At 40.9% G+C, this 121,896-nt stretch overlaps 2 protein-coding genes across 4 annotated transcripts; both read left to right on the forward strand.

Annotated features, from left to right (window-relative positions):
- The first annotated feature begins 52,171 nt into the window (after positions 1-52,171).
- Positions 52,172-86,700, forward strand: SLC5A3 (solute carrier family 5 member 3). Of its 3 annotated transcripts, XM_067035035.1 has the most exons (4): positions 53,220-53,616; positions 57,409-57,491; positions 73,713-73,795; positions 74,896-86,700. In XM_067035035.1, the coding sequence occupies exon 4, from the start codon at positions 75,235-75,237 to the stop codon at positions 77,389-77,391; it is 2,157 nt and encodes a 718-aa protein (XP_066891136.1). In that variant the 5' UTR covers positions 53,220-53,616; positions 57,409-57,491; positions 73,713-73,795; positions 74,896-75,234; the 3' UTR covers positions 77,392-86,700. The 3 variants fall into 3 exon arrangements, with proteins under 3 accessions (XP_066891137.1, XP_058920430.1, XP_066891136.1); XM_067035036.1 differs by lacking the exons at positions 53,220-53,616; positions 57,409-57,491; positions 73,713-73,795 and adding an exon at positions 52,172-52,352; XM_059064447.2 differs by lacking the exons at positions 53,220-53,616; positions 57,409-57,491; positions 73,713-73,795 and adding an exon at positions 52,610-52,809.
- MRPS6 (mitochondrial ribosomal protein S6) lies at positions 52,310-117,319 on the forward strand. Its single transcript, XM_059064473.2, has 4 exons — positions 52,310-52,352; positions 52,610-52,809; positions 101,508-101,647; positions 116,756-117,319. The coding sequence occupies exons 1-4, from the start codon at positions 52,325-52,327 to the stop codon at positions 116,943-116,945; spliced, it is 558 nt and encodes a 185-aa protein (XP_058920456.1). The 5' UTR covers positions 52,310-52,324; the 3' UTR covers positions 116,946-117,319.
- Positions 117,320-121,896: the final 4,577 nt, after the last annotated feature.

Raw genomic sequence — 121,896 nt, forward strand, 5'->3', positions numbered from 1 at the left:
ACAGATAATTCTCAAGTTTGTATCTCCAATCCTGACCTTTTTCCTAAACTCCACCTGCCAATTTGACATCTCCACTTGGATGTTCAAAAAGCATCTCAAACTTAGCATGTCCAAACTCATAGCCAGACTTGGTCTTCCTCTGATATTCTCCATCTCTCCGAATGGCACCGTATTAATCCAGTTACTCAGGTCAAAAACTTAAGAATCAAACTTGAATTCTCTCTCTCATACTCTACAAATTCAATCCAACAGTAAATTCTGTTTTTTCTATCTTCAATGTAAATCTCCAGTTCCTCTACTAATATCATCCTAGTCCAAAACAATGTCACATATCTCCTGGGTTATCACAATAGACTCTTATCTATCTTGATTCGTTTCCTCTTGCCTCCCTACACTCTTGTCCCCAAACCCAAGACAGAGTGATCCTTTCTATTTTTTCCCATCACACTAAAGTATAATCCAAAGTCCTTCCTATGGTCTGAAGACCTTAGGTGATCTGCTTTCTTAATACCTCTCTCCTTCCCCTCCCACTGTTCTCCTTGACTTCACTTGACCCCAGTCACACTCACCTCCTATTGTTTCCTCAGTTTTCTGAGACCATCTGTGCCTTTATGATGCTTGGAACACTTGCCCCCCATAGCCTCATTGTAGCCTCGCTCACCTCATTTTGGTCTTTGCTTCAGTGTCAACTCAGAGAAGCCCTCTCTGACCAACCCCCCATCTATAATAGCATCTCCTTCCACTCACTCTCTTTACCCTACATTGTTTTTCTTTATAAACGTGTATGTTTGTTGACTTTATGTCCAGAAGCATGCAGATATGATACATATTTTGTTTTTGTTTCCTTCTGTAACTCTATCACCTAGAAAAATCGAACAAATAGTTTCCATCCATGTTCATCATCGAGTAAAGAGATGGGTAAGAGCATTGGTTGTGTAGCCAACTTCTTGGGTCCAAAGAACCAGCTCTGCCACCCTTCTGGCTGTTTAACCTTGGACAAATTATTCTTATTCCTTCATCTGTGTAATGGGGAAAATAATAGTTCATACCCATGGTGATATTGGGAAAATTAAATGAGATATTTAATGTAAAGTTGTTTAGAATAGTGGTGCTTTCATCAGTGTAAGTCTTCAATAAATGTTGACTATCATTATTATTACTGTTACATACTAAACTTCTTTCTTGATTCAGATTCTTTTTTATTAATTGGGTACAGTATATTCTTAAGTAATTTTCTCAGGAAGGGTAAGGGCATGTGAATGCTCTATTTTCCTGCATTCCAAAAGTCTCTCCCTTTGATTATCATGTTTGATCTACAGTCAGTGCTCAATAAATGTTACCTATTATATTTAGTATATACAAAATCTTCCCTTTCTTGTCATCTTTATTCTGATCTGTCATGGTTTGGCTCTAGAATTCCCTCAGAATTCTGTCAATGTTGTTTCACTCTCCTAGCATTTGAAAACTGCAGATGAGAATTTCAATGTCAGTCCTCAATACACAGTCTTCTATTTTTGTTTGGAAGTGTGTAGGATTCTCTCTTCATGTGACATTTCTCTTCATGTCTCTCTTGTGACAATGTGGATGAACCTGGAGGACATTATGCTAACTGAAATGAGCCAGATACATAAAGACAAACACTGTGTGATCTCACATATATGTGGAATTTTTAAAAGTTGAACTCATAGAAACAGAGAGTAGAGTGGTGGTTGATGGGCTGGGAGGTGGGGGAAACGAGAGACGTTGGTTAAAGGGTACAAACTTTCATTTATAAGATGACTAAGTTCTAGGGATCTAATACACAGCATGTTGACTATACTGTTGATAACAGTTAATACAGTTAACAGTACTGTATTGTATACGTGTAATTTGCTAAGAGAATAGATCCTGTGTTCTCACCAAAAACAAACAAGAAAAGGTAACTATGTGAGGTGATGGATGTGTTAATTAGGTTGATTGTGGTAATCATTTCACAATGTACACATCTATCAAGTCATTACTTTATATACCTTACATATGTATAATTTTTATTTGTTAATTATACCTCAATAAAACTGGGGAAAATAAAAGACATTTCACCATGGCAGTTTTAGTTGACTGTCTTCTGTTTAGTATTCCTGCCTAGCGTTTGTTGGTTTCTTTTGATGTGAAGCTCCAAGCCTTTCTTTAGCATAGGGGAATTTTCTTTTATTACTAATTGGATTATGGGTTCTCTTCCAAGTGAATTATTGTCTATTGGAATTGATTTAAGTGGCTGACTCTCTTAGATCTTTCCTCATATTTCATATCTTAGTCTTAAAATGTCTATTTCTTTGTTCTTTGTTTTTTGAAAAATTGTTTAGTTATTCATGCATTGAATTTCATAAATGTTCTTTTTACTATTCAGCATCCCCACTGAAGTTTTTTTGATGTACTTTTTTTGTTGTTGTTGTTGTTGTACGCGGGCCTCTCACTGTTGTGGCCTCTCCCGTTGCAGAGCACAGGCTCCGGACGCGCAGGCTCAGTGGCCATGGCTCACGGACCCAGCCGCTCCGCGGCATGTGGGATCTTCCCAGACCGGGGCACGAACCTGTATCCCCTGTATTGGCAGGCGGACTCTCAACCACTGTGCCACCAGGGAAGCCCATGATGTACTTTTTTTTAAACTTCCAAGATATCTTTTCTATTTTTGTGGTAGCTTGATTTGTGAATGTAAAATTTGCCATGGACTGAATATTTGTGTCCCCCCAAAATTCATATGTTGAAACCTAATCCTCAGTGATATACTGGGAGGTCGGGCCTTTGGGAGATGATTAGGTCATGATGATGGAACCCTTGTGAATATGGTTAGTGTTTTATAAAAAAGACCCTAGAGAACTTGCATGATGACTCAGCAAGAAGACAGTTTTATGAGCCAGAAAGAGTGCCCTCCTCAGACACTGACTGTCCTGGTGTCTTAATTTTGAATTTCTCAACCTCCAGTGTTATGAGAAATAAATTCCTTTTGTTATAAGCCACCTAGTCAATGGTATTTTTGTTATAGCAGCCTGAACAGACTAAGACAAGGATGAAAACAAGATGTTTTTTGGAAGTTTCTTCATGTTTTCTGTAGTATTTCCAATGACTTCATGTTTTTCCTTCTCCAATGGCTCTCCAAATGGGTTTGCCTGTCCCAGTGCACTAGGCCCGTACACTGTAGAACTGTGTAGTGACTCCTGAAGTTCTCTTTCAATTTAATCTGCATGGCATCATATCTGGATAATATTCTTCAGAGTTTGTAATAAAACGTTGGGGTTTTTCTTAGTTCCAGTTAGAATTATTCTTCTCTATTTTAGTTGCATTTTGCTTATTTCCTCCTCTACAGTTTTTTTAAATGAACTGTAAAGTTAACCTTTTACTATGTAAGCTTATTCAATTCATACCTTAATTTTTATGTCAATAGAGACTACAATGGAGGCTAGTGTAAAAGGGTGATGCTCCTTTATTATACAAGAGTTGACATATGAACAGGTTCTGTTGTGCTTTAAGTTTTCCTATCTTAGGATGTTATTTTACTGTTTTATCAACAAAATATCTTCTTAAATTATTTATGTGATGTTTCTGTAGTTGTGAGTTTATATAGAGTATAGGATTAATCTATTAGCTCTCAATCAGTAGTTTTTAAACTGAGTCCTTCTGTATAATTATCACCATCTGAGTTCTATGGGAAGTTTGACAAATCTTTGTCATTACCTGCAGAATGTATAGTTTGATTAGAGGGCACAAAATAATAAAACAGAAAAAGCATATAATTAAGGACAAATTGAGATATAAAGATAAAAATATATAGATATCCGGAGAAGAAAGAAATTAGTGTAGAATGAGATAATCATCAAACAAGACCAAGAAACTTGTATGGAAGCTTAATGGATGAGTGTCATTTGCAAAGGAGAGAAGTGAAGTCTGGCTTTTCAGATGAGAGAAACAACAATGGAAATGGTGTTTGTGAGACAGTAAAGATTCAGGCCTGATTATATTTAAAGTAGACCAGAGTCAGAAATTAAAAGGGAGACATCACTACAGATCCTATAGGCATCAAAAAAAAAAAAAAATCCAAATATCAAAATAGATTCAAGAAAACATTACCTGAATAACTGTTAGAGAAACTGAATCTGTTAACACCTTTTCTCACAGTCAAACTCTGTTCCCCAAAGTCTTCAATGGTGAATTTAAACAAACATTTAGAGAAGAAATAACATCAGTCTTATACCTATGGTCCCAGAAAATAGAAAAAGAGGAATTTTCCAAAATCTGTTACATGAGAAAAGCATAACCTTGATGTCAAAACTTGACAAGGACATTACAAGAAATGAAAATTCAAGTCAATCATACTCTAGAACTCACAAGCAAAAATCCCAAACACTGACCAACCAAATCCAGCATTATGAAAAGATAATATCATGATTAAAATAAATTTGTTCTGAGAATAACATTAGAAAATAATCAATGTAATTTGCCACATTAACAATAAACTATGACTATCCCAGAGATTCAGAAAAATCTTTTGATAAAATTTATCATCCATAAAATTTTTTTTTTTTAGAAAATTGTGAATGGAAGAGAACTTAATGTGGTAAAAGTTATCTAGAAAAAAAAAAACTATAGCAATAGCAAACATCATACTTACTGGATGACATGTTGCAAGGTTACCCTTTGAAAATGGGAATAAGACACAAATGTCCACTCTTATTCCCATTCAATGTTGTGCTGGAACTCCTAGCCAATGTAGAAAAACAAGATAAGGAAATGAAAGATATACTAATTAGAAAGGAAAATATAAAACTCTCATTATTCATAAACAATATCATAGTATGTGTCAAAAAGAACCTACAGGTATTGAAATACAAAGGGCCAAGAGCTGCAAAGCACTCTTAAGAAGAGTAATAAGGCAGAAGGATTTGCTCTATTGGATATCAAGTTATAAAATCACACTAATTAAAATAATGTGTATTAGTGGATGGATAGACAGATGTTTCAATAGTATAAAATAGAGAAATCTAGAAACAGACTTATGCATATTTGCACCCTGGGTATTTGACACAGCTCTCTTCAATAAATGATACAGGACAATGGATATCTGCATGAAAAAAAAAAAAAAAAAGAAACTCAACCTATATCTCACACCATACATAAAATTCAGTTTCAGATGGATTCTAGATCTAAATGTGAAAGGTAAAACCAACCTTCTACCTTTGATAATATAGTATACTCTTTTCCTACTTTGGGGTAGAAAAAGCCTTCTTAAACAGGATGCATAACGCATTAACCATTAAAATAAATATTGATAAATTGTACTTTTTTTAAATTAAGAATTTTTGTTCAACAAAAGATACCATTAACATAGTGAAAGGGCAACAATTATTCAGAATTTTTTTAAAAAGCAACTCTTAGACACAGGAGAGAAAGACCTGTGAAGGTGGAGGCAGAGATTGCAGTGATGCAGCCACAAGCCAAGAACGCCTGGGGCCAGGAGCTGGGAGAGCTGTTCCAGACTCCTCCACGTGTCACCCAGCCACTGACAGTGAAAGAGGGCAAACGCCCTGTCCACACGGGAAACCCACGCCTCATCATTCTGTGTTGCTAATAACGTCAAGATGTGTAGAGCTTGCAAGAAGGTCCTTTATTGCTGAAGAGTAAGGAAGGGGCAGGTGTGCCTAACAGAACGCTCCTGTGCGTCTGCTGGGGAATACGGAGTTTTTTCTGCCAGTGCAACAAACTAGGACCCAGCTGGTATTTCAGAAGTCTGAGCTAAGGTTTCCTGGATCTGTCTGCATAGGGAGCAGTAATGAAAAGCAAAGGAAATAAAGAAAAGGGAAGAAAATGATGAGTTTAAAGAACCCTCGCGTGTCAAGTAAAATGAAGGCTTGGGAATTTTTATTCATTTTACTCTGGTGTAGGGTGGTATAGGATTTAGGGAGACTGAGGGTTAAAAATGGAGACCTGAAAGTAACTTAACCCGTCTATAGCACTTCTCTGTGCCAGGCACTGTTCTAAGACCTTAGAGTGATAGTTCATCTAATCCTCACAATAATATTTTGAAATAAGAACTTGTTGCCCATGTTAAGAGACGTGGAAATGAGAGCAGAGAGAGGAGAAATAACTTGCCCCGAGTCACACAGCTAGGAGACAGCGGAGCTAGGATTTAAAGTTAGATCATTTGGCTCCAGAGTCCATGCCAGGGACCAGCAAACTTCTTCTGTAAAGCATCAGCTAGTAAATATTTTAAGCCCTGCTGGTCACGCGGTCTCTGTCACAACTACTCAAGTCTGCTGCTGACGAGTGAAGGCTGCCACAGACGCGTAGAGACAAATAAACGTGGCCGTGTTCCAATAAGCCTTCACCTATGGACACTGTTGAATTTCATGTAGTTTTCACATGTCACCAAATATTCTTCTTCTTTAATTTGCTTTCAGCTATTTATAAATGTAACAATGATTCTTAGCTCAGGCGCTGTTTTGTCCCCCGCTGGCCTGTGCAATTGACCTTGACCTACTGCATCTGAGAGACGTGAAGCGTTTCCCGAGTGCTGGCAGCACCAGGCACTGCGCAAAGGGCTTTCAGTGCCCTGTGCCCTGTTCCGCGAACGTGCCGCCTTCAAGGCAGGAGTGAGGAAGGGCCCATTACCGCCTTTCATACTTTATACATGAAGAGGGCGAAGAGTCCCTAGAGAAGGCGGAGGAGGGTGCGCAGCCGCTGAGGGCCCGTGTGGAGACCTGATCGCGGACCGGCAGTCAAGGCGCTCACGGGACCCGAACACAGTGGTGCAAAGTTCTCTTGATCAGTCTCGTTGGAATGGGAGGAAAGGGAGAGCAGACATGCAGCAGAATGGCGGAAGGGACACGTGCCTAATCGTCTCGATCGTCTCCTGTGGGAAGAAGGCACCGCTGAAGGAGGCGGTGGTCTGAAGTGAGCGCTGCAGAACACGGGGGCCTTTCACTGATTGGTCAGATGAAGCTCCTCCTCCCACAGGCACAAGCAGAGACGTGTGTGCGAGGGCGGGCCGGCCGAGAGGACTGGCCTCAGGCTGGCTCCGTGGCTGCATTTCCTTGGTCCCTGTGGCGAGCCTTGCCCTCTGAGGAAGGCGCCATTAAGACCCTCATAAGCCTCAGGGCCCGACTGTACTCTCCTTGGTCTGCATCCTGGACTTTATGGTACGAACGTAAAAAAGGAGATGGCCTTTGGCCAAATCGCTCCAGGGACCTGCTCAGTTACTGGGAGTCCCTGGATGTTCCCTAAAGCTAGGAAAAGCAACCCTGGAGGGGAAATTGGTGCCTTTGAGGGAAAAGCCGAGAAGCCAATCAACCAGCTGATGCCGATAAGGCGTGACTAAGCAAAGAAGCCAATCAACCAGCTGATGCCGATAAGGCGTGACTAAGCAAAGAAGCCAATCAATCAACCAGCTGATGCCGATAAGGCGTGACTAAGCAAATTCCCTGCTTTAGGGGTGTATAGACGGCTACGCTTTGTTGTTAAGCTTGCCTTGCAACCGTCAGTTGTCTGTGCCCTTCTGATCCCATACCTTGGTGCGTTCAGTTCTCTACCCCCTCTCGTCGATTGTTGCTGCACTTTGAGGACCCGCCGCGGCTGGCGGCAAGTGGCGCCCGAACATGGACCGGACGAGAGGGACATCTGAATCTCGGTAGGTGAATCCCCGGAGTTACGAGTGAAAGTGTGGCCACATAGTAAAGTTGATAGTAACTCGGGGCAATAGTCAGAAGTAAAAAAAAATATGGGACAAAAAGTATCCAAGGAGAGACCTGAGATCACTGATCAAGAGAAGGAGTTGTCCACCAGTGCTTTCCAGGCTTTCACAGCTAGAAATTATGATGTCTGTCTGCAACATCTTGCCTGCCTACAGGATATAAACAAAGACGATTATAAAATAATTTTGAATACGGCAGTAGCTGAGTTTTTCAAAAGTAACCAGACAACAACAGATAGTTTAAGACAGACACTTAACCAGTTGAAGAATCAGGAAGAAATGGATGGATTAGATGATGTTGAAAACAGTATGTTGTATTACAATCAAGCAGTCATCCTGTATCATGTCCGACAGTATACAGAAGCCATATCCGTTGGTGAAAAACTTTATCAGTTCATAGAACCTTTTGAAGAAAAATTTGCCCAAGCAGTGTGTTTTTTGCTCGTAGACCTGTATATATTAACCTACCAAGCTGAGAAAGCTTTACATCTTCTTGCTGTTCTAGAAATAATGATTTCACAGGGCAACAATAACAAAAATGGAAAGAATGAGACTGGTAAAGATACTATTTTTGTGTTGAAATGTATGTAGGAGGACAAGGGACTTTACTGGCCGGCCATAGTTTAAAGGTAGTTAAAGCTGTTACAAGTTTGAAGTTTCCCTCCTTTTTTCCTTCTGATTTTCCCCAATCTGATTTTGAATTCTCAAATCTGGTGCACCTTAAATTATAATAATGGTACCATTTTAATTTCTTCAGTTTCTGTTACTAATAATAGTTTGGTTTTTTATAAGCATTGGAATTTGGGGAAGTTTGCATTGTCTTATTCTTATCAACCAGTTATTACTTGTGTTATACCCTCATATGCCTTGCTAATAGGAGATTTACAGATTGAGTTTACTTCTGGTTCCTTAGGATATAATATAACTTGTCACAATTGTATTTTTAGTACTTGCCTTCTGCCTATGAAAGGAACTTTTTCTGTTATGATGTTAAAACAACCTTCCTATGTAATGCTGCCTGTAAATATTTCTGAACCATGGTATCATAGTACTAGCATACAAGCTTGGCTAGAATTATCTGAAGCTTTAAAAAAAGACCTAAACGATTCATTGGAATAAGTGTATGGACTGATGGACACATTAGTTTGGACATACAAAAACTTAATGCGGAAATACAAGCAATTCAAGAAGCTCATCTACAAGAAGACGGGCCCCAACAATTAATTCAAGGACTCTTGGATCAGCTTCAATGGTTAAACCCAATGCATTGGTTTCAAAATGGACTCACAGGATTGATTACCGTGGGGTCATGTGTATTGTTGATGTTAATTGCATTACCTTGTTTATTTAAAAAAAAAAAAAAAAAAAGCAACTCTTACAAACCAATAAGAAAAAGACACTAGAAGAAAAAGAGGCAAGCAACTTGAATGCACAACTCACAAAAAACGTTATCCAAGTGGCCAATATACTTATAAATCAGAAAAGTGCAAATCAAAACCACAGTGAGAATCAACAGATTCATCAGAATCGCTACAATTAAAAAGACTGATAACACTAAGTATTGATGAGGATATAAAGCAAAAAGAACTCTCATACACAGCTAGTTAGAGAATAAATGTTGCAACCACTTTGAAAAACAGTTTAGCATTACCTATTAACTTTGAAAACACACACACATTATGCTCCTACAATTCCACTCCTATATCTATGCCCAACAGAAATGCATGTACATGTGTATGCACAAGAATGTCCAGTGAAAGTCCACAGGAGCCTCAAACTTTAAACAGTCAAAATGTTCTATAACAGTAGGATGGATAAATTAATGGTAACATATTCATAAAATAAAATAAGGTAAGCAATAAAAATGAATGAACTTCAACTGTATGGAACAACATGGATTAATCTTGTAAACATAACTTTGAAGGAAAGAAACCAAATGCAAAAAAATGTATACTGCAAGATTCCATTTATATGAAATTCAAAAACCAAGTAAAACTAAACTATAATGTTTAGGGATATAAGGTTAGGAGGTAAAAAAATTTTTTTTAATTCGAAGTGACTTCCATAAAAATCAGGATAATGGCCACTTTTATCAGAGAAGAATGATGATTGGGATATTGAGGAGACTTCTAGGCTGCTGGTAATATTCTATTTTTTGAACTGGTTATATAGATGTTCACTGAAATGATTAAACTATACATTTTTGTTTTTTCCCTTTTCTGTATTTGGGTTCTCTCCTCTCTCTCTGTCTCTCTCTCTCTTACACACACACACACACACTCTCACACACAATTACAAAAAGAAAAAAAATGATTAAATACATTAAGATACATGTAAATTATGGTGTGCTGAGATGCTGAGTAGCAGTTTAACAAAATGTGGTAGATTTATACATAGCGACATTGGAGAGTTTTTGAAGACATATTACCATTATTAAATTGCAGAATGATGAACACAATGTGATACATTTATAATAAAACAAACAATACTATATATTTTTGTATATACCTTCATACATGCACTTCTATAGTACATACATACAAATATACCTACATATACTTCTTCAGTACATAGAAATAATTGCAGAAGCATCTATGCAAATCTAAAAACAGTGGTTACTTCTAGGGAGAGGCCTGTGTGCATGCTAGGGGTGGGCAGGGCTGTATGTATGACTTGCATAACTAAAAATAAACAAACAAAGAAGGAAGGGAGGGAGGGAGGAAGGAAGGACCAAGCCCAGAATTTTGAGCCAAGCCACTCAAGATCACAATGGAGGTAGTCTAGAGCAGCTTCACTTAGAATATTCCCTAGATGTTTCTTTCTTCCATGCACACTTGGCGGTGCCATTAGTCAAGAATTAGTTCATTCATCCATTCAACAAAATATACATATTATTGTGTTCCCTGAAGTAGACCTGTTTGTAATTTTCATGTTTCAGTCCAGCCATTGAATGGGCAAGTATTTGACAATGGCAAGACAATCTCACCTTGATGACATTCAAAAACTTCGCCGTTAACAGGTGGCAGGTAGATCAGGTTTACAAGAAACACGTGCATTTCTGAGTGTTTAGTTACCTAATCTAAGAATTGCATACATTCTTCTTTATTCGGTTCATCAAATCTTTAAAAGTCTTAAAAGTGTAACAGTGGCAGAGGAGCTTCTAGGAACTCTGGGAGACTCTAGGGGGGATGTTGAAACTTTAAATGTTCAAATACGTAGACACAGTGACGAGCGTGAAACCCCAAGGGGGCAGGAAAGGAATTAGAGACACAATCACACCGGAGAACCAGATGTGAACGTCTGCCTAGGTGTGATCCCCACAGAACTTGACAGAGGACAGCTGTGTGATTCCTCTGAGATGCAGGAAACACGGACATGTTCTCAACATCCCATCAGACACAGACGTGCTCTTCATACCCAGCAGAAAATTTTCTAACTCGCCTTTATAGTGGGGAGTGTCAGTAAATCACAGGGATACTTGGCGGGATCAGAAGCTTCATCTTGCCATCACAATAGCCTCTTGTGTGAACTCCCTGTTGCCCTTTCTGGCCTTGCAATTGATTCCCTACCTGCAGTTGAGTATTGCTTTCAGAGAGAAAATTAGATCACCTCTCTCCCTGATTTAAAACCCTGCAATAATGACACCTTTTATGAAATGTCAGTGCTGCTTCCATATATTCTCATGCAATCCTTCAAGCATCCTTGGCGCTGTTCTTAAGATTCCCACCTCACAGTTGAGGAAGTTGAGATAAAGAGAGGTCTTCCCAAATCCCTCTAGCTAATTTGGAGTGCCCCTCCGCCATCTCCACCCAAATGCTCTCTCCCATTTTTCTTGGGTTTTCTTCACAGTACTTATTATTCTCTGAGATTTCTCTTTGCCTATGTGTTTATAGTCCACTTTTCCCCACTAGAATACAAGCTCCAGGAGGAGAGGGACTTTGTCTAACTTTGCCATATCCCAAGTGCCAGAATGATGCCTGACACATGGTAGGCACTCAAGAAAACTTTGTTCACTAGGCACTGAACAGGTGAGCTTAAAGCTAGTCCCTCCAGAGTTTATGAACTGTTACATCCAAAGTGTCCAAGATAGTTACCTGTATTTATAATGAATCATGTAAATAAGTACAGTTTGAACCTTTAAAAGCACTGGGGTTAGGGGCACTGATCCCCTGCTCAGTTGGAAATCTGTGTATAACTTTTGACTCCCCCCAAACTTAAATACTAATAGCCTTGTTGATCAGAAGACTTGCCGATAACATAAACAGTCAGTTAACATATATTTTGTATGTTTTATGTATACCTACATATATTTTATGCATTCATGACAGACCTAACTTTTCCTTAATTTTTAAGATATTTCTAGGCTGGCTACACAGTTTGTGAGTTTTTTCAAACTGTCTCAAATCTCCCCAGAAATATTTAATATATTTAGTGAAAAAACATTGTGTATAAGTGGACCCACACAGTTCAAACCTGTGTTATTCAAGGCTCAACTGTACATTAAATATGATTTTAACTCAACAACAAGAATGACTTATGTTATCTGTATATAGTTCATTTACCAAATGCTGACTATGTACCATGCATTGTTGGGTATGGGTGATAAAACTTACCCTTAACTTAAGGAGCTTATGTGTGTGTGTGTGTGTGTGTGTGTGTGTGTGTGTGTGTGTGTGTGTGTGTGTGCAGGGTGTGGGTGGGAAAGAGAATACAGGCAAGTAAACAATGTCACCACACTGTGTGATAAATGCAATTATAGAGGTAAACAGATGCTGATGGCATAGAGGAAGGGGAGGTGAATACAAAGGGGGATTGCGGTGGGATGTTAGGAAAAACTTTCAAGGGGAGCTGAGAAAGCAGCTGAGTTAGGAAGAACATAATAATTACCCAAATAAGTGGGGAAGCCTATACAAGGCACCAACTTATTAAAGGCAAGGAAGTGGGTACTTTTGGGGAACTGTATGGTGCAAGGCAGGAATGCATTGAGAGATTAAACTGGATATGTATGGGAGAGCCATTCACAGATGACCTTGAATTTCACTGAATTTTATATCACCATGTCTGCTCTATTTCCCAATGTATATCCACCGCTGGCACAGTGCCCGTCAGATGGTAGGACCTCTGTAACTATTCGCTGAATGAGTGAATGGATTTGGAATGCTACCCCAGAGCAGCCCTTGCTCCAGGAGCCAATTCGAGTTTTAAATAGGGAGGGGACCTGATCCGATTGACTTTTGAGATAGACCACTCTGGGAGCAGAATAAGGAAGATTCAAGTCAGTGAAGGGTGATTGGGAGTGAATTTAAGGGTCCTGGAATGAGGTAGGTCAGAAGGGTAAGATGGATTTGAGAGTTACTTGCTGACCGGTTGGATGGGAAGTAAGATCAAGGCTAGGAGGGTTGCACATTTCTGGCATAAGACCTGGGTGTTTGCTGGTGCCACTCGCAGGACATGGCACCCAAAGGGGAGCTACTGGATTCATCTGGACCCCTGAATCTGAGTTGCATTTGGAACATCCTGGTAGAGACGTCAGTAGGCAGCCAAAATGTGGGCCTGGAGCCCAAAAGAGAGATCTGGGCTGGAAGAAGACGTGGACACCAGCAGGGTCTAGGTAGTGCATGGAACCTGACAGTGTGAGGAGGGAGCCCAGGGAGGGAGCTCTCCAGAGAGGGGGCTGCAGGGGTCCTGGAGACGGGTGAAAGGACAAAGCAGAGAGGTGACCCAAAACTGCCTCAGAGGTGGTGGTGGACCAAGAATCATGGTTTGAAGGAACCAATGTCAGAGGCAAAAGGATTTTGCTATTGAACACAATTGAAGCATGAAAGAATGACCAAAAAGACTGAAAGCTGAAAGGATAAAATCCAGGATGGAGTGAGGTAGGAGGGATGGAGCAAGGCAGGCAGCCTGGAACAAGCAGGGATGGGACAGTTTCCGTCTTTTCGTAACTTTCAATGCCATCTCCCAGGAGGTTAGAGCTTCTCTAAAAATTATGCCCCTGGGATGGTGGCCTTCAGCTGTACTTCTCTGCCACCCAGCCTCTGCTGTACAGCACTTGAGCCATCAGCTGTTTGGGGTGGTGGAGCCAGAGGCGGGTCCAGGTGCACCATCTGCACGGGGGCAATTACATGTCTAGACTTATTACTCACATTCTCTGGCACAGATTTTCACATAAATCAGGCATTTCCAGCCATTCCCAGTTCCTCTTCCTAGATCCTCTGACCTCTTACTCGTCCTTGTTCTGGGGAAGTTTGGTTGCAGTTTCTCAGGGACTGAGAACATAGGATCCTTGCCGTTTGGGTCTCAGTTTCCCCAAGTTCTGGTTCTAATCTGAGGCCTGCTCCACACTGCTGTGCCCTCTTTGGGAAAACAGTGTGGCTGTAGACCATAAACGATTTGGGAGATTCTTCTTTGAGAGGCCAGCTGAAGGAGGCATTCCAAAATGCAGAAAAATCCGATGCACAAAGACATTCATCCTGGGATTGGTTTTAAGAACGAAAAATTGTGAAGTGAAATGGCCAAAAGCAGAGGAATGATTAAGAGGACAATGGCATTTCCTTGGGTGGAATATAACACAACAGTTTTAATAATAGTTACGAAGATCAGTTAAGAACGTGGAAATGCTGTGGATTGGATATCAAGGAAAGAAATAGAATACAAAATGATGTGTATAGTATGATTAAAACTATGTAAATAAAAACACACAAGAAGTCTAGAAAGAACCTCTAAAGTCTCAACAGTGGCTGTGTTTAGATTGTGGGATTATGCGTATTTTTTTTTCTGTTTCCCAGTTTTTCCATAATGAGGTTATATTGATCTTACAATGGAAAAATACATATAAAAAAATAACTTTTTAAAACCCTGAAATCTCATTTGACAGCTACCTTCTTTTCTCAGGCTTTTCAAGAACCAGGCTGTCCTGGTCCTTCCTCTGTCCCCCTCTGTCGTCTGTGGCCTGGGGTCCATCTGTTGATCTGCCTAGGCAGGGCCTCCCCTGGAAACTAGACCCCCTCCTTGGTGTGGGGCAGGTAGGGCGCCGTCCTGAGGTGTGGGCATTTAAAATGTGCAATACCTATCAATCGCACGTTTTAAAGAGTAGCACACGGTGAGCAGGGGAAGCTACTGGAAAGTTCTTGAGGGCCATTCTCACAGCCTGTCCCTGACCCTAGTCATGAAGCCCCCGGTAGGTAGGCTCATGAGAGTGGGGCACTCAGCCACCTGTGGCCACTCTAGTTAATGTCCCACCCTGGTGCACCAAGAGTAGACTCTCAGGCCATAGGGAAATAACTCCATCAAAGGCAGGGGGATGGTGTCATGGGGGAGGGGCAGGTCCCCTCTGGGAGACTCCAGAGAGGCAAGCCGGCTGACAGCTGGCCCAGGAAGGCACACCAGCGGTGGCAGAGACCAGTCTCTGGTACCCGAGAGGTGCAGATGGGAGTAGAGGGAGGTGAGGGAGGGGGTACTGGATGGTGCTGTAAAATAGGGGCTGGACTACAGGAACAGGACAGCCAGCCTGTGCTATAGCTGACTCTCTGCGGGATGAATTATTAGGGAGATAAAACACTGAAGATGTTGCGGTGTTGTTTTGCACAACTGTGGACCCAAGAAAGGAGGATGTCACCCTTTTCCACCCGACGCTAGGATGGAGAGGCCAGCATTTATCTTCAGGTTTGAACTGCCTTTGAGTTCCTCCTAGAATGTTTTGGATTCAGGCCCCCTGAGGGGAATGAGGCTCAAGGGGCTCCCTAGGGGGAGGGTACATGGGGGCAGAAAAGGCAGAGACCTGTGTCCCAAATGGAACCCAAGGCCCCAAGTTTGAGGCTCTTCTTTTTTCTCTAGTCTCTGTCCCTGGGGGCTCCCCTGAACTAAAGGCTTGGGTACCACCCATACAGGGACTCACAGGTTGATACCCACAGTCCACCCTGTCGATGAAATCCTACCTTGTACTGCCAACAAATATTTATCGAGTGCCCTCTTTGTGTCAGGCGTTGTACCAAGGACCAGGATCAACAGCAGTTAGACTAAGCCCCTGCTCTAGAGAGCCTGTATCCCGCTGATGTCTCAAAGGCATCGCAAGCCCATTATGTACTACACGCTGACCCTTACAGAGCCAGGCACCCTTTTAGGTGCTTTACATGTATAAACGAATTTCATCTTCACAACAGTACTTTCCTCATTTTCAGAGAGGAAACCTGACAAAGAAGTTAAGGGGCTTGCCTGATGTGTAGCTGGTGAGCGGAGAGCTGGGCTGGAACCCGGGCAGCCTGATTCTGTACACTACCAAACTTCCTGTTTCCTGCCCTAAACAAAAATTGCGATTTCCCTCTCACATCGTCTCCCTAAAGGTCACCAGTACCCATCCAATGCCAGAGAACCATAGCCCAGAAGTCACTGCTGACACCTTCTTCTTCTCCCCCTCCGCATCCACTCAATCAACAAGCCTCACTGATTTTACCTGTTAAGTTTTTCAAGAGGCAGAAAGGTGTGTGGTTTTGGTTGCCATTGTGTCCAGTCCTCAGCAAGTATAGTGACCACTCCACGGTGAGTCCATCAGTGAACCCCACACTTGTGCTTGGCCTGGAGGGACGGAGTCCCCTATCTTTGGATGCATCGCTTTGTTCTAGATGGAGAACAAACATCCCAGGGGGCAAATCATGACTGAGATGGAATCTCTTGTCAGGTTGGGTAGGTGAGAGCCAAACCGGAAGATCTGATTTAGATAGATATATAGAGAGATTAATTAATTAATTAATGCAATAATTCTAGCACCTGAGGTGGGGAGCAAGTTCATGTAACCTCCATCTGTTTACTTGCCTGTTTTTTCCATCAGAATACACAGCAAACAGTTGTTAAACACTTCCCACATGGCAGGCAGGTTTCCTCATGTTTTCCACGTACTACCGTGTAACCCTCACCACGGTCCTATGCCTTAGGTATGATTATGTTACAGATGGAGAAATTGAGGCCCAGAGAATTCAGTTACTTAGTCAAGGTCACAGAGTCATTAAGCCATGGGACCATGGGTTTGGAAGCAGGCAGTCTGGCTTTGGCTCCGTACCGTTTACCAGCAAGCTCTACTGCCCCCTAACAGGCACCTTTGGTGAGATCTCCTCTGAGGACAACTCTTCCCTGAGAACCAAGCATTTCATTTGTCCTTCATGGCCACAGTCTCTTGGATTCAGGGTGGATGCGCCTTCTAAGGTGGATCTCAAGTGAGATACCTTCTTCAGACCAAAGGTGATGGTCAATGTCAGCAGTCATTTGGACTCAGCACATGTGTCCTCAGGGCAGTCAGGCTATGGGCCAGCCATCTTCCACAGTGGAGGTGGAGAAGCAGAGAGACAAGATACTTCTAGAGCAGAGCAGAGACAGATACACGTAGTTCCGGAGACACCAAAAGTGTCACATCTATTTCTTCAGGAGCCTCAGCCTCACGTCCTGTTCCAGATTATATTCCAGGATATACTCTGGAATCCTTTAGTAAGTTCCTGTTTTTTTGCTTTTTCATTGTAATAACTACAAAATCATGGCCATTGAGATAGGCAAAGACATAAAAAGAGTGTTGCAGACAGCATTCAATTAACCCTAATTTTACAGATAAGAGATTAGCTGCAATCTGCTGTGTGTGTGGGGGTTTGAGCCTGCATGTATTTATAGGGTGTGTCTACTCAAATCAGGTGATAGAAAGTTGAAAGAGCTTCAATTAAAATAGTTTAAAGGAGAAACTTCGAAGCCACCCAGAAAACACATGATGCAGTGTTATGAAATGAAATTCCAGGTGAAAATTGTAGGCACAGAGATTCCTCTTGACACAGGAGATAGATTCCAACTCTAGTTTCCTAACCCCAGTATTCACAGCTGTCCAGGCAGGATCATTCTGGAAGTACCATGCACCCATATCCACTTCCAGTCTTCACTTCTCTCGCAAGAACTTGAATCTGTAACTACTTCAGGATCCTGAATCTCTCACAGCTAGACCAAGTTGGCCCAAGATAGCAAATATCCTCCTCTTGGTTGTTGGGTAAGTAACTTTGAAGCCCCTGGAAAATGTGGAGATCAGAACAGAAAATGAGCTAAATCAAGCCCAGAGTTTTGCTATATTTTATCGATTTTAACATCTTGCAAATTGTAGTGCATTCTACAATCAATGGTGTCATACAACTATAAATGGTGGTACTTCTTCTTTAACGATATTATAAAATAATGATGAATCTTATAATTGAAGATATCTTAGATCCCATGAAATACTGTTGACCTTGAACAACACAGGTTTGAACTGTGCTGGTCCACTTATATGCAGATTTTTTTTCAATAAATATATTGGAAAATTTTTTTGAGATTTTCAACAATTTGAAAAAACTCACAAATTGCGTATCCTAGAAATATAAAAAAAGAAAGAAAGAAAGAAAAAGGTAAGTCATGAATGCACAAAATATACATAGATGCTAGTCCATTTTATCATTTATTACCATAAGATAAACACAAGTCTATTATAAAAAGTTAAATTTATCACAACATGCACACAAACACTTACAGACCATACATGGTGCCATTTACTGCTGAGAGAAATGTAAACAAATGTAAATATGCATTAAAGATGTATTAACTCATAACTGCATAAAGTTAACTGTAGTGCATACTGCACTACTGTAACAATTTGTTACAGCCCACCTTCCGTTGTTTGGCAGTGTTTCAAGTGTTGTGATATCCACTTAAAACGCAGTGTGGTGCTCAGCATTTCCGAGTGAGCGGGTCTTCTCCCCAGTAAATTGTGTTTCAAAGTAAAAAGTGACCTCTCACGATTCTTGCTTACTTTTCATTGTGTTTAGTGCAATACCATAAACCTTGAATAACACCCTGGGACCCATACGAAGTGCCACTAATGATGCTGCAAGTGCTCCCAAGAAGTAGAAAAAAGCCATGACATTAACAAGAAAAAGTTGAATTGCTTGACATGTGCCACAGAGGAGGCAGTTGCCCACCATTTCAAGACAAATGAATCCAATGTAAGGACCACTGTAAAAAAAGAAAAAGCAATTCATGTAGGCATTGCTGCAGCTACTCCAATAGGTGTGAAAACCTTGAGCTTCTGTGAAGTACTTTTTATCTCGTATTGAAAATCCAGCTATTGTGTGGGGGCAGGATTGCTATAAGAAAGGCATGCCTACAGACTCTACTGTGATTTGAGGAAAAGCATAGTCATTATATGACAACATAAAGCAAAAGGAAGGTGAAAGATCTAAAACAGGAGAATTTAATGCCAGCAAAGGATGGTTTGATAATTTTAGAAAGAGATTTGGCTCAAAAAACTTCAGACTGGCAGGAGAAGCAGCTTCTGCTGACCAAGAGGCAGATGAGTTCCCAGTTGCCATTAAGAAAATCATTGAGGAGAAAGAAACTTACCCGAACAGGTTTTAAATGCAGGTGAAATTGCCCCATTCCGGAAAAAAAAAAAAAAAGCTGCAAAGGACATTTATTAGTAAGAGAAGTGAGCACCAAAGCTGTAAGGCAGGAAGTGACAGTCTAGCTCTACTGTTCTGTGCAAATGCAGCTGGGTTTATGATCAGGGCTGCTGGTTGTACACGAAGGCTTGAACAACAACAACCCTTTTTCTGGATTGGTTCATCGATGCATTATCCCTAAAGTCAGGAAGTACCTTGCCAGTAAGGGACTGCCTTTTAAAATTCTTTTGTTATTGGACAGTGCTCCCGGCCACCCAGAACCCCATGAGTTCAACACTGAAGGCACTGAAGTGGTCTACTTGCCCCCAAACACAATATTTCTAATTCAGCCTCTAGATCATAAGAAACCTTAAGGATCGTTATACCTGGTACTCTATGGAAAAGATTGTCAATGCTATGAAAGAGAACCCCAATAGAGAGAACATCATGAAGGATGTCTGGAAGGATTACATCATTGATGATGCCATTGTTTTTGTAGAAAAGCTGTGACAGCCATCAAGCCTGAAGCAATGAATTCCAGCTAGAGAACACTGTGTTCAGATGTTGTGCTTGACTTCACAAGGTTTACAACGGAGCCAATCAAGGAAATCGTGAAAGAGATTGTGGACATGGAAAAAAAAAATGTGAGGGTGAAGGGTTTCAAGATATAGGTCTTGGAGAAGTTCAAGAGCTAATGGATACCACACCAGAGTAATTAACAGAAGATGACTTGATCGAGATGAGAGCTTCCAAACCAGTGCCAGATGATGAGGAAGAAGGCGTAGAAAAGACAGTGCCAGAAAACAAATTGACATCAGATAATCTGGCAGAAGAGTTCTGATTATTCAAGACTGCTTTAGATTTCTTTAACAACGTGGACCCTTTTATGATATGGACACTGAAACTAAAGCAAACAGAGGAAGAAGGATTGGTACCATGTAGAAATACTTTTAGAGAAATGAAAAAGCAAAGAAGTCAGACAGAAGTTATGATATATTTTTGTAAAGTAACACAAAGTGTGCCTGCTTCTCCTGCCTCCCCTTCCCCCTCCTCCACCTCTTCCACCTCTGCCATCCTGAGACAGCAGGACCAACCATCCTCTTCCTCCTCCTCCTCTGCCTATTCAACGTGAAGACGATGAGGATGAAGACCTTTATGACGATCCACTTCCACTTAATGAATAGTAAAGAATCATCATGCCATACAGTTCATAAACATATCTTTTGTGTATGTGTGAGTGTCTGTGTAAAAATCTGTTAATTGTACGTCAAGAACTGTGTGAGACGTTTTTGTGCCATCATCATGGAAGTATTTTCATCATGTAGAACATCGTGGGCAAAACTTGTATTGAAGTGGATAGTGTATCCTTACATCAGTATAAGGTGAGTGACAGTGAATGTAAAATTAATAATACGTTAGTTTTCTTACTGCCTTACAACTTTGCTTCCAAAGAATTACGTTACCATTTAGTATGCCCCTCTCCCTTGTAATTGGAGAAAGTGCATGTCAGCCTATCATCACAGGAAAGTGTTTTTAAAAATGTAACAATGTTTCTAATACTGTATTATAAACATGGTTATAATACTGTATGCCATAGATATTTTATAACAATTCTTGCATTAGTGTATAAGATAGGCTACTGTGAGGCAATCTCATATCAATTACACTAGGCTATAATAAGTCAATCATATTGCTGCGTCTTTGTTATCAATGCATGAATCGTTATACCTGTAAATAAATATGAGTTTTTGTTTCACATTATCTTTTCATTTTGGATGTCTAGTTTTAGTAATACATATAACATCTACAGTGTTTTGTATCATTGAAGACACTACTGATGACAAACAATTTATTTTGTAAACAGACGACGTAAATTTATGGTATCGTAAATGCAATACAGTACTGTAAATGTATTTTTTTCCTTATAATTTTTGAATAAAATTTTCTTTTCTCTAGGTTACTTTATTGTAATAATATGGTATATGGTACATATAACATACAAAATATGTGTATCAACTATTTTTTATGTTATCAGTAAGGCTTCTAGTCAATAGTAGGCTATTAGTAGTTAAGTCTTGGGGGAGTCAAGTTATACATGATTTTTCAACTAAAAGAGGGATCAGTGCCCCTAACCCCTGTATTGTTCAAGGGTCAACTGTATAGCATTCCTTTTGCAGTAAGGTTAGAAATAAGTTTTTAATCATCATAATCTGTGTGTTATTTAAAGAACCTTGAAACATTGAAGAAAATCTAACATATTAGAAAACCTGGCATATTAGACTTCTGATTTTAATTTGAAACGTTTAAGAGTATATAGTTAATTAAGCTTAGGGACAGTCTTTGGAAATTGTATTATCGGGGTACAATCTAACCCAAAATTACAATGACTCAAATATGATAGGAGTTTACTTCATGCTCCTGTAACAGTCAAGTGGTGAGTGGTCCAGAGCTGTGGGCCATGCAGCTTTGCTATGTGAGGTCTTCTAGGGAATTGGCTCCTTCTCTACTTTGGCTCTGCCATGGCCTAAGGTGTTATCTTCATCAGCCTGGATGATGCTGACACACCACCACATCCAAGGGAAGTAGGAAAGAAGAGAGTCCAGGGCAAGTGTCTTAAAGAAGCACACATCATATCTGCTTATATTCTATTGGCCCAGCTTAGTCACATGACCACAACTAGCTGTAAAATGTAGCCTACTGTTGGGTGGACATGTGTCCAGATAAAACTCAGGGTTGGCTTCCCTGGTGGTGCAGAGGTTGAGAGTCCGCCTGCCAATTCAGGGGACGAGGGTTCGTGCCCTGGTCCGGGAAGATCCCACATGCCATGGAGCGGCTGGGCCCGTGAGCCATGACCACTGAGCCTGCGTGTCCAGAACTTGTGCTCCGCAACAGGAGAGGCCACAGCAGAGAGAGGCCCATGTACCGCAAAAAAAAAAAAAAAAAAAAAAAAAAAAAAAAACCAAAAACCAAAACTCAGGGGTTTTAGCTAAAGGTAAAAAGTGGGAGAACTAACACTAGAAAATACTTAGCAGTCATCCACCTTGAGTCTTAAGAAACTTCACTCACTAGATTGATTAAATCTCAGTAATTGCTTAAAGGCTTAGAAAGATTTCACTTGTCAGTTTTATAAGTTTGCCATGGCAGGTGTGTGAAGTGTTTTAGAGAAACAGATATATTTTAATTTTAAATGCACTTAAAATGTTTCAAGAAACTAAATAATAAGTTTATAAATAGGGTTAATTATTTAGGAAGACTTACTATGTTAAACTTAAGAGTCAATTCAACATTAATCAGAGAAAATGAAAGCAATTAATATTATTTTTATATAAAAACTACTGCACATAATTACGAATAAGACTGTGAGTTAAACATAAAGGGTTACAAAACCACTAGGTTTTAAAATGTTAAAACTTTCCAGATTGACTTCTTATACTTAGCAACATGCATTTAAGTTTCCTCCGTGTCTTTTCATGGCTTGATAGCCCATTTATTTTTTATTGCTGAATAATATCAAATTGTTTGGATGTACCATAGTTTTGTCAACTAAATAAACTTAGGAGGAAATAATCAAGCAAAAGGTGTTTATTTGGGATTGAAGAATTACAATTCGGGACACACAAATTCAGGTAGCAACCCAAACAGTGTCCCACTATGGAATAAAAGTCAACATCATTAATCATTAGAGAAATGCAAATCAAAACTACAATGAGATATCATCTCACACCAGTCAGAATGGCCATCATCAAAAAAATCTAGAAACAATAAATGCTGGAGAGGGTGTGGAGAAAAGGGAACACTCTTGCAATGTTGGTGGGAATGTAAATTGATACAGCCACTATGGAGAACAGTATGGAGGTTCCTTAAAAAACTAAAAATAGAACTACCATATGACCCAACCATCCCACTACTGGGCTTATACCCTGAGAAAACCATAATTCATAAAGAGTCATGTACCAAAATGTTCATTGAAGCTCTATTTACTATAGCCAGGACATGGAAGCAGCCTAAGTGTGCATCAACAGATGAATAGATAAAGAAGATGTGGCACATATATACAATGGAATATTACTCAGCCATAAAAAGACATGAAATTGAGTTATCTGTAGTGAGGTGGATGGACCTAGAGTCTGTCATACAGAGTTAAGTAAGTCAGAAAGAGAAAAACAAATACCGTATGCTAACACATATATATGGAATCTAAAAAAAAAATAAAAAGGTCATGAAGAACCTAGGGGTAAGACGGGAATAAAGACACAGATCTACTAGAGAATGGACTTGAGGATATGGGGAAGGGTAAGGGTAAGCTGGGACAAAGTGAGAGAGTGGCATGGACATATATACACTACCAAACGTAAAATAGATAGCTAGTGGGAGGTAACTGCATAGCACAGGGAGATCAGCTAGGTGGTTTGTGACCACCTAGAGGGGTGGGATAAAGGGGGTGGGAGGGAGGGAGATGCAAGAGGGAAGAGATATGGGAACATATGTATATGTATAACTGATTCACTTTGTTATAAAGCAGAAACTAACACACCATTGTAAAGCAATTATACTCCAATAAAGATATTTTTAAAAAAAGAAATTAGAAACTAAAAAGTAAATAAATAAATAAATAAATAAATAAATAAAATAAAAGTCAGGGGCTTTTAAAGGCAAAGAAGAAAGGTTTGCATTACAAAGAATTTTAATTGGAGTTGTAGGCAGAAACTAGTCTTGGCTAAACAAGATTGACTGCTAAGTCTATCGCTAGAGAGAAGAAAAAGTTCATTACTGTGACAAGTTGAAGGTGCTCTTCCAGAGTGCTTTGAATATTTAGTGTTGGCCCATTTCGAAAGTTCATGGCTCCACCTGGGGAGGATGTGTATGTTTGCTCTTCTTCATGTTCTCTCTGCCCCATTTTAAAACCCTTTGACATAAGCGACTCCATTTTATTTCACATTTTATAGTTTCTTCATTCGTTCACCTGCTGAAGGATACCTTGTTTGCTCCAAGTTTTGGCAATTATGAATAAAGCTGCTATAAACATCCATGTGCAGGTTTTTGTGTGGACATTAGTTTTTAAGTCCTTTGGGTAAATACCAAGGAGTATGACTACTGGATCGTATGTTAAGAGTATGTTTAGTTTTGTAAGAAATCACCAGACTGTCTTCCATACTGGCTGTACCATTTTGCATTCCCACCAGTAATGATAGTTCCTGTTGCTCCATATCCTCACCAACATTTGGTTGTGTCAGTGTTCTGGATTTTGACCATTCTAATATGTGTGTTGTGATATCTTACTATTGTTTTAATTTGCATTTTCCTGATGACCTATGATGTGGAGCATGTTTTCATATGCTTATTTGCCATGTGTATATCTTCTTTGGTGGGGTGTCTGTTAAGGTCTTTGGCCTATTTTACCACTGAGTTGTTCTTTCTTTCATAGATTGTGCCTTTAGTATTGTATTTAAAGAGGCTATGTACTATATTATTTCAATTACATGACATTCTGGAAAAGGTAAAATTATGGGGACAGTAAAAAGATCAATGATTGCCAGGGGTTAGGGAGGAGGAAAGGATGAATAGGCAGAGCATAGAGGGTTTTTAGTTAAGTGAAAATAATCTGTATGATACTACAACAGTGAAAACATGTCATTATACATTTGTCCAAACCCATAGAACAAACAATACCAGGAGTGAACTCTAATGTACACTATGGACTTTGGGTGATGATGTGTCATTGTAGGTTCATCAATTGTAACAAAAGTACTACTCTGCTGGGGGATGTTGGCTGTGGTGGAGGCTGTGTATGTGTGGGGTCAGGGAGTGCATGAGAAATCTCTGTACCTTCTGTTCAATTTTCCTGTGAATCTAAAATAGCTCTAATGAAATAATCTTTAAAAAAGTATTACCAGTGAAGTCATCTGGCCCTGAACTTTTGTAGTTTGGAGTTTTAAAAATCACTGATTCAATTTCATTACTGGTAATTAGTCTGTTCATATTTTCTATTTCTTCCTGGTTCAGTCCTGGGAGATTGTACATTTCTAGGAATTTGTCCATTTCTTCTAGGATGTCCATTTTTATTGACATGTAATTGTTTGTAGTAATCTCTTGATCCTTTGTGTCAGTTGTAGCTTCTCTTTTGTCATTTTATTGATTTGGGCCCTCTCTTTTTTTCTTGAAGAGTCTGGCTAAAGATTTATCAATTTTGTTTATCTTTTCAAAGAACTGGCTCTTAGTTTCATTGATCTTTTCTATTGTTGTTTAGTCTCTATTTTATTTATTTCTGCTCTGATCTTTATGATTTCTTTCCTTCTACTAACTTTGTTTTTTGTTTGTTCTTTTTTTTCTAGTTCCTTTAGGTGTAAGGTTAAGTTATTCATTTGGGATTTTTATTGTTTTCTGAGGTAGGCTTGTATTGCTACAAACTTCCCTCTTAGAACTGTTTTTGCTGTGTCCCCTGGATTTTGGATCATTGTGTTTTTATTTTCATTTCTCTCCAGGTATTTTCAAATTTTTTTCTTTGATTTCTTCAGTGAACCATTGCTTGTTTAGTAGCATATTATTTAGCCTCCAGTTGTTTGTATTTTGCAGTTTTTTCTTATAGTTGATTTCTAGTCTCACAGTGTTGTGCTTGGAAAAGATGCTTGATATGATTTCAATTTTCTTAAAAATTACTGAGACTTGTTTTGTGGCCTAGCATGTGATCTATCCTGGAGAATATTCCAAGAGCATGTGAAAAGAATGTGTATTCTGCTGCCCTTGGATGGAATGTTCTATGTATCTCTATTAAATCTATTTGATCTAATGTGTTGTTTAAAGCCAGTGTTTCCTTATTGATTTTTCTGCCTGGATGATCTGTCCATTGATGTAAGTAGTGTGTTAAAGTCCTGTACTATTATTATGTTACTGTCATTTCCTTGCTTTATGTCTGTTAATATTTGCTTTATGATTTTAAGTGCTCCTATGTTGGGTGCATATATATTTACAACTGTTATATCTTTTCCTTGGATTGATCCCTTGATGATTATATAATGTCTTTCTTTGTCTCTTGTTACAGTCTTTGTTTTAAAATGTATTTTTTTCTGGCTGCACTGTGAGGCATGCAGGACTTTAGTTCCCTGACCAGGGATTGAACCCACGTCCCCTGCAGTGGAAGTTCAGAGTCTTAGTCACTGGACTGCCAGGGAAGTCCCTAAAGTGTATTTTGTTTGATACAAGTATTGCTACTCCAGCTTTCTTTTAACTTCCATTTGTATAGAACACCTTTTCCATCTTCTCACCTTTAGTCTGTGTCTGTCTTTAGATCTGAAGTGAGTTTCTAGTAGGGAGCACATATATGGATCTTATTTTTCTATCCATTCAGCCACTTTATGTCTTTTGATTGGAGCATTTGACATTTAAATTAATTATTGATAGGCATATACCTATTGCCATTTTGTTAAATGTTTTAGGGCTGTTTTTGTAGGTCTTTTTTGTTTCTTTCATCTTCTTTTGCACTCTTCCCTGTGATTTATGATTATCTTTAGTGTTATGTTTGGATTCCTCTTTTTTGTGTGTGTATCTATTATAGAGTTTTGGTTTGTGGTTACCATGAGGTTTATATACATAAAACTTTTTTTGTGTGTGTGTGCTAGGTGGGTCTCTCACTGTTGTGGCCTCTTCCATTGCAGAGCACAGGTTCTGGACGTGCAGGCTCAGCGGCCATGGCTCATGGGCCCAGCCGCTCCGCAGCATGTGGGATCTTCCCAGACCAGGGCACGAACCCGTGTCCCCTGCATCGGCAGGTGGATTCTCAACCACTGCGCCACCAGGGAAGCCCTATACATAAAACTTTAAGTAATCATATATATGATTATTATATGACTATAATATGATCTCTTAAGTTTGAATGCATTTTAACAACCCTGCATTCCACCAAACATTTAGAGAAGTGTTAACACCTATCCTTCCAAAACTATTCCAAAAAACTACAGAGGAAGGAATGCTTTCAAACTCATTCTACAAGGCCACCATCACCCTGATACCAAAATCAGACAAACACATCACCAAAAAAAAAAAAAAAATTACAAGCCAATATTACTGATGAAAGTAGATGCAAAAATTCTCAATGAAATATTAGCAAACTGAATTCAACAATACATTAGAAGGATCATGCACAATGATCAAGTGGAATTTATCTCAGGGATTCAAGGATGGTTCAATGCCCACAAATCAATCAACATGATACACTACATTAACAAACTGAAGAATAAAATCATATGATCATCTCAATAGACAGAAAAAGCTTTTGACAAAATTCAACACCCATTTATGATAAAAACTCTCCAGAAAATGGGCGTAGAGGGAACCTACCTCAACATAATAAAGGCCATATATGACAAAGCCACAGCAAGCATCATACTCAATGGTGAAAAACTGAAAGCATTTCCGCTAAGATCAGGAAGAAGACAAGGATGTCCACTCTCACCACTATTATTCAACATAGTTTTGGAAGTCCTATCCACAGCAATCAGATAAGAAAAAGAAAAAAATAATACAAATTGGAAAAGAAGAGGTAAAACTGTCACTGTTTGCCAGTGACATGATACTATACATAGAAAATCATAAAGATGCCACTAGAAAACTACTAGAACTAATCAGTGAATTTGGTAAGGTTGCAGGATACAAAATCAATGCACAGAAATCTCTGGCATTCCTATACACCACCAACAAAAAATCAGAAAGAGAAATTAATGAAACACTCCCATTTACCACTGCAACAAAAAGAGTAAAATACCTAGGAATAAACCTGCCTAAGGAGGCAAAATGCTTGTACTCAGAAACCTATAAAACACTGATGAAAGAAATCAAAGATGACATCAACAGATGGAGAAATATACCACGTTCTCAGATTAGAAGAATCAATATTGTGAAAATGACTATACTACCTAAAGCAATCTACAGACTCAATGCAATCCCTATCAAACTACCAATGGCATTCTTCACAGAATTAGAACAAAAAACTTTACAATTTGTATGGAAACACAAAAGACCCCAAATAGCCAAAGCAATCTTGAGAAAGAAAAATGGAGCTGGAGGAATCAGTCTCTCTGACTTCAGACTATGCTACAAAGCTACAGTAATCAAGACAGTATGGTACTGGCACAAAAACAGAAATATAGATCAACGGTACAAGATATAATTTCCAGAGATAAACCCACGCACATATGGGCACCTAATTTATGACAAAGGAGGCAAGAACATACAATGGAGAAAAGAAAGCCTCTTCAATAAGTGGTGCTGGGAAAACTGGGTAGCCACATTTAAAAGAATGCAATTAGAACACTCCCTAACACCATACACAAAAATAAACTCCAAATGGATTAAAGACTTAAATATAAGACCAGACACTATAAAACTCTTAGAGGAAAACATAGGAAAGACACTCTTTGACATAAACCACAGCAAGATATTTTTTGACCCACCTCCTAGAGTAGCGAAAATTTTTAAAAAAATAAACAAATTGGACTCAATAAACTTAAAAGCTTTGCACAGCAAAAGAAACCATAAACAAGACAAAAAGACAAACCTCAGAATTGGAGAAAATATTTTCAAATGAAACAACAGACAAAGGATTAATCTCCAAAATATACAAACGATTCATGGAGCTCAATAGCAAAAAAACCAACAATCCAGTTAAAAAATGGGTGGAAGACCTAAATAGACATTTCACCAAGGAAGACATACAGATGGCCAAGAGGCATATGAAAAGATGCTCAACATCACTAATTATTAGATAAATGCAAATCAAAACTACAATGAGGTATCACCTCATGCCGGTCAGAATGACCATTATCAAAAAATCTAGAAACAATAAATGCTGGAAAGGGTGTGGTGAAAAGGGAACCCTCCTGCATTATTGGTGGGAATGTAAATTGATACAGCCACTATGGAGAACAGTATGGATGTTCCTTAAAAAACTAAAAATATAACTTCCATTTGACTTAGCAATCCCACAACTGGGCGTATACCCTGAGAAAACCATAATTCAAAAAGAGACATACACCACAATGTTCACTGCAGCTCTATTTACAATAGCCAGGACATGGAACCAACCTACGTGTCCATTGACAGATGAATGGATAAAGAAGATGTGGCACATTTATACAATGGAATATTACTCAGCCATAAAAAGCAACAAAATTGAGTTATTTATAGTGAAGTGGATGGACTTAAAGTCTGTCACACAGAGTGAAGTAAGTCAGAAAGAGAAAAACAAATACTGTATGCTAATGCATATATATGGAATCTTAAAAAAAATAATGGTACTGATGAACCCAGTTGCAGGGCAGGAATAAAGAGGTAGACATAGAAAATAGACTTGAGGATATAGGGTGGGAGAGTGAAGCTGGGATGAAATGAGAGTAGCATCGACATATATGCACTATGGAATGTAAAATAGTTGGCTGGTGGGAAGAATCAACATAGCACAGGGAGATCAGTTTGGTGCTTTCTGATGAGCTAGAGGGGTGGGATAGGGATGGTGGGAGGGAGGCTCAAGAGGGAGGGGATATGGGGACATGTGTATGCATATGGCTGATTCTCTTTGTTGTTCAACAGAAACTAACACAGTATTGTGAAGCAATTATATTCTAATAAAGATCTATTAAAATTTTTTTAAAAGATATGTGCACCCCTATGTTCATTATAGCATTGTTTATAGCCAAGATATGGAAGCAAGCAAGTGCCCACCAAGAGATGAATAGATAAAGAAGATATGGTATGTGTGTATATATATATATATATATATATATATATATATATATATTTCACTATATATATAGTGAACTATTACTCAGCCATAAAAAGAATGAAATCTTGCCTTTTGTGACAACATGGATGGACCTAGAGTGTATTATGCTAAGTGAAATAAATCAGGCAGAGAAAGACAAATGCAGCATGATTTCACTTATATGTGGAATCTAAAAAAACAAAGCAAATGAACAGACATAACAAAATAGAAACAGAGTTATGGGGAACCAACAGGTGGTTGCCAGAGGGGAGGGAGTGAGGGAGGAAAGAAATAGGTGCAAGGTACAAACTTCCAGTTGCGAAATGAATGAGTCACAGGTATAAAATGTACAGTGTGGAGAATAAAGTCAATAATTATGTAATATCTTTGTATGGTGACAGATCATAACTAAACTTATGGTGATCATTTTGAAATAGGTAGAAATATCATATCACTGTGTTGTATAACAGGAAATAACATAGTTTTGTAGGTCAATTATATCTCAAAAACAAACAAACTCGTAGACAAAAAGATCAGACTTGTGGTTACCAGGGGTGAGTGTTGGGGGAAGTTGAACTGGATGAAGGTAGCCAAAAGGTACCAACTTCCAGTTATAAGATAAATAAGTAGTAGGAATGTAGGATAAATAAGTACCAAGGATGTAAAAAAAAAATGTTACAACTTTAAATATTAATTAAAACAAGTAGCTATAGGTGATCCTCTGCACATAAAAGCCTTCTTCAGATATAAAAAATCTCAAGTGCCATGTTTATGAGCCTTTGGATGGGTTTTGTTACTTACAACCAAAAAAGTCTTGAGGAAGACTCAGTTTCTCCCCTAACCCCATTACATCATGTTACTAGCCTGTCTTAGTGTCATAGATCACACAGCTCTATTTCTAAATTTTGTTCTGCTTATGACAACCCTCCAAACACACATGGGTGGAGAAGCTGCCTCTTGGGATGCCTGTCCTCTTTGCTGCATACTGTTTCTCTGCACCCATAAACCTCCATATCTACAGGGTTCAGAGGTATCTTGCTGTTGTAATGATATGATTTGACCCACTATTTAGACTTGACTATTGGCCCAAGGTAACCACTAACCCAAGCAAGGTTAATAAGAGTGCCAGTTGAAAGAGAGCCTCAAACTATATCTAGGTGGCTAGAAGGATCATATGTTGACCACGGAACTGGGAATAGCTATCATCTACTTTTGGAGACTGGAGAGCAGAGAAAAAGGGTCCTTTTAGAGAGAGAAGAATTAAGCTGATGGCAGAGAAACAGAAACAAAAGATGGAGAGCATCGGGTTCTAGTCTGTTCCACAAGCCCGGTCAGCTGCACATTGCCTTGAGTCTTGGGAGACATCTGGTACACTAATAATAATTCATCTCTCCCTTCTGAACAAAACAGAGTCAGTTTCTATTATTTGTAACCAAAAGAATACTATCGAATATGCCTGAAAAGATATTAAACTCTTCATATGAAGCAAACTCATGGGTTTAATTTTAAAAAGAAATAGCTGCTTGGTTGTCTCAATTAGAGGAAATTTCCACTGTAGTTCTGACTTCTGGGTCATAAGTAGTGGTCCAAGCTATGTCCCCTGGTAAGTCCACAAAATTCAATTTACCTAAAACTCAACTCAGAGTAAGTCTGGCCTGATAGTCACTTGCAAAATACCCAACACTGAGTATAAGAAAGTTACAGACAATTAACCACCTGTGACTCGTGTAGCATCTCATTCTACTTAGTCTATTGGAAGATCTCCAAATTGCATTATATGGTCCATGGTTGAAACTATTAGTTTACCATTCTCTCCCAGCAAAAGCTACATTTCCCAGCCCCCCTTGAAGGCAAAGGAAGGCCATAAGACTAAGTTCTGACCCATAAAAAAGGAGTGGACATGATGGGGGCAACTTCCAGAGCATTCCCTTAAAGGAACATCCCAAGTCTACTTTTTCCCTTCCTTCTGGAACGTGAACATAGACTGGCAGCAGGAATGGCCAGGCTAGACCACAAGATAGAAGTGATGTGCTGTTAATGGAAAGCAAAAGTCTAGAAAGAGCCTGGGTCTCCAGCCCTACTTACATTTAGACTTTTCCATGTGAGAGAAATAAGCCATCTTATTTAAGTCCCTGTTATTTTGACTTCTGTTTCAGTAGCTGAGCCAGCACCTTAACTATAACACAGTCTTTGAATGAAAAAAACAGAAATGAATGACTGTTGTCTACAGAAGGTAGTATAGCCAAAAGTAAAACTTTAAATTTGTGCAATTTACTCATTCAACAAATTTATTGAGTCACAAAGGTCTGAATGTGAACAGCCTATCACCGTTGGAAAAAGTGTCCAGGCTGGAGAAGCAATCCAGCTCATGTGAAATGAGGAGTGCCCAAAGGAACATGGGGCATTTAGCCTATGGAGGGAAAAGGTTAGGATAGGTTGGAGAGCTGTCATCAGATTTAGGAAGAACTCATGTGGAAGACAGGATAGACTTGCTCCATATTTCCCCAGGGGGCTGAAGTAAGACCAATAGGGTATGCAGGGAATTGAAGCCCTAAGATCCAAAGAGTTCCATGTCAGTTCTGGTTCTTGGCTTTAAGCAACAGAAGCAGACTCTAATGTCTTAGGCAAAAACAAAATTTGTTGGAGTGATATTTGGGGGGGGGGGAATCACAGAATTAACTGTATATCAGAGTACTGGGCAGGAATCAAGAGTATCTGGAGGGCTGGTTAGCAGGAAGCATAGCCACAGCCATGGAGCAGACAGGGTCTAATCAGCATGATGAATGACTTCTAACTGGTCCTCACATCTCTGAGCCATTCACTCAGGAGTCAGAATCATGGGAGAGAGTCTTATGGTTGCACCTAGATCATCTTCCATTCCCTGGCTGAACACGGGGTGGACGAAGGGAAAATAAGGTCCCTGTTGACTCTGATGAGGAAGTCAGGTACTACCTCCAGGAGGAACCAAGATAGTATCAGACAACTATCCAGTGCTACTTCTAATGATTCTTTCATGATTCTTTCATGAATCTGTGACCCGTGTCTTGGGATTGGGAGGAACTTGTCCATTCAGGGAAGTTATCTCCTTTCTATATTCCTCACATATGCTCATACACTCTCTGCTGAATGATTCCAACCATGAAAGGTTCACTACCTCACAAGTTCCTTTTCATGTTAGGATGAAATAAAGGCTGAGGGCTTAGACTCTGCCTGATGCTCAAGACCCTCCAACTCTGGTCCCACTTTTGTAGGGGTAAGTCCTATGATTCTTCTACAGAAAGCTTTCTTCCCATCCGACTTATTCACTCAATGTCACCAACCTCTGACCCCATCAAAGCATCTTGTGTTTATTCTCTTTACTCCTCCTATCTATCTAAATGTTATCCATTCTTCACATTCCAGCTCAAATCCCACATCCTACATGAAACATTCTTGAGCCATCCCAGTCCAAAGAAACCCTTTGGAAATTTTTGCCTGTACTCTTCATTAGGCGGTTAATCACTCTCTTTTTAAAAGTTTTCTATTTTTTTAGAATTGATACTTTATTAGATAATTTAATTTTAAACATACTTATATCTTCTCTCTCTACCTGGATTATAGCTTCTTGAAGACATGAATTATTTCTTACCCAACTTTGCATCTCCTGTAGAACTTAACAAAATTCTTTCCACATGGACTTTTTTTTCCCCTTAATTGATATGAATACCAGAGGTGGATATGGTCTTGATTCCTTATCCAGGAATATGGGGAAGGGGAAACAGGGGAAGATGAGGGAGAAGTAAGTCAGACAATGACTTAAAATAACTTTGTTCAGACTATAATAATGATGAGAATGATTTATATTTTTTATAGAGTTTTGAGTTATAATTGGTATGAAAACTGCATATATTTGACAAGTTTTGACATATGTCTACATCCATGAAACTATTGCCCTAATCAAGATAATAAATATATCTACCATCCCCCAAAAGTTTCCTTATGTCCCTTTGTAATCTCTTTCATTCACTTCTACCTCAAGCAACTGCTGATTTGTTTTCTGTCACTCTAGTTTGAACTTCTAGAATTTTATATAAATGGAACCATTCAGTAGGTACTCTCTTTATCTGGCTTCTTTCACTCAGCATCATTATTTTAAGATTCACCCATGTTGTTGAAGAGTTCACTCCTTTTTATTGCTGAGTAATATTCCATTGCATGAGCATATCACAATTTGTTTATCTGTTGATAGTCATTTGAGTTGTTTCCAGTTTGGGGCTTTTACAAATTAAGCTGCTATGAACATTTGTACAAGTCTTTGTGTGGATACATGATTTCATTCATCTTAGGTAAATACCTAGGAGCAGAATGGCTGAGCCATAAGGTAGGTCTCTGTATAACATTTTAAGAACTTGCCAGAATGATTACACCATTTGTATTCCCACCAGCAGTGTAACAGAGTCGCAGTTGCTCCATCTCCTCACCAATATTTGCTCTTGTTTTTTAAATTTTGGCCATTACAATGTAGTGGTAGCTCACTGTGGTTTCAATTTGCATTTTCCTAATGACTAATGATGAACATCTTTTCATGTGCTCATTTGTCAGCTTCTTTGATGAAGTGTTTGTTCAGATCTTTTGTCCATTTTTAAAATTGAGTTGTCTTACTGCTGAGTTTTGAGTTTCAATTTCTCTATATATTTGGACACAAATTATTTATCATACACGTGATTTGTAAATATTTTCTCATGGTCTCTGGCTTGTTTGTTAACTATATCTTTTCAAGAGTAGAACTTTTAAATTTTGATGAAGTACAATTTATCAGTATTTTCTTTTATGAATTGTGCTTTTGGTGTTGCAACTAAGAAATCTTTAACTCAGGGTCACAAAGATGTTCTTCTTCTGGAAGTTTTATAACTTATGTTTTACCTAAATAGGTTTATGACAAATTTTGAGTTAATTTTTGCTTATGGTATGAGGTATTGATCAAGGTTCATTTTTGTGTGTGTGTGTAAAGACATTAAGTTGTTCCAGAATCATCTGTTGAAAAGACTATCCTCTCTCTGCTGGATTGCCTTTGCAACTTTCTTGAAAATAAGTTGACCATATGTGTGTGGATCTGTTTATGGACTCTATTCTGCTTTAATGATTGTTGTGTCTGTCTTTACACCAATATGTCACTGCATGATTTATATTCCTATAATGTCTTAGATAAAGTGCTTTCACCCACAGATACAGAGCTGTGGTCATCATGTGGACTCTGCAGCTAGATTACTGTGTGCAAATCCTGGCTCTAGCACTTACTGGCTGTATTACTTTGGGCAAATTCTTTAATATCTCTGTGCCTCACTTGACTCATCTATAAAATGGGGATGATGACAGCATCCACTCATCAGATTGCTGTGATCGTTGTGTTGAAACAAAAAAAAAGTCTGTAGAACAACACTCAATAAAAGTTTTCTCTTATATAACTTCCGGAATAAAATAGTCAGAGGAGTTAGTTAGGTATTATTGTTCCCTGAAATGTCTTGGCCAGTGTCACACAGATAAAAACTACACTTAGGTCTCTGGCTCTAAACCCAGTGTCTTTTCCACTCCATCTCTGATACTATAATGGAAACCCCAGTATTTTTGTAATCTAATCTCCGAGGTTATCTTCTGTCACTTCTGCTGTATTCAGTACTTTAGAAGCTAGTCTTTAAATCTGGCTCACACTCAAGGACAGGGAACTATATGAAGTATAATGCCAGTAGGTGGGGACCATAGGAGACCATATGAGAGGCTATTTATGACAGGTCCCTTCACTTTTCTAGGATTCTCACAAGTCTGGTAGGAAGCATTGTGGTCAGAGGCTTCTGAACTATGGAATGAGAAGCCAGGGAGAGTATTCCTGAGCCAATGACCTAATAGGAGACTGTGTCTTCCCCTCATGGAAAGAAAGCGAACCTTAGCTGCTTTGTTCACCGTTGCACACTGGCCACACCTTTTAATTAGGAAGTACAGCCTGAGGCTACGCCTGTGGAAATAAAGGAGGTATCGTTTGGCCAAGCAGTTTTCTTCTGCCTTTCAGATGACACTAGAAACGTGTTCATACGAAGCACAGAAGTGGGAATCTCACTTATAAAATAAATAACTTATTGATTCACCAAGATTTACTCAGCACCTCCATGTTCTAGTCTCTCTATTAGGCACTGGGGCCACAAGAGTTTCTTTTTTCATAATTTTTCGGTTGATTGTTAAGGCCACAAAATCAAGAGGAAATTACATTGTGTTAGTTTAGGTTCTCTAAGAAGTGGATACCAAGATAGGATTAGACATGTAAGAGATTTCTTGGAGGAAATGCCTATGAAGGACAAAGGGAGGGAAGCAGAGAAGGTGGGGGAGCTTTCAGACTGCACTACCGGCCTGACATCTGTGCAAGGCTGGGGGAAGGAAGGAGGGGTGGGTAGTGAGAGTTTTGCACTGCAGTGCAATTCCAAGAAAGGATGTGTCGGGTCACTGGGAAGTCTTTGAGCCCGTCACCCATCAGAGGAGTCCTGTGTGTAACAGAAGTGAGCCTGGATTTGTATCTTCACTGTGCTCAATCCTTGGCTGGGAGCAGCTCTAGAGGAGCAGTGGGTCCAGAGGGACAGCAGCTAGGGAGCTGAGCTGCATCTTTTCACATCTGTCATGTGCATGCAACAAGGTATGAGTAGTGTCATGATGAGGTGAGCATAGGTACTAAAGAAGTGCAAAAGAGGTGCACCTAATCCAGACTTTCAGGGGTAGGGCAGGCTTTCTGCAATGCAGTGGTCAAAATTGAGACCTGAGCAGAAAAGAGGAATTAGCAAACTCACACATACTGCTGATGCAGGTGCAAACTGGTACCACCCCTTGGGAAAACCATTGGCATTCTGTAGAAAACCTGAAGTTTTGCATACTCTACGAGATAGCATTCCACTCCTAGGGACAGCCATTAGAGGAACTCTATGCACGTGCACGTATATGCACTGGTCTCTATGTAGAAGAATGTTCCCAGCAGTATTATTTGTGATAGCCACCCACAAAGGAAACAACCCACGTCCATCAGCAGAACAGATGAATTGTGGTACAATGGAGTAGTATCAGCAATGAAAATAAATAAATCTACAGCTACATTAAATAACTTGGATCATAAACACAATGTTGAGGGGGAAAAATCAAGATACTCATACAATACTTAAAAAGCAGGCAGAAATAATCTACGGCTTAGGGAATGCATACATTGATGGTAACGCCATAAAGAAAAGCAGAGAAAGTGGGGGAGAGTTGGGGTTGTGTTTGTGGAGATGCACAGAAGAGGGTTCTGGGATGTGCTATTCTGGAATGCTTGTTGAATAATTTTTCTTTAAATTCTCCATATGTGTTTCATGCAATCTCTGTCTGTATATTTCATAATTTAAAAAAGGGGGTGGATAAGAGTAGGCTGGGTAGAGGGAGTGGGGTGTGTTCCAGGCAGAGGGCAAAGGACGGGGGTGGGGGAAGTGCATGCAGAACTCAGGGATTTGCAAACACAATGGGGTGACATGGTGAGGAGTGATGAGAGTGATGGAAGCAGACAGGAGGCCCCTACAGAAGGAGGGGCCTCATAAACCCCTGCTGAAGAGTTTGGACTTTACCCTGAGGGCAACAGGGAGCCACTGAGGTATTTAAGCCGCGGAGAGACTGAATCAGATTTACATTTCCAGAAAGATCCTTCAGCCCCAGTGTAAGGATGTGCCTCACAGTATCCAGGCGAGTGGCGGTGAGGTGAGAAAAGGACGAGGGTTCCTGATTCTAGGTGTTGCTGGTGGCTGGTCTTCCTCACCATCAGACTAACTGCCCTGCTATGCTGCTGCATCTAGGGACTTGTAATTTCTTAACCACTGAATCATTAATAACGGGAGGAGAGTCTCCTATCTGGTTGCTCTCCAATGTCCATAGGTCATATTATTAATTGAGGTGAAAGTGTCATTCTGGGTCCCAAAGGCCATCTCATTAAGATGCTGAACATTTTGGTGCAGAGGAGAAAAGAAAAAAAGCAAAAGGATATGTAAATAACTGATCATTCCAAAAGATGATCCTCTGTAGGAATCATTTAATAATAGCACTATAGGTAATGATTCTTTATCACTAAAATGACTTGTTCCATTTGCAGTGCTATTATAGATGAGCATTTGGTGAATATGGGAAAGTTTTCTTAGTGATTATATATTTAAAACTAAGGTCAGTTGTGGACTTCTTTATTCAAGTGAGGAACTAAATTCCCAAGATATTTCCTGCATGTTCTCTTAAGGCCTCAGTAAACCTAGGCTGAAAGTTCAAGGTGCTTTATTGGGGGAGGAACCACCTAATGGCTCCCAATTACCTTGTAATTTTAACTGCATGTGAGGAAATTTTTTTCTTACTGGCAGCATGGATAGCTGCTATTGTTACCATTGCATTTATCTTTTAAAATATGGGCAATCTGAGAAAGTAGATACTATCTAATACTGAAATCATATATCTAGATTTGATACATTCTAAAGGATAAAGTCTTCTCATAGCAGCTTTGGAGGAAGTTGGCTACCTACTAAATACCTTCTCCAGTGACAATAATCATTTACCTCCTGAATATGGCCTCTGCTGGAATTCTCTCTGCCTCCTACACCCTCTTGCCCAGCTGTCATCTTCTTCCTTTGTCAAGGGAAAATCAATGAAGTTCAGATCAAGGGCACGACTCTGTTTTGCCAAGGCAAACTTGACCCTGAGTCAACGGGGGCTGCACAGCTATTCGGCGTAATCTAGTGCCTATGGGCTTTGCTTCTTTTACTAAAGCTCTATTCAGTCCTGTCTGATGACATTGTGGATGTTCTTGCAAATGTGCCTCAACAGAGCCCCAGAAACACAGGGTGGGATGATCCTCACGGAGGGCTAGACTCTGAGGTGGTACTTGAATGTATGACCTTCTTACCAGGAAGTGTTGACCAGTGGCGTCATGACACCCACCTTTCAACATTCCTTGGGTGACCAGATCATTTAGGTGGTGCTTCTCCTGCAGGCTTCAGGACTGTCACTTTCCTTCTTTTGGTTAAAGTCCTGAACAGGGAGACAATTCTGAGCAATAAAAGATATCACCTAGGTTCTCCAGAAGATTATAACATTGTTATGAAGATTTATGAAGGTAAGACAATCAGAGAAAAAACACCAACACACTGAGTTGTAATATAAGCTTTATGAACTAGGAGCTGAGGAAATATCACATGGGGGTGTGACCAGAACCAAAGGAAATTCAGTCGAGAATGTTCGTTACCATTGTTGACACTTGCCTCGCTAGCTGCCCCTCAGATATCTGATCAGTCTCCAAATCCTACAGATTCTATCCTTAACACTCCTGCCTTCAACCTCCACAAGACTCCACCCCTTTTCTGGCCTGCACAATGCCCTCTGAGCTTGTCCCTGCTGCACACGTGCACACTTGCACACGTGTCCCCTTGGAATCCATTCATCCCTGATCACCTCCAGCCTTGACACTCCTATGTGCTGAGCAGGGCAGGCTCATGCCCCTCTCAGGCCTCCCCTGAATGACTGCCCATCTAGCTTATTTTTCCGGGTGCTTCTGCCTCGCCCAGAAAGCTTCACCCCTCCAAGACCCCTGTAGATGTGTTTCATCCACGCACAACCTTCTCCAGCTCCTGGCCTTTGTTTATTTTACTAAATCTCAAATCCTTCCACATGTGTTCTTCTGTATTTTGCACTTTGGAGAAAGAACATAAAGCTTTCTAATACCTTCAATATTATTGACATTTAACATTAAGAACACTTGCGGGAGGAGACCTTCAAGATGGCAGAGGACTAAGATGTGGAGATCACCTTCCTCCCCACAAATACATCAGAAATACAACTACATGTGGAACAGCTCCTACAGAAAACCTACTGAACGCTGGCAGAAGACCTCAGACCTCCCAAAAGGCAAGAAACTCCCCAATATCCATCGGTCATATTATTAATTGAGGTGAAAGTGTCATTCTGGGTATCAAAGGCCACCTCATTAAGATGCTGAACATTTTGGTACAGAGGAAAAAAGAAAAAGGATTTGTAAATTTCTGATTATTCCAAAACATAACCCTCTTTCTTTTGTACCTGGGTAGGGCAAAAGAAAAAAGGAAAAAAAAAAGACAAAGAATTGGGACGGGACCCGCACCAGTGGGAGGGAGCCGTGAAGGAGGAAAGGTGTCCACACACTAGAAGCCCCTTCGCGGTTGGAGATGGGGGTGGCGGAGGAGGAAGCTTCGGAGCCGTGGAGGAGAGCGCAGCCACAGGGGTGCAGAGGGCAAAGCGGAGAGATTCCCGCAGAGGATCCGTGCCGACCGGCGCTCACCAGCCCGAGAGGCTCGTCTGCTCACCGGCCGGGGCGGGCGGGGCTGGGAGCTGAGGCTCGGGCTTCGGTCGGATCGCAGGGAGAGGACTGGGGTTGGCGGCGTGAACACAGCCTGAGGGGTTAGTGCGCCACGGCTGGCCGGGAGGGAGTCCGGTTGAAGGCTAGAGCTGCCGAAGAGGCAAGAGACCACTGTTTCGGGGTGCACGGGGAGAGGGGGTTCAGAGCACTGCCCAAATGACCTCCAGATGTGGGCGTGAGCCGCGGCTATCAGCGCGGACCCCAGAGACGGGCATGAGACGCTAAGGCCGCTGCTGACCAGTGTGTGATTACAGGTCACTCTCCACACCTCCCCTCCCAGGAGCCTGTGCAGCCCGCCACTGCCGGGGTCCCGTGATCCAGGGACAACTTCCCCAGGAGAACGCACAGCGCGCCTCGGGCTGGTGCAACGTCACGCCGGCCTCTGCCGCCGCAGGCTCGCCCCGCATCCGTGCCCCTCCCTCCCCCCGGCCTGAGCCAAAGCCCCCGAATCAGCTGCTCCTTTAACCCCATCCTGTCTGAGCGAAGAACAGACGTCCTCAGGAGACCTACATGCAGAGGCGGGTCCAAATCCAAAGCTGAGCCCCGGGAGCTGTGCAAACCGAGAAGAGAAAGGGAAATCTCTCCCAGCAGCCTCAGGAGCAGCGGATTAAAGCTCCACAATCAACTTGATGTACCTGCATCTGTGGAACACCTGAATAGACAACGAATCATCCTAAATTGAGGAGGTGGACTTTGGGAGCAATGATATATATATATTCTTCCTTTTACTCTTTTTGTGAGTGTGTATGTGTATGCTTCGTTGTGTGATTTTTGTCTGTATAGCTTTGCTTTTACCATTTGTCCTAGGGTTCTGTCTGTCGGCTTTCTTTTTTTTCCCCATATAGTTTTTTTTTTTTTTTTTTTTTTTTTTTTTGCGGTATGTGGGCCTCTCACTGTTGTGGCCTCTCCCGTTGCGGGGCACAGGCTCCGGACGCGCAGGCCCAGCGGCCACGGCCCACGGGCCCAGCCGCTCCGCGGCATGTGGGATCTTCCCAGACCAGGGCACGAACCCGTGTTTCCTCCATCGGCAGGCGGATTCTCAACCACTGCGCCACCAGGGAAGCCCTCCCATATAGTTTTTAGTGCTTGTTACCACTTGTAGATCAGTTTTTTTTTTGGTTTGGTTGCTCTCTTCTCTCTTTCTTTTTTTCTCCCTTTTCTTCTGAGCCGTGTGGCTGACAGGGTCTTGGTGCTTGGCCGGGTGTCAGGCCTGTGCCTCTGAGGTGGGAGAGCCAAGTTCAGGACATCTACCAGAGACCTCCCAGCTCCACATAATATCAAATGGCAAAAGCTCTCCCAGAGATCTCCATCTCAATGCTAAGACCCAGCTCCACTCAGCGACCAGCAAGCTACAGTGCTAGATGCCCTATGCCAAACAACTAGCAAGACAGGAACACAACCCCACCCATTAGCAGAGAGGTTGCCTAAAATCATAATAAGGTCACAAACACCCCAAAACACAACACTGGACGTGGTCCTGCCCACCAGAAAGACAAGATCCAGCCTCATCCACCAGAACACAGGCACCAGCCCCTCCACCAGGAAGCCTACAAAAGCCACTGAACGAACTTTAGCCACTGGAGGCAGACACCAAAAACAACGGGAAGTACAAACCTGCAGCCTGTGAAAAGGAGACCCCAAAAACAGTAAGTGAAGCACAAAGAGAGGACAGAGAAACACACAGCAGATGAAGGAGCAAGGCAAAAACCCACCAGACCAAACGAATGAAGAGGAAATAGGCAGTGTACCTGAAAAAGAATTCAGAATAATGATAGTAAAGATGATCCAAAATCTTGGAAATACAATGGAGAAAATACAAGAAATGTTTAACAAGGACCTAGAAGAACTAAAGAGCAAACAAACAATGATGAACAACACAATAAATGAAATTAAAAATTCTCTAGAAGGAATCAATAGTCGAATAACTGATGCAGAAGAACGGATTAGTGACCTGGAAGATAAAATAATGGAAATAACTACTGCAGAGCAGAATAAAGACAAAAGAATGTAAAGAATGGAGGACAGTCTCAGAGACCTCAGGGACAACGTTAAACACACCAACATTTGAATTATAGGGGTCCCAAAAGAAGAAGAGAAAAAGAAAGGGACTGAGAAAATATTTGAAGAGATTATAGTCGAAAACTTCCCAAATATGGGAAAGGAAATAGTCAATCAAGTCCAGGAAGCACACTGAGTCCTTACAGGATAAATCAAAGGAGAAATATGCCAAGACACATATTAATCACACTATCAAAAATTAAGTAAAAGAATAATATTAAAAGCAGCAAGGGAAAAGCAACAAATAATATACAAGGGTATCCCCGTAAGGTTAACAGCTAATCTTTCAGCACAAACTCTGCAAGCCAGCAGGGAGTGGCAGGACATATTTAAACTGATGAAAGGGAAAAACCTATAACCAAGATTACTCTATGCAGCAAGGATCTCATTCAGATTTGACAGAGAAATTAAAACCTTTACAGACAAGCAAAATCTAAGAGAATTCAGCACCACCAAACCAGCCTTACAACAAATGCTAAAGGAACTTCTCTGGGCAGGAAACACAAGAAAAGGAAAAGACCTACAATAACAAACCCAAAACAATTAAGAAAATGGTAATAGGAACATACAGATTGCTAATTACTTTAAATGTAAATGGATTAAATGCTCCCACCAAAAGACACAGACTGGCTGAATGGATACAAAAACAAGACCTGTAAATATACTGTCTATAAGAGACCAACTTCAGACCTGGTGACACATACAGACTGAAAGTGAAGGGATGGAAAATGATATTCCATGCAAATGGAAATCAAAAGAAAGCTGGAGTAGTAATTCTCATATCAGACAAAATAGACTTTAAAACAAAGACTATTGCAAGAGACAAAGAAGGACACTACATAATGATCAAGGGATCAATCCAAGAAGATGATATAAAAATTGTAAATATTTATGCACCCAACATAGGAGTATCTCAATACATAAGGCAAACGTTAACAGCCATAAAAGAGGAAATTGACAGTAACACAATCATAGTAGGGGACTTTAACACCCCACTTTCACCAATGGACAGATCATCCAAGATGAAAATAAATAGGAAACACAAGCTTTAAATGATACATAAACAAGATGGACTTAATTGATATTTACAGGACAGTTCATCCAAAAACAACAGAATACACTTTCTTCTCAAGTGCTCATGGAACATTCTCTAGGGTAGATCATATCTTGGGTCACAAATCAAGTCTTGGTAAATTTTAAAAGATTGAAATCATATCAAGTATCTTTCCCAATCACAACGTTATGAGGCTAGATATCAATTACAGGAAAAAAATCTGTAAAAAAAAAAAATCTGTAAAAAAATCTATGAGGCTAAACAATACACTATTAAATAACCAAGAGATCATTGAAGAATTCAAGAGGAAATTTAAAAATTCCTAGAAACAAATGACAATGAAAAAATGATGACCCAAAACCTATGGGATGCAGCAAAAGCAATTCTAAGAGGGAAGTTTATAGCAATACAATCCTACCTCAAGAAATAAGAAACATCTCAAATAAAAAACCTAACCTTACACTTAAAGCAATTAGAGAAAGTAGAACAAAAATATCCCAAAGTTAACAGAAGGAAAGAAATCATGAAGATCAGATTAGAAATAAATGAAAACGAAATGAAGGAAACAATAGCAAAGATCAATAAAACTAAAAGCTGGTTGTATGAGAAGATAAACAAAAGTGATAAACCATTAGCCAGGCTCATCAAGAAAAAAAGGGAGAAGACTCAAATCAATAGAATTAGAAAGGAAAAAGGAGAAGTAACAACTGACACTGCAGAAAAACAAAGGATCATGAGAGAGTACTACAAGCAACTACATGCCAATAAACGGACAACCTGGAAGAAATGGACAAATTCTTAGAAAAGCACAACCTTCTGAGACTGAACCAGGAAGAAATAGAAAATATAAACAGACCAATCACAAACATTGAAATTGAGACTGTGATTAAAATTCTATCAAACATCAATCAAATATTTAGAGAAGAGCTAACACTTTTCCTTCTTAATCCCTTCCAAAATATAGCAGAGGGAGGAACACTCCCCACATCATTGTACAAAGCCACCATCACCCTGATGCCAAAACCAGACAAAGATATCACACAGAAAGAAAACTACAGGCCAATATCACTGATGAACATAGAGGCAAAAATCCTCAACAAAATACTAGCAAACTGAATCTAACAGCACATGAAAAGGATCATACACCATGATCAAGTGGCGTTTATCCCAGGAAGGCAAGGATTCTTCAATATATGTAAATCAATCAATGTGGTAAATCATATAAACAAATTGAAGGAGAAAAACCATATGATCATCTCAATAGATGCAGAAAAAGCTTTTGACAAAATTCAACACCCATTTATGATAAAAACCCTACAGAACGTAGGCATTGAGCGAACTTACCTCAACATAATAAAGGCCGTATATGACAAACCCACAGCCAACATCGTTCTCAATGGTGAAGAACTGAAACCTTTTCCTCTAACATGAGGAACAAGACAAGGTTGTCCACACCCACCACTATTATTCAACATAGTTTTGGAAGTTTTAGCCACAGCAATCAGAGAAGAAAAAGAAATAAAAGGAATACAAATTGGAAAAGAAGAAGTAAAGCTGTCACTGTTTGCAGATGACATGATACTATACATAGAGAATCCTAAAGATGCTACCAGAAAACTATTAGATCTAATCAGTGAATTTGGTAAAGTAGCAGAATACACAATTAATGCACAGAAATCTCTTGCATTTCTATACATTAATGATGAAAAATCTGAAAGAGAAATTAAGGAGACACTCCCATTTACCATTGCACCAAAAAGAATAAAATACCTAGGAATAAACCTACCTAAGGAGACAAAAGACCTGTATGCAGAAAACTATAAGACACTGATGAAAGAAATGAAAGATGATACAAAGGGATGGAGAGATATACCATGTTCTTGGATTGGAAGAATCAACATTGTGAAAATGACTATACTACCCAAAGCAATCTACAGATTCAATGCAATCCCTGTCAAACTACCAATGGCATTTTACAGAACTAGAATAAAATTTTCACAATTTGTATGGAAACACAAAAGTCCCCGAACAGCCAAAGCAATCTTGAGAAAGAAAAACGGAACTGGAAGAATTAGGCTTCTGGACTTCAGACTATACTACAAAGCTACAGTAATCAAGACAGTAAGCTACTGGTACAAAAACAGAAATATAGATCAATGGAACAGGATTGAAAGTTCAGAGATAAACCCACACACATATGGTCACCTTATTTTTGATAAAGGAAGCAAGAATATACAATGGAGAAAAGAGAGCCTCTTCAATAAGTGGTGCTGGGAAAACTGGACAGCTACATGTAAAGGAATGAAATTAGAACACTCCCTAACACCATACACAAAAATAAACTCAAAATGTTTTAAAGACCTAAATGTAAGGCCAGATACTATAAAACTCTTAGAGGGAAAACATAGGCAGAACACTCTATGACATAAATCACAGAAAGTTCCTTTTCGACCTACCTCCTAGAGAAATGGAAATAATAACAAAAATAAACAAATGGGACCTAATGAAACTTAAAAGCTTTTGCACAGCAAAGGAACATGTAAACAAAATGAAAAGACAACCCTCAGAATGGGAGAAAATATTTGCAAATGAAGCAACTGACAAAGGATTAATCTCCAAAATATACAAGCAGCTCATGCAGCTCAATATCCAACAAGCAAAAAACCCAATCCAAAAATGGGCAGAAGACCTAAATAGACATTTCTCCAAAGAAGACATACGGATTGCCTACAAACACATGAAAGAATATGCAACGTTACTAATCATTAGCGAAATGCAAATCAAAACTACAATGAGGTATTACGTCACATTGGTCAGAATGGCCATCATCAAAAAATCTACAAACAATAAATACTGGAGAGGGTGTGGAGAAAAGGGAACCCTCTTGCACTGTTGGTGGGACTGTAAATTGATACAGCCACTATGAAGAATAGTACGGAGGTTCCTTAAAAAACTAAAAATAGAACTACCATGTGACCCAGCAATCCCACTACTGGGCATATACCCTGAGAAAACCATAATTCAAAAAGAATCATGTACCACAATGTTCACTGCAACTCTATTTACCATAGCCAGGATATGGAAGCAACCTAAGTGTCCATCAACAGATAAATGGATAAAGAAGATGTGGCACATTTATACAATGGAATATTACTCAGCCATAAAAAGAAATGAAATTGAGTTATTTTTAGTGAGGTGGATGGATCTAGAGTGTGTCATACAGAGTGAAGTAAGTCAGAAAGAGAAAAAGATATACAGTATGCTAACACATATATATGAAATCTAAAAAAAAAGAGAGAAAAATGGTTCTGAAGAACCTAGGGGCAGGATAGGAATAAAGACACAGATGTAGAGAATGGACTTGAGGATGCAGGAAGGGGAAAAGGTAAGCTGGGACGACGTGAGAGAGTGGCATGGACTTATATATATTACGAAATGTAAAATAGATAGCTAGTGGGAAGCATCTGCATAGCACAGGGAGATCTACTCAGTAGTTTGTGACCACCTAAAGGGTGGGAGGGAGACGCAAGAGCGAGGTGATATGGGGATAGATGTATATGTATAGCTGATTCACTTTGTTGTAAAGCAGGAAGTAAAGTAATTATACTCCTATAAAGATGTTAAAAAAAAAAAAAAGAACACTTGTGGGCCTGCAACAGGCAGTTGGGGATACTTTACAATAATGTTAGAAGAAAAACTAACTGCTTCAATAAGTGGAGATGCAGGAAGTATTTTGTCTTTTTAAAGTCATAAAGTTAAAAAATACATTAAGCATTTCTTTCCTAAAAAAAGGTATTGTGGTAAGGAGAACATCTCCCACAAACATCCCATAGTTTATTTGCAGGCAAGGGTAGCCAAGGGTGCAAGTAAGAGAACATTCCATGTTAGGCAAACTTTGCTTTATCTTTTTTTTTTTTCTTTTAAGTAGAGCCCAAATTTGAGCTGCACCCCCCAAAAAGAAAACCCCTTATTTTTTCAAGGTTAAAGAAATAACTTGGAAATTGGGGAATTTAAAGAAAGGAAAGTGTTTAGGGAACTCCCCAAATGCCTGAGCTAACAATATATGTAGCACACACGATTTCATTCTGCAAGGCACACAACCAATAGCACACGCAAGCTGACGGGGTGAGAGAGGTAAAGATTAGTCTAGATTCCTAGAGGCTTGCTGAGAAGACAGAAAGAATCACAGGTAAATCAACAAGGCTGAAAGGATCTAAAAGGGTGGGCAATATTGTGGGTAGGGGGTTTAGGAAGTACCACCGGTACACTGGTAAATCATTTAAAAACAAAAGTGTGAAATGTTGTCACTTGGGTGTGGGCCATCGGATGAGGAACAAAGGTACGTAGTGAGCAGCCAGGCAGAGAAACAGGATTTTACAGGTCCATGTTCTGGGAGCAATTAGCGATGGAACAATCTCAGGTCTTAGTGAAGTGAGATACAGGATGGGGAGCTCACATTTGCCAAAAATGGTGGCTCCCTTTCATTAGCGAGAGGATGATAGCCTGATGAGAGTGATGATTGACAGCCTTAAATATAACTTGATTCCACCGTGGGATTATTTTCTCCGTTGATTGAAAACATTCACATTTTTTCACTTTCTGAGGGTTGCATTTAGAGACACAGGACTCTTTTTGAGATATCCTTGAGAATTAATGATCTAGTGTGACTCAAGGTCAAGTCTCATTATACAGTAATATAAAATAAAAGGGTAACGTTGATTAAACTGACGTAGGGCATAAGCTGAGGTTACTTTTCTGAAGTAGGATCAGATTTTGACTTCTTATTTTTTCTTTTCTATTCCCTCTCATAAAAACTTACTTGAAAATGTACTATAATTTCTGGCTAATCAAATCTTAAACGTATACCATATCAAATCTTTAGGAGACTCTAAATTACAGAGTAATTTTTTTCTTGTAGAACTGAAACTGTGCTCTTTGACTAACTAATACCTCCTCTTTCCCCTGCTTCTCCCAGCTCCTCACAATCACCATTCTACTCTCTGCTTCTATGCGTTTGACTATTTTAGATGCCTCATATAAGTGGTATCATATAGTATTTGTCTTTCTGTGTCTGGATTATTTCACTTACATAACGTCCTCCAGGTTCACCCATGTTGTCACAAATGGCAAAATTTCCTTCTTTTTAAAGGCTGAATAATGTCCCATCATGGACATTTAGACTGCTTTCCTGTCTTGGCTGTTATGAATAATGCTACGATGAACATGGGAGTGCAGATATCTCATTAACATCTTGATTTCAATTCCTTTAGAAATATAATCAGAAGAAGGATTGCTGGATCATATGGGAGTTTTATTTTTAATCTTTTGAGGAGCCTCCATACCGTTTTCTATAGTGGCTGCACCAATTTACATTCTCACCAATAATGTACAGGGTTCCCTTTTCTCCACACCCTCGTGATACTTGTTGTCCCTTGACTTTTCGGTAATAGTTATTCTAACAGGTGTGATGTGATATATCACTGCGGCTTTGATTTGCATTTCCTAGATGATTAGTGATGTCAAGCTCCTCTTCATGTACTTGTTGGTCATTTGCATGCCTTCTGCAGAGAAATATCTATTAAGTTCCTTTGCCCATTTTAAAATCAGGTTATTATTTATTTATTTAGTGCTGTGAATAGTATGAGTTTCTTATATATTTGGATATTAACACCTTATTAGATATATAGTTTGCAAATATTTGCTCCCATTCTGTAGGTTTCTTTTTCATTTTGTTGATTATTTCCTTTGCTGTGCAGAGGCTTTTTAGTTTAATGCAATCCCATTTGTCTATCATTGCTCTTGGTGTCATATCCAAGAAATTATTACCAAGGCCAATGTCAAGGAGCTTCTTCCCTATGTTTTCTTCTAGGAGTTTTATGGTTTGAAGTCTATATATACATCTTTAACCTATTTTGAGTTGGTGTGTGTGTGTGTGTGTGTGTGTGTGTGTGTGTGTGTGTGGTGTAAGACAAGTCCAATTTCATTCTTTTGCAAGTGAATATCCTGTTTTTCCAGCACTATGTGTTAAAGAGACTATCCTTTTCCCATTGTGTATTTTTAGACCCTTGTTGAAGATCATCCATTGACCTTATATGTGTGGGTTTATTTCTGTGCTCTCTATTCTGTTCCATTGGTCTGTATGTCTGTTTTTATGCTAGTACTGTTTTGATTACTATAACTTTGTAATACAGTTTGAAGTCAGGAATTATAATGCCTCCAGCTTTGTTCTTCTTGCTCAAAATTGCTTTGGCTATTCAGAGTTTTTTTGAAATTCCACATGAATTTTAGGATTCTTTTAAAGAAATTCTCTAAAAATTGTCTTTGAGATTTTGACAGGGATTGCACTGAATCTGTAGATTGCTTTGGGAACTATTGGCATTTTAACAATATTAATTCTTCCAACCCATGAACATGGATATCTTTCCATTTATTTGTGTCTGCTTTAATTTGTTTCATCAGTGTTTTATAGTTTTTAGCATACAGATATTTCACCTTTTTGGTTAAGCTTATTCTTAAGCATCAGAGCAATTTTTAAAATTTATACATGGATACTGAAGAAATATTTTATAATTCTAAATGATGACTATACATTGCACAAAAATCTTTTTTGGTGAATTTACACTTATAGTTACAGTTGGAAGACACTAAATTTGCAGCAGCATTCTCTATGATTTTATTATTATTTTAAAATGAACCCGCCAGCATTCTGCAGCTGTGCTTAAAAAAAAAATAAAATTGAAGGGGTGTAAAGTTTATTAACAACAACAAAAGATGGAACAGTAAACAGCTACTGAACATGGGATACTTCCTTATTTACAAGTTTCGCAGCAGAAGGCCTGTTTTAATCAGCATTTCAAATAATCAAAAGAGTACAATGTTCCTTTTTCTCCTTTTCAGAAGAAATGGAATGAGCCCTCAGGCAGCCACCAGCTTGGGAGAGTTGGGGGTGCTGTGTTGAAGCATCAGGCAATGCTTCAGGAGGCAATGCAATGAGCTCAGGCTAATTTCCTTATGCTACTTCTCAGGTTAGAGGGAGGAGGAGAGGCAGCAGCCAGATTCTCACTTACCCCTGGGCACTGGGGGAAACTGTGGCGCTTCCTAGGTGGAATGCTAAAAGTTGAAGTCAGCTCTTGGTATTGCCCTGGTCTTTGGCTCAGCATATTCCTTTGGGGTCCACATTTTCTCATTCAAACGGGGACATATGATTGATAACAGGAGGGACAGTTGAAGTAGGGACCATCCTGGGAAACCTGTAACTCACTTCTGAAGGTCCAGAAAATTCCTTACTTCCTTATTTTATTTATTTACAATATTCTACTCTTTATATCTAAAGGCGAAATTACACTAACCAGGTAATTTGTATTAATACTTCTACGGTTTCTCTTTGGAAGAGTATGTGTGGTGGAGTAGTCCACGAAAGGAATGTTAAAATCCAGGTATCACAGAAGAGTTTGTGTTCAAACCATCCTTATCTCTGTGATGGATGGGAGGTTGGGGAGGAGAAATAGTATGGTGTCTGGATAAGGTGACAAAGGGACTCATTCTTGGTTCACACAGAGTGGGTCTACTGAATACGAGTATGAGCGCAGTCTCCATACAGTCTGGATCCAAACTTTGTCTCTATTACTATCATAACCTTTGCGTGCCTCTATTTCTAAATCCCTAAAGTGGGGTTAATAATAGTTCTTGCCTCATTGCAATGTAAAAATCGTAGCGTGGTGCCTGATCCATAGTCAGTGCTCAGTAAGTTTTACCTATTTTTTTTTTTTTTTTTTTTTTGTGATATGCGGGCCTCTCACTGTTGTGGCCTCTCCCGCTGCGAAGCACAGGCTCCGGACGCGCAGGCCCAGCGGCTATGGCCCACGGGCCCAGCCGCTCCACGGCATGTGGGATCCTCCCGGACCGGGGCACGAACCCGCGTCTCCTGCATCAGCAGGCGGACTCTCAACCACTGCGCCACCAGGGAAGCCCTTACCTATTATTAAAGCACTTAAAAGTTGACAAACATTTCGCCTATAGACCATTTTAATGGGGCAAGCATGGGCAGAGGCTACAGTTGCAGGCTACTCCAACTCTAAAGAGTGCAGCTGGAGAAAAATGCATTTGGTACAACTCCTGCCAGGGAGAGTACAGCCAATGGCTGGAGGGAGGTGAGCTCTGCGTTCGTGTTTGCGGGGGTAAGGGGTACGCAGGATGAGGCTCCACTCCTTCCAGGGCACGCACAATCCCGGACAGTTACTAAGTGGCTTTCCAAGCATTCAGCTGGTTCTCTAAATGAACGCCCAGTAAACATTTGAGCCAAAGTCTTAGCCTATCCTTAGCAACAACACGTGGGTCAGGCCGTGCTCATAAAACAACAAATGCCGGTCTGTGCAGGCATCGTTCTCAGCGGTTTAAGAGCATCAGCTCACTCAGAGGCATCACAGCTCTGGGAAGTAGGTGCCCTTCACACCCCCCTTTTGTAGGAGCCTGCCCAAGGTCAGGCAGCCGGCGAGCGATGGGCACGATCCGAACCCGGCGGCCCACTGCCTGCGCCTGGCGCCCACTTTGCCGCGTAAGTGGCCCCGGGAAGCCGTGCCAGCAGCCGCACTGGAACGGAGAGCCGTGGGCAAGGGCGCGAGGGGTAGCCGGCCCCCCCGCCCCGCTATCCCCCGCGGAGTGCGGGTGGGGGACGCAGACCGAAGCGGGAACGTTCCGGAACCCGGGTGCGTGGCCGGGGGCGGAGAGAGCCCCAGGGCCGGGCGAGATCCCGCACGGAGCAGCATAGCCACGGAGCAGGCCCCTCACGCCGAGAAGTCGCGGGGTAGGGGCGCGCGCACGGGCCAGACCGCACCGCAGCGCACGCGCACACGGGGGCGCAGGCTCGCCCGCCGCCCAGGATGAGACGGAAGGCATGGAAAGTTCCAGCTGGTTCGAGAACTGTACGTAGCAAGCGCGGCGGCAGCGGCGGCGGCAGGGTCGGAGGGGGTGTGCGGCTGCCGCTGGAGGCCCCCGGCCGAACTCGCGGTGCCTCCCCAAGCGCAGCACCTGCGGGGCCAAGGTGGGGGGTCCCGACGGGGGCCGCAGGCGGCGGGGACGCGACTGTGGAGGGGGGCGGCGCAGCCGCCTTACAATGGGGGCGTGGCTTGGCCTACGGGGGCGTGGCTCGCTGAGGGGGCGTGGCGGCCCGTCTGCGCAGCTGCCAGAGCCTTTAAGCCCGGGCTCGCTCGGCCGGAGTGTGCTTTCGCCGCCTGGGAGCCTTCCGGCCCAGCTGCCTGTCCGGTTCCCGCGGTCCCCGCCCTCCTGCATCCCGGGAGCCGGCTCGGTTCGGAGCCCGGAGCTGTGCGTTCGGGCATGCCCCGCTACGAGCTGGCTTTGATCCTGAAAGCCATGCAGCGGGTAAGTGACCTTCCCCTCAGAGCCCGCCTTCCCGCGCGGGCGCCCTCACAGCCGCTAGGCCGCCGCCCCCCGCCCTCCCCACCCTCCCCGCGCTGCCGGAGGGGGCCGGGGCTGCGGGCGGCGGGCGGCGGGCGTCCGCGCTGAGTGGGCGCGTGGGGCCGGCCGGCCCGGCGAGGCCGCGTGCGCGCGGCCGCGGGAGGGTGTGCCTCGCACGCGGCCGCCGGGCGGTCTGGCGGGCGGGCGGGGGACGGGGGGCGGGGCGGCCCGCGGGAGTCCAGTGGAAGGTCCGCGGGAGGACACGCGCCAGCGCCCGGCCCCGGCCCGGGTCCCGCGCCCGCCGTCGCGAAGCTGCCTCGTCGCCGGCCCCGCCGCTGCCGCCCGCTCCGGCCCAGCTCCGCCGCCCACCCGCCTCCGCCTCGCCTCCGCCGGCCGCCCCGGAACCGTCCGCGCTCAATAAAACCTTCTCCAAAGCGTGTTTGTGCGATTGTCTGGACCACGGTCGCGTAGAACCGGCTCTCACGTCAAAAAAAAAAAAAAAAAAAAATCTTTGACTTCTCGTTTTCTGACTTCAGCGACAATCCTGCTCCGGGTGCCCTTAGCCCAGTTTCATTCATCCAAGTTGTGGCCTTTTTTGCGCCTTCCGGAAGAAATTTGGCTCCTCTGCTTTTGATTGCTCTTGAGGTAGAGGATTTCAGGTTTGGAGGGATGTTAAGCGATCCTGCAGTCCGTTCACTCCAGGTAACGCTGTGGCCGAGGACAGGGACCCCGCGGCCCGGAGGCAGCTCTTCGTTCTCTGTTCTGGGTCAGGTACTCGTCGCCGAAATCCCCTCTTCCGTGAATTCGGTAACGTAGAGTGTGGTGTGTGCTTACCCCCCCCACCCCCGCTTCCCTTCCAGGTATAATAATAAAAATGATAATAATTCGATGTTCGAACTTTGGGAAGATAGCTTCTTACAGCGCCAGAGGCTTGGGCACATTCCATGTTTTGGGTCAGTTTTGAAAAGGAGCTGTTAGGAAGTTAAGCCTGGGGTCTTGGTCCAAGCGCTGTTGAAACGCTGCCAATCACAGAGCATTAGAAAATCGTTCCGTTCTTTGCACACTATAAAGTGGAAAAGACACCAGTGTCTCTTGATCAGGTCTGGAGAGTCTGGTCAGGCATGCCATTGTGTCCCCGAGCTTGTTCTCCCTGAATTTGGGGGAGGGTAAGATTGCATTGTTTAGCCTGCTGAGTGTTGCCCCTTTCTTGGCCCTCTTCCCTCTATACTGAAATACATTGCTTAAAGAGAATGGGAACAATGAAGAAAAAAGAAAAGCACAGTATTAAAAAGGAAACATTTAAAATTATGTGGCAGTTGTTTAAGTCCTTCCGTTAAGTTACGCGTATTAGGATCTATCAGAACCTGGGAAATGGAGATACTGAAATTTCTTTTGTTTCACCTTGTTTTAGGGAGAAAACAAGTATCATTAAACAGTCAATATATTTGAGTCAACGTATAGACATAGTATTTGTTCATTCCATAAACCTTTGGAATGAAAATTCAGAACTCTTCTTTGTCTTTAGCATAGCTGCCAAGTACTGTACATTTGTTAACAGAGCTTCAAGTATGTTAGTTAAATGTATTTCCTCTGTGTTCCTTTTTTTTTTTTTGAACATCCTGTAACAACCAGGATTCACAGTCTTTGGTGTGGATCATACATTTTTTACTCCAGTTCTGATAAGCCACATAGTACAGTTTGGTTAAAATAATAATTCAGTTAACCTTCCTTGAAATCCTGGCTGAGGTTGGGCAGGGGCCCTTTGCAAATAATCAAGGTGAACTCCTCCCTGGAGGCGGAGGCCTCCATGGCTACAGATAAGGACATTGTAACAATGATGAAGTTGTGTTGAAGAGATCCTTGACCTAAATAAAGTAAGATTAAACAACAAAAAATTTCTCTTTTTGTATTGTTCATAAAACCTGTTTTTGAGTACGTTGTCAATGGGTAACAAACACAGAGACTTACTGGTTTTGAACAGTTTTGCTTGCTTTCCATTTGGGGAAATTGGATCCTAAAATAAGAGCCATACTTCGGGGGAAATGAATGAAAAATGCCACCATGAGCTTGTATATCTCTGACAGGCTTTGGGGGAAGCCTTCCTTCTAATATGCAGTGGTTTGCAGTTCCGCTCGCAGGTAGCCTATTCTATGTAACTCCTCAACTTTAAGACGTATATCTTTTATATTTTTAGATTCTGAAATGTATACCTCTTACGGTGTACCCCTTGATGACTTATGTTCCTTTCCCACCTTCCTCAGATCATTTATGTATCTTGGAATTGAGGAAATATTCTATGTTAGACAACTCTTGTAAAAGATGTGGAAGTTGGAGTGTTTTCTTGGATTCCCAGAGAGGTTTTCCTGTTTCTTTTTTGTGGTACTCTGTAGGCCTGAAGAGCATTCCTTCTCTCTTCAGGGTGAAAACTGAGCATAGAAGAGATTTAAAATTTAAGATGCAGGTACTGTGTTGAGGCTCTCACAGCATTTCTTGTGTTAAAGACCCAGTGCATTGTAGCACAGACTCCTGTGGGAGTCCCCATTGGAAGATTTCAGGGTGTAGCGTATAGAATGAATCTTTACTGAACTATATACAATCGTGTGTTAGTCACTTAGAAGTTTCAGTGCTATCTTTTCTCAGTTTGCAATTGGCAGTCCATTATAATGAATCACTGCTTGTGTTGCGCTTTCAAGTTTGTGTACTTAGGAATGTAGATACCAGCCCTCCCAAGAAGAAATTTTTTTGCAGGTACCATTTAGTTTGAATTTTATTAAAACGTGTGTATGTAAAGTTGTCTCTCTGTATTCCCCCTATTTTTAATTTAGTGTGAAAAGTAGATAAATGTGGTTAATTCTGAAAGTTGATGTGGTAGAGTAGTGGATGTTGTGAAACCAGACTTTTAAAGGTGATGACTAAAGCCATTTGAAAAGGTGGTTGCTTAGACCAGTTGTAGATCGTTAGGTAGAAGTGTCTCCAGAATAAAAAGGTGTTGAAAAGTCTTGTCATAGGTCAGCATCGTAAGAGTTTTATTCCTTTTTGGCAAACACGGTTTTCAAGGCTGTAGTGTGGAAGGACATAGCTGTAGAAGAAAGATCACGAGCTGCAGGGTTCCAGGCAGTCTCAATTCAACATATGGAAAACCTTTTCTAACAACTGAAAAAGTAACGAATGGCCTGTGAGATGGTGAGTTTTCTCTCCACCTCTACCCTGACCTCTTGCAGTGGGAATGTTTAGGTAGATAGAGGAGGAGGGGTCATGCATTTGGTACGTGAGATATGACACTGATTTCTGAGGTCCCCTGAGAGTTTGAGAAATGGCTTGTCCTTTGATTTCACTTTGAAATTTGATTTAACGCATTGGTATTTCATTTCAGCTAGGTAAAAGATAGATTGAATTGACAATTTTTGAATTTTAAAGCCACATACTGTGTTGAAAAGCTGTGTGAGCTTCGTAGAAAATTTTTACGTTTGGGATAGGCTCAGGAAGAGGAATTTTGAGGTTAAAAAAAGATCTATGCAGGACATTTATATATTTTGGTTACTTAGTTTAGGAACACTCTATCATGTCTTAGCACGTTTGCCCAGAGGATGATCACAGTTGGCACATTTAGAGTTGTGAAAGCCCTGGGAAAATATTTTTTCCAGAAGTCTTCTCATTGCTACTTAGGAATTTTTACATGAAGAATTAAAGGTTAATGGTTTAAATAATAATTAGTTTAATTCTAAGTGAATATAGGTGTGTACAATAAAATAGCATTTATATATCCTCTTGCGTAATTTTTCAAATAGGAATAAAAGTAGATAGCTACTTTGGAAGTCAAATTCTTTTTTATTAAAAGATTTCACATTTTATGTTTAATATCCTTCATTTTTAATTTCATTGAAAATCTGATTATATTTTAAATTTTACGATAACATTGAAATAGTTCTTTGTAAGTAAAGAGTTTTACGATGTACTGAGTTTAATTTATGACTTGGGTTTTATAAGTTTAGAAACAGAAGTGTAGTGATATTCCTAAAACTGTACAAAGCAGTAGGTTTTCTGATAGTGTAGTGAAGAGTCTCTTCTATTTTTCCTCAGTCAAGCCTCTTGGGTTAGAAAGCCTGGCAAAAGTTGTGTACTCTAGAGTTGTATCCCAAGTTTAGGATCTTGTGAAAGTAATTGCTGCAAAATGTTTGCATTTTAGATACTTTCTGGAGGCATAGGGTCTAATAATGAACTCAAGTATGGAACTGGCCAGCCTTAGGTCATTGTAGCTTGGCTTGCTTGGCAACATATGATAACTAGGATAACTAGTGATACTTTTGCTGTCAGTTGGTGGCAGACAGAAGTTCAAATGGAAACATATTTGTTCTAGTTGTCAGATGGCTGAGTTAGTCTCTTTTTCCTTCTGTGAGCCCTCCCTTAACAGCTTAGCTTGTAGCTTGTACCTTTAATAATCACCCTTTTTGTTTTGTCTACTTGAAATCAGACAACTTAAAATAGTTATCCAGTAACAAAAGACTTGAGCCTTGTGGGCAATGTTGTACTTTCACTTGGTACTAAAGTTTTCTTGGGTTACAGCTCATTGCCGCAGCAAGTGATTGAAGAAGGAGTCCTGTTCCTGCCCCTGAGCTTACAGCTAAGGTACAAGGAGTGGCTTGGGGGTAAGGAATCCTTCCTCACCAGACATGGTTTGTATGTATGAAGACTGCTTGTCAGAAGTTTGACATTCTGCACTAAATTCTTTTGTTATTCGTGACTCACATATTCAGTACAGCTATTTGTTGCTTTTTAGGATCTACATGTTTCATATGCAGACTACTGTTGAATCTTCTCACCTTTAGATTATAAAATCACTTTAAAGAAAACTAAGTGTGAAAGCATTGAGGAAATTCTGAAGTAATGTTTTTCATCTAGTACCTTCACTGTATTTGTAGTTCAGGTAGAATTTATCTGTTCAAGATGAGGAATACATCTTTTTAGTGGAAGGCAGTTCTAAACCAACAAGGAATGTTACCAGCACATGTAGTTAATCTCTTAGGGGAATCAAATTTAAGGAATTAGTCAGATTTAAAGAAATCATTCAAATTTAATGGATGTTTGGTAAGTTATCAATTTATCTAAAGGAAAAACTACCCTCAGAAGTTCGGAAAAAGACAGTTAATCCAGTCCTGTTATCCTTGTTGTACTTAGAGCTGGAGTTGGCAAACTGTGTGGTTCACAGGCCAAATCCAACCTTTCACCTGCATTTGTATGGCCGCGAGCTTAAGGAAGGATTTTACATTTTTAAATAGTTGGGAAAAAATTAAGAGTATTTTATGAAAGTTATATGAAGTTCACATATCAGAGTCCATAAATGCAGGTGTTTTAGAACATAACCCTATTCATTTGTTTATATTTATTACCTGGTCCTTTACAAAAAAAAAATTTGCTGACCCCTTATTTACAGACACAATTTCCTAGGTTCACCATTTCTCTTAGCTTTTTACGGTGCTGTTTTCTGAGATTTCTGCTTTGATTCCTTCCTTTCCCTCCTCTTTACATACTGTACCTTTGCCTTCATGTGGTTTGACCTTCATATGGTTTGCCTTTTTTTTGGTAACAAGCCAAGAACTCTGGCGTTTTGTACTCTTCTGTGCTGGTTATAGCCTGGATGTTCCCTTGGCTCTGCAAACTCAATGTGGTTCAAACTTAATGAGTTGCCTACCCCCAAACTTGTCTAACTTATTTCTGTTTGTGGCTTCTGTTTTCTGTCACGTGGCTGAACCAATCCAACTCTGTTCCTTCAGTCTCAATCCCATATAGTCTCTTCTCTGCCCTAGCTGAACTACTTATGTTTCTTGTTTGGGTTCTTTCAGTTTCTTAGGTGGTCTCTCTAACATATTGCTGGGGGGGAGGATAATCAATGCCTCTAAATATGCTTTTTGGAATGCAAGAATATAAGTTCTTGAGATACTCTGAAATAATTAAATTGGGATGCGTTTTTAAGGAAATAACACAAACCATTGTTACAAAGCATTGTATAATGATGCCTTTTTGATTACATCATTACCGTCCCATATCAGTTGATTGTGTCAACACCATTGCGAAATTACAGCACATTCAGAAATGTGCTCTTTTTCAGAGATATTCCTAATGAAGTCTGGCATCCAAGGCCACCTGTGATATGACTCCAATCTTTTTTTTTTTTTAACCCCATCTCAATTTCTTTCATTTCTCCATTTCATATAGTACTGAGTAAAGAGAATTGCTATAGATCCCTATAAATACCATTCCCTTTTATTTCCTTCGGCGCCTGTGTCACACTGCTTTTCTTGGAATGCCCTCCTGTATTACCCCATCATCTCCATGAAAACATGCTTCAAGTTCATTTTAACTCATTTGGTACATGAAACAAATATTGAGGACCTGCACTGTTACGAGTATAATATTTCCTTTGGACTTGCATGGTGTGTTTCCGTGTCTTACCACACGGACCACTTTCTACTTAGTATTACAGTTAATTGGTGACTGTTTCATACCTCCTTTGGTAGGTTACATGTTCTTGAAGGTCAGGTCTGTTTCATTTCTGTCCTCTGCTCTGCTTTGCACACAAGGTTGATGTTCACTTAGCTGCCTTATGGGGATTCCTCTTCTATCTGTCTAAAACAGTTCTTGAATGTGAGATAGCATGGTGACCTCTTGTGCTAGTAAATTGCTCAGTGCACTTTGCGCTGAGAGAGTTGTATGCTTCTCAGAAGTTGTGTTGGTTTCCAAGACTATTTCATGGCAGGTAATCTTGCTTTTATAATAGTTTAAATACGTAAACTGATGAAATGAGTGCAAACTTTTTTTTTTTCCTGAAAACCAAGTTGGATTCTTTGGAAAAACTTGATAAAGGTGAGTCACTAAAATAACGGCAGTAGAATTAGATATGGCTGTAATAACAAAGTTTTGGAGGAGGAATAACAATAATCCAGGATGATTCTGTATGTAGACTGCTTTACAAGATTTCTTAAAGCTTTCCACTTTAATGAAACTGGAATGGAGATTGTAGATGATGCATTTATAGATACAGTTTAGATCAAGCAGCAGGAACTTCGGTCAGCAAGGAGCTCCACATCATCAATCCCATTCTCCAAGTGCTTGACCCCATATTAAGATTGGCAAATACATTTATGTGTTAAATGTAGATAAAGTGTTTGTTATGTATGTATGATTTTTTGATTTCCTATTTTAGCTTTAATCCCTTTTTTTACTACTTTTGTATATGATTGTTTTGGATACCAAGGCTTTTGCTTCAATAAGTGCTCCGATTTTTGTTTTCTAAATGAATGGAAGAAATTAAGATCCGAAATGAAGATCCTGGTTGTGTTATGTTGGAGTAAACAAAGAACTGACACTGGGGCAGCAGAAAGAGCTTTAGAAACAATGAACCTGGTTTTGGTTCCTGGCACCTACATCCTAGGAGTCTTAACCCTCTTGGATCCTCATTTCTGTCTGTAAGATGGGAGTGATCCCTCAGTTGGAGAGTCTTTGAAGATAAAATGGTAACATGACCTTAGAGGTAGTAGGTGTTCAGTATGTCATTAAAGTAGCTTTGTGATCTCAGGCAAGTTATCAAACTTGATTGTGTAGTTTTCCATTATTCCCACTTTCTTAATGAAGAGACTCCAAAAGATAAATTTTGTTATGTGTAATCCAAGACTGAATCAAACCTGGAATATAGTACTTAGAAATGTTTGTATTAGTGAACATGAGCCATACTGCATAATAGCTTGCATGCTAATTAAGCAAGGTCTAGCTTCTGCATCCGTGAAACGTAGAATGTGTGTGTGAGGGAGCCCATGAATGAACTCCACTGCTTGGAACGCCTTCTCTGTCAGACAGATGTGCAGCATTTATTCAGCAGCTACTGGCCTTTGCCAGGCTGAGTGCAGTGGGATTCCTCATCAAGAACTAAACTGTTTGCAACTGGGCTTTGTGTTCATCTCTCTCATCTGACCTTGTATAACTAGTACTTAGGTTTAATGTGTTTATTAAGTGAGAAGGTTGGGAAAAGTGAAGAACAGGGAAAAATCTAAAGAAAAGAATTACTTTAGATAGGCTAAGTGTCAGGGTGATTTGAGGCAGGTGGAGGGAAAACTTAGTATTTTAATCTTCAGTAAATGTTTGATTGCTAAATTGCCAATTGCTAAATCTTTGGGGCTGACCCTTTTTCAGTAAAATCAACACATGGAGTAGATAGATCATAGCCTAATTGATTTCTGCTGCTACGTGGTACCTTCAGTTAGTATTTTACTTTTCATTTTTGATGGAGCAATGTATTATAAAACTGCATCTTTCCTTTTAATTGTTGATTTTGAGAGATTTTTTTCCACTCCTATTGGTACAGATTTTTTTCTTATAAAGGAATTAAAATACAACAGTATTATTTTATTTTTTAAACATCATAGCATATGTTGCTGGAATGTATATGTTTCATTAACATTAACATGTTAACATTCATCAACACGCTTGATTGATTTTTAAATAATTGTCTTGTAAGCCAGGAGTACCTGTGATCCAAGTCAAAAATAAGACCATTTACAAGAGAATGCACATTTTGTATTGATGTATACTTAACTGTCAGTTTTTAAAGTCCATCTTCGTTTCAGACTTAATTTGTGACTTTTTTTTACCTGATTATTTTACTCTGAAGCTGCATAGTGAAATATTGGATGATGTAGGGTATTGGGTGCTGTATGAAGCAGGGTTGAGAAATATGTGTGTGTGTGAGTGTATAATAGTGGATGAAGAAAAAAGAATGTGACCAAGAAGATCGAATAGTAATGCTGCTAACTTTGAAATCATTTTCATTGTGTTTGGAGATGGCAATGTGAAGTGTAAATATATTCATGAGTTAATGAAAGCTGTTTAACAAAGTTGCCTAAGAAATAAAAGGTTATATGTTGCATTCTTTTGACTACGGTGTTTTAAAAACTGGGTAAGTATGAATCAGCCTTATTTTGTCATAGTTTGGATTGTTGTAATTCAAGACTGAAAGGGGTTAGGTGGGCCCGTGGTAAAATGGTAGAGCTGCTAGGGGTGGGGGGAAGGTAGGGGTGTGCGTGTGTGTGTGTGTGTGTGACGTGTATGTGTGTGCACACATGCTGGTGGTACTGGTGCTTACCACTACAGTCTATTATTGCCATGGGGAGTGTGGGCCAGGTTTCGCCAGCTTGTCTTTTTCTATCCTATTTTTAGCCAGAAATCCAGATTTTACAGGAAGTCTGATTTTTAAGATGTTGCAACTAAAAATATTTAAGCAACATGGACCTAAGGAAATGTATCTGTTGGTCAGGTATGGCTACCATCTTGTAATTTCTGATTTAGATGATGGGCTTTAGATGTTCTTTAAAGACATCCTTAATTGCCTTTAGAACTCTTTTAGCATTTAGGTTACAAAAATTGCTGCTCACACATTGACAGAGCCCATCTTGTTAATTGGTCATTGATTTACAGTAGGACTAATAATTAGTAAATGGCAAACATGTTCATGTCTTAAAAGTAGTTTCGGTTTCTAGTTCTGGACTCGTGGATTATGTATGCCCACTTAGGCTAAGTGTACATACAGACTTCAGAGAGTTGCTCAAAGACTGCGGTATTGATTTAGTGTGAACTGTCAGAAATTGGTTTTCATAGTCCACTTTTTCTTTAGATATCTGGGGGACTGCTTATTTTAAGCATGCCTTAGTACAGTTTGGTTTATACCCACTGTACTAAAGTCTTACAGGTTTGAAATACTGCTTCCTGGAAAAGACTGCTTTATCTAGAAAATGACATTTTTTTGCTCAGGGTATATCTATGAAATTCTCACTAGCTTATACGACACATGATCCTTGGAATATAGTATTACTATGAAAAAAATTAGGTGCTCTTCTAGTCAGAGGGTAGAACAAGAGGATGATACAATATTATAATTTTTGGCCAGGCTTCATGTTTCCATGGAATGGAAGCCAAGTCATTACCTTGACTGACTTTCCCTTTTTGTCTTTGTTACTTCCCCACTCCCCCTCCAGATACGTAACAGCAAATTGCAAATAAACTCAGGTCCAGTTTGTTCTTCCCTACCTTTCAAGTCCAGGATACAGTTGATGATCCCATCCCTCTCCCCCATCATTTTTATTATGATTACATCCTTACGTACTTTGGGAACATTTCAGTAGAGGCTGATGTGGATGAGAGCTTAAAAATGGAATTGCAAGTGAAGGTAGGGACTTAAAAGCTCGACCTGGAGCTCTCAGTGCTCATAAAGTGGCATTTCCCTGCTTCTGTCCTAGCATCAAGAATTCCTGGTTTTGGATTCCCTGGCGACCCAGTGGTTAGGACTCCGTGCTTTCACTGCTGAGGGCGAGGGTTCGATCCCTGTTCGGGGAACTAAGTAAGATCCCACAAGCCACCGGTGCGGCCAAAAAAAAAAAAAAAAAAGATTCCTGGTTTTGTCTTTGTTTAGACTTCAGTGTCTCCTTGACACCTACCTTGCCTATTAAAATGCTTTAATTTTGTCAGGTGTAGAAACCCAAGTGCAGCTATAACAGCCAGGTTGCTGTGGATGTACTTCAGCATGAGAACACATTGACTGTGTGGTGGTCGTCAGGTCATAGCTGAGCTTGGATTTCAGGTGCTGGGAAGGTCCTCGTGTGGGAACCCACGTGTAGTCTTTGCTTGTATTAGAAGGATGGAGGACCAAAGTCCCAGATACCTGTCCTGTTTTCAGTTGTTCAGGTGTCCTGTGTGCAAATTATGAATATAAGACATTGTTCAGTACTGGTTTTGATTCGGATTCAAGGTGAGTTTCCGCTGCTGAATAAAATTTTGGGGTAAGATCTTTGCCACGCGTATGTTGCAGGGAAGGTGTACTTAAGTGTCCTTTAAAAAAAAATTGTTTCAACCATTATTAAGTAAATATATGACCCAGTAGTAGGATGTTTTGATTGTCATTCTTTTTTTTTTTTCTTTTTTTTTTTTTTTTTGTGGTACGCGGGCCTCTCACGGTTGTGGCCTCTCCCGTTGCGGAGCACAGGCTCCGGATGCACAGGCTCCGGACGCGCAGGCTCAGCGGCCATGGCTCACGGGCCCAGCTGCTCCGCGGCATGTGGGATCTTCCCGGACCGGGGCACGAACCCGTGTCCCCTGCATTGGCAGGCGGATTCTCAACCACTGCGCCACCAGGGAAGCCCTTGATTGTCATTCTTTTGTGCTGGTATACTGCTTGCCTTCTGTTTTTGTTGGCAGTTACATGAGAAAGCAGTTTTGTGAAGTATACTACCTTGAAAACCTTAGACACCGCGTTTCCGTCAGGGATGATCTTTAGTCCAGCAGACTCTAGTAGCATGACTGGTCTCAGGAATGCCATTCTTATGTATAGACTGAGGGCCAGGAGTTTGTGCAAATTCAGTTTAAGGGGATTAAAGTGAAGAAAAGAAATTCCTTCTAATATCATTTCCTTTATTAAATATTTTATCTGATTTCCTTTATTAAATATTTTATCTGATTAGGATGAAATAATTGGAAGCTACTTATAATTTCAACATCTCCTACCTTCTGACATCCAAGGAAGGCACTTCTGATCTTATTTTTCTGGATTTTTATACCAGTCTACTAGTTCTGTCTTTGAAATGTAAGAGAAAAATCCAGTTGCATTTGTAATCTACAAAACCATGCCTCAGTTTTATGTTCAATTCAGGGCATAATTTCTTCCAGTCCTTCCAAATTCTGTTAAAGTTACCCTGTTTATGGTCCTATTGTTTACTTCTTGAAAAATCCTGTATTCCCCAAACCTTGGAGAAGATTAGAAGGTTTTAAAATTTTCTAACCCAAAGTATCTGCCTGAGGAAACATCCCAATTTCAGGATCTTCTATTTTATGACTTGGCTTCCTGGGAGAATTAGAATCTGGTCTACCAGGAAGACTTTTGTGTTTACATTTTCTAGCCTCAGTCTCATGGAAAAATGAGAAACTTCTTGGCCTCTGTTCTTCTAGGAACATAAAATTCGAACCAAGTAGGATGAGAACAGAAAACATGACGGTAAACCACCAAGTTGACCTGGTTGGATATCTGACATCTGTAAATCTTATGGTTTGTAATACCTAATTCTTAGTGGCTGGTTTAAGTAGGGTGTGCATGCGTGTGCGTGTGTGTATATTCCCTCCACCCCTTGAATATTCAGCCATCTTAAGGGTTAGATAGTGTGATCTCCATTTTACACATGAAAGAACTGAAGCAGAAAGGTACCCGGGACCACAGCTCAGTAAGGGGCCAAGTCAGGATCCTAAAGGCGGTCTCAAGCTAGAAGCTATACTTTTTGATCCACTGCATCTGTAGAAAACTGTACACTGTACTGGTATTAGAGCTATAAAGTCCCTTTAGACTGAAGGAAGTATTTCATATGTTTTGAGTGCCTAGTAGGTGCGAGCACTGCCATGTGTTTGGGGGATAGAGTGGTGAACTGTGGGACAAAGTTCCCGCTCTCACAGGGCGTACATTCTAATGAGGGAGACAAACTAGCAAATGCTGTGAAGAGAAACAGCAGGATAAGGGCACAAATGTGGCCTTATATGTTATTTATAGTGTTCAGGCAAGGCTGCGACTTCAGTGAGGGAGCAAGCAAGCCATGGCCGTTAACTGGGGGCAGGAGAGCAGGGTTGAGGGCGGAGGTCTTGGAGTGGTTATGCTAACATGGCATTCAGTTCAGCAGGCTTTTATTTTATAGGTCGTCTTCAAGACCTTTCCTGAGAGAATTGACAGCATATGACAGTTTAATGCTTACTTTTTTTCCACAGGACTTTTATCTAGTAATCTATCTTGATGAAGTTGGCTTGAGGTACATGTTTTTCCCATTTTATAGAAGGGAGAATTAAGATGTGGACTCGAGCATACGTAAAGGTGACTCGTTTAACAAATCTCTGTATTGTACCCATCACCCAGTTTCAGCAGTTATCACCATTTACCACTCTTGCTTTATCTCCACCACCCCTTCCCTTTATTTATTTATTTGTTTTGCTGGAGTATTTTATATTTTTTTAAATTTATCTTAAAATTTTAAACCTTTAGAAGAGTTACCAGTATAAGAACCATTCAGTTAACACCTGGATGCTTTTCACCTAGATCACAAATTTGCCGTATTGGCTCCTTTTTTTATCATTTGAGAGTTGCAGGCATTGTTGACATGCCTTTTTTAGGAATAAGGACTTTCTTCCTAACCATAGCATGACTATTACACTCAGATTTGACATCAATACAATACAATTATAGAATGTTCAATTTGTGTTCTAATTTACCTTGTTACTCCAGTGTTATCCTTTAGTTCTCCAGTCTATTATTCAGTCAAGGCTCATGTATCTGGTTGTTGTTTAGTCTTCTTGATTTAGAGCAGTTCTCAAGCCTTTGTCATTAAGGACAGTGTCACTTAGAAAAGTCCAGGCCCTCTGGTCTGGAGAATCCCTCAATTTGAATTTGTCTAGCTGCTTTCTCATGATTAGAGATAGGTTGAACATTGTCGGCAGGAATGTTACATAGGGATGTCAGTTTGTCCCACTGTTGGGGGTGTCAAACAATTATTTGGTTTAGGTGATATCTACCAGATTGCTCCATTATAAATGTATCTTTTTTCTTTTAGTAATTATTAAGTGATTTATGGAGTGACAAACTTGATTGAGAATATTCTTTTCTCCAGCAGTCTTCCACTGGATTTAGCATTTATTGATGATTCGGAATCAGTTATTGCTGGAGTACTTTAAAGCAAATGCAGATATAAAATTTCTCCTGTAAATATTTATCATGTATCTAAAAGGTAAGGGCTTAAAAAACAAAAACAAAAAACCACAGCACCTTTATGCCACCTCACTACAATTCCTTAACATCTAATATCCATATTCAAAGGCCCTGAATTGTCTCAGTTGTTTCTCTACAGTTGATTTGCTTGAATCTGAATCCAAGCAAAGTCCACAGGTTGTATTTACTTGATGTTTTTGCAAGTGTTCCTGGGTATAGCATTCATATCTGCCTTTAGAGATAAGATTAATTGATGGGTGTAGATGTTGACAGCCTCATGCATCCATTCTGGAGTTCCCATCAAACTTGCTTTTACCTAAGGGTTCTAGCATCCATCGTAATCATTGCCTAGGGACATTATTTCATTAGGGATTACGAAAGGTGATTCTCAGATTGCATCACTCCTTCTGTATGGATGAGCAGATTTTTTTCTGACCTGTGTTTATTTCTGCTTTTTAATGTATACCTTCCTGGAGAGAGTTGTAAAAGGATACATTCTTCATCTTTACTTTACAGAGGATGGTTCTGGACTTCCTTAGTAATTCTGTAATACGTCCTCAATTTTCTCATATGTAAATTTGGGGATAATTATGCCTACCTCTTGGGGATTTTGTGAGGGTTAAATGGTCTGTTACATGTAGCTTAAAAATGGTGCCTGGCACTCATGCTGGGGTAAGCTCTAGTTATTAAAGTCACTTTTTCATTTAATTCTTCAAGTGTAATGGAGAGGCAGAGATGGGAGAGGTTCTTCATGTGTTGACATCAGCAGGATGCTTGAATTTGTGTAGAGTGAGCTGAGGGAAGTGCTGCTTGCCCACGCCAGGCTGTCCTTTTTGACTGCATGGAAACAGCCATAATACACGAAGCATATATCACTGCACACTGTGCAATGGATATTGACAATTGAAGAGGTAAAATCTGGAACGCATTCTGAAATGGAGTTAGTACAATGAAGGGAAGTAGGTAGGTAGGTAAGATGAGATGGTGGCTCCAGGTACAGGTTTTTACTATGTCATGGCCCTTTGAGATTTTGATCTGAACAAAGGGCAGCATGCTTGCCTAGTGTCATTTGTCTTGTCATTCTACACTCAACTAGAGCTGTTTGAGATTGCAAATCACTTTGGTAGGGGAGGAAATGCTTTACTACTTCTTGGCCTTTTAATCTGCCTTCTCTTTGTGCTTTAAAAAAACCCCCACTGTTGATAATTGTATAGAGTGTTGGAAATTTAACACTCTTGATCAGGTGTTTAGTCATTAATATTTGATTCATTTATTTAAACATTTGAGTACCTGCAGTGTGCAAGATAGTGTTCTAGACACAGACCACATCAGTGAGCATCAGAGACTAGAGTCTCTGCCCTCATGGAATTTACATTTTGGTAGTGAGGTGACAGTAAATATGAGGAAGTTGTATAGTATGTTAGAAGGTGTTGAGTCCTGTGGAAAAAAAAATAAAGCAGGATAAGGAGAGATTGAGATGGTTAGGAAGTTACTTTTGAGCAAAGACAATGAGAGGAGAGCAAGTCTTGTGAAAATCTGGGGGTGCAGGGTGTGTCCTGCATAGGGAACAGCCAGTGTCAAGGTTCCGAGGCATGTTTGGTACATTGTGCATTGTGAGTGAAGAGGTGACTGCTTGCTGTGTTAATGCCCTGTGGTGGGCCAAGGACCAGAGCTTGGAGACAGGTTAAGAGGCTGGGGCAGTTAACCGGATGAGATGGAATGGTGATTTGGATCAGGGTGCTAGTGGTTGAGATTCTGAGTGGTCTGATTCTGGATATATTTCTTGAGAGAAAGCTAACAGATTTTGCTAATGGATTGATTGTGAGTGGGTTGAGAGAGAAAGTGAGCAAGCCTTCAGGGATGACAGATAGTTTTTGGCTTGAGCAGTAGTAAGGATGGAGTCAGCATTCTCTGAGGTGAGGAAGATTGAGAGTGGAACAGCTTTAAGGGGGTGAGCCAAGTTATTCGTACTCCCAAGGAAAAGGGTAGGTGGTTACAAACACTTCATTCAGTAAGGACAGTGGTCCATAGATTCTGCTGTGAGAACTCATATCTATAGATCATATAGCCAATTCTTTTAACTTAATGTCTTAAGGATGTCAGAGTTAGCAGATGAAGGAAGGCTGAGATTCATATAGCCTGTGGTAACAAGGTCAGATGTAGAATAGACTTGGAGACTCAATTTTTTAATTCTAACACTGAAAAAGAGAATGGAGGCAAAAGCCTTGGACTTAGAGAGTGAGAAGCTGGTTGAGCCTTGATCTTCTAGCCGAATTTCCTGCTCTGTGTGTTTTTACTTACATAAAAAGCCTGTGCCTGGACTACTTTTTGTTTTGAATCTCTTCATTTTCTTCATACATATATTCATCACGAATGATCATACATAAATAAATACTTCAGTTGGATTTTATCCTCTACACTCTTTGCAGTCTCTTTCGTTAACATTTGTTACATATACATCTCAGTTGTTTTCCCTGCAAACTCAAAATTTTTAAACATGGGTGATATTGAGTGATCTTTTATTAATATTGTTTGTTTCTATTAATAAATGTCCTTTTCATTAAAGATAGTACTGCATAGTGATTAAGGGAAGAAGCAGTTTAAACCTAGATGGGAGTGCAAATCCAGATGTAAACACAAATAACTGTATCCTGGGGTGTGTTATACTCCCTCATTGGTTTCAGTTTCCTTGTGTATAAAATGATCATAATAATTGTACTTATCCCATAATTGTTGTGAGAAATAGAGTCATGCATACAGCACTCTAGGTACAGTACCTACAAGGTGTTAGGACTTAGTGCCAGGTATTTATTTTTTATCTCCATTATTTATAGCTCATTTATGATAACTAGTCGTTTGCGAGCAAATAGTGCTGAGCCTCTTGAATTCTTCTCACTGAAAGTTAACACAAAATGCTTAGTCATTGGGATTACATGATATGGTATCATAGGCGCTACTACTCCATTACTTTACATTTTCATTTCTCTCAAAAAATATAGGTTATTGGAGTTTGCTCCATACACATGTTCTGGTATCATCCACATAAAGATTGAAACCAGTGGTAGTTTCAAATTTACCCCCATACTCAAAAGGTCTTCATTGCTGAGACTTCTTTCGAAAAATAAACAAAACCAGAAAGACCCCTGGTGAGCCACACTTCTACATACGTAGAAGCAAATTAAAATGACTATCTTGGGGGATGTGTGTATATGGATGAAATGATAAATCTGGTGATTTATGAACTTTTCTAGGTGAATAAGATTTTATCTGAAGAAATGGATTACTTACATGGGAAACCATTGCTCCTAACCCCCCACCCCCCCAATAATTTGCTAAAAGTAGAGCCATTCTGGTTCGTAGAGGGTTGCTGGAGGGGGGCTTAATTCCCTGTTCACTCTACCTCACCTCCCACCCCTGTGATGGGACACCCCTGTGTCCCATCTAGGAACCCTTAGAATATAGTTTGAATGCCATTTGAGTTCAATCACAGTTTCATACATTTCTTACATACTTTCAAAAACTAGAATAGCAAGATTGTAGGTATAGTAGAAATGTTTTGCCAAAGAAATTTAAGGGCAAGCTCCTTAAATGTTTTAGGGACTATTATATGATTACATGTCTTCAGCTCCACTTGTAATTTAAAATTGGCTGGAATTCATATCTGTTGTATTAGAAACACTCATTTTCCTTTTGGTGTCACTGATAAACTGCTATCATAGCCAAGCTTTACATTTTTAAAGTTAAGCAAGGGTTGAGGAAAGCCCTGTTACGAGTATGTGTATACCAAGCGCCAATAACCTATTCCACTAGAGGGGTTTGCTTTGCTGGACTTTAAATCAAGATAACAAAAGTGAAAATGTGTCTGAAAGGTCCATAAGTAGAATTTTATATACATTTAGTGCGTTTTTTTTGTATTTAACATGAATGAAGTGATGTAGATAGAAGCTAATAGTTGAGGTGGTTGGGAGCCTGTTTAAAATATTTGTGAGAGAACCGCATATTTAATACATTATTTTATTTAGTTCTTTTTATCTATAAACTTTTATGAGGTTCCCAAAACACCTGGGGTATCGTTGACAGTTTAATTTGAAAGGAGCCGATATCACCACTTCCAGTCTATGCAAGTTGTAGACAGTGAAGTTGTAGACAGTGAAGTGACGTTTACCGAGCACCTGCCTGTTGCACTGGGCAACACACTTTCTAGGTATTACGTATTCCTTATTAAACCATTAGGAGCTGCGTGGTGCTTTCATTTTACAGATGAAACGGTTGAGGCTCATAGAGATTGTTACTTGCCTAAGATCCTGCAGTTAGGAAGTGACAGAGCTTGGACCCCCAGCCCTTCAAAGCTTGTCTGCTTTTTTGACCATGCCACCTACACATGTAAGTTTTCAGACATGTCGGTGTGTTCTGTACCCCTTAAGTTACTAGTTAGTAAAGGGAATATTTTCCATTGGATCAGAAAATGAGCAAGACTTGGTAAGCCTACTATTGACAGTAGTGGGCTCTGCCTATTCAGATTGTCCTTTTGAATGTTTGGTTTTTAAATCGACCCCAAAGCTAAAAAGGTTGTGGTTTGGTCACTTTGAGGGTCACTTTGTTCTACTCTTTGGTAGTTCACGAGCCTCTTTGAGTTTATTATGACTTGTAGCCCTGATGGCTTTAAGGTTTGTTTTTCTTGTTCTTCGTTCGGTTTTTATGGCAGATGACTTTCTTTTAAGAGTGACCATACATCCTGGATTTTACAGAATGTCCCAGAATAGCTTCCTAGTTTGGAAGATAAACTATATGTTCTCCCTAGATAATAGAAGAGAGATGTTAGATTTGGTCATAACTAATTATGTTTTGATTATATTACCTGAAGGGGTTTAATAGCTGATTTAAATTTGGTCTTACCTATTTTACTCTTTCTAGTTCAAACACAGCAAGTATTTGTGTACACTTCTTTATTTGGATTAATTCTTCAATTGTAATTTAATTCATCCAAGTAAATGAAATAGTACTTTCATGTACCAAGATTGTATTTTAATTTTGTGCGGAACTATCAACAAAACACTGCTTTCTGAGACAGAGGCCCCCTCCTGTTGGGGAGAGTCTCTCTGTTTCACAACACCCTTGTGTTTGATTGAAATCAACTCAATTTCTTACACTGGCCATCATAACTAGGGGACCATTTCTTTATATATTCTACATCTACTACTTTCATTATAGAAATAATCGTTTTCTTAAAAATGCACTACTAAGGAGCCAACCCACATACTTATCATTACTCTACCTATTTTATTACTTGTCCCACATTTTCTCACTTATGGGATTTACCTGAACGGTCAACCAGCTTAGTCCTAGAAATATAAAATCATAAATTAAAAAATTTCATTTTAGCTGGAGAAAAAATTTTTCCATGTATATTCTTTCTAACAATAAAGGAACTCTGGATAGTGTTCGTTGTATTTTTGTTGTAGAAATGTTTACTTCTTTAAAAGAGTGAGAAAAAATATGCAAAACTTGTATATTTTATTTGGAACCATTTTTTAAGAATTGCACAGTTTATCTCCTAAAAAGCTGTGACAGTCTCTCTTACTGACCAGAGTGTGAAATTTGGCTGCATTGTATTATAGTATTTTATATCTTTCTGTAAACTAATTTGATCTGTTTTTGTTTTTGTTTCCTTTTCCAGTCTTTACTAGGTGCTGGTCTCTGGATGTTTTTTGTTTAAATTGGAAAAAATCTTAAATCTGTCCACAGACTGATATGGGATCCAGTGAGATGAGGATGTTGGCAGTGGCTTTTGAAGGCTCTGAGGGGCAGAAAGAGTTGAGAACTCGGCCTTGAGCTAGTGTTTGGCGTCTTCCTGCTGCCTCTCCTGTGGGCCCAACATCTTTTCTCTCTAGCTTACCTGCCAGCTGTTCTAGGGAAGTTAGGGGCTAGACCAGTGTAAGCATTCATCAGGGAGCAGAATATGGCTTAGATATCTTACTTGCATCATATTTGACAATGGGAAACAGTGTTGTTTATTTTAGCAGTGCTTCCTAGTGATAGGAGAAGGAAGGGCTTGTTTTGTTTCTGAGCACTCTGTTCTGTGAACAAATAGGCTGCTGCAGCAGCCACTACAACACATACCCCCTTCCACCTTCCCTCCAAACAAAAATAAAAACACTCTGGGTGTTTGTCCCTTCTTGAGGAGACAGATAGTCAAATATTGCCGTTGAGAAGAGAGACACTTGAAATGGCCCTCTGACCAGTGAGCTAGGCTTCTCTGTGTGTAAGTTGGAACAAAGTGGCAATAAGGGTATGGCTTGGAGGTTGGATGGCAGTGGGGGAGCTCTGTTGGGGGCAGGGATCTCATAATTGCCAGCTACAGTGTCCTTTGTAATTGAAGACCTAACCCTTATACTGAAATGTTACAGGTATCCTTTTAAATAATTAATATTTATTAGTCACCTGATTAGACTTTATTAAAAATTTAGGTAATTCTTCCTAAATAATGTCCAAGTATTTTTTTTAATAACTTGAACATTTGGGGGTAGTCATAGAAATACCAAGTAGCTTCAGGTTTTGGCAAGTATGAAGTGATACAAATAACCAACTTTTAGTGTATTTTATGTTTTCGTGTGTGGCAGTTTTACTCATGCCAGTCATTATTGACACTGGCTTTTAGGAGGAAAGATTTTAGTCAGTTTTTTTTTTTTTTTAGTGTAATTGTTGTAGTGCTTTATGCTTAAGGCATAAAGATGGGTTTAAGACATTTCTACGTGGCAGCATTATTAATTAGACCTAATAACCTAATTCGGTAGCGTGTTTATCTTTAAGCATTATTTCCAGCTCTTTTCCTTACCAGTAAGAGGTGTGTTGTTAAGTGTTTAGTACTGTGGTCTATTTGGAAAAGAGGTGGCTTTTAGTATCATTTATAGGACTTAATGATTTTTTAAAGGAAAATATCTAGATTCATCAAAAAGCATCTGCTTTGTCAAGCATAAGAAAACATTTCACTCTGAGGTTGCCTTATCTCAAAAGGAGAAAGCACTTTAGGAGTTAACATGTGGAAGGCATTAGGTTGAATAACAAAATGTTTCTCATATTGGTCTTTCAGCTCCAATTATAATAACTTTGAAGATTCAGAATTTGTCTCTTTTTCCAGGAGAAAACCGGTCATATTCATAAACTCAATTTTAGGTAAATTTAAATGTCTGTTTTTCAATGATTTTCTTAATCCAGGACTGAAAAAATCTGATTGATTTATTGAAGATAATTTGTTATCTAATGGTTTATAGATGTCTGTTTTGTTTAGGTTTGGAAGATATAATAATAATGACGTTATTTTTCAGTCTTCCAGAAAAATTTTCTCTTTCTTCCTCCTCTCCTTGCTCTGTATACCCTTCAACAAGAAAGCATTAAAAGGAAAAATTATTCAGCAAAATCAAACCTTGAGTCAGTGCCTTTAACAAATCTCAGAGGTTCTCTTGGAAATAATGCCTGATGAAATGGAAGGGAAGGAAATTACTTTCTTGAACATTAAAAAAAAATCTTTTTTTCAATGTCTTCCTTCTAGCTAGCAGAGTAAAATTTTAGGGTTGTTTTATAAGTTGTATGTTCCTAGTTTTTTTGTGTGGAACATCTTGTTGCTCCTTAGGGCAGGAGTCATGTCACAATTTCTAGGTTAATGTATGATGACTAGCACAAATGTACATTTGTAGTAGGAATTTAGGAAAATTTTGTAACAGTCGTCTGCACAGACGAAGCAGTACTTGGTATTATGTTTTGGGGGTAGACGATAATACTTAGTAAATACCTGTTCTGTCCAGGACCCTAACTGGCTATAAAATACATTACTCTTAGGATTCACAGTATTTGAAGATTCATTTTGGTGCCCTTATTTACTATGAATAATTAGTGTCATCCCCCCCGCCCCTCCCACCCCCAGGGTGCTTTAAGACCTTGGTGCCTTTGCAATCTGAGACTAGCGCACTAAGACAAGAAAGGGCAGCGTCACGGTGGGCAGTTCTTAGTTGCCAGAGAAGTTAAGCCACTTAGTTAGGAGGTCGATGAATTTTTGTTCTTAGTTCAAAATGATAAATATTCTCCCTGACTTTTAAGCATCAGATGTGATAGTATGGACCGCTCTTTCCTGTGGAACTAAAGTACATATATTTTAAAAGTTTTTTTTCTTTTTATAATGTCTTGTTGCGCCGTTTTGCTAGACTGAAAGTTTCCTCATCGCTTGGTGAGCCCCTCCTCTAATTCAATCTTTGTCTTTTGTCTTTGCTGCCTTGCAGGGTTGGTACAGTAGGCTTCACTAGACTTAGCTGCAACTCAGAATTTCTCCTCCAGCACCTGAGTAAATGCTGATGGTCTTGTGGAGAGTGGATTAAGAGTACGAGCTAAGTTCTCAATCCCAATTAAGAAGCGGAGGAAAATTTAAACTGTCTCCTTCAAAGTTTATCACAACCGCCACCATCAAGACAGCAAACCAAAGGACAAAGACTTTGACCTGCTGTGTTGCTCTGTGTAGTCCAGTTCACGTATGGTTTACAGACTTGGCTGGGGTTACTAATGAGTAAATAAAAAGTTGGACACTTCTGTCATTGGACACTTTTATTCACAAAGTTACCAAAATGAGGGCTGTACTGGAGACAGCAGACATTGCCATAGTGGCCCTGTATTTTATCCTGGTCATGTGCATTGGTTTTTTTGCCATGTGGAAATCTAATAGAAGCACTGTAAGTGGATACTTCCTGGCGGGGCGCTCTATGACCTGGGTAGCAATTGGTGCCTCTCTGTTTGTGAGCAATATTGGGAGTGAGCACTTCATTGGGCTGGCAGGATCTGGAGCTGCAAGTGGATTTGCAGTGGGCGCATGGGAATTCAATGCCTTACTGCTTTTGCAACTTCTGGGATGGGTTTTCATCCCCATTTACATCCGGTCAGGGGTATACACCATGCCTGAATACTTGTCCAAGCGATTTGGTGGCCATAGGATTCAGGTCTATTTCGCAGCGTTGTCTCTGATTCTCTATATCTTCACCAAGCTCTCAGTGGATCTGTATTCAGGTGCCCTCTTTATCCAGGAGTCTTTGGGTTGGAACCTTTATGTGTCTGTCATCCTCCTCATTGCCATGACTGCTTTGCTGACTGTCACCGGAGGCCTTGTTGCAGTGATCTACACAGACACTCTGCAGGCTCTGCTCATGATCGTTGGGGCACTCACACTTATGATTATTAGCATGATGGAGATTGGCGGGTTTGAGGAAGTTAAGAGAAGGTACATGTTGGCCTCACCCAATGTCACTTCCATCTTGTTGACATACAACCTTTCCAACACAAATTCTTGTAATGTCCACCCTAAGAAAGATGCACTGAAAATGTTGCGGAATCCAACAGATGAAGATGTTCCTTGGCCTGGATTCATTCTCGGGCAGACCCCGGCTTCGGTGTGGTACTGGTGTGCTGACCAAGTCATCGTGCAGAGGGTCCTAGCGGCTAAAAACATTGCTCATGCCAAAGGCTCTACTCTGATGGCTGGCTTCTTGAAGCTTCTGCCAATGTTTATCATAGTTGTCCCAGGAATGATTTCCAGGATCCTGTTTGCCGATGATATAGCTTGCATCAACCCAGAGCACTGCATGCAAGTGTGTGGGAGCAGAGCTGGGTGCTCTAACATTGCCTACCCACGCCTGGTGATGAAGTTGGTTCCTGTGGGCCTCCGGGGCTTGATGATGGCAGTGATGATTGCAGCGCTGATGAGTGACCTGGACTCTATCTTTAACAGCGCCAGTACCATATTCACCCTCGATGTGTACAAACTCATCCGCAAGAGCGCGAGCTCCCGGGAACTAATGATTGTGGGGAGGATATTTGTGGCTTTTATGGTAGTGATCAGCATTGCATGGGTGCCCATCATCGTGGAGATGCAAGGAGGCCAGATGTACCTTTACATTCAGGAGGTAGCAGATTACCTGACGCCCCCAGTTGCAGCCCTGTTCCTTCTGGCGATTTTCTGGAAGCGCTGCAATGAACAAGGGGCTTTCTATGGTGGAATGGCTGGCTTTGTTCTTGGAGCAGTCCGTTTGACGCTGGCCTTTGCCTACCGTGCCCCAGAATGTGACCAACCTGATAACAGGCCAGGCTTCATCAAAGACGTCCATTACATGTACGTGGCCACAGCGTTGTTTTGGGTCACAGGACTCATTACTGTAATTGTTAGCCTTCTCACGCCACCTCCTACGAAGGAACAGATTCGTACCACCACCTTTTGGTCTAAGAAGAGCCTGGTGGTGAAGGAGAGCTGCTCCCCAAAAGAAGAACCGTACAAAATGCAAGAGAAGAGCATCCTGAGGTGCGGTGAGAATAGTGAGGCCATCAACCACGTCATTCCCAATGGGAAATCTGAGGATAGCATTAAGGGCCTGCAGCCTGAAGATGTTAATCTGTTGGTGACCTGCAGAGAGGAGGGCAACCCAGTGGCTTCTTTAGGTCACTCAGAGGCAGAAACACCTGTAGATGCTTATTCCAATGGGCAAGCAGCTCTCATGGGTGAGAAAGAGAGAAAGAAAGAAACAGAGGATGGAGGCCGGTACTGGAAGTTCATAGATTGGTTCTGTGGCTTTAAAAGTAAGAGCCTCAGCAAGAGGAGTCTCAGAGACCTGATGGAGGAGGAGGCTGTTTGTTTACAAATGTTGGAAGAAACTCCACAGGTTAAACTAATACTAAATATTGGACTTTTCGCTGTGTGTTCACTTGGAATTTTCATGTTTGTTTATTTCTCCTTATGAACTTTTAAGGATATGATGAGACACTAACTTAAGAAAATACTGGTCTTTGAAAAAAAAACAAAAAAAACCCGAAACACTTATGTAACTGTTGCATCTCTCAGGCATTGTTTACGCTGTAGGTTTTAGCCAAATTTTACTTAGCAGAAAAATCATCTATTTGCAAGACTTTATTTTCCCAGAGATGGATGAAAGTAAAATTTCAATCTAAATGAAGTAAAACTTGTTTAACAGACTGAATTGTGCAAATGTGGTTTAAAATTTTCCATACCAAAGTAAGGAGAGACCAATTATTCTCATAGAGCACTTAGAGCAGAATATATGCTAAGATATCACGAATAAGATATACTGTCTGCACTGCCAAATCTTGGTAGGCCTTCTTTACCCTGAAGTAGAAGACTTGCTCATTTTAAAGTTTTTTCTCTCTCTGTAATCCCTACGTCCATTTTAAAAAACTGAATTTGTAGACATTGTATAATCAATTATGTACTGAAAATCTAACATGTGCTTGTTTCAGGGCAAGTTCGTTTGCCAGGTTCGTTTTGTTAGCATGAGCCTATGGATTCTGAATGCTGAAAGAAAGGAAGAAGAATGTTTTCCTGTAGCTATTCTTGTACCACCAGTGTGTGGAATGTTGGGGAAAAGTTTGTTCCAGTTGTTTTTTTCTATTTTTCCTACTTTGAAGTTGAAGTGAACCATACTCAAATGACCACCAAGTCTGTCTTTATAAAGTTGTATGTCATGATTGTATTGTAAATGATTATGGGGGAGAAAATGGAGTAAACATTGCTGATGATCGCCAGATTTACTGACCAAATTAAGATCCTTTATATAGTTTGGAAATTAGCATCCCCTAAGCAGCATTGGATCGACAAAGCTGAACAGGTGATAGTCTAATACTAGATATTGGACTTTTTGCCATGTGTTCACTTGGAATTTTTATGTTCTCGTACTTCATTAATTCTCTAGCTTTGTTCTTGTCATTTGGTAACTTGCTTTATTAGCCAGGTACCTTCCCAAGTGGATCCATTTGCAAGATATGTCCAGAAATTTGAAGAAGAATTAACTCTGCCTTTGTGCTGGGTTGCCCTACTTGATTAGATCATGAGATATTGCAGTTGAGTTTTTAGAGTGAAAATTTAATTCTCAGATCATATTGTATCCTTGATAAGTCTTTTTAGCCCGATTTACTTTTTTTTCAAAAGACTTGCCATGTGTACACAGCCTCTACATTTTTGTTTAAAAAGTTAACAGTGACTTAGAGTGTGATGATATTTCGATGCAAACTGACCATCAGTAACAGAAAACTCAAGAGTGCATGCTTTGCCATTGGTGGATTGTCAGTATAGTTGTTCTGTAGAATGGATAGCATGTTCAAGAAGTGCCATGAACAAGAACTTCTACGGGTTTAGTAGTGTGTCTTGTACAGGAGATTACAGGACTTGCGTTAATTGTAGGACCCTCTATCTTGACATGGCTTTGTGTACCCAGTTACAGCCTTCCTGGAAGAGAATCCATTTTTCACAGGCTGATTCCCTTCATGAGGACAGGGTACAAAAGATGTTTGAGAAAAGCTCTACAGATTAGGTAGTTCTTTGTGTGTCCTGTCCTTTTTCCTCCATGACAGATGAAGGAAACTGGTTGTGTATCTACTTGGACTTTTCTGTAATCTCTAATATTTTTTAAATTGCATGATTTTATTAACGTTTATTCTTCAGGGGAAAATTATTACTTTTTTAGATATTTTTGTAGATTTTGAATCAAAACTCAGTCCTAATGACTAAATTTTTTTTGTATTTATAAACTAGTTTCATTACGATGGATTTGATTAGTTCAAAGTTGATTTTAGAAATTATCAGGTAGCATGATGTCTTCCATCTCCAGGGGGCTTTCTGAAGGACTGAGTCTGTAGATGAAAAAACAATTCATGTACGAAATAGTATGATTTCTGAGAGCTTATTAGAGTGCCTTGTGGAATTTTGTTCTCAATTTCATTCTTAAGGTTTATAAGCTGGGGGCCAAATAAAAATAAGGACCACCCTTTTCTTGTGTGGAGGCTGAGGCTGTGACATGTCCAAGGTTACAAAGTCTGTTGGGAAGAACAGAAAACCAGATGTCCAAATCTGGATTCATGGTTTGTCCTCTTCTTTTCTCAAAGGAACCGTTCTTCCTTTGAGACAGCCTTTTGATATTTGGGGAAATAACAGGATCTTAGATTTTTCAAATTGACATTTAGTTGTAGGAATTAAAATTTTTCTTTGACTCTGAACACCTTGCTGTATAACTCAGCAGTGAGGAGTGACATAGTGGCTGAGCAGCCTTCTTACCCCTTCTATTAAAAGCATAAATGAATAGGTGGTATTTAAGTGGATTTCCCCCCCTTTATTTAATGTTGACTCCTAATAGTTTGGGATATTAGCATCCCCCTACCTTCTCTCTGCTGTTGTCTTAGTATGATACGTAAACTACATCATCTTGTGTCTGTTAGCGTCCCCCTACCTTCTCTCTGCTGTTATCTTAGTATGATACATAAAATACATCATCTTGTGTCTATTCATGTGTATATAGCAGTAGGTCAAGTTTAGAGTACTAATGTTTGTAAATAAGGAATGATTATTAGCATATCCATTAGGATTGTTTATTCTTGCCAGTATAAAGATTTTATTTAGACTGAAGTCCCTGAAGCTTGCCCTTCTTATTGCTTCCCAGTAATAGATAATGTGCTTGAATAAGTATGTGAATTCCTGATTGCAACTTCATTTCAGGGGACCATTCTTCAGTCTGTATTTCATTAGAATGATTGTTCCTGGAATGATACGTGGTCTGTCTTAAAGCTAGCAAAATAGTCATACTTTACACTAACTAAATGGGTCCTTAAATGATGACATTGATACCTAGACATTAACATGTATATGTTTTCATATTGGCTCAAGCCGAGGTTCAGAATTAGCTAAGAGTGATTGACTACAATAGTTAGCTACGAGTCAAAATGAAGCGAGGACACTGGTGTTCAAAGGTGGATAAAAATATTGTCTTATCTGCTGTTAATGGTATGCCCAGTTCTTAGATTTTTGTCCTCTCAGGCAATCTTAGTCTCCAGATCTGATGAGAAGAGCTTATTACCCTGACATGCAGAATGATTATTGGTTCCTTTGTGGGACCTCTAATTTCCCTGTTCATCTAAGAATATTTTGTTCTCCCACCCAAGACAGTAAGCAGCTTTTTTTTTTTTTAACATCTTTATTGGAGTATAATTGCTTTACAATGGTGTGTTAGTTTCTGCTTTCTAACAAAGTGAATCAGTTATACATATACATATGTTCCCATGAAACAGCTGAGCCAGCCTTTTTCCCCAGCCTTTCTTTCCTGGTGAGGTTATCACTCTTATCTTTTGGTGAGAGAAGCATTAAGCAGTAGCAATGATGCTGTGTCCTTTGGCCTAAATCCAGCAGATCTGATCTCCCAAGGCTTCTTTTTCACTTGGCTCAAAGGATCCATTGTTTTTTTTTGCACAAAGAGGCTGGCCTGGGTCACAAAGCCCTAGCTCTTGGGGATGGCGAGTCAAGTAATTAGTGGGGGCCCATCACTTCATGAAACTTCACATTTTAAGAATTGAGTGGGAAGGTTGTTACTCAGTTCTCTAACCTGAGGCTAAGTCTGGGGTTTGAAAGTCTTGTCCAGGGTGATTAGAACCTTTAAGTCTCTACATTTCTCAGTCCATTGCTGCCTTCCCTATATTTGGGTGTGTGGATCTTCCCCTCCTGTCTTTAGATATCATTTAATGTAGCGTATGGGTTATTATTCTTCACCACCTTATAGAACTGCTATATTATCAGCTATTGAAAGGTTAGACCCATCAGTGTTCCCACTTGGCAGTATTCGGCTTACTTGCTTTTCTTATACTTTACTCCCATGTGTCATTTTCATCTGAGGTATGATGGCTGAAAATGACCACGTGGGTATCTAGTAGCGACACCTCAGCATTTCCTGAGTTTGGGTTGAGAGATGTATAAAGACCATTGTTGTTAAATTACGTGAGTATGGAGACTTGCCAGGACGAAATTTTCTTAAGAAATCAGAAACACTGTTAAGTGAGATGCTGAGAAGTACCTGGGTGATGCAGACTTAACAGAAGACAAAATTAGCTTAAAATGTGTTAGATGTAGAATCATAATATTCATTGAACTCTAGAACTTGAGGCATCTTTGCTATCAGCTAGTTTAAACCCCTCCGCATATAGATTAGGGTACAGTGAATAAGATCAAGCTTGTTAAACCCTGGTTTGATGTTAAATATCGTAAAGTATGAGTTTATTAACATATCTGAGGTTAAAATGACTGATATTTCATAATGATACTTTAGTAGAAAAAAATACTTTTAGGCTTCAGTATTCATAAGATGTATCATTAGCCAGGTGTTAAGTTGTTTAAGTCATTTTAATGTTGACATTAGCCTGAGCAGACTTTACAAATGGGATATATTCCTATTTGTGTGTATGCCTACCTGCCATTCAGAGAGACTGGTTTCCCCCTTTGTCTTCCCCTCGCATTGCTTTAATTATTCACCTATTCTTTCAACACTTATCAGATTCCTATTTTGATCTTTTGTCAGCTTAATTCACTTCCTTTCAGGCTTATTGTCATGGTACGCAGAAGTGCTGCTTTGCCCCATATTTGAAGGTCTGGATCCAAATAGTGATTCACTAAATATAGTTGTTTAAATATACGAAATTTCTATTAGCTTCAACTGTTCTCAAGAATTACTTTCTTAGACTTTGTGTTCACTAATAATAAAAGCCCTTAATAATTCATCAGTATTTTATTCTCAAAACTCATTTTTCAAAAATTAGGAGGCAAGAATAGTTAAATTCACACCAGTCCCTTTGAAATGATGGTATCACAATGTAGAGAGGAATGGAGTTTGTTTTGATGCCGAAAAGCCTTGTTCTTGCAGTAATTAAAGGTAAAAAGTTGGAACTAGTCAGTTGACGTATAGAGAAACGCTTTTGTACTAGTTAGGTATGAAGCTGGATTATATAAGAAGTAATCTTTTGATCACTACATTTGGTTTTCTTGGTTGACTTAACTCAGGGCTGCAAACCCCTTTTCCTCCATTAAGCTAACTTCTCTTAATTTGGTATGCTTTTTGTCAAACTCTCACCTCGGTTGGAAGAGTAGATACTCAACTACTTTGACTCCAGAACAGAATTTAGCTAAGGTTCAAAATAATTGATGGGCTTTGCCGGCGCTGAGTCCCACACCGTTATTCACGTTGTCATATAAATGTTTTTATTTAAACTTCTCTCTAGTGCTGGGAATAAGGCTTTAAACTACTGATTCACCTTTAAAGGAATGTTAAGAGAATTGATATAATTTATGTTTGTTTCCATCTCACATCCTTTATGAAAGATAGGATTTAGCTTATTGTTTTGGGTTAAGCACCCCATTTATCTGGTAACTAACAGGCTTAACCATTGGCATATAGTCTTTTACTCAGAAGTAAACAAAAAAGGTTTGATGGATCTGTATCATTACTCATCTCGTGCACTTTACTTTTTCACGGAGGACCATAATCTGAGACTTGACTTAAACCAATAACCTTAATTTATGTAATGACTTTTAAAAGTTTGGTTTGGTTACCTGGATATATGGCGTGTTTGAAGAGAGGGATGCTGGAATAAGTAAGTCAAGACAAAGCACAGTGGTCTCAGATTCTTGTTAGTGTAGGAGCAGTGCTTTGCTCTCCTCAGAGAAGCCCTGTATTATAATTGTTGCCCAGGTTAATGGAGCCCCCCACCCCAGTTCAAGACAGTTTACAGTAAGTGAACTCTGTCACTGAGGGAAATACACTTTCCAGTGATTTCGGCAACAGCACAAGTTGACAGTAGATAACCACACCTTTGTTGGAGACTTATATTGGAAATTCACCTTGTACTCTAGTGCTGCTGGATAAAGGAGTGTTTACTTTTTTTATTGCCTCTGGACAAACTACTCTGGATAATTTTCCAATATATCAGTGTAGCCTATACCTCTATAAGTGGAATGTTCCTTAATAACTCACTTTTTTTGTTACACTAGTTGGAAACTGAAATTAAGCTCATTGCTATCTATATTATTGAAACCCCCGATTGGCCAAGGACATTCTGTAGGGTATTCCATAATATAATCATCTTCTGAAATTTATGTTCTGATTAGTGCCTTCTGGTTGCCAATATTGAATCTGCTAGTTCACACCTTTCCCTTTCTTGATAGCTAACTCTTATTTGTTACAATTCCTCTTTTTAAATATTGTTATAGCTAGTGAAGGAAATACATTTATATTTACATACTTTATATGCAGCCTCTGTTTAAGTTCAAGGAACCAGGTAAGTCTGGTTTGTGTTGCAGCTTAAATGTTATTTATTCATCTGTATTTGTTTCTTTTATATCCTCAATTAAAAATTTAAGGTTACTTATTCTGTGAGTATATTTTAACTTTATCATTTTCCAGTGTAGGTTGGATAGGCATATCTGAGGACATATATGTGACAACAGTTTCACATTCCATGATAAGGAAAAAGCTGAAAGTAAGTAAGTGTCCATAGAAAGCACAAAACCATGCTCCCTCATATTTGTAACTCCGCATGTAGAAAGCACAAGACTAACAGTCTTCTCATTATCCCGCAAGTGCCAGGCATAAAAAGCCCCCCATGGGTTTCTCTCGAGTTGTCAGGATGAGGACCGCAGTATTGAAAGCCCTAGACAGTGAGGTACCTAAGATAGGGGTCCTAAATCATAAGGGATTCAGCGTTCTAATCTGAGTACGTTCGTACTGCTTTGGTGGAGGAGAGAATACCAATGTCAAGAACGCTGCAATTGTATTGGGGGGTTACTAGCTAAAATGGGGTCTGTGGGCTCTTTCCTACAATCTGGAACTTGAGAAACAGGGACAGACTTCTAGGTTTTTGGTGGGTGGAACATTTTGACAAACTTCTGCTTTAAGCTGTAGAGCCATTGGATTTTTTTTTTTTTAATCATAAATCTTTAGGAAATTTTACCTCCCGTCAGTAGTATCCTGAAAACATGGAGAAATCTCACATTTTAATAGGGCAAATACTAATCTTTAATCTTTGCATAAATTTAATCTAAACTTAATGAAGTTATTTTTTCATGTGCTTCACTGCACTTCATTTTAATAGAGCAGAATTTGATCCAAGTGTTACGAGCATCAAACTAACTGAGACAGATCTGCCAAATGAACTGCTTTGCTTTTCACAATGTAAGAGTCAAAAGGATTCTTTTCCCTGTCTCATTACCCGCTTCACGACTAGATTAGATGAAATCTGTGAATATGCATGCAAAAGAAGAAAATAACGTGTTTTCTTGAACTCGACCTTATCCTTATTTTACTCCTCACTTTCTTCACCTGAATAGTCCCTGTTTGTAAACAATGAATAAACACATTTGTGTCTTGGATTTTGCCTGTATGTCAAAAGATGGGAGGACTCTCAGGGTGGAGAGAAGTGACTAGCTTTGTTCCCACTCGCCACTATTTTTTATGTTTATCTTCTTAGGGATAGTCGTCTTTAATAATATATGGAATGAAGATTAAAGCTGGTATAGACCAATGGAACATGTTTTAGAAGAATTAACCTGAGCACTTTGAGGGAGAGACTTACCCCCTCTAACCAAAAGTCGCCAGGTTGTGGACCTACAGCATTTTTTAAGAATGTTAAACCTCAGGCTTCGGTGGGGTTACTGGAGAGGAGGAGTACCAGAAATGCAGGAGAAAGGAGAGTTTTGAGGAACATCTTTGGCTTAGCAATACGTGATAAGGCAAAGCAGTAATAACCTGTTAGTCCTGTGTAGAATGTGTTCTGTACCTTTAAATTTTGTTTTAAATTTAAAATAGTTTTTAAGAACTTAAAGGATGCTTTTGAAGATTCCTTTGGCAGAATATCTTTCATCTGTAATTCCATGGAAAATTGCTTTAATTACTCTAGGTGAAAGTAGTCCTAGCGGTGTAAATATGTATAAATAGAATTTTCTAATTTCACTGTGAGATCTCTAACTTTTGAGTGGCAAACAGATCAACAAGTCTTTTGCTCATGGACTTTTCTGTGGGGTTGTTAAAATGCAAAAGCTTTATTTTTTAAATAATGACATATTACATTAGTGTCAGATGATGGTATGGAATCTGTTGCCCTGCTTTCCCCCACCAATATTGCTTCAGTTTATAGATTGCCAACAGAGTTCCAAAATAAAGCGAGGATTTACCCATTCTTTGCTTGGACATCCCATTTTCTGTTGCCTGGACCTATGTTGGCAATCACATATGAACTATGTTATGCTTCTCAGTGCTTCTTCTCCTTTTTTTTTTTTTTGATAAGGTGGATATCAAAAATAGTTGCTGTGCAAAAGTTAGTAGTCTTCTTCAAGAAGAAAACCAATTCCTTTTCTAATATCCTGTGAAATTGCTTCATTCATTCCTTTATTTTTAAGCCAAATGTCAGCAGAGTACTGCTGCTTTTATCTAGTAATTTTGATATGTAAGTATTAATGCATTTTTAAAAGATGTCTACATTGAAAAATGTTTTTCCCAGTGTCCTGCCTCTTAAGCTTTGTTCAAATGTTCTGTGAGAGACCAGTCTGTGCACTGGGGTTGTGTATTGTATACATGGATTGTTTTGTCAGTTATGCATTGTAGACCAAATGTGATTTTAAATGAAGTTGTTGGGTTATTGGTGAGTTTTTTGAATTGTAAACTGATTTCCAAGGTACCTTCATTGTCCACAGCATTTTTTTTTTTTTTTTTAAGGCTTGACTGATCAGGTCCATCTCACTGTACAATGTTTTAGTTGCAAGCAGAAAGTAGAATTTGGTATAAACCAGGTTACTTCCATATTGAAAGGAAGGAATACAATTAAAATTGTAGATTTAGGATTGTTAACCACACCTGACAATTCTAACTTGACTTATCCTAACCTATTGTATACAGTCTTATTTTTTAAATTGTAGACATGTATGACCTTGGTTTAATGTGTTTTTAAAAGTGTTACTGTTTAAAAATGAAAAAAAAATGAAGCAAATCTGCTAAAGAGCTGTCAGTTTTCATTACTGACTCTGTAAAATACACTGTTCTTTGTGTACTATGTGTTATTTTGCCAGCTGCTGCATTAGCCTTTAAAAGTATTTGGAAACTTAAGATGAACTACATTTCTTGCAAAGTATATTCCTTTCTGTGGTATTTTGTGTCCTGTAACTGAAGTATAGTAATTATTTTATGGAAATGTTAGCACTTCTGTACCAACTTTGAATAAAATGAAAACTGTACACTTCTGTGACTAAGTATTTTCAATATGAACACGTCTGCCCTCAAAAGGTGGTATCTTATTAGTTCCTCTTCTCTCTCGGGTCACGAGGAGTTCCAGTGGGTTTCCCCCACCAATTATTCCCATTCTTTACCTTGGTAAATAAACATGGACTTGCGAGCACTGACTGAGACTTGAGTTCCATATAAAACATTGAATAAATAAAAATATTCTTAGTTTTTTCATTTCTAATTTTGAGATCATTCCAAATTATAGGAAAGTTGCAAGAATAGTTTGAAGAACCCAGGAATCATTTTCATCCAGATTCATAGTAGTTAACGTTTTGCCACAGTTGCTTTGACACTCTCTCATCAGACACTTGGCTGAGCCGTTTGAAAACATAAGTGGCAGACATCATTCCCCTTACCTTCTAAGTACTTAGGGATATGTTTCTTAAGACAAGGATAATCACAATATAATTATCAAAATCTGGAAAGTAACTGATACGACATTTTTAATCTAAAGTCTATTCAAATGTTGCTGTTTCAATAATGTTCTTTTATAGCAACCTTTTTTTTTTTAAGTTTGGAAACCAGTTCCTCGCACTTAGCTCTTATGTCTGTCTCCTTTAGTCTGAAATAGTTCCTCAGCTGTTCTTCTTGTCTTTTATGGTATTGATATTTTTGAAGTTTAGAGGCCAGTCATTTTGTGAATGCCACCCCTATTTAGGGTTGTTTTCTCACGATTCGATTCACACTATGCATTTTTGGCAGGACTACAACGTAAGCAATAATATGTCCTCAAAGCCTCACACTGAGAGGCATGTGTTGTGTTGTCTCGTTATGTTGACATTAACTTGGATACTTGATTGGGGGTGGTACCTACCAGGTCTCTCCACTGTCTACTTAACGTTTTCCCCTTTGGTAATAAGTAAATTGTGGGGAGATAATTAGAGTTTATGTAAATAACTTATTCCTCATCAAACTTGAATCCCTAGTTTTAGCATCCATTTGATAATTCTTTTTTTAAAAAATAAATGTATTTATTTTATTTGTTTCATTTTGGCTGTGCTGGGTCTTCGTTGCTGTGCGCGGGCTTTCTCTCGTTGTGGTGAGCAGGGGCTACTCTCCGTTGCGGTGCACGTGCTTCTCATAGCGGTGGCTTCTCGTTGTGGAGCACAGGGCTCTAGGTGCGTGGGCTTTGTGGGCTCTAGAGCGCAGGCTCAGTAGATGTGGTGCACGGGCTTAGTTGCTCCGCGGCATGTGGGATCTTCCCGGACCAGGGCTCGAACCTCTGTCCCCTGCATTGGCAGGAGGATTCTTAACCACTGCACCAGCAGGGAAGCCCCATTGATAATTCTTGCCTGAGTAAGTTAGTACTGTGGTGGTGTGAAACAGTGATTTTTCTAACTTTTTTTTTTTTTTTTTTTTACTATACTGAAATTAAGAGTTTCCCCTCTTCCCCATTTATTTTATCAGTTTGAACTCATGTATTATTTAGTGGGTTATAATTCATCACTGTCATTATTTTCCTCAGATGTTTCCACATTTAGCTAGCAGGTCTCCTTTCAGGCTGGTTTGTGTGCTGTGGCACGTTCCATCGTTTTTTGAGTACTTCCTTATTTTCCAGCACAACAAGGTGTTCCAGGCTCATCTTGTACTTTCCCTGACCCATTCAGGATCAGGCATTTAGTAGGGTATGGTATTTAGAAACTAAGGTCTGGGTGTGCTCATTCTTACAGAGGTAAACATGGTCAGTGTACAGAACTAGGAAGTTCACGTACTCATCTACTGATGCCTCCAGTTGTAAACCAGCACCAGAGGTTTCTTTTTAGCCTCCCCCTTTCTAGGTTTGTATCTCCCTTCTCCAGCAGCAAGAAATCTGATAATACTGACACATTTACTTATTTTTTTTCAATTTTACAGTGCCCTAGAATTAAAGTTTTTGCATGTCTAAAAGTGTTTTTATTCTACTCCTTTGTCTGAAAGTTTGGCTGAATATAGAATTCTGGGTTGGGAAGTAGTTTCCTTCAGAAATGTGTAAACATAAGACCATTCTTTTCTAGCTTCTAAATCCCTGTGTTTTAAAATTTCATGATCATGTACCCTGAAGAAAGCTTTTCTTTCACTTGTACTGGCCCTCACTGGCCTCTCTCAGTTTGTCAACCCCGTGTCCTTCAGTTTGGGGGTAATTTTTCTCCTCTTTTGGAACTTTTGTTCGTGTCTTGGATCTTCTGGACTGGTCCAGTTGGTTTCATACAGTCTTTAATTTTCATCTTTGTCTTTTTGGTCTTTCTAGAGGTGTATCTAAACTTTATCTTCCAACCCTTATGTTAAAAAAGAATTTCTTTTAAATTTCTGTCAGGTTTTTAATTTTTAAGAGATCCTTTGTTCCCCAAATCTTTCTTTTTTATAGCCTTGTTCTTTTTTCATGTATGCTGTATTTTCTCATCTTTGAAGATGCTAAAGTTTTCTCCTTCTGCATTGTTTCCTCCAGTTTTTATTTCGTTTGTGTTGTTCTCACATGTTAAAGGCTTTTCACAAATGTGTTCTGATCTTTGGTGGTTTGCTTATGTTGAATGGGGTGGACTAAAAAAATGCTCTGAGTGTGTGGGTGGAGTTTTTCTGCCTCAGTCAGGGCCTGGCTGTTGGTTGGATGACTCCTGCAGTCTCTTTAGAACAGGTCAGATTCCCCAAAGAAGGTTCTTCGAAGGATAAAAGGCCTTGGGCCATCATTCTGGAAGCCAGTTGGGAGAAGGAGCACAGGGGTCTTCAGCATGCAGTGTGCCTTTTTTTCCTAATTCCTTTTTGGTATAATATCTCCTCTTACAGCTGTGCCTGTGCCCTGCAGTCCATGTACTTCTCATTTACCCACTCCAGAGAATCAACCTCCAAACATGCATCTAGGGGTCCAACCAACTTTCATAAACTTTCAACCAACTTTATTTTAGTCCCCCACTCACCCCCATTTTCAGAGGTGTACTCAGTGTTGCCAATTCCCAGATCTTTTGGGGAATTCTACAGTGGAAATATGGTTGACTCTTGGTTTTCCCCATTGCTGCTTTTCTCCATCTGCTTTCTTTTTTTCTGAAATTGAATTGCTGTTTTCCCCTCCTTTCTCCCTCAGTTTTGCAGAGTTGTACGTTAAAAAAAAACAAACATGAAAACCACTCCTTTACAGTAGTTCTAGTAGGTTTTCAGGAGGGGGCATAACATGCTTATGTTGAATGCTCCAACTTACTGGGAAATCCTGGTATCCACTCTTCACTTAGCATTTGAAGCTTAACATTTCAGAGCCTGTTGCCAGTTTCTGCCTTATCCTAAAAGAACATGTTGTCAACCAGAAGCACAGTGGGAGTTTAAAAATTCTGCTTATCTTAGGAGTTAGACAATTTTTATATGTGACCTCCAAGTTTGAATGCAGTACTCCAGGGTGGATGCTGCTGATTTTAGACTAGAAGGAGAAATAAACACAACAGAATGAGGGCTGTTGTTACTTTGGGTTTTACTCTCCTTCCAATTCTAATTTGAAATTTTATTGTCATGCCCTATGGCAGATTCTCTGTAAAATATTATTGTCTCTACGTGAGGCTTGCTGACTCAGTTACCAGAAGTTTTCATACGTTTTTGGAGGCTGAGTTTTGTTGTAATATTCTCTGGTACTCTAGGGATCGAATGTCCATTGGTTTTATTAGTCCCAAGAATCTTTAGAAGTTTGGAGGCAACTTTACGTGTCTCCCACTATGTTTTGTTTTGTTTTTTGTTTTTTAATTTATTTTTGGCTGCATTGGGTCTTCGTTGCTGCGCGCGAGCTTTTCTCTAGTTGCGTCGAGCGGAGGCTACTCTTCCTTGCGGTGCGTGGGCTTCTCATTGCGGTGGTTTCTCTTGTTGCAGAGCATGGGCTCTGGGTGCGTGGGCTTCAGCAGCTGTGGCTCATGGGCTCTAGAGCACAGGCTCAATAGTTGTGGCGCATGGGCTTAGTTGCTCCGCGGCATGTGGGATCTTCCCGGACCAGGGTTCAAACCCGGGTCCCCTGCATTGGCAGACGGATTCTTAACCACTGCGCCACCAGGGAAGTCCCTCTCGCTATGTTTATTTCCACCTTCCACCTGTTTGTTCCTAGTTCCTTGACCATATACATCTCTGTTTTTGACTAACAGAATATGCTTAACTTTATTATGTATCTCTGCCTTTATATATATACATTATATATATGCATTTTATATATATATATGCTGTTCTCCTTTTTGCAATGAAGATCTTATTTCTCCTTGAATTTTATTTCATTTTTGGTTTAATCCTTTCTTCCTTTCTAGTTGAATTAAGTACAGTTAGTAACTTCCATCTCTTATCTATCTTTCCATTTATCCTTTGATGTACGTATTCATCAAACATTTATCGAATGCATCCTGTGTGCCAGGTTCTTTGCATCTCCAGCAGCTAGTAAAGATGAATAGGAAGCAACCTTGAAGAGGCTTTATTAGGGAAGGACATGTACTTCTAAATAATTACACTTGCAAGATAGGATTAGGGGAGGAAAGGCACACCTTTCCTAGGAAGTAGCTGAATCTCGAAGGGTGTTTTGATCCCTTCAGTTCCTCTGTGCTTTTATGCCCTTTCTCCTCCCTGCTCTTCGGGGCAGTGTAGTCCTGTAAGTACCTTCCTCGCACCACTTGAATTAATACGCACCACTGCAGCGGCTTAGCTGGTGATGACACTTTTGGTGTGTTGTTCAGCAAGGTATGCAAATCTGACTGTCTTGCCAAAGACCAAGTTTCTGATTCTTTCAAGGCATATTTTTAAAAAAATGTCCCTTAACCCAGACTGATATTTTTGCTAAACCCATACACTGATGCTTAGAAGATTCACAGAACCTAAATCGGCTTTTCTCATAACCCTTTTGTCTCTACTATCAACGTCCTTTGCTGATTCTTACCTCCTTGGTCTCCCTGCCATTCCAGTGCTGTCCCCCTTCCGCTCTCTGAACAGGATGAAATATAAGGCGGAGGCAGTGAACTGAATTGTGCATGAAGGAGAGCAATCAACAGGACAGGTACAGCTCCATGATGTCTACCTGATGCCTGCTCTCACTATCAGTTTCATGAGCTGTGGCATTTCATTTACTTGCTGCCATAGTAACCAGGACTCCTGCCAATCTTCTTGTTTCCCATCTTTTATTCATCTGTAAGTGCATCTGGAGGGGAATGAGGAGGAAAGAAATGGAAATCTCCCAGTAAAAGGATTGTGGATTTTGGAATGTTCTCAGAATAGCAAACATGGGTACCTTAATTTTGGCATTTTCCCAGCTGTTCAGGCAGTATTAACCACAAGTAGTCACCCATTGTGATTGTCATTTAACATTCAGGGAGGACTCCATTATTACTGTGAGAAAAGTGGAGCATTTATGTTCCTTAAATTAGAGTTGAAGGAGATCATTGCTGAAAATCCTTTATAAACTACAGTTCAGCCAGAATCATTCATCTTTGGAGTGATGAGAAGCTAGCCAGCTTCCTACTAGAATGTGGTTTTCACCTTTGTCCACACCTGGGGAGCTTTGAACAATCCTGCTGCCCAAGATTTGTGAATCCCCAATAGACCAATAGAATCAAAATATCTGAGGATGAGACATAGGCATCTCATTTTAAAAGCTCCCCAGATGATTCTAATTGCAAATTCAGCCATGCTACGAACTGTGACTCTACTTCATTTGCAGTTTGCTCTTGGCACGGCATTAATCTATGCTGAATCTGGCAATCTGATTTTTTTCTTCCATTCTTCCCTGGGTTCTTTTTATTTTCATCATATTGTCCAAAGAATACATTTTTGTGTCAGATTTCCCAGATCTCAAGAATCTGAGTCTTGGCTGCATGGCAATAGAATGGCTAGGCTCCTCTGAGTTTTTGCATCATCTTGCTTTCATCGGCTGTTGTGTTTTCAAGGCCACAGTTGGCCTTTTCCCAGCACATCTCTTTTGGTCTGCTCTGATTCTAGAATCAGAGATCAGAGATCTCTGGGCTCCTGACTGCGAGATTCCAGTTTTTCCTCTGATTCCCAAGAGACAGAGCAGCCAGTTGTCAGAGCTCATGATGCTGGAAGTATAGCTTACAAGGCTCTTCAAGTAACCACTGAAAAGCTCTCCATCTATACCTCCCTGATTATTATATTTTTAAAAACATATGGATATGGAATCAGTATGGATATGGCATGAGTTCTAAATGCTGAGGTATAGTTTCAGGGCTTTGACACAGAATTCACAAACTGCAGCATCTAGTAAGATAGCAATTGGTATAGACTCAGGGGAAGAAATTCTTCTTAAAACAGAACAAAACTGAATTCGCTCCCACCCCCACCCCAAAAGTTTTTAAATCACCTTTTCATTGCTTATTGTGAGAGAAGTCAGATAATAAAGTGCAGAAAGAAGAGAGTAGAATATTCCTCTCATCTTACTACCTAAGGAAAACTGGTATCGTTTAGCTGTATATTCATCCAAACTTCTAAAATATATGTATCTTAGTACTTTATTTCTTTGGGAAAAAACTGGACTGACCCTACACGCTGGGTTTTTTCTTTATTTTATCATTATTATATTTTCATGTCAGTATGTAAGGATCAGCATTCCTGTTGTTTTACTGGCTGCATAATACTTGTTCAATCAGTAAAAATAAGTTATTGAACCAGACACTCCTATTAATGAAGAACTACATTTCCATTTATTCACTATCCTAATAATTTTGTGGTATTTTCATAGCTAAATCCTTGTGCGTGGGTATGACAGTTTTCATAGAGCAATTTCCTAGAAGTGGCTGTAGCGTTGAAGGCATACATATTTTAAACTAATATATATTGCCAAATTGCCCTCCAGAAAGTTTACATTTTTACCAAAAGTGTGTTTGAAGAAACTAAATCTTAATGTTCTAGGCAAAGAGAAAAATTGCCACGAGTGGAAAAAAGCAATGGCTTCTACCTGTACCGAGTAGAGTGTCCACATTGATTCTACCCCAAATATAAATTCCATCAGAACCTTCTTAATCCAGACCTGCTCTGAGAGGACTCTAACTCACGCTCCTTCTACCTCTTGAAGAGGTGTTCTTCAGCCTTTAGAGTCTGGCTGAGGTCTGCCATCTCCAACCCACCCGTCAGAAGTGTTTCACCCTCCCTTTATTAGTTACTTATGTGTGTCTGCATATCTACATCACAGACTTCTAAAGGGCAGGGTCTTTGTGTCTCATATCCCTGTGGCTATCCTTTTGGAGGTGGATTTCACAGTGAGCAACTTGGAAGTACTTGTCTTGAGGGAGGCACTTTGAGAGGAATGTTGGTGGATAGCTTCTAGGTTGAGCCTTAAGAAATGGTCAATATTTGGACTGTTCTTGGTCCTCCCAAATGGCAGTTTCATAAGGTTCAACCTATGTTTCTGATACCCACAGAGTTTGGTATATTTATAAGAAATCATCTAGTTCTCACTCCATTTCCAGATGTGGATGTATACACCTTCTCTTTTACAGCTGATATATGCCATTAAGATCATTTTAAAATTGTTCTGCAATGGAGAGTTGTAGATGCCCCCCCATAATTGTTTCTCATGAAGATGAGTGTGTAAACTGAATATCATATTCATGAGTGCCGTTCACTTAGTACACATGCTTCAGCAACTCTCAGGGCTCTGTTGCTTTAACGGTTAAATGACCACTTGATGTGTCTGAACTGTAAATTTGCAGTATTTAACATTATTTTAAAATTTTGAGGTATTTTCGGTTTGTAGAGTACACAACAGTGGCTTATAAAAAGAAACAGTTTTTCACCTCATCAGAGTATTTGTTACTTTCCCAGTACACTTGATGTGTATTCGTTCCTGTCTCTTCTTCTGTCCTCTCCCCCGCTTTTTAAAGTCTGTTAAGTCTTTGTTCATAGTTATCTTATATTTTTTTAAAATAAATGGTTTAATGATTCATGGGCAAAGTAGTAGAGCAGTTAAAAAGATCTCAAGTGTTTTCTATCTTTGACCTTTAAAAAATCTTTAAGCGTTACTTTTCTAGTCACTTACCTACAAGTTATGTAGTGTATAATAGTCCATTATAGGTAAGTATAATCATGTTCCAGCATGTATTTATGTATCTTTACTTTTTCTTAGTGTTCTAGACTTGCCCTTACTGAATTTTATTCTAATTTTTAAAATAGCTTCTGTGCTTAGTAAGTTTTATCCTTAATTACTGGGAGGACTGCAGCTCTTGATTCAATAAATTGTGGGGCAAAGAGGTTCTATTGAGTCATAAAGATATTTGATAAAACGGTTCCCATGGAATCATTCCCAAAGTTGGGCTCTGTAGATGTTGGGCAGGGCTGGCACCTCATACATTTTGAGGTAGGTGGTGTCCATTCTCTTCTTCCAACCGAGGTCTGCTAGTGACAGAGCTTTCCCTGGAAGCTGGTTCTTCTGTTGAAAGCTGTGCTCACAGATTTTCTTTTTCAAGTTGCTGTGAGACTCTCAATGCAGAATTTCCAGGTACATTCTCTCTATTTGGAAATGTAAATTTCAAGGACGTTTTCTTAAGGGGATAAACCTTGGAATTAAGATGCAGCGTCGATTGGGAAAGGCTTTTACATTTACATTTTCACAGGTTTTGACGGTTTTCTGACCTGGCTCCACCTTCCCTAAATCCTCCTGGGAGTTGCACTACTCTTTGTAGAGTGAGAAGGGTGAGGTGTAGGTAGGTGCTTCACGCCATTAAATGTTGTGGATTCTATGTGGTTTTCATTTCCTGGTGGGCCATGAGGGTGGTGTTGTGATAGCTGGGTGCACCCGAGGGCCACTGGTTCAACACTGTCTTTGCCGGAGAGTCTGATTTACAAGATAATTCTGTTGAAAAGCTTCTCTTCTGGGATGAAAATAAGTTTAATTAAACACTGGTCATTGACCGATGGTGTTTATGATATTCCCATGAATTCTTAGCTTAAATAACCGTACTGAATGCGGATTTTATTTGAGGGGCAAGTAGAGATGTCCTTCCTTTTATTTTCCTCATCTCCTTGCTCTTTATTCTTTTTTATAGAAACTTTGCCCATTAGAATCCCTAGAACTGCAGTTTGCAAAAGGTGATCTGAGGAGCCTTGGACTTCCCAGAGGCCTTTTCAGGGGATCACTGCAAAAGCAACAGTGGGTAAAACGGCTGGTGCCTTCATATAAATGTACGCACCACCACCAAACTTTACTAGTAGTGTATTCCTCACCACCATGCAATTGCAGTGTTTATAAAAAGGCGGTTTCACTTCAGAATGTACTTCAGAATGATGAGTGGTGCCAGAACAGTATTGGAATTTAATCTCAGCAGGGGCTTCAGAAGTCGCAAAGTCTAACCTCCCACCCGGTGCAAAGATTGATATATATGGTGGTCATCCCATATCTTTGCATTTCGAGTGATGGGAAGGTCCGTTCTTTACAAGGCAGCCTCATTCACTCTCACATAGCTCTAATTTTCAGAAATGTGTTCTTGTTTATACATCAGGGCTCTGTTTCTCTGTAATTTTTACCTTTTGATTCCAGTTTCTCAGTGTCCAATCAAAATAAAACAAACTTATCTTTTACATTGTAGCCCTGCAAATATTTGAAGTTAGCTGTTGGGTTTTCCCTAAGTCTTCTTTTGTAGCCTGAACACCAGTAGGTCCAGTAATTAATAATAATAAGGTCAAAATTTGGTTTTAATTTTGTCTAGGATGAACTTCCTTTTTTTAAGTATTGTTTAGTGTAAATTCTTTGGGTAGTATTATATCTTATCACAGATAATTAGAACAATCCGTGTTTAACATTTATGTTTATGTATGTTTGTACTTTATATTTCTGAAATATTTAGTTTCACTCCTATTAGATGAATTCTGGATTCTTTTAAACTGTAGTATTGGTATTAACAGCGTTTTGGCACTACGTGAAATAAACAGAAAAACGCTAGTACTGTAACGTTGCTTCAGTATTACGGTCACTACCCTGATAGTGAGGTATGTTGTATATGAAAAGTGGCTTCAAATTGTATTAGAGAAACGAGAAAACTTCCAGCCCCTCAGGGGGGAAGATGAGAGTAAGTAAGCAAGAGACGCTCTTGGGGAGGTCCATCTGATTCGCTCATTTATTCAACGACCATTTCTAGCACCCGCTCCATGATGTGGACTCTTGTGGATTTGGGGAGTACGGTTGTGTACAAGATAGACAAAAGTGCTTGCTCTCCTGAAGCTTACATTCCCGTGATGAAAGGATGTTCATAAATTGCTGTGTAGAAGTAAATGAGAAAGACATAAAGAGTCCCTGAGGTGGGCGGGGCACTTTGGGGTGATGAGGATATCAGAAGAAAAGAGAGAGACTTTTTAAAAACTTTGTGCCCGGGCTTCCCTGGTGGCGCAGTGGTTGAGAATCCGCCTGCCGATGCAGGAGACACGGGTTCGTGCCCCGGTCTGGGAAGATCCCACATACCGCGGAGCGGCTGGGCCCGTGAGCCATGGCCGCTGAGCCTGTGCATCCGGAGCCTGCGCTCCGCAAAGGGAGAGGCCACAACAGGGAGAGGCCCGCGTACCTCAAAAAAAAAACAAAAACAAAAAAACTTTGTGCCCCCAGGATATTTTGAGAATTGTGACATAAATGTTGTTTGTGAGAGGCTTATAGAGACAGAAAATTTGTTGAGAACCACTAATTTAGCACTTGAAGAAACTGAGGCACAACTTTAAAATGGATAAATTTTAATAATTTATTATTAAATTTAATAATTTAAAGAGTTGCATAGCATTAGTGAAGGAGCTGCGACTGGAGTCCAGTTTTCCTAGTTCCCATTCACATTCACTCACTGTTTCTTTTCCATACTTTTTTTGTCCAAGTGAACGTTTTTCGCTCTCCAATCTGTGCTGTAACAGAATTGTGTCTCATTGACATATGGTGGGTTGGAGGAAAGTCTCAAGGAGCTGCTTTCAGATGGGGTGAGAGAAGCCCGTAAGGAGCACATGTGCACAACCTCTCTTAGAATAGCTGGAATTAAAGGGTTCAGAGACCTTGTAAATGAGAATTACGCCAGCAAGATCGTGTGCTTCCTGTAGACCATATGTTTTTACAAATTGAACATTGTGCTGTGTTGAGCAGAGCTGTTTTTTTTTTCTTTTGGAAGCCTAAAATTTTTATTTTAATAGACTTAGAAGTTTCACCAATGAGGAAAGTTGAAAGTCTGGATTGGTAAGATTAGGAGCTTGGTGGGTGGAATGGTGATTTTGTAGAATCCCTTCTGAATCCTGTGGTGATTTGAACAGTCAGGCTGACATTCCTTATTAGGTTGGCGCCCTGCGTTTCTACCTGAGGACCCATCCCATGGGGAGCTCACTGTCTGTAGCTCAGTGGCCCAGGCTCATGGTATTAATCTGTGGTACATTTTAGGGTGAGTGGATTGAGGCCTTGCCAGCTTCCCTCAGTCCATTACACTGTAGAGCAGAGGTTGGCCAGATAGTAACTAGTTTAGACTTTGAGGGTCATATAGTCTCTGCTGTAATTTCAAGTCGGCTTTTAGCATGAAAGCAGCCATGGACACTATGTAAATGCATGAGCTGGCTGTGTTCCAGTAAAAGTTTATTTGCAAAAGGAGGTAGTGAGCTAGATTTGGCGCACAGGCCCTGGATTGCTGACCCTTGACTGAAGAGTGACGAGGTAGGTGTATGGGACAAGTTGAGCAGCTCCCTTAATAAACAGGAAGTCTTTTAACCCCTCCTTCATCTTTTTAAACTTTTGGGTAATTTGAATTACAGTGAAATGAATGTGGCCATTCAAACAGTCTGCAATTTGACCTCGACATGCCGAAGTTAAAATGTGTTTTGATATTTTTCCCAAGTTACATTCTTGTTAGGTAGCCTTTCCCCTTTTTTGGACAGAAGCAAATCTTTTATTATACAAGCTCTTACTTCAGAAGAGGATGCTCCATGTTTCATACTGTAAACTCTTCAGTTGGAATTTAAACAAGAGGCATTGAGATATATTCCTTTTTAATCAGGCAAAACTGAATTAAAATTTATGATTTGGGTAGCTAATCAGAAGACTGTAATCAAAGTGGGGTGTGTGTGTGTGTGTGTGTGTGTGTGTGTGTGTGTGTGTTCTCCCTTACCCATTCTTTATTGGGATAGACTGTTCATCTACTTATCATAAGTTAATTGATGCAATAGCGAGTCAAGAAATAGCATTTTTAATGAAATGAAATATTACCCTGCTGTTAGTAATGAGGTTTCTGCAAAATACTGAAACGTCTGTGAACTCATGAAATGCGAGAAGAATTTAGGCTCTTTGATTTAGAACTATATAAAAATATTTCTTTACAATCATAAGGAGAAGTTGCCATAGACTCTTTACCTAGTTAGTGTTAATGCAAAGAGATTTTGCCCCTTATTTTTGTTTTCAGGACGTTTCTGTTTATCATAATAAGTCTGGTTAAATATATAAATACACATAATTTTCAGTAGGAATTTAAAAAATCCCTAGTGGGCTACAATATGAAATAAAAGTAGAAATTTTATTTCTAAACCTTAAACTAATACTTAGTGCATTCACAGCATTTTAGCAGTATTTGTCAGAAAGAAAATATACAGGTATATAGTGGATTTTCTTCCGTTACTAGAGTGCACACTTAAAATTGTTCTGCAGTTTTCTTTTCATTTGATCCCAAATGAGCCCACTGGAAGGTAGCCTTTTCTTAAGTTCACTCCTGCATTGAAGATGTCTCTGCTTGCATTTCTTCACTTATGTCTGAGGAGAAGTACTCTTTTCCTTGCCAAGGTGTCCTCTGGCCTCCTCCCCCGATTTGACTTTTGGCAGTGTTCCTTTTCTTTGCATCAGGCTCTTCCACTTGTTAACGGCCACGTAATCTCAAAGTCATGACATCGCTCAGAGGCCCAGTTTCCAAATCTATCAACCTCCCTGTCTCCCTTTTTCTGTGTGGTGAAGATTAAATATATACCAATAAAACACTAGATCTGTGTTGATCACGTGGCAGTTACGCAGCAAATCACGTTGGCCGTCGATGATGATGTTTAAAACATCCTGCATTTTATCCTTCGACTGGTTCAGGCCCCTTTAACTGCTAACTTCCTTGTGTTTTCTCTCTCCTCGAACAGTTTACTCAAATTTGTTTGCCCCTCAGGCTCTAGAGCTTTCTCTCTCTGTCACCTCTACCTTTGCAATCTAGCTTTTAGCCCCATCTTGCTAAGTGACCGTGCAGTCACCTGTGCTGTGGTTTTTTCTTCACCTCCATCCTGTCATTCTGGAGGCTGCCTCTTTCCTTAGTTTCTGTGACAGGGCAGGTCTGGTTTTCCTTTTGCTGTTTGCTTCTCTGACTTTGAGTCCCCTTGTCAGCCCCCAAATGTTTGCACTCCCCTGGCTTCTGTTGTTGGTCTCTTTTCTTCTCACCCCACCCCCTCCCTCAGTGCTCTCACTTCTCCCAGGGTTTCAGATAGCCCTTCTCTGCAGATGACTGTTAAATGTGTAATTCTAGCCTGCCCTGTTGTTTTGAGCTTAAGGTTTACATCTTGAGAGGTCAGCCTGGAGGAACTGTGGGCGTCTCAGACTCAGCATGTCCTAAACCAGAGTCATCTTTTGTGTCCCCAGCCAGCTTGTCCAGATCTCCCTTTAGCTGTTAATAATAACCCCATTCTCCCAGCCACCATGTTTGGTGCCCCTCTTTTGCCACGCCTCTCCCTCATTTCCCACGCCTCTCCCTCATTTCCCACACCTCTCCCTCATTTTCCACATTCCGTTAGTTGTGTCTTCTCAAGTTTACCCCTATAAAGTGTCTTTTCTTCCAAAAGTTTTTGGTGTATACATGTGCATAGAGGGCTATCGGAAGGAAATTCACCAAAATATTTAAAGTCTTTTATCTCTGGATGATGGGATTTTATATTGTTTCAGTTTTGTTTTTTAATAACGGGTATTGATTGTTTATATACTTGGACCCAACCTACAATCTTAACTGCTCAGTCCTCCTTGTCCTGAACTTCATCGGATGGGACTTCTAGCTGTTTCCTCAATACTTTCTTGTCTCTGCTCTTTTACTCAATGCCTGGTTTGTTTGTTCCTTGCATCTCCCGTTGTCATTTTCCAGGGCTCCCCTCGAGACCGCTTTCTTTAATGGAACCCTTCTTCCAGCTGCATGTGCTTTCTCTCTTTTCATGAGCTCTCTGGTCCCTACGTCACTTCCGGTGTTCTGCCTTCTGGTCTTCTTAACGTGGGTTTTTGAGTTCATGTCTTTATTAGATTGTAAGCTCCATGCGGGCAGAGATTGGGTCTTACTCATCCTTTCTCCCTTTTGGTTACTAGCTCTCAGTTTTTCTTTGGGAGACAACCCCTTTTCCCACTGGCTGTCTATGGTTTTGGTAAGATGGTCAATCAAAGTGTCCTGCCAAGAGGATGCTCTTTCCCTGGAGTTTGAATTTTGAATCATGGGCTACAAGGACTGACAGTGATTGGCGCTGATTCATCCTGGCCAAGGTGCTCTGAAGACAACACTCATTAGTTCCTGCCTCCCAGATCCCTGGAGCTGCTCTGGTCCCTGAACTCTCCGAGGCCTGCTGCTTCAGATTTTCCTTCGTATCTGTGAGCCATCTCGTATCCTTAATGATAAATGTGTCTTTCTCTCTCTCTCTCTCTCTCTCTCTTTTTTTTTTTAAACTTTAAGTTAGCCAAAAGTAGTTTCTGTTGCTTTTACCCAAAGATCCCTACCAATAGAGCTGTTATGATTGGAACTGACCACACTTAATCATTCTCGTTCTTACATTGATTCTGATGTGTTTTTTTTCTTCTTTTTAAAAACAAAACCAAAAAACAGCCAGAGACCGCTGCTGCTTTGAAGCGTACACTAGAAACCCTGATGGACAGAGGGGCTGTGGTGAGGAACTTGGAGAACCTGGGCGAGCGTGCGCTTCCTTATAGGATCTCCGCGCACAGTCAGCGGCACACCAGGGGAGGGTAAGTCCTTCGAGAGTCACTGGACACGTGCCTTTGGTGAGCTCCGTAAGGAGCGCTGTGTGACTCATCTCAGGAGTCATTAGACGCTCATGGTCAGATCCCCGCCATGCCTGCCAGGTGGTGTGCAGGTACGCACCCCGGCAGTGTTGTGTTGCAGATGGGATGCATTTCTGCTGACCCCACAATCGGCTAATCAGAGTCCCCAAAAGAGGTCATGCCAGCAGTAACACATTCCTAAGCTTTTGACGGTGGGAAACTTTTCTCGTCAACTTGAGCACTGTTTTCCCCTGGCCTTTCTTTAACTTTCACCTTTAAAACACCTCATTGAGCAATGTGTTGGTCACCCCCTCAGTGCATCCTTCGTAAAGATGAAGGTTGCAGATAACAAGCAAAATGTCCTTCTTATTACTAATGTGTATAGCCAGAGCCTAAAACCCCCAACAGGAAAATGGTTCTACCTATTCCAGCCAATTTTAGTGACAGTTTTCTGTAATGGGACTTCTTTCTCACATAGTATAGAGCAAGTTCCTCAGACATGTCAAGGATTTGATTTTACGGTGATACGTATCTTTGCAGAAATCCTTCAAGGTCAGTTTGTTCGTTGGGTTGGTTTGCCGCTTCTCTAGACTTATGCCCAAGGTTTCTGGTTTGGAGGAAGAATCTTATCTTGTTGGGTTTCCTAGAAGTAGGTGATAGAGGAACGGGAACCAGTTTTTAGCACAGAAGGGAAAGTCCAGGGCCAGAAGACTTGATTCTCCTTCTGGGCCTCCCAGCTGTGTGGCCTAGACCAAGTCACTTAGCTTCCTTGGATACTGAACTCCGGTGGTCGTTCGTTCTCCCATCCACTTTGTCACAGCGATCAAAGGCAGCAGCCTCTGAAGATGTGCTCTGCGGACAGTCCTGGGTGTTGTATGATGCTGCTTTTAGTCATGTGGGGCGAGCAGCCTTGTGCAGGTTTGCTGCACGTGATGGGCCCGAGTCAAGTCACACCTCACGCCAGGCTTTCTTACTGCTTGTAAACCTTCCGCCGAGATGTGGCACAGACTGCACGTTTCTTTTGATTGCTTCACCTTGTTTTGTGCTAGTGTTCAGCTTCTCGAGAGCACCTCTGAAGAGGGTGCCTGAGGTGTTGCTAGGCGACCTGAAATGCTGGGTGGCTTATTCCTCTCCACAATCATAACAACAGTAAGCGATGGAGACTGTGTGTATAACATTTTTTTTAAACTTAAACCAAACAAAGGGGTTTGGTTTTAATAGCAAGGCTATGAATCCTTTTGCCTTTTTTTTTTTTTTTTTTTTTTTTTTTAAGAGAAGCATATAAAATTTGGCCAAGAGTTATTAGCCAGGCTCTGTGATGGAAGGCACTGAACAGGGAGAGAAGTCATTTTCCTCATTATGTGCTTTCAGGGATGTACAGTAGGAATGCTTTCTTCTGCCCCCTTTCCAAGTAGAGGATTTGACCTTGTTGAGGGCTAGTGTGACCAGCATCCTGGAATTTGCATTTCTCACAGTGCGTGGGTAGCGCTGCCGCTGCTACCGTGAGGACCACGCTTTGAGAACTGCCGCCTTAACTCATCTAGTTTTCAGGCCTCTGTGTGCAGTGCTGGGGTAGGGTGGTACTCTTTCTCCTTTATGGATAGAATAAACTCAGATCTGGGAAGAGCTCACCTGGAATCAAGCCAGAGCTGCTGACAACACCAGACCTACATTCCAGATTCCTGACGAGGTGCCGGTGCCCCACCAAGGGGCATTTATAGTTAAGGATTAGTTCATTTATAGTTAAGGATTTTATTTCTGGGTGGTTTTTCTGTTTGTTTTTTTTACTTTCAGACTCCTAGGAGAAGGAGAAGCAGCATCCTTAAAATATATCACACTGTGTCTATTATACATCAACATAAAAAGGTGATGCCTAGCCCCAGTGTGGGAGGTTCATGTTTTAAGTTTGCTTTTCTGAGGATAAATCAGTGTCTGGTATTTATTTGCTTGAGGTAGCGTTTTCCAAAGTGTGGTCTCTGAAATGCTAGTGATACAGATATGCTGCACCAAAAATGGAGGGTGTGTGTGATCAGTCAGATGTCGGAAGCCTTAAAAAAAAAAAAAAAAAAAGTGAAAAAAAGGGACTTTCCTGGCAGTCCAGTGTTAAGACTCCGAGCTTCTGCTGCAGGGGGCGCGGGTTTGATCCCTGGTCGGGGAACTAAGATCCCACATGCTGCGAATACCACACAGCCTGGTCAAAAAAAAAAAGATGTGGGAAGCCTTGCATGATCTAATCCTTCTAGAAATTCACAACACACCTTAGCATACAAATGGTGAGAAGCCCTTCCTTAAGATGCCCTAGTTTGTCAATTTTACTTGACCATGTTACGTTTGTTTTTGTAACACTTACTAATGTTCTTCACAGTGGCTTTTGGTAAACGAGATGAGGGGCTAGTGTAGTTGGGAGTTCCCTGGTTTGGAGATTTAAAATTGAGTGGCGTGTCAGATGGCTGCATTGTGGAGCTTAAGTTTAGTCTGATATTCCCTTAGCTGCAGCCAGTCTCCCATAGTCACTAACCCCAGTGACGTTTGTAATAGGCATTTTGTTCACTTGTCAAGTTCTTTTTGTGCACTGACATAGCCACAGAAGGCATTACAAGCATGTACGAAGGAGACTATGTGCCAGGGTGTGTTAGGTGCTGGGAAGGTTCACTTTTATGAACCTTTTATGAACCGATGGTTGAGCAGAAACAGGGTAGACTTGTGTGTTACGCATTTATTAACATTCAGAAGTTTTGGGCTCTTTTCAGACAGCCCTGGAGGCCATGAAACGTATCTGTAATTTTGTTGAGGCTCTGGTTTGACTCCTGAGGTGGATATGTTGAGAGCCAGTTTTTTAGCTGGCTAACGAGTGAGCCCTAGATGCCCTCCGTGAATCCACATTACATTGTGGTGCTGTTGGTTTTAAGTGTTTGTTGCTTTTACATTTTGTGGGAAGAAATGGTATATCCTAGTGGTATTCCTAGGTCTCAGGGTGGTTCTTATGATTGTTGTGGTTCTCGATCTCAAGGAGTTTTCGCTTGAATCAAAGACATGCCCGCATATGGCTAACCTAGGCACCAACCAAGGGGGTGTAAGCGCAGGGGCCCAGCACACAGTGGTCCCTCTGACTGAGGCCGACAACCAGGCGTCTCTCTTGCAGTTACTTCCATCGTGTTGAGTGATTGCCTCCCATCTCACCTCCTTCCCCCAAATCTATACCCCTGCTACACACATGCCAAGTAGGCCTGCCCGAAAGAAGAATGGACTGAGAGAGTGCTTGGGTAGGAGAGATAGTGCTACTTTAGGGTTATTTGGGAAGCTTTCCAAAAGGAGGAGGTGGTACCTTGAAAGCGGTACCTGGTGTTTATTATTGTATCAAGTCTATGACCGGTTTATGCCAAAAAAATATAATCATTATATTTCAAATATTAACGTAGTCAGTCCTGACTTTGGGAGCAGGTTGCGTTCCAGGAATTTGTCTGTAAGTTTATGGTTTATAACTGGGAACCTATTTTCCCATTGGAACAACTTGATGGTTAAGTTCCGCGGCTGATCCACAGAAACTTACTTAAACTCATAATCTCTGAGGGTCAGTAGAATTGGACGAGTCATTTATGTCCCCTACGGACAGGGAAGAGTTGACCGGATGCCCTGTTGCTCTTTGGACCAGGTTGGGATGTTTGGGAAGTTTGGGTCTTTGGACTGTTTTTCCCGATGGAGGCTTCTGGCCTCACTCACCACCCATTTCACGAGGCAGCGTCTGGTAACTACTGGAGCATGATTAGGAGCTGGGGGTAGAGTGGAGGGTCGGGGGGGGCGATGGTCTTAGAGGGGCTGGGATTTATTCTCAGCTCTGGATTTGCTTTGGTCTCCTGGGGGCCCCCCCAGATTATCTTTCCTTTGTGCTTTCACATGCTCACCTTGGTACCCTCATCAGCTCTCTGGGAAAGGCAAGGTTGTTGTTGTGGCAAATTCTTTCTGTATTCCTTGGTGTCTAAAAGGGGACAGTGTTACATAGGCAGAAGGGAGTAAGTGTTCATTTAGACCCTTGCTCAGAAGGGGCAGGTTTTTACTGAATCATAGTATCAGTCACCCTCTGCCAGAACTGCCTCAGCATCTTCCTCCAGGGCTGCAGACTGGTTTAAGGCTCTCTTTCCACTAGATGGGGCTGGACTGAGACTAAGAGGGATTTCTGGTGCGGGAGAGGGAACCTTAGAAGAAACCGTAGTCTATATTGCAGCGATGGGCTTGTGCCTGCTTGTAAAAGGATGCCCCAGATTGCTTTGACTGTTTTTTACCACCTCTGCTTTCACTGCAGTGGGACTGGGCTGACTTCAGAATGTGTGTGTATGAGAACTCTTAAGAAGTGAAGGAGGTTTTCCTTGCCTGTTTTGTCCCTCCTTTGTTCTCTTGTGTTTAAAATGTGAATAGGTGCTTATAGCAAAGATCTGCTGGCCTTACATATAAGACGCCCTTCTGTTTACGGGTAAGCAGAATGATAAAAAATAACTGGCTCTATGGTGAATCAGTGGAATTTTACTGACTTGCTCTCCAAATGTGTCTGCAGCTAACTCCAAGAGTGCTGGCACCCTCTCTAGAGGAGACTGATCCTCCTCTGTAGTTTTCCCGTTAGCTAACGTTTCCATGTTCTTGTGCTTTCCTGCCAGCATTAAAGTCCAGGCCAGCATCCTGACCCCATTCTTGGGTGTAGGTGCTTCACGATGGGGTTTCAGCGCAGGGCTGCTGTGGCCTTGGAGGTTTCTTTTTAGTGGCAGTGTCCCAAGATTTGTAAGAATTCTGCAGCAGGTTTGGTGGTTTTGAAAATGTATGAGACCCAATGGATTTTTAAAAAAGGAATGGGGCTTTTCCATGCAGAGGCTGTCTTGGTTTTAAGGAGAATAATCCACTGCTTCAGTGAAGCCTGAATCCAGCAAGGTTTAACCGATACAGTCTAGGAACTGGCATTCAAACGGATCTGTTTCCTATGTTCCAAAAGGCTTGAAGAGGCTTCCTGGCTGCAAATCCGTCTCCTCTCCCTCCCCCACCCCACTCTCGGGGAGCCACCGAGCGCTTCAGTGGAAATTTCCACTCGTCTGCGAGGGGGCGGGCGAGGCTGTGAGTGAGTGTGTGACTGAGAGAGACAGACAAAGAAAACTCACATTCAAGCAGGCACTTTCTATGGTCAACTTGTAGCTGCAGGATGAAGACGGAAGTGAAGTAAAAACCAAATACAGCCTTTAGCGTTTAGGCGCGTTGCAAGAAGCCACTGGGTGGGTGAGGGCCGGCAGGCGGCAGAGCCTTGTGTCAGGAGGCCACTGAGCGGTTTGCTGGTCTTGTTGCCTAGAGAGGAGGGCAGAAAGGACGCTGAGGGCTGCTGGCTGCCTCGTGAAGCTGAGCTGGGGCTGGAGTATGCGTGGTGGCCCTGGCCTCAGTCAGTCCTGGGCAGGCCCTTTCTCCGTGTCTTCTCAGATCTCTGTGGGGTTTCAGTCGTGTTGTAGTGGAGAGTTTCGTAGTGCGTGTCTTAAGAAATATAGAGACGGTTAGCTGTCACCTTCAAGACCACGTGGGCAGTTCTGCCAACGAGGTGGTTCCCTGTTCCTCCAACTTTTGAACGTGGGACTCTGTGATGAGAAATGCACTAGTGCACTAAACCTTTTTTTGTCCTTTCTCTCCTTGCCGGTATCCATCATTTCCTTGCTTCTACTTCTGCAGCATTGGTGCCACCTAAAATCCAAGTGCTTTTCTATAGAAAAGAGGGGACCTGATGTCTACCTTGCGGATGAAGTGATTCTGTAACGAGAGCCACGTGTGGGACAATACACCTTGAAATGTCAACACCACCGGGTTTTGCGTGGAAGGCGAGAGCAGTGCTTACCCTGGCTGCCCGGTGTGCAGAACCATTTCACTGGCGCTGCTGAACATGCGGTTCAAGGTGCTGGGAATGTAGACTGTGATGAGACTTGAGATTGCTAACCTGGATTTTTCCAAAATGATTGGTTCATATACTGATTAGAGTAAATGTGGAGAATGGAAACCTGGCCATTTGGAGAACTTGATTTTTTTTTTTTTTTTTTTTTCCTTATTGGAATGTCAGCTTTTGGGCATGTCTAGGCAGTTGTAATTACAGTCATAATTGTAAACTACCTTGAGTGAGGAGCTTATCCTGAGAATGGAGATACGAGTCTGCATGTTAGACGTGTTACGACGCCGTTTGGTCTTGTGTTTTGATTCTGCATAGCTAGGTTAGGGGAAGAAGCAAACATTGTTATCTCATTGTGGGATAAAGGTGGAGCAGGTTCCTCTGGAGATACCGAGCCCCTCTTTTGGCCCCCTTCCTTTGAACAGCAGCTCATCTGAATTTCAGTATGGCTTCTCCATGGCAGATTTCAGTGGGATGTAGGGAGTTCCGAGGTCGTTTTGTCAACCTAATTCCTATTTTTACAGGTCTGTTATGGACCTGTGCTGTCATGGGAAAGGGATCCTTGCAGGCCTCCGAAGCTGCCCAAACCTACAACTCCAAGTAGGTTGTTTCTGGGCTTCACTTCTCATTGTCATTCCTTACGTCACCTGTGGTTAGAAAAACCCACTAATGTGTATAAAATAGATAACTAACAAGAACCTGCTGTATTAAAAAAATAAATAAAATGAAATTCAAAAATTCAAAAAAAAAAAGAAAAACCCAGTAGCTAGGAGCCAGGTGTCCACGACTGCCGCGTCATTTCCACAGTCTCCTGCGGGACTGGGAGACGTGTGCAGGGCTTGGAAGGCTGGGTTTCTGCTAGCCCTGTGGCCCTTGTGACTTCTCTCCCCAGCTGGACTCAGTGTTCCAGGGGGGTCAAGGCCATGTGTACCTCATCTTTTTAGTCTCCTGAGGTTTGCCCATAGGAGATGTTCATTGACTGGTTAAGTTTGTCCAAGATAAATCAGTGAGAAGAAGAATATATCCTGGCAGTAACCAAGAACTGGTCAGTGCATCCCTGTGTGGGAAAGCCATAAAGGACTATTGACCTGTGTGCTTGGGCCGCTAAGGCAGATAGAGGTTGTCCTGGACTCCTGCTTGTTTCCCTCACAGTGGGGAGGGACAGCTTGGTTCCCTGGGAGGGAGATGTGGAGGTAAGAGGGTAGCTATTTTTTTAAATTTATTTATTTTATTTTTGGCTGCGTTGGATCTTTGTTGCTGCACCTGGGCTTTTCTCTAGTTGCAGCGAGCAGGGGCTACTGTTCGTTGTGGTGTGCGGGCTTCTCATTGCGGTGGCTTCTCTTGTTGTGGAGCAGAGGCTCTAGGCGTGCAGGCTTCAGTAGTTGTGGTGCGCAGGCTCAGTAGTTGTGGCTCGCGGGCTCAGTAGTTGTGGCTCGCAGGCTCTAGAGCGCAGGCTCAGTAGTTGTGGGATTAGTTGCTCAGCAGCATGTGGAATCTTCCCAGACCGGGGCTCAAACCCGTGTCCCCTGCATTGGCAGGTGGATTCTTAACCACTGCGCCACCAGGGAAGTCCAAGAGGTTAGCTTTCACCTCTGAATACAGTAAGATCTGCCCATCTCTGAGCCACTCCTAGCCCCTTCTCTGTCTTAGTGGTGTTTCCTTTTTTGTGGAAATTTCCACAGTGCAATAAGGAGCATGGGAGTAGAAGCAGTCTTGCCCACATGAGCCCCAGGCGTAGATCAACAGTGCGATAAGCATGAAGTGACTGTCACAGCTGTGGTTGTGGGCGCTAACCCATTTGCGTCTTGGCCAGTGCTTTTGTTTGGGTTTGGTTGCTGGATGAGGGTCCCGACTGGTAGAGGGAAGGCAGAGTAGCTAAAAGAAGGTAAAGGCTGGAGGGGTTTTGGTAGTAACAGAGCCTCCTGAAGCCAAGCTTCGTTCGGTTCCCAGACCTTTTTCTAGTGCTTTTCTTTATCCTTGAGAAACCTGCAGAATGCCAGTTGCTGGCTAGCAAGAGATGTAATTGACAGAGTGGGAGCTGAGGGGTCTGGAGTCTGGCTCCTGCCTCTCCCTTTGTGACCTGGTGCAGATCAGTTCCCTTGAAAGCAGCAGAAGGGGTTGGACTGCGTCGTCTTCACGGTCCTCTCCCCATTCACTGGGGTTCTGTAACCCAGTGATCCCACAGTTCTCTGTGGCTTCTTATGTCCTGGAGTCAAAAGACGTACTCTTAGAATCCTGGCTGAGGCCACTTAGTAGCTGAGTGACCTTGAAGTAATGACTTAATCGTTATAAAATTCCGAGGAGATTATGTGTAGGAAACCACTTTGAAAACTGCTAGTTGTTGCTGGGGAGAAGGCTGCTGGGCCCACACCAGCACCCGGCACCACTTCCTCTTGCACTTCCCGAGTTGCCACACGGAGCGGAGCTTCCGCTTCCTCCTCCTCCTCCTCAGGAGCTGTTTAAAAGAAAGTTCTATCTAGGACACTTACCTTTTCATTTCTGAAATAATGTCTGGCCCCTAGTTTCCATCCTTGGGTATTCTTTTTACCCTTCTCACAAAGTGGTATCCCAAAAGCTTTGGGTTATTCCTTAGCATTATTTGGTGAATGCCAGTGTATGGAGGATATTGCTCAGGAGGACTGCACGAGAATTGATCTGTGGGCAGATGAGTTGCCTGTTGGCTATCGTAAGCACACCCTCTCTTAGAAACATGTCTAGACTCAGAGGCTAGCCCACAAAAATACCTCTGTGGTGTAGTAGAATGGAAAATGGAAGAAGACAGTGCTTGCCGAACCCCAGATATGGTATCTGAGTAACTTGAATATTTGACCGTAAAGAGGGGCAGGCTTAACTCACTGGAGCAAGAGACACCTGTGTACCCTCTAGAGGGAGGGAATGTGGAGCATTTACAGGGCCGGCAGTGGTAACTGCCAGGGTGGCTGTGTGCCCAGACCATGTCAGGCCCTCGCTGAGCATTTCCCTCCATATATTACCCTGTGTAATAGATGGCATTTCACAGTGCACTACCTCCGGCTATCAGGGCTTTGAGTGGAGTAAAGCAAAAGAGGAAGACACTTCTAGGGAAACTAGACGAAAAGCAAGGAAAGAGGAAGGAGCCCAGAGAGGATGCACTGTGTTTAAAGAAAAACTGCCGCTATAGAACGAAGTATTGAGGGATGTTAACAGACAGAGGGTGAGGTCATAACTTGTCCATGGTAGCTAGGCAAGGCATTTTGATGTATACTGGATGAAAGAACAAATGGATTAAAAAGGGAAGAGAGGAAAAAAAAAAAAAAAGAAGAGAGATGCTGGAAGCCATGTTGAATGAGAGCGTTCCCAGCCCTGGCCACCAGGCAGCCATAATTATTGGGGGTTGGAGGAGTGGGAAAAGTGCTGGGGGTTGGCAAGGAGAAGGTAATTTAAGGTCGGTTACACTTATTTTTTTTAACATCTTTATTGGAGTATAATTGCTTTACAATGGTGTGTTAGTTTCTGCTTTCTAACAAAGTGAATCAGTTATACATATACATATGTTCCTATATCTCTTCCCTCTTGCATCTCCCTCCCTCCCACCCTCCCTATCCCACCCCTCTAGGTGGTCACAAAGCACCGAGCTGATCTCCCTGTGCTACGCAGCTACTTCCCCCTAGCTATCCACCCTACGTTTGGTAGTGTATATATGTCCCTGCCACTCTCTCACTTCGTCACAGCTTACCCTTTCCCCTCCCCATATCCTCAAGTCTATGCTCTAGGAGGTCTGTGTCTTTATTCCCATCTTACCCCTAGGTACTTCATACACTTATTTTTTAGGCTCTAATTCAGAGCCTTACTCAAGGTAAGTAATCAATAATTAACCGTTGAACAAATGAGCAGCAGCTCTTAAGTTGGGTGATTGCAACTGTAGTGCCTGCTTTGTGGAGTAGAAATAAACAAGTAGAATTAAACCTGGGAAGATTTGGCCAGGTTGGTGTGTAATTTTCAGAGTAAGCTCAAATGGTGGTCTCATCGTTGAGCACACGTGCAAGTCAGTGATCAAGAAGTTTGCCAGGTCGTGGAGGAATTGGCATTTTTATTTCATTTCTTGAAAAACCCTCGGTGTCTTCGTCAGCTGTAGTTACTCCTCGTCACCACCCCTCTATATCGAGTCATTCACCAAGTCCTGCTCATTCAACTTCTACAGACCATTTTAAAATCAACAGCTTTGTAGAGAGGTATAAATGACACACAATAAACTGCACATATGTGTAAACCCATGAAATCACCACAATCAAGATGATAAATTGGTCACCCCTAAAGTTTCCTCCTGCCTCTTGTGATCCTTCCTTCCACTTATCCGCCATCTGATCTCCTTTCTTTCACTATAGATTGGCTTATTTTTTCTAAAATCTTATTTAGATAGAATCAGACAGTATGTACTCTTTTTTACTCTAATTTCTTTTACTCAGCGAAATTATTATGAGATTCATCAGTGGTATGTATTAATAGTTTATTCCTTTTTGTTGCTGAGTAGTATGCCATTTTATGGATATACTACAGTTTGCTTATCAGTTTGCATGTTAATGGATATTTGTGTTATTTCCAGTTTCAGGTTGTTACAAGTAAAGCTGCTATGAACATCGATGTAGAAGTTTTTCTGCGGGCACATGCTTTAATTTTCTTGGGTAAATCTAGGAATGGAATGGCTTGATCATAATGGCAGGTGTATGTTTAACTTTTTGAGAGACTGCCACACTGGTTTCCAAACTTGGTTGTATCATTTTGCATTCCCACTAGCAGTGTATGAGAGTGTCAGTTCCTCTACATGCTCACCACACTTGGTATGGTCATTTTTTAGCCATTCTAGTAGGTAACTCTTTGTGGTTTTAGTTTGCATTTCTCTAATGACTAGTGGTATTAAGCATCTTTTCATATGCTTCTTCGCCATTGTATATCTTCAGTGAAATGCCTTTTCAAATTTTATGTCCATTTTTAAAAATTGTTTTTTTAATTAAACTTTGAGAGCTTTTAATATTCTAGAAATAAGTCCTTTATCAAATATGAGTTTGCACGTCCCAGTGCATGGCTTCTCTTCTTATTATCTTAAGAGTATCTTTCAAAGAGCAGTTTTTAATTTTGATGAAGTCTAAAATATCAAATTTTTCTTTTGTGGATTGTGCTTTTGGTGTCATGTCTAAGGAATCTTTGCTTAACCCAAGGTCACAAGGATTTTCTCCTGTGTTTTCTTCTAGTTTTCTAGCTTTGTGTTTTATGTTTAGATTCGTGTTCTAGTTTGAGCTAATTTTTGTATATGGTACAAGCATGGATCAAAGAGCTCATTTTTTTGCCTATGGATATCAAATTGTTCCAGCACCTTTTGTTGAAAGGACTATCCTTTCTTTACTGAATTGTCTTTGTACCTTTGTCACAAATCAGTTGTGCATTTGGATCTATTTCTGAACTCTCTACTCTATTGATCTATTTGTTTATCTTTATATAAATACCATACTGTCTTGATTACCATAGCTTTATAGTAAGTCTTGAAATCAGGTAGTGTTAGTCCTTCAACTTCATTCTTTATCAAAGTTGTTTTGGCTGTTCTTGGTCTTTTGAATTTCCATATGAACTTAAGAATCAGTTGACAGTTTCTAACAAAAAAGTCTTAGGATTTTGAGTGGGATTCTTTTGACTCTGCGTCAGTTTGGGAAAGTAGACAACTAAACAAGTTGAATCTTCCTACCCATGAACAAGGTATACCTCTCCATTTATGTATGTTTTCTTTAACTTCTTTCAGCAATGTTTTATAGTTTTAATTTACATGTCTTGCACATCTTCTGTCAGATTTATCACTAAATATTTAATATTTAATTTCAAGGTCTGATTATTTGTTGCTAGTATATAGAAATACGGTTGATTTTTGTTTATTGATCTTGTATCTTGCAACCTTGTTAAACTTACAGTCTGGTATCTTTTCCATAAGCTTCTTCAGATGTTTCTGTATACACGTTCACGACATCTGCAAATAAAGACAGTTTTACGTTTTCCTTATCAACCTGGATGCTTTTTACTTCTTTTTTTCTTGCCTTATTGCACTGGCAAGGCACTTCAGTAAAATGTCACATAGAAATAGTGAGAGTAGACGTTCTTGTTTGTTCCCGCTCTTCAGGGGAGAGCATTCAGACTTTGACCAGTTAGTATGATGTTAGCTGTAGGTTTTTCAAAGATGCTTTTTATAAGGTTGTAGAAGATTCCTTCTTTCCCTAGCTTGCTGAGAGTTTTTATCAAGAATGGATATGGGATTTTGCTAAATGCTGTTTTTTGTATCTATTGGAATGATCACATGGTTTTTCTTTTTTAGTTTGTTAATATGGTGATTTTCATTGATTTTCAAATGTTAAGCCAATCTTGCATTCTTGGACTAAAGCCTACTTGGTCAGGGTATATTGTCCTTTTTATATATTGTAGTAGTCAATTTGCTAAAATTTTGTTTAGAACCGTTTCATTTATGTTTATGAGGGATGTTGGTCTGTATTTTTCTTTTCTTTTAGTGTCTTTGTCTGGTCTTGGTACCAGAGTAATGCTGACTTCATAGGACAAGTTCAAAAGTGTTGTCCTACTTTCCCGACCAATTTGTATCAGAATTGGTATTTTTTTCTTAAACATTTGGTAGAGTTTGCCAGTGAAACCATTTGTGCCTATAGTTATCCTTGTGGGAAGGTTTTTAACTACAAATTTAATTTCTTTGGTAGATATAGCGCTCTTCAGATCATCTGTTCCTTCTTGAGTGAGTTTTGATAGTTTGTATTTTTCAAGGAATTTCAGTTAGGTTGTCAATTTATTGCAAAAGTTTTTTTTTTTTTTTATGATATTCCCTTACCATTCTTTTAATGTCTGTAAACTTTGTAGTCGTTTCACCTTTCTCATTCCCAAATACCGGTAATTTGCATCTTATCTCTTTTTACTGATCAATCCGATTGGAATTGTATCAGTTTTATTGATCTCAGTGAACTAGTATTTGGTTTCACTGATGTTCTCTATTGTTTTTCCTGCTTCAGGGATTTCTGCTTTGATTTTTATTATTTTATTTTTTGGTCTTACTTTGCACTTAATTTGCTCTTCTTTTCCTAGTTTCTTAAGGTGGAAGCTGAGGTCATTGATTTGAGGCCCTTCTTCTAGTCTTATGTAGATGTTTAGTGCTGTACGTTTACTGCTAAGTATTGCTTTAGTGGCATTCTCCAAATTTGATGTGTTGTTTTCATTTTCATCCAATTCAAAGTATTTTGTAATTTCCCTTTTGATTTCTTCTTTTTGACCCATAGATTATTTAGATGTATGTTTAGTTTCCAAGTATTGGGGGATTTTCTCAAGATTTTTCTGTATGACTCGAATCCCTTTAGATATATTGGAACTCATTTTATGGCCCAGAATATGGTCGTCCTTGGTAAATGTTTTGTATGCCCTTGAGAACCAATATGTATCTTGCTGTTGTTGGGTGGAGGGGTCTATAAATGTCAGATCCAGTTGGTTGAGGGTGGTGTTTGCTTCTTCTGTAACCTTGCTGGTTTTCTGTATACTAGGTCTGTTGATTACTGAGAGGAATGTTAAAAGTTTACACCTATAATTGTGGATTTGTCTCTTTCTCTTTTCAGTTCTGTTAGTTTTTACTTTCTGTATGTTGTAGCTCTGTTATCTGTACGTACACATTTAGGAATTTTGTATGTTCGTGGTGAACCCATCGTTAAGTGTTGTCTCTTTTTTCCCCTGATAATTTTTTTTGCTCAGAAGTCTCCCTTGTCTGATATTACTGTAGCCACTTCAACTCTCTTTTGGTTAGTGTTTTCGCATGATGTATATTTTTCTGTGCTTTAACTTTTAATTATTTTTACTTGAATAACTTTCCCACTAGGCTTGTGAATGGTCACATGGGAAGTTGGGGGTTTTTCTTAACGAGTTTGGAACCCTCTCCTTGTGTAGAATTACACAAAATGCCATACTTTTTCTAATAACGTTCTTCCTTGCTGAATTTGTTCATTTTTAATTTGGTCTTTCCTGCTTTCTGTGAGAATTCCACCTTTCATGCCAACACACCGCTGTGAAATGCTTACTGTGGACCTGATGTACGTTAGCCTATGCTCACAGTGCTGGGGAGGTAGCAACAAAGTCCTTCTTCCTAGGGTAGATATGTTGCAGTGGAGTGAGACGGACTGTAAACAAATATATACACCGTGTTAGTGGTGACAGGTGCTATGGGGAAAAGCGTTAGTAAAGGGAGGTTCCAGGGATGAGGCTGGGTGGGTGGGGCAGAAGGGCTCTCTGACAAGGTGACTTTTGGACAAGACGTGATGGAAGTCAGGGATGAACTGTGTGGAACTAGGGTGAAGAATTTTTCTGGCCGAGGCACAAAGAGTGCAAAGACCTAGGATGGGAATATGCCTGGGAGAAGAGTGGCTGGAACCAAATAAGTGGTGTCAGAGGTCATCTGAACCAGCTGGAACATTGTAGAATTCTGACATACCGCGCTGAAAACTGTCCTGTAACAACACCGTGGTCCAAACCAAGTGAGGCTTCAGCTTTTGCAACAGAGCACGGGTGGGTTGGGCAGGGAATAGAGACACTTCTTCCTTTGCAGAGGCATACAGCCAACTACTGATAAAGTTATTGAGACGGAAGACCAGTGAGCTGTATGAGATGTCTGTCTGTATTCGTCTGGTCTGAGTAGATGAACGCTAAATTCTTTCTGTCACCCAAGATTCAAGTAGTTTTCTTTTTGTTCCTTGTCAGTTCTTGAATGTGCTGGATAGTCTTAGATGAGTCCCAGGCCTTTCTTAACCTTTTTCTCGTTTGTGAAGAATGGCTGATACTTACTGTATCTCTTAGGTGCGTTAAGTCACGTGTAAAATCCTTTGGAAAATTAGAAGACTCATAGATGTTTTCACAAAAGGCATCAACTAATGGTTTGAAAAATTCAGTGGAGTGTAATGGGAAAGGCCGTAGGAAAAGGGAGGTCGGGCACATTACTGCACTCTGGTTTAGCTGGTCAGCTGGCAGTTTCTATTTTGACAAAGATGTGTATGTGTGTTTGTAGGTAGTTGATGTCTGTATGTGGAGAGGAGTAAAATGAAAACATGGACCAAAATAGTGAGATTGCTGTATTTCAGAATGCAGCATATTCACACATTTTTATTTTATTGCAGGTATTTCTTGGTGGATTTTTACGCACCAACAACAACTGTTGAAGGCATAATGGAGCATTTGTCTCGAGACATTGATGTGATTAGACCAAATATTATAAAACACCCTCTGACCCAGGAAGTGAAAGAGTGTGAAGGGATCGTCCCAGTCCCACTTGAAGAAAAGCTGTATTCCACCAAGAAGAGGAAGTGAGAAGATTCACCAGATTTTAGCCTTCTATTTAGTTCTCTCACTTTTGAGCACCATGGGTTAATAACTTACCAGCTTGATCTTTATGTAAGAGGGTGCTTTCAGTGCCCTTTGATTTTTCTAAGGTACTTTTAGTTCTTGATCCCCTTTGCTGTGAGGAGTCGGGAAATGGCCTCCTTAGAGCCACCTTGTAATATATGGCATCAGCGCTCCCTGCTTGATTGCGTTTCACGAATGTAATTTGTCAGTGAGGGCTTTGCCCTACAGCAGCACTAACACCGCTCTGAAGAGCAAAGATTATAAAAACCACTTTGGGTTGCACACTAGTCATTCAGACTGTATACCGCCATGCAAAATAAAATGTTAAGACCATCGTATTATATGAGTAACTTTTGATCAGAGTGCAAGTCTGTGATTTGAAAGAACTTTTGCCTCTTCACCTCCCCCAGCACACCGTTGCCCCAGCCGAAGCCTCACAGCGCCAGTCTGCCCAGAGTGCTGGTAGCGTGTGGGCGGGGCTCCCGGTTACCCCAGCGCAGGTTGAAGACTGGGAGAAGCCAGGGTTGAGGGCAGGTGGGGTGTGTCTGCCCCTTGACTCCTGGGCAGTCACTTTTCCTTTCATCTCACAGTTAACTTGTCCTTGTGGTGGGTGCTGCTCTCGGTAGAGGGGCGTGTGTGTTCTGTGGCAGTTGGTGGTAGCGCTGCTTCCTGTCATTCCTCCGCCAGTAGCACTGCTTCCCCACCGTCTCCTGGGCCTGCAGACCTCTCTGGGGAAGTGGCCACCTTTGAACTCTGCACCTGCTCCCTTCTCCCCGCTACCCTGATGAGTCGGAAGCCAATTGCTGTTGAGTTGGGGATGCCCAAAGAGCTAGCTGGCGCCATGCCTGTGGCTAGTGGCGTGCTGAGCTCTTAAGTGTAGGGGGACTTGTAAGAAGATACATCTTTATTGTTGTTGTTTTTATTTGATACTCATAGACCTGTTTTTTAAAACATGTCCTGGAAATAAAAAGACAGGTTTTGCTTTGAGAGATTTTTGTGTTGGCAGGGGGAGAAGTTGGGTTTGAAATGTTGTTATACTTTGAGACTAAGAAGCAGCTAGTCTTCGCTTAAAATTGATTTAATTAGGGTTATCATATTTAGCAAATAAAAATGCAGGATAGCCAATTAAATTTGAATTTCTGATACATAACGAGTCGGCTTCCACATAAGTATGCTCCAAATACTGCGTGGAGTACGCTTATGGCAAAAAATGATGCGTTGTCTATTTGACGTTCAGATTTACCTGGGTGTCCTGTATTTTATGTGGTAACCTTGGTGTAACTCACATAAAGGAATAAGCAATACCAAGCCAGAGACAGCAAAGCTGAGAAGAAAATAAAGTCAACATCCAGCACCCTGGCTTCTGCTGACTCCACTGGCAACGAGGCAAGTTACGGGAGAGAACACGGTGGGTGTGCTCTAATGCGCCCCAAACCCTTAATGCCCTCGACCTACCAGAAAACGGGTCCAGAAACCAACTGAAATTTCCTTTCTGGTCGGTGCCAGATGATCTGTGCTGTGAGCCTGAGTTTACACCACAGTCTGAGAATTCTTCTTTAAAAAGTTCCATATGTGGTCTCTGCCCCAGGCCTGGGAAGCTGAGGACCTGGGGTCCCTGGCAGTGGGATGGCTTCTGTGGTGGGTGAGAATGAGGGTTTTTGCTGGAACAGTCACTGGCATCTCCTCCTCAGTCTCCCCCGAGCTGGTGAATTGGAAGAAACTGACCGGCCTTTCCAGCTTCCCACAGCGGGACCCTGCACAGGGGGTCCAGCAGCCGCCCAAACGACGACGCTTCTGCACACAAGTTGTTGGGGGAAGTGCCAGTTACCAAGTCGAATCTCTGGTTGTACTAATTACACAGTCAGATCATGTTGAAGCAGGAGGGGGCCCAGAGATCTGGCCTCTGCCTCTTTTTAATGGTGAGACTGAAGCACAGACAGATGTGCAAGAGAGGTTCCCCAGGAGCCAGGAGGAGCCCAGCTCCAACCAAACTAGTCCAGGGCCTCCTCCCTCCGTGATGCTGTCTGTCTCTGCCCTGGACGATCAGATTCCACACTTTGCTTATTCTTAAGAGCCCGGGCAGCATCCAGCTTCAACTTCCTCCAGAAGCAAAAAGCTATTAAAAAGTCTCTTTGAAGAGCAAGAGGGTCATTAAGAACTGTACACTGGAAATAAAAGGGATAAAGTGGAGATTATCGGGGAAAATATGCTTCTTCCTGTTTCATTAGGAATTTCCTGAAAGCGCAGGCTCTCAGCCAGGGCTCGAGGGAGCACAGACTCCCCCGCCAAACGGCTTGGGTCCCGACGCACTTTCACTCAGGTGCTGTCTGAGGTGCGTCTTGCGTTTTCCTTACGGTGTATTGTGTGCGTGCTGCGTGCCGTATGCTGTGCTGCACGCACTTAATCTGTTCCCTCATTTAACCCTTTCGGCAGCTCTGTGAGGGAGTGGCGTTACCCCTGTTTTCTGGATGAGAAAACAGACTCCAAGAGATTTGAACTTGACCCCACCGGTACCAAGGGACAGCTGGGATCTTGAGCTGGGGACCCTGACACCATGGAGTCTTTCCCATCCGGCAGTACGGAGGTCGTCACTGTCCTCTCTGGTTGAACGAGGCACCTGGGTGTCAGGGGTGAGTTAGTGTCACTCAGATAGTAGCAATTGTCCTCGTGTGCTGAGTGCGGTGCTGGCACTTTCTCTTCCTGCACTTGCTAGCCGCTAGGAAATCGACGGACTCTGTCGGGCATTCCAGGTCATCGAGTGTTCGGGATCCTGTGGCACAGTTTAGAGCAGCTTAGGAAGGAGGCTGGCTAAGTAGGACAGCTGTGCTGTGTGCCAGTTCCCCTCCAAAATGAAGCCACTGTCCCTTGCCCCTGAGGCGCTGATTCATAGCTGGACCTTCAGCCACTAAGGGGCCCTTGCCCCCTTGCAGCCTGTTGGGATGCCAGGGTTTGAGCAGGGCCTACGTGCAGGTCACCCCTGGGCTGCGTCTCTGCCCTGGGTCCTCTTGCCCAGGTTGGCGGCGGGCAGAGGCACTGTTTGGGTGGTCGGCCCCTTCAGTGGACGGTTATCAGTGAAGCGCTGGGAGTAGAGCCGTGGACAGAGACAGTCCTGGGAGGCTGATAGCTGGGAAGGCAGAGCGGTGTGGGTGTTGCCACGCGTGGGGGGCGCAGAGGACGTGGGCGGGAGGGGACAGGGAAGCTGAGACCTGCAGGATGCGGAGCCAGTCCCGTGACGTGATGGTGTCGGTGGACGGCACAGCGCGTGCAGATGCCTCGAGGTCCTGAGCTGGAGACCAGAGGGTGGAGCGGGCAGGTCGTGAGGCATTGGCGGGCCAGATCTGGGAGACTGGATGGCAACTCCCGAGAATAAACAGGAAGGGATAGGAGTCTGCTGAAGTGAGAGGAGACGCAGAAGCACAAGAGGGCAGGTCTTGGGGTGAAGCAGCAACTCCAGAGCGCTCCCTTTGGGGGCCTCTTCCTCAGATTTATTACCCTATTTGTGGTCCACTTGGAACAGGGTTGAGCTTCCAGAAGTACTTTTTTTTTTTTTTTTTCCTGCATAAGGTGGGCTCAGGAAGGTGGAGAAAGATGGAGGCTGTGGACCCAAGAAGCTAGTCCCAGGGGTGCCTTGGAAGCTGCTTCCTGGAGACGTTGTCAGGTCATGGAAGCCTCTGAATCCGAGACGATGAAGTCCTGTCCCGTGGAATGTCCACAAGGAAGGATCACTAGGCCCAAGTGAGCCTTTTGCTGAAAGACCAGGTTTGTGTTGATTGAGATGAAATACCAGTTAAAAGATAGAAGAGCACGGAAAGCATGAGCTGCATGTCCATGCTTCTGGCTGAGTCTAGAAGAGTAGTTATCCACCCTGACACACCTGAGGGATACCACACACACCTTCAGCAAAAGCTCTACATGGACATTATGCCTTTCCCCTCCTCACAACTCCCTGAGGCCAGTATTATACCCATTTTACAGATGGGGCACCCAAGTGCTAAGAGAAAATTAAGTGTCTCCTCCAAAGCTACCAAGGGAGGAGTTGGGATTGTGGATTTGAATGTCCACTTTGGGCACACTGCACCCTTCCAGAGGTGGCCCCGGCCAGTCCCTGCAGCCCGGGCCATGCTGACTGACCTGTTACCCTGTGCCCTTCCTGTCCCGCACCTAGACCAAGACCCTGGGCTTCATCACTATAGGAGGGGAGACAGTGGATCTGGGACTCCTTGGGAGTGTTTTTAATCTCAGGTCTTCAAAGGGAAGTCCTGAGAACACCGAAAGGAAAGTTAGTGTACCCTGGAGATCAGGCCTCCTTTTGTCATGTTTTTCCAAACTGTTCCATAATTTCCCACAGAGCTTTTTTCTCTCCGCATTACCCCAGGGGTGTGTTTATAGGGCACACACATGGCAGGTGCTGCCCTGGGCAGGATACAAAGATGAATGGGCTGTGTCCCTGACCCCAAGGCTCTCATAGATGGGGGAGGTGGAAATATTCAGCCATCCGAAGACAGGCTGTAATAAAAATAATCACTGAGGTTCATACCAAGTGCTGTGGAAACGGAGAACTGGATTCGTTAGTACTTGGGGTGGGGGGAGGTGGGAAGTTCTCCAGCAGAGATGGCGTTTAAGCTGGCGTGGGAGCAACTAGGGTGGGGCATGGGTGGTTGGAGATGGGAGGTGGCCAAGGTGTGTTTTGGAAACACCTGGGAACGGGCAGGTGTGGTGTGACGGCGGGAAAGGGCTTGGGGTGCAGGAGAGCTTGGAAATTCAGGGAGGGTCCAAGTTGCCATCTGTTGGTGAAGAGACATTTTGTGGCTGCTAAGGGTTTCTTGAAGTGAAGGGACCGTTTTGAAGAACCAAGAATGAGCGCTATGCATATTAACTTGTTCTGAAAGGTGCCTCCTAATTGACCAACCCCCCA

This window comes from Kogia breviceps, chromosome 5 (genome assembly GCF_026419965.1).
Source record: "Kogia breviceps isolate mKogBre1 chromosome 5, mKogBre1 haplotype 1, whole genome shotgun sequence".
Taxonomy (NCBI): domain Eukaryota; kingdom Metazoa; phylum Chordata; class Mammalia; order Artiodactyla; family Physeteridae; genus Kogia; species Kogia breviceps.

Coding starts and splice junctions, on each gene's coding strand:
- MRPS6 (XM_059064473.2), top strand. CDS start 52,325: ATGGAAAGTTCCAGCTGGTTCGAGAACT. Junction 52,810..101,507: donor TCCTGAAAGCCATGCAGCGG/GTAAGTGACCTT, acceptor ACCAAAAAACAG/CCAGAGACCGCTGCTGCTTT. Junction 101,648..116,755: donor CAGCGGCACACCAGGGGAGG/GTAAGTCCTTCG, acceptor ATTTTATTGCAG/GTATTTCTTGGTGGATTTTT.
- SLC5A3 (XM_067035036.1), top strand. CDS start 75,235: ATGAGGGCTGTACTGGAGACAGCAGACATTGCCATAGTGGCCCTGTAT.